The sequence below is a fragment of the Meles meles genome, chromosome 6 (assembly GCF_922984935.1).
Source record: "Meles meles chromosome 6, mMelMel3.1 paternal haplotype, whole genome shotgun sequence".
In the NCBI taxonomy this organism is placed as follows: Eukaryota; Metazoa; Chordata; class Mammalia; order Carnivora; family Mustelidae; genus Meles; species Meles meles.
This window is the reverse complement of record NC_060071.1, coordinates 145,845,877-145,987,342: the sequence shown is the minus strand read 5'-3', so window position 1 is coordinate 145,987,342 and position 141,466 is coordinate 145,845,877. Positions and strand designations below refer to the sequence as shown.

Below are 141,466 nucleotides of genomic sequence, written 5' to 3'. Positions count from 1 at the left end.
TCAGAGGTAGAATTCAGTGATTCATCAGTTGCATACAAAACCCAGTGCTCCTTACTTCAAGTGCCCTCTTTAATGTCCATCACTCTGTTACCCATCCCCCTACCCACCTCTCCTCAACAACCCTCAGTTTTCTCCCTATAGTCAAGGGTCTCTTATGGTTTGCCTCCATTTCTCTTTTACTCTTATTTTATTTTTCCTTCCCTTCCCCTATGTTCATGTTTTGTTTCTTAAATTCTGCACATGAGTGAAATCATATGGTACTTGTCTTTCTTTGACTGACTTAATGCACTTAGTATAATGCCCTCTAGTTCCATCCACAGCATTGTAAATGGCAAGATTTCATTATTTTTGATGGCTGAGTAAGTATTCCAGTCTCTCTCTGTGTGTATTCTCTTCTTTATCTATATATATTTTATACATATATATCTTTATATGTATATTACCTCTTCTTGAACTGTTCATCTGTTGATAGACATCTGGGCTCTTAACCTATTTGGCAATTGAGGACATTGCTTCTATAAACATTGGGATGCATGTGCCCCTTCAGATCACTATGTTTTTACCCTTTGGAAAAATACCTAGTAATGCAATTGCTGGGTCATAGGGTAGATCTATTTTAACTTTTTGAGGAACCTCCATACTGTTTTCCAGAGTGGCTGCAGCAGTTTGCATTCCTACCAACAGTGTAAGAGGATTCCCCTTACTCTGCATCCTCACCAACATCTGTTGTTTTCTGAGTTGTTAATTTTAGCTATTCTGATGGGTGTGAGGTGGTATCTCATTGTGGTTTTGATTTGTATTTCCTTGATGCTGAGTAATGTTGATCATATGGTTCTTGTTTTCTTTTATTAATGTGGTGTATCACATTGATTGATTTGTGGGTGTTGAACGCCCTTGCAGCCCAGGGATAAATCCCACTTGGTTGTGGTGAATAATTCTTTTAATGTACTGTTGGATACTTTATTTAGTATCTAGGTGCAAATTTTTTTCATCCATGTTCATCAGGGATATTGGTCTGTAATTTTCCTTTTTGGTGGGGTTTTTGTCTGGTTTTGGGATCAAGGTAATGCTGGCCTCATACAATGAGTTATCCTTCTTCCATTTCTATTTTTTGAAACAGTTTCATAAGAATAGGTATTAATTCTTTTTTAAATGCTTGATAGAATTTCACTGGGAGGCCATCTGGCCCTGGACTCTTGTTTGTTGGGAGACTTTTGATTACTGATTCAATTTCTTTGCTGGTTATGGGTCTGTTCAGGTTTTCTATTTCTTCCTGTTTCAGTTTTTGTAGTTTGTATGCTTCTAGGAATGCATTCATTTCTTCCAGATTGCCTAATTTATTGACATAAAATTGCTCATAAATCCTAATATAATTGTTTATATTTCTTTAATGTTGGTTGTGATCTCTTCTCTTTCATCCATAATTTTATTTATTTGGGTCCTTTCTCTTTATTTTATGTCTGACTAAATGTTTATCAATCTTATTAAATATTTCAAAGAACAAGCTCCTAGTTTCATTGATCTATTCTATTTAAAAAAAAATTCTATATCATTGATTTCTGCTCTAATCTTTATTATTTCTCTTCTCCTGCTGGATTTAGGCTTTATTTGCTGTTCTTTTTCCAGCTCCTTTAGGTGTAAGGTTAGGTTGTGCATGTGAGACTTGTTCCTTGTTTCTGGAGAAAGATCTGTATTGCTATATACTTCCCTCTTAGGACTGCCTTTGCAGTGCACCATGATTTTTAAAGTAACTTTTCACTATCTACTTTTGAACTGTTTTTTCATTTAATGTACATCCATTGCAAATAGTAGTTAGCTGGTTTTTGAATTTTTATCTAGTCTGACAGACTTGCCTTTTGGTGTAGAGTGTGATCCATTTATATTTAATGTGATTACCCATTTGCAGGGTTTAAGTCTATCATTTTCATATTTGTTTTCTATATGTGTCTCCTCTTTGTTCTTTTGTTTCTCTTCTTCTGTCTTCTCCTGTGTTAATTAAATTATCTGATGTTTTATTTAAATTCATTCGATGGCTTTAGGCTTTATATTAGCATTATTTTTTAATGGTTGTCCTAGAGATTACAATAGGCATCGTTAATTTATCTATTTGAAGTTTATATTGAAATACTTCCGATAAATATAGGACTCTTGAAACAATGGTTTTGTCTAAAACTATCATCACATATATCACATCTGCTTCCATTGTAAACACAACAATAGAGTGTTGGTAGTTTTGCTTAAACAATCATATGCCTTTTAAAGACATTAAGACAAAAAAATATACATCCCAAAATTTATCCACACACTTGCCATTTCTGGTGCACTTTATTCTTTCCTATAGATTTAAATTACCATCTGGTGTCATTTCTCTCCAGTTTCATTTATTATTGCTTGTAAAGTGGAACTAATTACATAATTTTTTGTCTCTATTTTGCTCTTATTTTTGAAGAACAGTTTTTTGGTTGACAGTTTTGTTTTTCTTTGAGTACTCGGAATATGTAATTTGAATACATCTTAGTATCACTGTTTTTGATGAGAAGTCAGTATTTAATTGTATTCTTTCTCTTCTCTAAGTAATGTGCCATTTTTCTTGACTGCTTTCAAAAATTTCTCTATATCTTGGATTTCAGCATTTTTATTATAGGTGCTTAGGTGTTATTTTCTTTGTATTAATCCTGATTAGGATTTGTTTGGCTTCTTGGTCTACATTTTTTACCAAATATGGGAACTTTTAGACCATTGTTTCTTTAAATATTTTTTTTTTCAGACCACTTCTTTCTTTGTTCTCCTAGATATTTTTTTCAATTATACATATGTTGGACTTCTTGGTATTCTTTCATAGTTCTCTAACACTCATTTTCCTTCAATCTTTTCTCTCTGCTTTGGATTAGATAATATCCATTCATTTATTTTCAAATTCACTGATATTTTTCCTTCTGCCATTTCCAATATGCTATTAAGCACCTCTAGTAAATTTTGATTTTTCATTTCAGTTATGTAATTTTCATTCATAGAATATCTGACTTTTTAATAGTTTCATCTTCTTTGTTAAAGTTTCCTATTTGTTCACTCATTAAATTCACATTTTTGCTTAGTCTTTTAAAATACTACCTTTATGGGGCCCCTGGATGGCTCAGTCAGTTAAACACCTGGCTCTTGATCTAAGCTCAGGTCTTGATCTCAGGGTCATGAGTTTAAGCACGTTGGACTCCATGGTGGCCATGGAGCCTGCTTAAAAATAATCAGTATTTTGTCTTTGTTTGCTAACCCCATGTGTGTGCCCATTTGGAGTTTCTATTGGCTTTTTACTCTGCGTATGTATCACATTTTCCTGTTTATTTGCATGTCTAGTAGTTTTTGTTGAAAACTAGACTTTATAGACAATACATTGTAGTGATTCTGGATTCTGTTTTTAAAGGATTGTTAGGTTTTTATTTTCCTTTTGTCCTAGAAGGCAGTTAATTTGGCAGGACTCAGCCTTTGAACACTATACCTTTCATCCTCAATTTCTCAAATTCTAGCTGTATTTTTAGCTTGGTTCTCTGGACACACTCCTACTCCACTATAGTTTTGTGGTTGGCCAAGGATTTGAACAGAGTTCATACCTACATTTTGGTATTCATTCTTTCTCTGACTTTCTTGTTCCTTTGGTTTCTCTCTTAAATTTTTAGCTGTCTGTCAATCCTGAGATATGATTTATTTTCTTTTTTTTAAGATTTTATTTATTTATTTGATAGACAGAGATCTCAAGTAGGCAGAGAGAGAGGGAGGAAGCAGGCTCCCCTCTGAGCAGGGGGCCCGATTTGGGGCTTGATCCCAGGACCCTGAGATCATGACCTGAGCCAAAGGCAGAGGCTTTAATCCACTGAGCCACCCAGGTGCTCCCCTTTATTTCTTTTTCATTCTTTATTGCACCATTAAGGATCTCCAGAACCATACTCATATAGAGTAGTAGTGCTATCCTTGTCTTCTTTTCTATATTAAAGGGAAAAGATGAAGATAATAACTATAGATTTTAAATATACTATTTACAGAGTATGGAAATCTATTTCTATCCTGTTTGCTACTTTTTTTAAAATTAGGAGAGTATGTTGAATTTTATCAAATCATAATAAATCCTTTTCCTGCATTTTCTGAGAATGTAGTGGATCAAATAGATTGATTTTTCAAGTATTAAGCCATCTCTGCCTTTCTGAATTAAATAATATATGGCCATGACATATCTTTGTTTTAAATAAATCATTTGAGTCAACTTGCTTAAATTTTATTTAGGATTTCAGCATCTATCTTCATGAGAAAGACTGGTCTGTAATTTTCCTTTCTTCTTCTTCTTCTTCTTTTTTTTTTTTTTTAAAGATTTTATTTATTTATTTGACACACAGAGAGAGAGAGACAGTGAGAGAGGGAACAGAAGCAGAGGGAGTGGGAGATGGAGAAGAAGGCTTTCTGCTGAGCAGGGAGCCTGATGCAGGGCTCAATCCCAGGACCCTGTGATCATAACCTGAGCGGAAGGTAGATGTTTAACAACTGAGCCACCCAGGTGCCCCTGTAATTTTCCATTCTTATTATGGAAAGATTATGCTGGTCACATAAAATTAGTTAGAAACTATTCCTTCTTTTTTTATTCTCTGGAAAAATTTGTGTAATAGTGATGCTATTTATCACTTAGATATCTGAAAAATTCACCAGGGAATCTGTATGTGCAAGGACTTTTCTTTTTGGGAAGATTTTATTTTACTTATTTTTTAAAAGATTATTTATTTATTTATTTGACAAAGATCACAAGTAGGCAGAGAGGCAGACAGAGAGAGAGGGGGAAGCAGGCTCCCCACTGAGCAGAGAGCCCGATGCGGGGCTCGATCCCAGGACCTTGGGATCATGACGGGAGCTGAAGGCAGAGGCTTTAACCCACTGAGCCACCCAGACACCCCCGTGTATCAGTTTTGAACACTTGCATTTTTCTACAACTTCAGACTCAAGGTTCAAATGCTTTGGGAATTCATCTTAAGTTTCAAATGCTTTAGGAAATACTCATAATGAGTCCATTGAATCCGTAGTGATTTCATTTCTAAATTGGTAATCCATTCCTCGTTTCTTGCCTGATTTTTCTGAATATTTATCAATTTTAATCATATTTTTTGAAGAATAATTTTTGTCTTTATTATTTCCAATTTCTGCCTTTCAGCCTTTCTTCTTTATTATGTGCTTATGAGGCCATGTATTTCTCTCTGACCATGGCTTTAATTCCGTGACACATTTTTATGTGCTGTTTTCTATAATCATCTCATTCAGAATATTTTCTAATTTCTTTTTGATTTATTGTCGACTTAGTGGTTATTAAAAGGTTTTACTTCACTTCTAAACATTTGGAATTTTTGTTAATAATTATTTTTTTCCCCTTTGTTACCGATTTTTGGCTTAATTCCACTACGGTCCCAGAATAAACTCTGAACACTTTCAATCCTTTCAAATTTGTTGGGAATTGCTTTATGGTCCTCACTATGGTTCCAATGTCTCAAAAATGTTTTTTAAACTTTATTTTGATTTTCTACTTGTTCTTAAAAGGCACATTGGTCTCCTGAAAGCTATTTCATTCTAACTGAAAGCAGAATTCCATTACCCCATAATTTAATTAATCACACTTTTATTGCTAAACATTCAGATCATTTCCAGTCTTCTGTGACATTAAAAACCATGCAATGGACATCTTTGTAGCTCCTCTTAGTATACTTCTGTGGCTCTGTCGGAGAATCAGAAATTCATAGCACAGTGGGTGAGGGCATGGGCTCTGAGCCAGATTTCTGCGTTCAAATCCTGGTCTTTTATCTTGTTAAAAATACACATTCCTGGGCTCTCCCTCAGGCTGATTGAATCAGTAGTATCCCAGGAGATTCTCGTGCTTCTACTAGTTGGAGAAATAGTGCCCTAAAATAAGGGGTTAGAATGACGAAGATACACTGACTAGGATTGCCAAAGCACAGCAGCTGATTATAAATGTTCTGGAAGGGAGGAGAGAGAGAGAGAAAGTCAGAGAGAACGAGAGAGAGGAGGGTACAGCTACACAGGTGTTTCCTCTGCAGCCTTAACTCCCTTGGATTCTTTGCCTCTTTCCAAGCTGTTCCCAGACCTGTGTTATAAACCAGGCATTCGGGGATCTTCCTCTGTCCTCCAGCCATGCCTACAAGGAAAAGCAGAGTATCCTCGGGGATAATATTTAGGGAGATTTAACTCACAGTCTTGGGTCTTTGTGGGTTCTGGTGGCTGCCAGAGAATTGATTTCCATTTCACTTTGGGGGCTAAGGAGAGCCATGTCTCAGGTACTTCTCTTGGGGCTGTGCCAATAGCAGCCTCACTCCTGTTGGAGGTGGGATTAGGCCATCAAAACAAGGTTAATTCACCACGCAGGTTCCTGTGACAGCCTTGGGGGATCCTCTATCAGGATCTCCCCATTAATATTTGCTTTCAAATACTAATTTTGAGACCCTCACCTGAGAGATGTCTTGCATTAGAGAGGACCTCATTTCTCAGGCCCAGCTTGACGTTCACTTTTCCCACTCGTGCACTCAACAAATAGATATAAAACACAACTGTGCAAATCATAGATTTAACAAGTATTTATTTAAAAAATCCTGTGGTAGTTACTGTTCTAGTGGCTGGGCACACAGTAGGAAATAGAAGAGATCCAACTCTCTGCCCTCATGGAGATTATTTTCTGTTAGGCAAAGAGAGACAATAAATAAAATGAGTGAAATATGCTATACTGATTTATCAAGAACTACTATGCAAGAAAATAAAGCACGGGAAGGAGATAGGAAGTGATAAGAATGGTTTGCAATTCAGTGCATTCACTGACTAATTAATTAATTGACATTATTTTAGACTTCCAGAAAATTTGCAAGAATAGTACAAATATTTTTCAGGTACTCTTCATCCAGACCACCCACATGCTAATATTCTACTACATTTGCTTCCTCTCCCTCTCTCTTCTTTCTGCCTGTTTCTTTCTCTCTCCTCCCTCTCTCTTATGAACTATTTAAGAATAAAATTTAGATATTATGCTCCTTTGCCTCTAAATATTTCATACTTACTTCCTAAAAACAAAGATTTCTCTTGCTTGACTATAGTCCAATCATGAAAATCAGGGAACCAATATTGGTACAAAACTGTTATCTAAGTTGTCGTCTTTCTTTGGATTTCATCGATTGTCCCAATGATGCCTTTTATGCTTGAAGAACACCCAAGGTCATGCACTCTACCCATTTGTCATTCCTCTTTAGTCTCCTGTCCCATGACGCTGACACATTTGAAGAGTGCAGGCCAGTGATTTTGTAGGGTGGGTTTGTTGATGGTTCTTCAGACTCAGATTCAGGTTAGGATATTGGTGGGAAAATCACAGAAGGAATATGTCCTCATGCATCATATCAGGAAGCATATATTGTCATTTAACTGTATTGGTGGTAATGTGAGCTATAATCATTTGGTTAGGATGGTTTTCACCAGGTTTCTCCAATGTAGTTTAGTTACTCTCACCTTTTGTAATTAAAAAGCATTACATGGGGATGGGGCGTCTGGGTGGCTCAGTGGGTTAAGCATCTGCCTTTGGTTCTGGTCATGATCCCAGGCTCCTGGGATTGAGTCCCATATTGGGCTCTCTGCTCAGTGGGGAGCCTGCTTCCCTCTCTCTCTCTGCCTGCCTCTCTGCCTACTTGTGATCTCTGTCAAATAAATAAATAAAATCCTTTTTTTTTTAAAAAAAAGCATTACATGGGGAGACACTTTGAGACTACATAAATATCTTGTTATTCCTCAAACTTTATCCATTAGTTTTGGCATCCATTGATAACTTCAGGCAGAATTATTTATTAGTGTTCTTATCATCATCATCATCATCATTAGCAGATGGTGATTTCCTAATTATGCCATTCTTTTTTTTTCCATTTTATTTATTTTTTCAGCGTAACAGTATTCATTCTTTTTGCACAACACCCAGTGCTCCATGCAAAACGTGTCCTCCCCATTACCCACCACCTGTTCCCCCAACCTCCCACCCCTGACCCTTCAAAACCCTCAGGTTGTTTTTCAGAGTCCATAGTCTCTTATGGTTCGCCTCCCCTTCCAAAATTTTTTTTTTAAAATAAACATATAATGTATTTTTATCCCCAGGGGTACAGGTCTGTGAATCGCCAGGTTTACACACTTCACAGCACTCACGATAGCACTTACCCTCCCCAATGTCCATAGCCCCCTCCCCCTCTCCCAATCCCACCTCCCCCCAGCAACCCCCAGTTTGTTTTGTGAGATTAAGAGTCATTTATGGTTTGTCTCCCTCCCAATCCCATCTTGTTTCATTTATTCTTCTCCTATCCCCCTACCCTCCCATGTTGCTTCTCCATGTCCTCATATCAGGGAGATCATATGATAGTTTTCTTTCTCCGATTGACTTATTTCACTAAGCATGATACGCTCTAGTTCCATCCATGTCGTCGCAAATGGCATGATTTCATTTCTTTTGATGACTGCATAGTATTCCATTGTGTATATATACCACATCTTCTTTATCCATTCATCTGTGGATGGACATCTAGGTTCTTTCCATAGTCTGGCTATTGTAGACATTGCTGCTATAAACATTCGGGTACACGTGCCCCTTCGGATCACTGTGTTTGTATCTTTAGGGTAAATACCCAGTAGTGCGATTGCTGGGTCATAGGGTAGTTCTATTTTCAACATTTTGAGGAACCTCCATGCTGTTTTCCAGAGTGGTTGCACCAGCTTGCATTCCCACCAACAGTGGAGGAGGGTTCCCCTTTCTCCACATCCTCTCCAGCATCTGTCATTTCCTGACTTGTTAATTTTAGCCATTCTGACTGAGGTGAGTGAGGTGATATCTCATTGTGGTTTTGATCTGTATTTCCCTGATGCCGAGTGACGTGGAGTACTTTTTCATGTGTCTGTTGGCCATCTGGGATGTCTTCTTTGCAGAAATGTCTGTTCATGTCCTCTGCCCATTTCTTGATTGGATTGTGTGTTCTTTGGGTGTTGAGTTTGCTAAGTTCCTTATAGATTTTGGATACTAGCCCTTTATCTGATATGTCGTTTGCAAATATCTTCTCCCATTCTGTCAGTTGTCTTTTGGTTTTGTGAACTGTTTCCTTTGCTGTGCAAAAGCTTTTGATCTTGATGAAATCCCAATAGTTCATTTTTGCCCTTGCTTCCCTTGCCTTTGCCGTTGTTCCTAGGAAGATGTTGCTACGGCTGAGGTCGAAGAGGTTGCTGCCTGCATTCTCCTCAAGGATTTTGATGGATTCCTTTCTCACATTGAGGTCCTTCATCCATTTGGAGTCTATTTTCGTGCGTGGTGTAAGGAAGTGGTCCAATTTCATTTTTCTGCATGTGGCTGTCCAATTTTCCCAGCACCATTTATTGAAGAGGCTGTCTTTTTTCCATTGGACATTCTTTCCTGCTTTGTCGAAGATTAGTTGACCATAGAGTTGAGGGTCGATTTCTGGGCTCTCTATTCTGTTCCACTGATCTATGTGTCTGTTTTTGTGCCAGTACCATGCTGTCTTGATGATGACAGCCTTGTAATAGAGCTTGAAGTCCGGAATTGTGATGCCACCAACTTTGGCTTTCTTTTTCAATATTCCTTTGGCTATTCGAGGTCTTTTCTGGTTCCATATAAATTTGAGGATTATTTGTTCCATTTCTTTGAAAAAAATGGATGGTATTTTGATAGGGATTGCATTAAATGTGTAGCTTGCTTTAGGTAGCATAGACATTTTCACAATATTTATTCTTCCAATCCAGGAGCATGGAACATTTTTCCATTTTTTTGTGTCTTCCTCAATTTCTTTCATGAGTACTTTATAATTTTCTGTGTATAGATTCTTAGTCTCTTTGGTTAGGTTTATTCCTAGGTATCTTATAGTTTTGGGTACAATTGTAAATGGATTTGACTCCTTAATTTCTCTTTCTTCAGTCTTGTTGTTGGTGTACAGAAATGCAACTGATTTCTGTGCATTGATTTTATATCCTGACACTTTACTGAATTCCTGTACAAGTTCTAGCAGTTTTGGAGTGGAGTCTTTTGGGTTTTCCACATATAGTATCATATCATCTGCGAAGAGTGATAGTTTGACTTCTTCTTTACCAATTTGGATGCCTTTAATTTCTTTTTGTTGTCTGATTGCTGAGGCTAGGACTTCTAGTACTATGTTGAATAGCAGTGGTGATAATGGACATCCCTGCCGTGTTCCTGACCTTAACGGAAAAGCTTTCAGTTTTTCTCCATTGAGAATGATATTTGCGGTGGGTTTTTCATAGATGGCTTTGATAATATTGAGGTATGTGCCCTCTATCCCCACACTTTGAAGAGTTTTGATCAGGAAGGGATGCTGTACTTTGTCAAATGCTTTTTCAGCATCTATTGAGAGTATCATATGGTTCTTGTTCTTTCTTTATTAATGTGTTCTATCACATTGATTGATTTGCGGATGTTGAACCAACCCTGCAGCCCTGGAATAAATCCCACTTGATCGTGGTGAATAATCCTTTTAATGTACTGTTGAATCCTATTGGCTAGTATTTTGGCGAGAATTTTTGCATCTGTGTTCATCAAGGATATTGGTCTGTAGTTCTCTTTTTTGGTGGGATCCTTGTCTGGTTTTGGGATCAAGGTGATGCTGGCCTCATAAAATGAGTTTGGAAGTTTTCCTTCCATTTCTATTTTTTGGAACAGTTTCAGGAGTAATTATGCCATTCTTTCTACTTTTCTTCATTGGCTTTCTACTGTAAGGAAGAGTTTTACTTCTCGTGTATTTCTTTTTTATATGTGAATCTGAATGGCCTCATAGGCCCAGCACACTTCCGCTGCGTGACTCTCCTCTGAATGGCCTCATAGATTCTTACTTTGTTCTGCAGGTTATATATTATTTGTTGTCATTATTTATTTTGATGTTCATTGTTTATTTTGATGCTTTATTTCAAACTGGTCTAGTGAAAGCCCCCCTTAATCTGGCTCTGTAATTTTCACATTTTTCCATCAGTTTGGGGTACTTCTTTACTTTTTGCCACAAGAAGATATTCAAGCTCTTCTCGTACTTTCCCTGCTCTGACCCTGGAATCAGCCATTGATTCCTTTTAGTGAAGAATGGGATATTTATAAACAGAGATTTGTCTATACATATACTGATTGTTCCTCAGCTCTGTTAACACACAGAACTGGGGAATTTCATGCACACCCACATACACATACTCATATATGCAGCCATACACATTTATATTTATTTCTGTATCTAGTTATCTATGTACATTAAAACTGAGTTCACATTAATAACTGCAAATCCAAACAATGCCTCATGGTCCATTTTATTTTTCCCTCTCTCAGTATTTGCAATTCCTTTCTGGACAATGAGGACCCTGGTTCCCATTATCAATATATTTAGTTATTTGTTCTATTCTGGAATGTGCAGAGAGTAGTTTCAGAATGGATAACCCATTCCTTTACAAAAAGAAAGACTACTAATTCGAATTCAGTATTTGTTTAAAGTTCTTATTTTCTATTGTCTGAGGGCATATAATGCAAATACTAGGTTCAACAGTCCCTTAGTTCTTTCCTTTCAGTATAGTTGTTATTTGAAGTATCACTCTGTATTCTGTTTGTATTCTCGCTTAAATCTCCTTCCTTGTTCATTTTCTTCTCTTTTTTTGAAAGACACATTAACATGATCAGGATTATACAAAATATTATAGTCAGAAAAGTAAATTCCACTGTCTCCCATCTTTTCTATTTTTCTTTTTTTTTTTTAAAGATTTTATTTATTTATTTGACAGATAGAGATCACAAGCAGGGAGAGAGGCAGGCAGAGAGAGAGAGGAGGAGGAAGCAGGCTCCCCGCCAAGCAGAGAGCCCGATGCGGGGCTCGATCCCAGGACCCTGGGATCATGACCTGAGTGAAAGGCGGAGGCTTTAACCCACTGAGCCACCCAGGCGCCCCATCTTTTCTATTTTTCCTGCCGCATCTGCACCCCAGTCCTGCTCATAACTATTACAGATTGAATGTGTATCTCAGAAGTCTGTATGGTAACTTAACCCCTGGTACCTCCGAATGTGACTTTATTTGGAGATAGGCTCTTTAAAGGGGTAATTAAGATTAAGCGAGGTCTTATGGGTGGGCTGGTTCCTTTGAGAAGAGATTAGGATACAGATGAGCGTGGAGGGAAGATGGCGATCTACAATCCAAGAAGAGAGACCTCAGAAGAAACCAACCCCATCAACACCTTGATCTTGGACTTCCAACCTTCATATTGTGAAGAAATAAATTTCTGCTGTTTCGTTCCCCAGTCTGTGATACTTTGTTATGGCAGTCCCAGGAAACTGACACAGTAACCAACCTCCCGAGTCCTTGGTTTCTTATTTCTCTTTGTTCAAATGAGCAGATGTGTGCCTATTTCCTTATTTCTCTTTTTCTCTTACACTTAATGTAGTATACTACAGTATGCTTCCATTTTTCACTTACTGCTACATCCTAGAAATCACTCCACATCAGTATATCAATTGCTGAATAATAAATTAACCAAACATTCCAGGAATAGGGCTTAGTTGATCAGGACATATCATTCTTTTAATACATTATGGCATTAAATTTTTTAATGATTTGTTTGGAATGTTCACATCTGTATTCATAAGGGATAAAGGTCTGTAATTTTCTTTTCTTGTGGTATCCTTGTCAGGTTTTGGTATTACTGGTATTTGTTCTAATAAAAGGGGTTAGAAAGTGTTCCTTCTTTCTCTACTTTTTGGAAAATAGTTGTATAAAATTGGTGTTCTTTTTTCCTTCAACATTTGGAAGAAATTGCCAGTGAAATCATTTGAGGGGTTTTTTTTTTCCTGTTTGTTTTGTTGGGGAAAGGTGACAAAACAGGAGGGGAGGAAGGTTTAAGTTACAGATGTTTAACAGACACGCTGCTAACATTTTCTGTTTCTTCCGGTCAGTTTTTATTAGTTGTGTTTACTATTAGTTTATTAGTTGTGTTTTTTAATGAATTTGTCCATTTACTCTAAATTGTCAGTGTTTTAAAGTAAAATAGGCTGGTCCAGGGGAGCCCTTCTGAGAAAGCTCTATACTAGCAGCCACCTGAAGGAGAAGCAGCAGCACACACCACAAAGATGAATGGGGAAAAATACACCAGAGGGGTGCCTGGGTGGCTCAGTTGGTTCATCAGATGCTCAGGTCATGATCTCAGGGTCCTGGGACTGAGTTCTGCATTGGGTTCCCTGCTTATCAGTGAGCCTACTTCTCCCTCTCTCTCTTCTCTTTCCGTCTACCTGTGCTCTCTGTCTCTCTAGCTCTCTACCTTAAATAAATAAAACAAAATAAAATTATACCAGAGAGAGAAAAGAAAAGGTCCAAAGCCCCTGAGGCATGCATGTACTTAGTGTGTTGAAGAACAATAAGCAGGCCAGCGGAGAGCAAAAGTGAGAGTGAGAGACGGAGAGAGGGAGATAATGATGGGGTCAGCAAGGTAATGGGGGCCAGACCACTTAAGACCATCTAAGCCATTGTAGGGTCATTGGTTTTTATTCTGAGTGATTGAGGGTTTCAAGCAGAAGAGTCTTGTGATTTGACTTATGTTTCAAAAGTCAGACTGGCTACTGAGAATAGATAGAGAGGGGATATAGAGAGAAGGACCAGATTGGATGCCCTTGGTCCAAGGAGGGGGCTGTGCAGGTAGTGAGAACAGGAACATCTGGAAAACCTTTTAAAGCAGAACAAGTGGGATGCTCTGATAGATTGAATGTTGTGTGTAGGATGAAGGAAAAGAACAGAGAAGACTCTGAGGGTTTTGGCCTGAGCAATGACCATTGACTGAGTTAGGGAATCTTGTGGGAGCAGCAGCTTTGAGGGAGAAAGTTCAGAACTTGGTCTTGGAGAGGTATTATTAGTTTACTATTAGGCACCCAGTGAGGAGTTAGAGCAGGTGGTTGGTGTGTGTAAGAAGAGTTCAGGGGGTAGGGATACAAATTCGGGAGTGATTGGCATGAGGACACTATTTAAAGCCATTTGACAGGTGGATGTCACCAAGGGAGTGACTGTAAATTGAGAAGAGGTCTAAGGGATGATTCTGGAGTTGTCCTATGTCCAGAGGTTGAGAGACGAAGAGGGATCAAGAAAGAAACCGCTGGAAAATAAGATGGGAAGAAACAAAAGGGGCATATGGATTCCTTGAAGCCCACTGAAGAGCACGGAGAGGTCAGCCTTACTATAGCCAGTGGTCTGGTACAGTGAGGACTGAGTGCTGACCTTTGGATTTGGCAATGGAGGTCACTGGTGACCTTGACAAGAGCAGCTGGGCAGAGGTAGAGAGCTAAAGCCAGAGTGGCTTCAAGAGGGAAGGAGAAGATAGTAATTCAACCAAGTAAGTATAGATAACTCTTTTCAAGCATTTGCTCTTCTTGGAGAAATGGGGCGGCACCTGGGGGAGATGGGAAGAAAGTACAGCATATTTTAATTAAAACCACAGAGACAAGGGCCGTTTCTCCATACGTAGAGTGTGTCATCACTACGACACTCTAGGGATGCAGAGGTGAAGAAGACACCATCTCTGTCCCCATAGAGTTCAGGACCAGAGACAGATCTACAGAGACTGACAGCCCAGTGTGAGATGCACTATGATGGGGGACGTCCAAGGGCCAGAGGGACCCTGCAGAGAGGCCTGAACCATCTGCGTAGTCCGGGAAACCTTCCTGGAGGAAGTGGTGCTTGGCTGAGGCTTGATCAGCTGGTAAAAGTGCCTCTACCCGTGGGACGATCATGGAAGGCTTTTCCATGATCTGCTTAGTGAGCTACCTTGGCTCTATTTTTGCACCATGTTCCCCATCCTTGCCTCCTCAGAACCGCTCCACTCTGGTTGGTACTGGTCATTTACCTGGATTCTGTTCACGTGCAGCAGACACCTTCTGCACCGGATGCCAAGCTTGGTGCTGTACTCTGCGTTATCTCCACCAGTCTTCAGAGAAGCACCAACTTGCCCCTCGCCTTCCTGGATGACTGGAGGTTCCCACCACGCCCATCCCCTCCCTGTCCCTTGGTGTTGTCCTGGCCTTTGTCAGGCCTAATGGAGATAAAGTCTCATGGTTTCCCAACACCTTGTTTCTCCTTGGTTGACTGACAGGTTTAGAGAGATTTGGGGAACGGCTGGGGCCGCGGCCACAGACCCAGGGACCAGGAGCATCGCGGCTCCCCTGGAGGGCTCCGCACCCTCCGGGCATGTGCCTCCCCTCCCGGCCTCAGCCTCTCCCCTGAAGTAGGTGGACAGCATCATCTCTCGGTTCCTCCCAGCTTACAAGTTCTCTGTTCTAAATCCATCCATCAAACACTATTTTGAGGGTTTCGAAGTGCAGCCTGGGTGTTTTACATTATCCCACACACCTACCTCACACCTTCTAGAGTTCACAAGTCTCTTTGATCGGCGTGTCAAACGGACACACTTCTGGCCCCGAGGGGCTCCGTCTGCGAGCCTCTTCCCCCCAGCAGCTGACGGTCACGTCCAGATCCTGCAGGTTTCTCTGCTCCCCGCGGCTGGCTCCCCGGCGAGGACCCAGTCCTCCTGAACTAAGACCTCCGTGTGACCCGGAAGGCCCCTGGCTTGTCCGGTGCGAGGCGGGTAAGCGCAGGAAGAGAAGGATGAAGACACAGCGCCATTAGTATACACCAGAGGATTGAGAAAAAAACAAAAACAAAAACAAAAACCCCTGTCGGCTCAGAATAAGTAGCTACAGTACAATTTTGTCACGAGTTGGGCGTGTTACCAACGTCCTGGGGCCATGCTCCAGCTCCCCAAACTGAACCATGAATAACTTCCTACTTAAACCCCCTTCGCCCTGCTTCAGGGCACGCCGTCCTGCTCCTGGGTACGGTGGCCGAGAGAGGTACAGCCGGCCGATATCCCGGATGGGCATTCGCGTCTCCCAGACTCCCTTGCGGCTAGGCGGGGTCATGTGACTGACTGTGGCCAATGGGGTGTGAGTGGAAGTGGGCAGGGGCCGCGAGGAGCCTGTGACGCGCTACGGTGTCCCCCTCCACCACTGTGGCCGCAGAGGACGGGAGAGGTGGCTGAGCGACCGGAGGGTTGTGTCGGGAGAACACTTGTGGGCCTCTTAGTTTGTAGCGCAGCCTGGCTTATCCTGCTACGTGAGGACGTGGAAAAGAGTCGGCCACGCCGCTGGAAAAGCTGCCGTCTGGTCCCGCCTCTGCTGTCGCCGTCGTGGCTGCGCGGCGCTGGCCTGGCGCCGGACCTCCGTGTCCACCCCGTGGTAAACTTGGATGCAGAACCTCACCGACGGGGTGGGCGTGCTGGAGGAGCGCATTTAAACGTCCAGCCAGGGCCTGGCCCCCGGAGGGGCACGGACGATGTCTAACCCCGGGAGCCATGAGTGCCCTCCCTCCGGAGCTTCACAGCCGCACAGGGAGACAGTCCCCTCCGTGGGCTGAGGGACATCCGCCTGCCATCCGCAGGTGCATTTGGTCAGAGGTGCAGATGCCCGCGCCTGGGCGGAAACCCAGCACTTCCCAGAAGTGTGACTTCTCCGCTTGCCTCTCCTATGGCTGCCCACGCGGGAGCAGAGGCGGCGGAGCCGTCCGGAGTCGGTGCTGCGGCAGAGCGGAGCTTTCTTAAGTGAGTAGGTAAACGAGGGAGGTAAAGAGCCTTCTTTCGCGTCTTCCACAGGCAAGAGCAGGGCTGGTTTTATTCGCCTAAATAATTCCAGGTGAGGGCGGGGGAAAGCAGGGCTTCGTCCCTTCATTACATCCCAAATGGTTTCAGTAAAACCCCAAGAGACTGTTCTTTGATCCAGGTCCACTTTCCTTAGCACTGTATGGTCAGTTGCTACTGTCGTTGGTTCCTGTTGTCTCATGTTTTTTATTCTTTGCTTGTTAAACCCCGAAGTGAAAACGAAACCCAGACACCCACCAAGCTAACACCGCCAGTGTCTGAGAGTTTCGGAAGGGTGCTGGCTTGCTTTGAGTGTGCTTCCTCGGGGGGGTGTGATCTGAGGCTGCTGGAAGGACTCGAGCTCCAGGACATTCCCTCCACTGAAGTGTGACTTTTCCCCAGCGTCAGCCCTTATCCCCGGAGTTTGAAGGGGACACCAAGTTGAAGCTAGGACGAGAGATTGGTGTGGGATGTACCAGTGGATTTCAGGATGGAAGGATGAGTCTTCCTTCATCTTGGACTCAGGGTACTTATAGTCCAGTCATTACTACCCTTTTCTGAGGGTGACAAGGAGGGTCAATAATTCTCATTAACATTCTTTGCAAATATAACATTCACGGATTGTAGGGAAGGCCTGTGGCCTCTGAGTTCTCTGAGGGTAGGGTCCTCTTCAGCTCTGCTCCCTTGTGCCTCACTCACAGAGAAGCATTATTAGATTCCTGGGATGGCCATGACCACATATCACAAACTGGGGCACTTAAAATAACAGACATTTAGTGTATCCCAGTTCTGGAGGCCAGAAGTCTGATCTTGAGGCGTTGGCAGTGCTGTGCTCCCTCTGAAGACTCTAGGGGAGGATGCTTCATTGCCTCTCTCAGCTTCTAGTGGCTGCTGGGCATTCCTTGTCTTGGTGGATATATGACCCTCCCCTCTGTGTGTGTCTGTGTGTCCACTCCTTTTAAAAAATTTTTATTTTTTTAAAAGATTTTATTTATTTATTTGACAGAGATCACAAGTAGGCAGAGAGGCAGGCAGAGAGAGAGGAGGAAGCAGACTCCCCGCGGAGCAGAGAGCCCGATGCGGGGCTTGGTCCCAGGACCCTGGGATCATGACCTGAGCCAAAGGCAGAGGCTTTAACTCACTGAGCCACCCAGGTGCCCCCACTCCTTTTTTTTTTTTTTTTTTTTAAATAAGGACAGCAGTCACCGGATTAAGTGTTCACCCTCATCCAGTATAATGTCACCTTAACTAACTACATCTGCAAAAAACCTATTTCCAAATTAGGTCATATTCACTGGTACAGGGTTTAGGATTCAGTATTTTTTTGGGGGGGGAGCACAATTCAACCCACAAGAGAGCACAATCCATATTCAAGTGGAAGATCAGATGCCTGGGAGCAGAGAGGGCATGGGGAAATGAGGCAGAACGGGGCACCGAGAGGAGGCTTTGCATATCAAATGTGCTTCTATATCCATCCACACATCACGGTACCCTGTGACACGCGAGGAAGAAATGCTTTCTACCCAGTTTACCACTCTGCTGAGGCTCAGTTACACCATTGTGTACTTTTGTTGGTCACTCATTCATTCAGTGACTGTATTGAGGCCAGATCCCAGGCTAAGAAGTACAAGATACGCTTCCCTTCCGCAGGAGCTCCCAGCCAAGGAGGGAAGTAGCTGTGACTGTGGTGATTTGAATACCTTAGCTTGGTAGACATAGACACAGAACCCTATAAGGAAGTTGGGAAAGATGTGATAGAGGAAGAATTTTTTTTTTTTTAAACCTGCCCTTTTTTTGAGTTTTATTTTATCCAAATCAGGACCCCTGGTCTGAAAACTATTTGATCTCATGATTGTTGGGGGGAAATCTGGGTGCCCTGACAAGGTCGGGATATTCCCTGCAAATATCAGGGTGGTCGTGCTGATGACAGGGTGTTTCCCCATGACTGCTCAGGGCTGGAAGCAAAGGTATCTCAAACGTAGGTTGTGAAAGTTCCAGGGGTAAATGTCCTCTGCGGGAAGAATAAGAGCCATCCTGTAGACTTCCCTGTTCCAGAAGGCTCCGTGGTGAATACGGAATTAGGCCCTCTGTAATTACCAGTTTGAATCTGCCTAGGACACTAGGGCTCCCACCCCCTAATTTACCTTATAAATTTATTCTGCTAAAAAAGTCGAAAATGTCAGTCTTCTGTGAAAGCTGCATAAATGAATTATCTCCCTGGATGACAGAAGGTGGGAAGGAGGGGGAAGCTTCAAGAGGACATTCTTCATTGTGAGTGTCTAAAAGTACCCCACACTTAGCATGCACCCAGCACAGAGCCCAGCCCGGCTGCTTTCCGAGGCTGAGGCCAATGCTACGGGGCGGAAGCCTGAGCTCCACCTGGACCAGGAGCTTGAGCTCTGCCTCCCTGGAGGGTGGGGTGGATGGTATTTAAAATCAGCCCGTGTGGACATTAGAAAATCTTAGCTCAAAGAGCAGTTTCAGATGCTGGAGGCCCCCAGACAGAAGGGAATGAGGGAAAAACCAAAGTGCTTCTTATAAAGGTTCTCATCCAACCTTGTCCGACAGTCTCCCCACACCCAGGATGGCCCCGTGCTAGGCCAGGGACCTCCTGCGATTGCGTGCATCTCAAGGCCAGATGCCCCCACGGTGCTCTTCACAGCCCACGCCAGCTTCTTTGATTCTTTCACAAACCTTTATAAAGAAACAAAACAAAACATGGCGAGTCCTTAATGACATTTTAGAAGGTTTAGGAAATGAAGTTCTTCTAAAAGCCCTTCCAATCCCATAACCGTAACTGCCATTCCTGGATCTCCTTCCAGTCTTATTTTCGTAGGAGGCCCCCCCAAAGCACTGCTGCTGCAACTTTTTTTTAACTTTTGGGGGGCTGACCCTAAAAGACATCAGTGCTGATTCTGGGGAGTTTCAGGACTACCAGGAGGGAATGACCAGTGGCTCTGTGGTCCCCGTCTCTCAAGTGACACCCACTAACATACTGAGAGTCTCCCCCCAGCCTTTGTTCTGTGGGCTTGGCTTTTTCAGCCCCCATGCCGATTTGCTGGTTATTAGTCTTGTACCGAGGTCTAGCTGGCTCACTCCTTGATGACCTACTCGGAGAAGAGGCATGCCCTGTCTGTCTGCGTGTGGCAACCCACTGGCCAATAAGGAGTCCAGAGGTTCGCTGGGTCTCTGGCACAAAGTAGGAGGTTCATCAGTATTTGTTGGATCTATTCACCAGTGAAACCTGCGGCGAATTACTCTTTTCATGCTGGAGATGAAGAGCTGAAGTGTGTGCCCTAGACCGGGTGGACGAGGTTCTCCTCCAGAGCCCAGTGCAAGGCTTCCAAGTTAATAGTATATATTATTTACTACACGCCTACTGTGTGCCAGGCTCTGTGGACAGCTGATCTGACATACTCTTCACGACAGTCTCAGATGTGGTACAGGAGGACCTGGGATGCCAGGAAGGGAAGGTGCTTGCGTGAGGTCTTCAGCTCCCAGTGGCCCCAGTGGGGACCAGAACGTGCACCTCTCTAGAGGTGCACATCGAGTTGCTTGTGCCCTACCCTGCACGACTCTCAAGGTTGCTGGAAGCGCAGACACAAGCAGGGAGGGGGAAGGTCTTCGTCTCCTGTGACACTCTGCACCTCTGTGAGTTACTTGTCTGTTTCAGAATCTCACTAGGAGTTCCGCTGGCTACTCCATCCCCTCTCAGCGTACAGGCCCCTTTCTTCTGGTCGGTTCTCTTTGGGACTTAATATCTCTAGATCTTTATCTTTCCTTCCTCCCATTTTTCTCTGCTTCTGTTATTTGGTTTCAGAGCCATGGTCATGTTTCTCTGGATTTTGCCATCCCAATGAAAAGAAAAAAAGCTTTTCCTATGGACCCTATTGTAGACCTTGTTTCTGTTTTAATTTTCTCTTTCTCCCTCTGTGTCCTCAGCCTGCACTGACTTGGCCCTTGCCATTCTTCTTCCACATCTGGTGGTGTTTCCAGCTGCCTGCTGTGGTGGCCCTGCAGGAGGGCTGGAAACTGAGTCTGGGTGGAGACTGGTGCTGTTGTGGGTAGAGACAGCCTGTGGTTGGTTCTGGTCCTGCCTCTTAGCAACTTGCCCTGGGTTTCCTGCGGATGAAGGTCCTTGTCTTGCAGGTACGATAAGATAAACCTAGCTGTGTCGTTAGACCGTCTCTCTGACCTAATAGGCCTTGAGGGTCTTGGAGACTCCTGTCATCTGTGTGCCTTATTCCTCTGCTCCCATGTCACTTGAGCCAACAAGTCCTCAAGTGCTGTTGGAGTACTCCTGGTGGGCTGTATTAGATCTCGAATAGTCCTATCATCATGTCATCGACTTCTGCTTTCCCGCTGTATTCCTCAGAGCAGGAGTGGTGACAAACTGGCAAATTCAAGTTCGTCTGAATGAGGAACCCGAGTCCTAACCATCACACAGTGCTGCCTTCTCTGGGGCCCAGCATCCCACATGGTGCTGGGCGCAGAGCAGGCTCCCTGTCAGTGCTGTTGGAAAGATGAAATCAGTGATGCTGGTGAAGTGATGGCTCTGTTCTAGAGCCTGGGCCAGGCCTGCTTGCCTCTGCAGAGACAGCAAGCCCACAGGTGTTCTGAAGCCCTGCCTGACAAGGGAGATCACCTAGTGGGGAAATGAATACCCTCCCCTCTCTCCGCAGACCATGCAGCTCCCACGGGCCTTTTACTCAGCCTGAGATACCAGGTCTGTGCCCCTGGCTGCATGTGGTGCAGGGCTGTGGACGGAGCAGGAGTTGACGCAGCAGGCAGCCCTCTTGGCTGGTGGGGAGATGCCTTTGGACAACTGGCCTGGCTGTCACTCCTGGCAGGCAGGGCTTAGGGGATGGATGCCTCATCCAGCCCCAGTGTCCATTTTTTCACTCAGAGGAAACCCTTGATGGGCACAGTACTGCTGGCTTGGTGCTGGGGGCCAATGCAGCCACCGTGATCCTTGTCACCTTCTGGCAATTCGGCGGGAGCTCTCACCGCATTATGGGGATATTCAAGGGCCGTGTACATGCATGGCGCGTGTCACCATCAGAGGCTGGGCAGGGCACAGATGCAGCTAGGGAACCTGGGCCATGTCTTTTCTTAAAGGAGGATCTATGTGACCACTGTCCAGCCTAGCAGGTCCTTTCTCGTCACCAGCAACGAAAGAGCTTGGTGGGGAGTGGCAGCCAGGCACAGCCCAGCTCATCTCAGGAAGAGGCCATGTTTTCTAGTGCTTCTGGGGGAGAGATGGCCGCCAACTAGCACGGCCGTCCTAGCTTTGGGGGTCCCCCGTGGCCTCAGCCTGGGAGTTCGGGGGCCCGTGTGCCTCTGCCCCTTACTTGGGAACTGTAACCCTTAGAGATCAGAAGGAGCATGGGAATAAGACAATTCAATAAGCTCACAATAAAACATCCAAAGCCTTTCATACTTTTTCACTTTCTTTAACTCAATTTATTTTTCATTTTGTGGACAGAGATTTAGTCTGGGTATTAGTTTATGATTTTTTTGCTGAAGGAATTACTCAACACACACACATATAAAAAGGAAATATTATTTTTATCATTTATTTTGTGCCATGTATACCATAGGAGAAAAAAGTGGAGCAAAATCACTTCAGCACCGCTGTGTTTTTCATTACAAAGTTATTACATATAGAAATTACTCCAAATTATCTGAAATGAATGGAAATTATGAGGTTTAAATTCCCCAGGTTACTGCAGGCACCGCTCTGGAAATTTATTTTGTCATCTTGCTGAACATAATTGCTACAACAGAATTTCTTCCATTTTACAACTGCAGCATAACTTATTTATACCGGTGTAGCTGTAATTTTACATCAATAAGTTGAATGGGAAGGAATACACAGGTGGTAATTGAAAACAATAATTTGTGCTGAGGTCCAGGTGGAACGGTTGGCTGAGGAAAAGACTCCAGTTACCGTGGGCAACAGCTCTGTGTCACTGTGGTCTCTTCCCATCCCGTTCGCCAACACCCGGCACATGGTCCGGATGTCCTCTGCCGGCTTCCCCAAGGCTGACCCGGTGAAAGCCAGGGCTCGTCCTGTGTCAGACCAGCCCCTGCACCCTGGTCTGTGAACAGAGGAGGCCTAGGCCACCACAGGACGGTGGTGAGGAGAGGGGTCAGAGGGAGGGGCCCCATGCTGCCTCCTCCGAGCAGCTCCTGTCCTTTCCTCCGGTCCCTCCTGATTTCCAGCTTGCCTCTGGTTTGGGTGCTTGTAGGTACCCGCAGCTAATTAAGGTGTTTGATAGATTTCAACTGGAGTATGAGTTCTTGCCAGAAACATCGACAATTCGATTCCCCAAACACAACGCAGAGTGTTAAATCCACTAATGCTTTCTGCATTACTGTGTTCCTTCCCAGCCGGAATGTGTGGTCTGGGTACAATACCGAAATGGTCCCCAAGCAGGCGTCCTCACTCCTCAGTTCTCTAATTGTTCCTGTTAAGCAGATACAAATAATGAAACTGCAGATGCCTGTGCTGAATCCCAGAGCCGAGGAGTCTACCCATATGAATACGGAGGTCCAAATTCAGATTAAAAAAACCAAACAAACAAAAAAACCCCACCATGGACCATAAATCTGCCCTCTTTCTATGGCAGCCCAGTGGAGACAGGTAGGCGATGGGTGTCTGTGCTCCTGTCTTGGGTCCCACTGCAGGACACATGTAGAAGGGGAGGAGGGGCTTTGTCTCAAGTTCAGATGGGAAATGGTACTGCCACAGCTGTATTTTAGAAGCCATTGTTGTTGCAGTGATCCCAGCGGCTTAAAATCACAGTGAAATCATCTTTTTTTGAAGGACCCAGATTAAACTAATACCAGAATGCACAGCAACCCAGCGTCTCGGTTTTCCCTGGGTGGCATTAATTATCTTTTGTTGTAGCAAATTGTCTGCCTTGTAAATTGAGCCGAAAGTGTGTCTTCAAGCAGATGCAATGTTTTAATATGCCCACAATGAAACAACTTTTATAACTTCCACATACTCTGGATCTATTATTCCATGCCCAGTTACGTGCGTTCAGTGCGTGCCGTTACGTGCGTTCAGTGCGTGCCGTTCAAACTTGGTGTGGTAGAGGTTTGTTTGTTTGTCATCCTGCACCCTGAACCCTTCTCTATTAAACAGAGGGGAAGCCACTTAAGTGTTTTCTAGGATACAAAGTACCTTTGTTAAATTCACTGGAAAGCATTCCTGGCTGTTCCTGAAACTACAACACAAATTATGAGCCCTCCCAGATCCCCTTTTCTTTTCCAGCTCTGGAAGGCATATCTGAAGCAAGGTGCTGGCTGGTTCTTATTTTCATTTTTTGGTAAGCGCCCGCTTGCAGCATTTTTATTAGCCGTGCCTTCACAGGGATGCTAGCCTGACTCATGCCTCTCTCCCCTCTCTGTTTTTCCCTAAGCGAGTACTTCCCCCTCACTTCCCTTTCCACCACTTCCTTTGTAGAGAGCATCACAGCACAGACAGGAGTTTTCAGAGCCTGGGATTGGGGGTGGGGACAGAGCTCGCCACTGAGTCACACTCACCTACAACTCCAGTTTAGCATCTACTGAAACTTCCTCTTTCTCAAACTGCTTAAGGATACAAACTAATTAATCCTCGCAGCCTCATAAAACCCTTGTTAAGAAGGTGATCATTATTGCCTCCATCCCCAGCTCCTCCCCATTTCCTATCACTAGGCACCTCATTGTAGTGCCAGTCCTGACGACAGCGGCTGACAGCCAGATTCAGAACTGAAAATTCCCTTCTGGATCCCAGTTCTTTCCCCAAATGAACCATTTCAACTCTCTTTCTCTTCCTTGTCTATGCTCCAAATAGGGTAGATTGACGGCCACCGGACCACTGAATTTAAACCAGCATATGTGTGCGCCCGCACCCATGCATGTTTTGGATTTTCAGTTACACAATTTGTAGACTCAGTGACTAGAGGAAAAGCAGCAGAGAGACCCTTTCTGTGCAACACACACATTCTCTCCCCCCCCCCCCACCAGTCACTCTTATCTCTGTGTATGTGGGGGTGGGGGGTGGGATTTGGTGGAGTTTGATCATCTTTGTGAACAATATTTTTTCCCAAGTCGACCAACTGGGTGATGCCAGTCCCTACCAAATTTGAATTGATGACTCAGAATTAAAATTAGCAAGGCAAGAAAATTCCAAATGAGGTGAGAAAGCAGTAGAAATAGTTCCAGATCCCCTAGTACTGAGCCATTCAATATCATTTCTGATGACAGGGACAGAGCTAGGAACATTCAATGTGGGTGTGAGTCTTTTTCATATACGGAGAGTTGGGTAAGTATTTTTAAGGAAAATAATACATGAATCAGGAACAGTGACTTGGATTTAACCCTCTGCAGGCTGCAGCTATGAGACAGCAGGCAGTGATGGCTCTTAGTTTTCCTAGAGCTTACCTGTGCTTCATGTCCTTAAAGCAGTAGTCAGAAATCTACCATGGTACCAAGCCCCAGTGTTACTTGCAGAAACAAGTAAGGTGCAAGAATACCATGTCTCAACAAAAGCAGTGTTGCTAAAGTCATTACACGGAGGGAATCAACCAAATGATTGCTAGAAGGCAAGTTTTGTGGTCCTTCCTCTGCTGTAAATTGACAGTGCAAAAACCCCCTCCAAATCCAGCACAGCCTTAATTGAGTCCTTATGGCATTTAGAAATTTGCCGTAGTTTTCAAAAATGGCTTAGAATAATTCTAGAAGATATGCCAGGAAGTGCAAAAGGCCTCTTTCTGTCTCTTTATGCTTCTGGATTGGAGAGCTCCTAGAGATTCTAGAACTGGAAGGAAGGAGATAAGGGCCATCTTAAGAGCCTTATTAATACGTATATTAGCATGATTTGCTTGGTACCTCTGTTATAGTTTCCTCAAAAGTTAAAACAGTCAGTCCATTGATAAGATTGGTGCATTTTATTTATCCTCATCTTCCTAGTCAATAGTGTTTATAGATCCTGAGGTATAGAAATTAACAGGCAATTGGCTTCTGAGTTTGCCCTACGCCCATGAGTATAAAAAGATTTGCCTTTGCAGATTTTTTCTTTTTAAGCTCCAGAAATGAAGCCCAAAGTAATTTGGTAAGATGTGTTGCTCAGTTTTTATATTGCTACAAAGTTATTTGACTACATTTTAGAGGGGTGGATTCCTGTTTAAAAAAAAAACAACAACAAATGAAATGTGGATCTTCTTTCTACAGAAACATTGGGAGTTCCCATTTCTATTGATGCTACTTATCTTGGTTCTTTCCAGATTTTTGCAAAGACATAATGTAAAATATAACCGTTCAGAAGGCAAAGATAACATTGTAGGATCTCGAATAGAGCCCCACCTCAGCTAAGAGCTAAATATTGAGAATCATTCAAAGAATTTCAAACAAGAAGCCTGGTTTAGGGGGTCACGTGTCTGTTTAATCTGTCCCCACTGCATGGAGTGCAACACGCAGCACACGCAGGGAATCAGAACCCCACACGAGGTTAATGAAAATGCACTCTGATTTGATGAAATGATTTATGATTTCTGAGCTACTCTTCTATAAAGAAATTTAAAGTGACTGAGAATATGGGGGATTATCTGCTGGAATGTACTGTGAAGCTAGAAAAAGAAAAGCAGGGAAATATTTGTGAGTTCAAAAAGCTTTTTGACATGTGCTGTTTTCTCTTTTTCTTTTCTTTCTTTCAGATAGTGCAGAAAATACGGCATTTTTTCCTCCTGGTTCCAGTCTGCACAAAGCCCCAGTCCTGGGCCAGGCACACAGTAGGCCCATAGCAGGTAGTGGAGAAATGAGTCTGAGGTATTGTAATATTCCTTCACGAGCACATTCGTACTGTACTTATATTTTCCTATGTTAAGCACCTGCACACACACACACACACACCCCTCCCCTCTTTGGGGATGGGAGTGACTTTTATTCTGTAAAAAGGTTTGGTAGATCAAGGGGTGGGGTGTGCGTGCGTGTGTGCAGGGTGCTGGACACCCTGTCCGTCTAGGGTCCTGAGTCAAGAGGAGGGCCCAACCTCCGCCACCCGTTGTTCCCGCACCGCCTGCCTGTTGTCTGGGCATCAAGAGAGGGGACCTATTACTGGGGGCCAGCTGCCAAAGCCAGGCGGGGTCGAGGGGAGAGGTTAAGGTCCGGGGAGAGGTGGCTATTGATCCGGCGTGGAACGCGAGACAGAGAGCGCAGCAAGACTAAAGGGGGAGCTGTGAGACCAGACATTAACAGCTTTCAGCGCTAATGATGCCCGTGCCAGACGGGCTGAGGGAAAAAAAGGAGACTGGAGCGGCAGCTGGGATTGCTCGCTGCCTGCACCCCGCCGCCTCTCGGGCGAGGAGGAGGAGGAGGAGGAGGCGGCGGCAAAGGAGGAGAGGGAGGAAGGAGGGGGGGAGGAGAGGGCGAGGGGGCCAGCGCAGGGCTGGGCAGGGGCAGGGCGGCCTCTCCCCGGCCGCCGCGAGGTGGAGCGCGCCGGCGAGTGGCGGCCTGTCAGGTCCTGCGCCGGCCCGCCCGCGCGTCCCTCTTCCCGCCGTCGGGGCAGCGCGGGGCCAATGAGGAAGTGCTCCCCGGGTCTGTCGCGGCCCGCGCCGCCCCCCTGCCCGCTACTTCCTGCCAGGGGTGGGGCAGGGGTGCCCTCTCGGCCGACCCTGCCGCCCGACCTACAGCCGGAGTTCCTGAGCGTCCTGCGCAGTACGCGGATGGGCCCCCCTTTCTTGAAGGCGGTTGTCGCGTTCCCGCAGGCCACAGACCGGGTCCCCAGTCCTTGTAATCAGCATCCAAGGGCCAGGGTCGCAGGTTGGGATTTTGGGCGCCGGACTGCCGGCGGAGCCGGGTAACAGGCAGGCGGCGGCGGTTTGAGTCAGACCTGCCCCCGGCGCTGTGTGACCTTGGGCAAAACGCTAACCCTTTCTGGACTTATCAACGCCAGTTCTCAGGCGGAGAGCCGATAGCCCTCCCAAATTTAAGAGTCTGGGTGGGTTGGGATGACCAGTTTGTGGTTTTCTTAAGTTTATTAAAGGTGCGCGTGAGCATTTTTTCTTACTTAGGCCACTTTCCTGGAAAGATTTTTCACGGTGGGGCTGGATGGGGAGAGAGAGAAGTGCTTCTGGACTTTGGAGCACGAGGAGGTGGGGTGGGGGTGGTGGGCAGCTGTGTGTAGTCGAGGCTGGGGCATGCCTACTCCTACCCACGCCTCCCTGCCCAGTCCCCACCTCCTCGGACGCCCACCCTGCAGCCCGGTCCGCAAAATTGCATGCTAGGGCACATTTTACTGTTATTAAATTTTGGAGGTGGGGGGGTGATTTGGGCAGGGAGTTCTTTCTGTTCTCACTGCGTTCTAAGTTGTTGGTAACTTCGCCCCACCCAAGACCTTGAGGGCGAGCAAAAACTCCGCGTGTCCCCCAAGGAATAGGACCCGAGAGAGGCTGTCCACCGGAGGTGTCACCGCCAAGCCACTCGCTTGAGTGTAGCCGCCAGAGCCCGGCCTGGGGGCGGGGTGGGGTGGGTGCAGCTGGGCTCGCTGGCGAAGCCCAGCCCTGAGCCAAGCCCCGACCCGCCCTGGCCGCCTTTGGGCCCAGACCAGAGGTACCCTGAGATGGGAGAGGGGCCCAGCGCCTAGCGCGCCCAGCCATGGAGGCAGGTCATCAAACAGATGAAGTTGGCCGTGGCTTGGGGAGGGACGGGGCGCGGTATGGGGGAGATGTCCACGCGGCTGCGGCCTGGCCTTGTCCCCAGGCCACGGACAGTCCCCCACAACTGCTCTTGTCCTCGCCGGCTGGAGATCAAACGGCTGACAAGGCAGCTGTGTCCTTCCCAGTATAAGGGGCGATTTCAACTCCTGCCCTGGGCGGAGGCACACAGGACGTGGGCGTGGGGGGGGGCGGCGGGGGCGCCCGTTACTTTCAGGTTTCAGTAATTGTCAGGGGGGGCAAGAGGGGACTGGGGGACCTGATATCTCTTCTTCAGCGATTTTGGCCACGCCCACTTCTGGCTCAGCCGGTGCAAGCCCTTCTCCCACGCGGAGCCCTGTCCCCTTACCCCCACACTTCTACAGACCCAGGCCTGGGAGTGGGACCTGTGTTTGACCCCACGGAGTTAATGGGGGGAACGAAAGGACTCAGATGAATATTCCTTTCGGAGTGGGACTCACACAAGGTCTCATGTTCCCTCTCTCCCGATTGTGCTCTAAATTCTTTCCTTCTCTCAGTGTCTTTTATTTTGTCCACTTGGCTCTCGCAGAGTTTGTAATATCAAGATTTCTATGGAGACACTTTTTGGAAGTTTAACCCCGACCCCCCAATAAAACAAAAGTAAAACCAACCAAGCTACTTCTCTAGCGAGGTGAAACAAGCTGACCATCGCCCTCAGTCCCCGTGTCGACCCCAGTCCTTTTACACAGTCCCTCCCCCTTTCAATCCAGAGGAGATTTTGGATGGGTGGGTGGGGACTAGCGTTGATTCAACTTACTTCCAGGCACTCAGCTCTCTTCCTCCCTTCTCAGGGGGTCCTGCTCCCAGGAGGGGAGGAGGGATGAAGAGGATTTTCTTTTATTTAAAAATATCCTCCTCCTCCTCCCCTTTTGCGTTGCCAGTGCAGGGGGAGAAGAGGAGCGCACAAAAACGCTGTTTGCACGTGTGGCCGGCCTGGACTGCGGGTGTGCGCACGGGCGAGTGTGTGTGTGTGTGTGCGCGCGCGCGCGTGCGCGCGTGTCTCTGTGTGTGCTTTCTTGTTCTCTTACAGGGTACAATGTTAAAAAGCCACCGCTAGTCGCCCCCAGTGCTCCGACTCTCTGGGTCTTTTTGTCTCTAGTGCAGATTAAACGTCACGTCCGCACTTGAACTTGAATTTTATCCCATTGTACAGAGGCAGCCCCAGCCATAGAGAGACCGAGAGCTCCCAGAGAACCCGGACTCCGCCATCTTCACGTTGCAATCTATAGCTCCCAGTCCGCGCCCGCACCGACCCAGGCGCACTGGGCGAGCCGCCCCTCAGCCCCGCTCCCCCCGGGCCCGCGGCGCCAGGGGAGCGCTGGGGAGCGCTCGCGGGGACCCGGCAGCTTCTCCGGCCGGCGCCAGCCTGCCAGGTGAACTGGGAAGGAGCCGCTCCTGGAGTCCCCCCAGAGCCTCGGAAGGGTCAGTCTCCGAGAAAAAAACAGGCAGCCCGCAGAAAGCCCAGAAACAACCGAACCGGGGCAGTTTTACATTGCTTTGGGTTTTTTGAGGGGGCGGGGTGAAGGGGTACGAGACAAGTCCCCAAGTTTTCTTTGCTTTTTTTTCTTTTTCTTCTTTTATTATTATTTTTTTTATTTGTTTGCATTTTTTTCTCCCCCACCCCCCCCTCCTGGTAGAAGTGCGCTTTCCACCTACCAGACCCTGAAAGAAAGTGTCAGGAGCCGGTGCAAAATCCGGTTAAGTTCAAGAAGACATTTGGAAGTCCAGGAGGCCAAGCAGTTTGAAGAAGTGTAAGCGATTTTTTTCCTTCAAAAGAATATATTTTTAAAGAAACCAGCCAGCTCGCGGCAAGCAACAGCAGATTTTTTTTTTTTTTGCCTCTTTCTCCTATTTTAGATCGAGAGATTTTTCTTTCCTTTTTTTTCTTCTCTTTTTCTTTTTGCAAAACAAAGCAAAAAACAGCATAGAAGAAAGAGCAAAATACAGAAGAAGAAGAGGAGGAAGAGAGGGCAAGAGAGGAAGGGGGGGGAAAAAAAAACAAAACACCAACCGGGGCAGAGGAGGAGGCGAGGAGGCGCGGCGGCGGCGGCGGCGGCGGCAGCAGCGGCGGCGGCGGCGGCGGCGGCGGCGGCGGAGGCTCGGACCCCCTCCCCCGGCTACCCCCATCAGTGCAGCTCTCCGGGCGATGCCAGAATAGATGCCGGGGCAATGTCCCGCCGCAAACAGGGCAACCCGCAGCACTTGTCCCAGAGGGAGCTCATCACCCGTAAGTGTCTGTGGCGTGCGCGCCAGGGGCCGGAGGATGGGGCTCCGGGTGCCCGGGGCTGGGTACACAGAGCCGGGCCGAGCGCCGGGGCCGCCCGCGGGCTCGCAGAGGCAGCCGCGGCGGCCCAGAGCATGGTGGGGGGCGGGGGGGCATAGGAAAGTTTCTTTGAAGCCCTTGGAGTCGGAGCGCTGTGCAGTCAGACGCGCTTCGGGCTCGAGGGCCTGCGGAGCGGGCTCCGGGCCGGGGAGGGGGCGCGAAGGCTGGAGGAGGTGTGTGTGCACGCGGAGCCCGGCTGGACGCTCGCCCCTCCGAGCGGCGTGTGTGGCGGCGGCGGCGCTGGTGGCGGGGTTTGGAGAGGAGGGGGAGGGGGCTGGGGGAGCGGAGGGGGAGGGGGGAGCCGGGAAGTGGGGAAAAGTTGGCGAGCGCGTGGGTCCGCGCTGACGGCGCGGGCGGAGGAGAGCGGGGTGCGCTTCGGCCTAGGGGAGACGCAGGGCGAGGGGCGGCTGCGGGCTCCGAGTCCTCGGTCGCTGCACCCGGCGGGGCAGGGCGCCGGCCACGCCGGTCCTAGGATTCCGCCGCCGCCTTTCTCTCCCCTCTTCTTGCTATTTGCAAAAGAATCCAGCTGCGCGGCTGTTTGCTGGGCTCATGCCCCCCCTCCCCTAATTTCCCCACCTCCGTCTGTCTCCTGGGATGATCTTGTCTTCTATCCCCCACTCCAAAAAAAGAAAAGAAAAAGAAAAAAAAAGGTGGGGGATTGGGGGTTGGTGAAAAAGCCCCGCCATGGGGGAAAAAGAAGGATTGTCAGCTAGGATGAGGAAGACAGGGATATGCTTGTAAAATAGGAGGAAAGAATAAAAAGAAGAAAAAAGAAGGTGGGGAAGAAGAGAAGAGACCTATCAATCTCTTACCCATCTTTCTATCTCAGTATCTTTCATCTTCCTTCTCTAAATAAACAAGGCAGGTCGCAGTGGAAATCCACCGGTCGAAATCGTGTGGATTTCAAGCAAGTGGCCCGGCAGGCAAAGTCAGGCAGCGGGTCAGAGACTCAGCAGCTTCCAGCGCCCCAGTTGGGTTTATTTAGAAAAGGGAAAAAGCGAGCGCGAGCGGGCCAGGTACGGTGTTTGCAGGGGAGCTCGCCCCGAGTACCCGCGCAGTTGCAAGCGAAGGTCGGCTCGCAGCGCTCCCTGCCCGGCGCACGCAGCCCGCAGGGCTGCTGCTTCGCGGTGCACGAACATCTCCCCGCGGTCCTTTCTCTCGCGGTGCCCAGGTCGCCGTTGCCTTTTTTTTTTTTTTTTTTTGATTGCAATAGAAATAAAACATTCTCTGAGTGCCATCGAGACCGTGGGCAGGTTATGTTCCTGCAATCCTCGGAGCACCTCGTCGGGCTGGGGCTGGGCCGGGGCCGGGCAGCCCTTGCGGAGCTGGAGAGGGCTGCGCGTCCAGCCGCCGCCGAGGACTGGCTGTGGGGCGGCCGAGAGCCGAATATTTATGTTATATTTTAAAAAATTTAAATAAATAAATAAATATATAAAAGGGGCTCTCCCCTCCCCTGAACACCCAGCACAGGAGCCATCTGCTCGGAGCATTTGCTGCAGCCACATCTCCTTTGTTACAGCACATACATTAGTAAGAATTTGTGTATTTATTACTGTTTTTTGGGGAAGGGAATAGATTTTAAAGTGGGGTTTGCCATGGGAGAGGGATTCGTTTTTGGAGGGAGGGAAGAGAACTTCTCTTTTATTTTTCACCATTGTAACATCAAAGAAGACTCACTGGTTGTATTTTAAACAAAATATTTTACAACCAGATTTGAGCCTGGCTTGATCCAGGTCCTTTTGGCCAGTTGACATTTCCTCCTTTACCTAGCCAAAACCATCGCTTATCCCTCGCACCCCCCCCCCCCTTTAGGTGCTGTACTGGTTGTTACAATGTCTGTATTTGCAGAGGTTAATTTCTCTAGGAGGCAATTTGCCCCTAGTAGCCTCTGTATAATTGCCAGGGTTGTTTTTGAGGAGGGGGAGGTTGGGGGGGGTTGGGAAGGGGGAGTTGTCAGGGTTCCATTGCCAAGCTGGAAGCTTCGAAAGGAGCCAGGAGTGTTTGCAGTTGTGTGTAAGGGGGGAAGAAGCAGGTAGGTCTGCTTTGCTTTTGCTCTCTTCCCCTCTGGCATTCCTGGGACATCAAGAGAAAGCCCTGGCCAGAAGGACTGGTGGCAGCTGGTCGTGGGGGACAAGGCGTGCCTGCTGGTGCAACATCCTTCCATCCTTCATTTGTTTCCCTTCTTTCTCAGCCTTGCAACGTGCTGGGGAAATGCCGCCGCCACTGGGGCTGGGAGGGAGGGAGAAGGGAGAGGCAAAGGAGAAGAGGTGAGGAGGAAGAGGAGGAGGAGGAGACAGGGGCAGAGGATATCTTGCCTGCCTTTCAGGGGCACATGGAGCCCAGGGCATGTGCAGGGGGTCAAGCAGAGAGAGTGGTCCAACCAGTTTTCAGACAAGGCCATTTATTATCAAAAAGCAGCTGGCTTCTCTGTTTGTCCTGTGTCACCCGGGAGGTGGGAGTACAGGCAGGAGAATGGCAAGAATTGGATGCAGTTGAGGCTGCGTGGCCTGTGGAAGTGCCTCTCCACAGTGATGCAGGAGTCCTGGGTTTAGGGTGCTCTGGAGCCCTGGCCAGCAGAACCAGCACTGTCACAGCCCTTACCCCGGAGGGTTCACATTCTAGATTTTAAAATTACCCAAAAATGTGCGGCTTCCGTGGGGTGGCTGCCCCTGGTTCTTTAGAGACAGTGTAACTTGGGATGACTGCTGGCCTGGGAGACACGAAGAGTACACAAACAGCAAATGATCTTGGGGGGGGGGGCATTGCAGAAGAGCTCTGCAGTGAGCCTTGTTAAATGTACAGACAGGGCCCGAGAGAAGAGAAGTGAAGTATAAAACAGGGTGGGAGACAGCTGGGGATGAAAACCTGGGCTTCTGGTTTGCTTCAAAATGTTTGACCCAGATGGATATGGCTTTTAGAACCGGAGGACGACAGACACAGCTATTAATAAAAACAAACACAAAACAACAGTGACAATAGTGAGGAGGGAAGAAGGGGGCAGTGGCTGACCAGGCAGAGGGAAGGGCTGTGAGCCCTGTGCCAGACAGGGAGAGTAGGGGAAATTGAAATGGAGTCAGGTCCACGAAGGTGCTCTGAGGCTTTCCGAAGAGTAAGATGTTCCTAGTAAATGATATAGCCCTAGTGAAGGTGATTTTTGTCAACAACCTACCAACAGGTTTCCTTGGAAGGTCAGTAATTTTCCGTACGAATTCACGATTTTGCAAAAACAACTAGAGACCCAAGGTTTGACACGGAAGTTAGGCTAACTGTTAATTTCACGGTTGCCTCTTAAACTGGGTTTTGCTATAGCTGTGTGTTTTGGAGGCGGCTGGGTTCACAACGACCTTAACTCTCTGGGGTATAGTGTATTTCCAGTTGTCCACAATCTTTTAAGATTGGGCCTCTGATAAATTTCACAAGACCGTGGGTCCTCTTTTTTTTGGGGGGGGGATAGTTGGCAGGGGGAGGGGGAGTGAAGTTTGTCTCCCTTCTGCACAGAAGGGAACCCCATATCATTAGAAGTGTGATATAAGTCAGCTGCTCTGATTCCACGGGAGAATAAAAATGTGTTCATCAAAGGTGTTATGCCAGGCTGATTTTATTCATTTGTAATTCACACCTGAGAGAAAACAGCCGTAAGCGTATTTTAACAACCCTTAATATTTTTAAAGGGTATTCTTTCCCTCCCTGAATATTATGTACATACGCATATTTCTTTTTTTGAGGGTGGGAGCTTGCTATCTGCCTGTGCTTTGGCCTTGGCGATTTTTGTGTGGCCTTCAGAATATTTCGTACAAGAAAACGAGTCACTGCTCAAGTGCTAGAGTGAATGCAGTCACTTTGGTGAAGCTGGCCTTAGGAACATGGAGGGAGGCTGAGGTCAGCTGGCTGGGTGTGGCTGTCTGCTGACCACAGTGCAGGACTCCACGGGTCTCCCTGACCCGAGAGAAAGGCCAGCTTTGGGTGCATCTGACAGTAATTAGCGGTGCGTCTCAGGTGCGATGGAAGCACGCGGAACAGTTCGTTTACAGATAGCAGCTTCCGACTGTAGAGAGCACCAGTTTCTAGCGCCTTATCAGTCTCGAGCTCCTGGCGCTGTCTTTTAGCTTAGAACATGTCTTGCACCAGGCCTTCCCTTCTTCCTTTTCATCTCCTTCCTTGATCGCTTTGCATTCTCTGTTGCTTGTTGTGATAAAATACTTTCCAAAATAAACTTTCAGTTGAATTGGCTCTTCGTTGATGGCAAGCCTGAACCGCTGAGCTGCGCCTGGTGCCACTTGGCAGCTAGGGGGAGCTCGGTGCCCGTGTCATGGCTTGGCGCCTTCGCTACAATGGGCCAGGAAGGGGCTTCCATCAGCAGCTGAGGCAGTTTGCCTTGCTGCAAAATGTCTTAAGTGTGAAGTTGTAATATTGATTTTCCTGCGGAGAATTCGAGCAGGACAAAATGAGAATAAAGTTTGAGAAATCTATTTTCAAGCTATTGGCATTGATTTATAAGCCCTCACTAGGCAGATGGGAGTATTTTTCTTTTTTTCTCTTCTTTTCCTTTTTTTTTTTTTTTAAACAATTAAAAGGGTTAGTTTTGAATGGGTGCATTTTTCCCTATGAGTCTGTGGTCTTGACTTTCTGAAAATCCCATTAGACTGTTCAGGCATTCGCAATGGAATGAAGGGGTCTGGGAAGAGCGTACATCATTTTGTCCATTTCTGTGTTGCATGTCACAGACCCAGGGAACGGTCGAGAATTGCTGCTTTTGGGAGTCATGCTCCTAAAACAGCTTGATGAATGGAAATCCTTTTAGCTCAGGTTTTATAACACTTGGATTCTCAATTCCATTTACTAGGTAATGTTCCCACTGTACTAAGGGAAATAGCACCATTCCCCAAAGATATCAAATGCCAACTCAAATAACGTGTAAAACTTTGTTTGGAAGGAGTATGGGCTTGCTAGACCCAGTGTCGCTAATACCTTTCACCCCAAACAGTGCCCTTAATGGATGGCTTTTAATGAGACTCTTTCTCTCCTAAACATGTAATTTAGTGCTGGGGAATATGTGTGCTTTTGATCACGGGATTTCTGGATCTATAATGTCTTCTCCAAGTTCAAGAAATAGGCAGACAGCACAGTTAACCTCGAGTATTATGGTTGAGTTCAATATATGGGCAGAAGAGGTTGCCCTGAGACAGGAAAGAGTGCTTTATTCTAACCTGAAAGAGAAATAAATTAGGTCAGACAAAAGCCTACTGCTGTCATCAGCTGAGAAGGAGCCTTCACTCTCCCGTACAGAGGGCCGGCAATTTATCTGATGATTTCTCTACTTCATTTAATGTTTGAATTGAGCCAGTTGTAAGCATATCGCGGCAGCGAGCTCATTTGACAACTCAGGAGATGAAGCGGCACGGTCACCTCGCAGCCTTGGGCTGGGCAGTGGCCTTTGGCCTGTAGAAAACCGTTAAAAGAATTCACTTTAGAAATCCCCAGCCCTTTGCCTTGGAACCTGGGAGAGTGTTCACAAGCTGTAACTAAACACGGATCGCAGATATGACGATGCTTGATAAAAACAGTACATGTGGGGAGGGTAGAGATGGGGTTCTTGACCTTTGGAGGCTGCCTCCTGCCTTCCCTGTGGCTTGAGGAAGGCCCCCTGGCTATCCGGTTGGGGTCTTCCTTTAGCCAAAGCTCTCCAAGGACTTGGGACTCCAGGTTTGATGCTGGGGTCCCATATGGGAGGACAAGGGAAAGTAAATGCTCTTTGGGGCCTGCACCCAACACCACAGAGTCAAGTGACTGCTGCCGGCTGAGCATCCTTCTTTGAAGCTGGTGGTAGCTGTAGGCACACTGATGGATTTTTTTAACGGGGAGAGAACCGGGGATGAATGTCTGTCATCCAGCTGCTCCGAATATGGCTTTGTCGTTTCTTTATTTACTCCTACGGTGGGGTCTGGAGTCCTCGGTGTTCTGCCCCCTCCACCCTTCACCCCGCTCCCCACTCCATGTACCTCTCTTCTTTCCCAGGGTGCCAGATGCCCCTGAGACCTGCTCAGGTCCTGGTCCCCCTTTCTCTACCCCTTCCTGAGAAAAGCCGTTTGTTGACTGCCTCTCTGGAGCCGTAGTCTTCCCAAAGGCCTGCATACAGAGAGCCAACAGCAGGCAATTTGGAGACCCACGGAAGCAGAGGGACATGCTCCTTCATACTTCTTGTATCTTCTGCATGAGCCAGTGTGTGTGCGGGGGGGTGGGGGCTGTGCACGGGGAGAGGGGAACAGCATCGTTTTTTACTGGCAAGAGGGACACCAGATCGAGCTTTGATTAATGGTGCTACATTCACTGGGACTTTTCGTCCGGCATTTTGACATATGCAAGTCTTTTGTGTAGTTGCTGAAATTGAGGAAATTCATTCTTTATTTCTTTTTCCAAGAGAGCTGATAATCTGCTTGGGTGTTGAATTAGCCAGCCTGAGTGAGCTATTTTAACTATAATGAAATCCCAGACCACACAAAATAAGGTAACTTCAGTGTAAAAAAAAAATGCCTCTGTTGCATACAACTTTTTTATGACCCCCTTCCACTGAAATAGAAATACATTTGCGGATGTTGTGATGAGTTCTCTGCTAAAACAATGTGCAAAAATGACTCAAGAAAGTTGAATGCCGATGTTATTGTGATGAACGTGTGCTTCAGAAATGGGTATGCTGCTAGGATTTTTTTTTTTTTTTTTTAATGAGGTCATGTTTAAATTTCTACCTTGCACGGGAGATATTGAAATGGCTTGTGTCCTTGCTATTTTGTTGCTGGCCTCAGAGAATGTCCTGCAGCAGAAGGCTTGCAGTCCGGTGTCCTGTGTGGAGGGTCCCTTTTTTTCCTTCTGCTTAGCACCTTTGAAAAAAGCACAGCATTAAATAAAACAAATCTCTTCATTTGGCCTCAAAGAGCGCTTTTATATTCTGTCATTATGAGCCCTGTTGTGGCTCTGAAGATTTAAGGCATTTGCAGCTTTGTGGACTCTTCTGAACGTGCTTGGGAGGGTTTCTATGGTGGTAAATCTTTTTTTTTTTTCTTTTAAAGCAACTATTTTATTTATCAAAACATAGGTCACTCTATTCTTTGGTATTGTGGACTTGGCTTTTTATTAGTAGCCTCTCAGTAACGGACGGGATCAGCGAAGGCACCTGAACGCTGTTTTCCTTATTCATTTGGCCTTTTTTTCCTGCTTTTGAATGGGTGAGAACAGGCCCCGCGAGCTCAGTTTTTGGAGTTCAAGAGAAGTAGATGAAGCGTGGGGAAGGGAAGGTTGGATAGTCCTTGGCTAGAGTAGTGTCTTCCAAGGAGCTGTTTTTAATATGTCAAAGTATCCTGAAACCAGGCTGGGGGGTGTAGGGTGACAAGTATACATGGGATTCTTTCTCCCACGGGGACACTTTCCCATCCAGAGTCTGCCACCCGGCTATGTGACTGAGGTTCTTGTATCCCACACCACCTGCCATGGGTCAGGAATCCCCACCTGCCTGGAATGCCGGCTAGGCTCAGGCCTTCTCCTGCAGGACCTCCTCAGCCAGACCCTTGGTCATTTCCATCGGTTGCCGACAAGGTCGTGCACCCCCAGTCTTCTCCCTGCCTTTCACCTGGATGCCAGAAATCTGGACAATTTCATTTGAGGGTTGTGCTGTGTTTGGCCTGGAACAGACAGGGTCTTGTGGGGGTGGGGGTGGGGGGTGGCTCTGGCATGCACCTTTCCTTCCAGGCGATCTGAGGGTGGTAGGGAGGAGGCCTTTGGAGGGTGTCAGGGGTGTGTGGGGCCTGGGCCAGCAGCTCTGAGACCCCCGGCCCGGCTGCACTGCTCAGCTGTCCTCCGGAGAGGGCAGGTGGTCAGGGGAGGGAGTTCATCTGTACGATGTGGCCTGCTTCCACCCTTCAGTTTGTGTCCTCCCAGGGCCAGTGGCGGCCCTAGGCCTTGCTGGCTGCAGGAATTTGGTGGCCAAATGGGCTTGGGCCCTGGACAGGGATCCATTCTCTTCCATTCTCCCACTCTCAGATGCGTTCTAACCCCTCCTGACCCTGTGAGGACATTCCTCCGGATGCATGCCTGGCTGGGCCGACGGGCTGCTCTTATCTCTGCCGCCTCTGCCGGGCACTTCATTATTCCCAATGTTCGGAGAACTTCATAAAATCTCTTGTCGTGCGTTTAAGCGTCATCTAGTCATAGATTATTTTCTCCACCAAGAATTGATTCCTTCTCTCTCCCATCTACCCGTCTCCCTCCTCCCCTCCCCACGGTTGTTATTTTCTCTTGGATCCAATAAATTAAAAATTGACGGCAGCTCAGAAAGTGTTGTGCTCCGCCGAGTGTGCGTGTTGGTGGTGGTTCAGTGTCGCCTGGAGTCTCAGCCCCTCCCGGAATGTTTGCGGGGAGGAGAATGAAAAGATCCCTTCGCAGATTATCGGTGAGCATGGGCTTGCTGGCAAAGGCTCCGTCTTCGTAGGAAGCAGGTGTAAAGTCTCCAGTCGGATGCAGAGCTCTGGCGGAGGGATGCTGAGCATTTCTTGTAAACATGCGTACACTTCAGGATGGCTGCTATGACGTTGGTGGCGCACGATTTTAAGAGCCTGGCACCCCTCCCCCCACACCCTTCTCCTACCCATGCCCCCCCCCACCATATCACTGAAACAATAATTCTTCCTATGTTTCTTCTGGACTGTAGCCTAGCCGTTAGAGATTGGGATCTGAATCAGTGCAGGGTAAGGGGGCCTTGGGCCTGTGTCCTCTGGGTACAGCCATGCACACGCACTGTGCTTGGCGGGTAGCAGGCGGTTGGCCCCTCAGCTGGAATTCCCCAAAAGGCAGGTGCCGGGGCAGTTGTTGCAGATGGACCAGGGCAGGGGGGGCCCTTTGAGCCCTGCGTGTGGGGGAAATCTCTGGCCAGGTAAGGCCACGCTAAGCCTTTGCAGCTGCTGGGGGCCTGTTGGCTGCTTGGCTGGGTCGGTGTTAATGATGTCTTTCCATTTCTGTCTTCTGCCCCAAATTCCTTCCCAGCGGAGCTCAGGCATGGGGGAGTTTGACTTCGGATCAAGTGCTTCCCCATCTACTTAACAACAAATATCCATTATTATTTGTGAACCCTGATTTCATTGCTTCTAAATGCGTGTATCAGCTGGGAGGAGGTGTAGCCTCGTAAATAAAATGTGGTTTTGTTGTAAACGAAAATTAACTCTCTGTGTGTTTGTGCGTGTGAGAGAGAGAACATGCATTTGTCCATGAGCTTTAGGATTTCACGTTTCAGAGCCCACCCTGACGTGATAGCGTACATTTGAGCAAGTTGCCTGCTGCATCCATTCATTTTTCCTCTTAATGAGTCAAACGTTTTAGCAATCCCTTACTTTATTCAGCTCATAATAGCGAGAGCAGCAATATTTTCCAGAGCTGCCTGACACTTAGGGACTTTTTCACGAAAGCAGAAATCATCTCGGAGGAAAGACCAAGTCTTTGCCTCCTTTATTTAATGCCTCAGTTTGCCGGACAGGACAGCCTGAGGGGCTGGTTTGTTGGGTCTGGGAATTCATAAAACTGTTTTTGTTATGTGTCTTTTCTCTTTCCTGGTGCTTTCTTAGTTCTGGGTGGCGGTTTGGGCCGCTCTGGCTTTCCCAGCAGAGGCCTGGTTCTCCGAGCTGTGTGGGGCCGTGAGGCTCCGGATGCCCATAGGTCAGGGAAAGGAGGGTGCAGGGAGGGCCAGACACAGCCTGCTTTGCCCTTCTCTGAGCTGGGCCAGGGGGCTCTTTCTCCTTTTATTTCTTCCATTATCGATATGGTTCTAAGAAGGGCCGTGCACACGCGCACACACGCACCCCACACACCCAGCTCAGTATCCGCCTGCCAGCGGAAATGAAACCACAGCCCGTCTTTGGGGGTGTCTCCGAAGGCCATGAGCGCGAGCCTTCAGGCGCAGCAAGCTGTCCTGGTCTACATGCTGTGTGTGACCCAAAACTTGACAGTGGAGGGGTTCTCATGCTGCCTCTGCTGCCTGAACTTTGGGGGTGACGTTGTTGCCACCTTCCTGGGAAGTATCTCACTCGGCAGATGAAGCCCAGAGCCCCCCACCCGCCCCAGGAGGGGAGAGAGGAAACCCCATTCTTGGAGTAGGGTGAACACCCCTCCTGCTGTCGTCTTGAGTTTTACTTTCAACACTGACAGTGGGAGGGAAGATTTGGTTGTTTGTTTCTTTTGCCCCTGGATTCCCTTCGAGGCAGTGAGCTGGGTCCTGGGTCCAGGAGGTCAGGTTCAGGGCCTTCTGTGGGACTGCTGCAGGGCCTGGCTGCTCAGGGGGGCTTGGCTGCCAGGAGGCCGAGGCAGGACTCACAGCTGTAGCACAGCGAATGGATACTTTTAGACGCAGTGACTGCTGGAGGAGGAAAGTGAAAAGGCAGAGAGAGCCAAATAAAGGAAAGAATACCAGATGTTAAAAAAAAAAAAAGAAAAGAAAAGAAAAAAGAAAAAGAAAAAGAAAAAAAAAGTGCTGGTACCAAGTCCTCAGCCAAAGGTAGAAAGCAGACAGGCAGGAATGCCTGCGAACAGGCTTCTATGACCTTTGCTAATTTTTAAAGTAGTCGGCCGTGTCTTTTGAATGAGAAGATCGAATTGAAATTATGTAGCTTAAAGCCTCCTAGCAGAGAAGAGGTCTGCCCCGGCTTCCTAGAACTCCTCCCAGGAGAGACGACAGGCAGGGCTGAAAAAGTTAATGAAAAGCAAAACAAAACAAGGACGAGAAAGATTAAATTATTAAGCGGCAGGAAGCACCTCCCCATCCCCAGCAAGGATGGTCACACTGGAAGTGTGATGGCCTCGGGGACGCAGCAGAGCTCCAGGCCTGTGGGCAAGTGGCATTTGGGAACCAGGTACCTTCACCCTTCCCACCGCAGAGCTTGCCCCTGCTCCTTCTGAAGTCTGTTTCATTTTGTCCTTTTTTTGCTTTTCAGCTCATTTCCTTTGTGCCTCTCTCTCTCTCTTTTTTTTTAACAAAACAATATTTTGACATCCTCCTCCCATTTATTAGAGTTCCCTCTCTAGAAATGGCGCACAATACATCCTTATATTTCTAAAGAACTGTTTTCACAGCCCTCTCCTTTGGCTCTGAAATTATGTATATGTAATTGGTAATTAAAGGTGCAAGCTTTTCAATATAAACAGTATTGCTCAATGTTAGATCATTAAAGGGAAAAGAAGCACCGAATAATTACCTTTTCCATTCTGACAAACCGTTCACAGGAATCTGGTACCCCCCTACAACCACCATTCGGCGTGAGGGCTGTGATTACATTTCAGCCATACCAAAGCATCTTTTCATAAAATAAATTGGTAAATTAATTATGTAGCATTGTCTTCCAACTCTGTTTTAAGTAAACTCCCGATTTCTTTTTTTAAAGTGTAATTAATGATTCCCGGGGCTGGCTTGGTGAAAACGGTTTCTCTTACCTTATAGGTTAGTGTGTGTGTGTGTGTGTGTGTGTGTGTGTGTGTGTGTGTGTGTGTGTTTTAGAGGTATGGAGATAACACATTTAAGATTTCCTCATCTTTGGGGTAGTTTCTTGCATTGACTTGGGTCTCCTGCATGTCCAAGGGTAATTCATGGAGCACCCTCTCTGCTCGTCTCTAAACATAGGCAGGTTCTCCAATGTTGACTTTCCTTCCCAGCAACACCTGTGCCTCGACCTGTTCACGTGTGGCTCAGACGTGTTACCTGTCCTACACCGTCCATCCCAGATTCAGTATCACACATGGACTCTCACAGGCCCTAAAGAAGCTGAGTTCAGAGAATACAGAACAGGGATTCATATGTAGGATGGAAGATGCCACAGAATTTTTTCCTTAAATTATCTGTTCTTTGGCTCTGGCCCGTCAGTAACTTCACTGCCCCGGAATGTGTTTTCCCTCCCTTCCATCCCTTCCCTCCGTTCCTCTGTGGTTTTCACTGTATCTTACAAAATACCGTACAACTTAAAATTTACCTGCCTCCTCGGGAGTCAGACCTCTGGCTGCACCTTGGCTTTTCCCACCAGCCTGACACTTGTGCCGTCTCCACGACCAAGTTGTTTGCTCTTGAAAAATACCAACCCACGTTTGCTCAGAGCCCAAGGGGATGTGCAACCTCATCGTCCAGTGCCCTTATTTATGACACTTTTGGCTGCCGAGTCCTCCTGTTCTCCCTCTGGGGGTTGCTGCTGTTTTGAGGCATTTACTGGCTTCAAAATATTTGGGTCCCATGTCCCCTCCAAAATAAAAAAGGGAAGTATATCGGCTGGTAAAGAAATATGAAAATGTACAGCCCATTGAAAGTGTGGTTTGTCGTCTGCCAAGAAATGCTTTTGGAGTCTGAAGAGGGTTTTTTTTTTTTTTTTTTTCTTTTCTTTTTCTGGGAGTGAAAATAAAACCAACAAACAAAAAGGACAGTGGGAGCTGATGAGTGCTGGAAATCTACAAAGTGATGGCAGTCTGACCAGGAGCAGAGCCGGCTCCCTCTTTCAGAGAGCAGATTTGCAGAGTCCCTTCCCCTGCATTGTTTTTTGTTTTTTTTTCGGTTTTTTTCCTTCCACGTTTCTTTTTGAACCAGCGCTCACTTGTTGCTTTCTGAGCATGTGGGCTTCTTTCTCTCCTAAGGACTGGCTGCCTGACGCCCGTCTGGGGCTCTGTTTTCTTGGCTGGTGTGCAGCCAGGTCTGAGGTAGAGGAACGCAAGCAGGGCTCCCATGAATGGGGAGGACATGAATGAACCGTGGAAGGGAGGGGGGCGGCAGATCGAGCCCAGGCAGGGTGAACCGGCTCTGGCGCACGGTTCTCAGCCTTGGCGGCCCACTGGAATCACCTGGGGAGTCTTAAAAACAAAAAGACAATCTGAGGTTTGGATCTTGCTGTAATTGGTCTGGGGTGCCGCCTGGGCACGGGGTTCAGGGCTCCCCAGGTGATTCTCGGATGATGTAAAGTGGAAGAGACACGTCTCTAGCTTGAAGTACGGGGCCCAGGACCCTGAGCCTCTTGTGAAAGTGGGATGGGGGGTATGTGCACGTGGATGTGTTTACCTGGTATGTGGGGTCAGGAGTTGGGAATTAGCAGTAGATAAATGACAAAACAGAAAGTTTAACATCAGTTAAGCAACCACTTCCACGGGCGATGATGTTACTCTCAGAGCCTCAGTTTGTCCATCTGTGGCCTCCAGGAGTCATGTGGGGACTCGGTGACCTCTGGGACCCTGCAGTGGAGGGGCCTCCTCTCGGTGGGGAAGGGTTGGAATGGGTTGATGGGTGCCCGTGATCGCCTAAGCCCATCTCTGTCTTCTCTGCCCCTTTCTCCTCTCTCTCTCCAGCAGAGGCTGACCATGTGGAGGCCGCCATCCTCGAAGAAGACGAGGGTCTGGAGATAGAGGAGCCCAGCAGCCTGGGGTTGATGGTGGGTGGCCCCGACCCTGACCTGCTCACCTGTGGACAGTGTCAGATGAACTTCCCCCTGGGGGACATCCTGGTTTTTATAGAGCACAAGAAGAAGCAGTGCGGTGGCCTGAGTGCTTGCTATGACAAAGGCCTGGACAAAGGCAGCCCGCCGCCCTCCTCACGCTCCGAGCTCAGGAAAGTGTCCGAGCCGGTGGAGATCGGGATCCAGGTCACCCCCGACGAAGATGACCACCTGCTCTCACCCACGAAAGGCATCTGCCCCAAGCAGGAGAACATTGCAGGTATGGAACATTGCCCTGGCCAGGCCGCTGCGCAAGCCACCTCCCAGGACCCATGCCCGCCTGCCCCCTCGCCGTGCCGGGTGTCGGGCCTGGGAGGGGTCGGGGGTTACCGGGATAGGACCACCAGCCAGGGCTCTCCCGTTCCAGGGGCCTGCTATCTGGGTGCCCCTCAGGACAAGGCGGGCTTGGGGCTCTGAGCAGCACAGCTGGCCAATGGTTGCTTTGCTTTTGGCAATGACACTCTGCTGCGGGGTCTAATCCATAGGTGGCCAGGAGTACAGAATGGAAATTTGGAAGGCGAGTTGACCTTCGGTTTGCTGGTGTTCTTGGCTTAGTCTCTGGCTGTGCCGCCAGACAGTCTGGGGTTGGAATCTGTTCTTCTCAACGTGGACAAGTCAGTTTTTCTATCTGTGAAATGGAGCTAATGAGACCGCTCTCCATAGGCTTGTGGTGAGGTCTAATGAGACGTGGCCTGTGCGCAGAGCCTGGTGGGCACTTAGGAATAGGAGAACTCACTTCCTCCTCTTCCTCTCTCTGGCCTCCGTTTCCCATCCATAAAAAGAGGTGCCTTGCTCCCAGAGACTCCTTCTCATGTTGCCTGATCCTTCTGGCAGGTCTAGGGAAGGGCTTGTGGGAACTTGCTGGAGCGCTGCGTCCCTTGCAGCTGACCACCTGGATAGCTGACTTTTCCCACCTGAAGAATGGGTGTTTTGGTTGTGTCCTCTGGCCATAGGGAGTTGACACCGTCTCCCGCTGGGCCGTGGCCATGGCCTGACAGGCCTCCTCCAGGGAGCCCGTGTTCTGTGTAAGCCCCAGTGTTTGCCGCAGGTCCGACTTCTGAGCCTGGGAGGCCTGGCCGAGATAGAGGCCCATGGTGGCTGGTGTTCCTGTAGTAAGCGGCAGCCAGTCCCGCAGCAAGATGGCACCAGCGAGCGTGTACATGAGAGGTCACACCCCGCTGGTAGACTCTGGACAAGCCGCTTCCTGGGTCCAGGCCTCAGTTTCCTGTTTGTCAACAGGGAGTGAGAATGCTGGCAGGCCTGGTGTGAGCACTGACTGAGCGGAGGCTGTGTGCCGGTGGAACTTTCCTCTCAGGGGTCCCCTCTGGGGCTGCAGTGTGCAAGTAGGGGCCGGCTGTGTTTTGGGCATGGAAGCTAGCAGAGGTGCTGGAGGGACTGAGACTCTGGGGGCTCCTCCTTGGAGGGTGAGCCTGGTGTAGCCCAAGGCACCTGCTGCCACTGGCAGGATGGAGCAGAGGGCCGCATCCCCCAGAAGGCAGGCAGGGTAACGCGGCAAGCCACGTGGCAAGTCTGAGACCTCCGGCCTCAATTTGCCCATTTTTCAAATGGGATTAGTGAGATCTCTCTTAGGGATTAGTGAGAGGCTGTGGTGGGATGCAGACTCCTGCTGGCACGTGCTAGGTGCAGGGGAGACCCCACCAAATCATACTGGCCTGTGGGCCTTCCCCTCTGGCTGGTGAGCTCTAGGGACGCCTCTCATGCTCTCAAGTTGCCGAGGGCTTTGAGAAAAATGTCCAGCATGTTCAGGCCATGGTCATGTAAACCTTGGTTTCTCAGAGTGCCCTGCAGATATGAATGATGCTGCCTTCGTTAGAGCTGGAGCCTCCCATCCAGAAAGATGCCGGGTACCGTTTGTTGGTGTTGTTGGGGTCCCCGTGTGTTTCTTTTCTTTGACACCAGAGGAACAGTTTTTCTGCAGTGGAATAAACATCCTGCGTCAGTGACCACAGGCCTTGCCCATGAGACTCTGGTCCCTATTTCTATTTCCATGGCAAGGCATTCTGCTTTCACCAAAACCCATCCAAATCCTCATTTCATAATGAAGGTACTTCCCAGGGAGAGGCTGCCGATCAGTGTGGGTAGGTTTGTTTAAGACAGCCACTAGATGTGATTTCATAAAAGGCAAAGTTAATCTGCAAGGCGGCTTTGTCCTCACCTCCCAGCACCAAGCACCCCTTTTCTCGGGTCATAGTACGGCAGCAGCCTACGGTATTTTTATTCTGTGTGTGACGGAAGATATTCTTGGCCTTCTCTGTTCAGCAACAGGACGAATGGATTTCTTCATTCTTGAAGAAATATGTAAAATAATTCCTTAGAAGTCTAAAGAGATATGTTTGTTCAAAGCCTTTAAAATGTTATTTTAATCAAAGGCACAAAACAGTCTCCATGCTGTGTCAGCTGAAGACGACCATCCCGTTCTAGCGGAACGTCACGCCTTCTCGCCGGCCCTCCTTCCCCTTCTTCCCTCCCTGCCTTGGCACCAACTTTTCTTTCTTTCTTTTTTATTTAATAAAAAGGAAAGATTAAAGAATAAAACTTCAGTGGCTCAAATGTATAAAGTAATTTAATATGGTGGGAGTATTAATTATTTTAGCTTAATTGAATTCTGAGGACTGCACTACTTGCATTTTTGTAGACAAGCCCTGTTTATTATTTCTCTGTGTAGATTAACAGTAAAGGAAACACAGATAACTTTCAGTTATTTATTGTAAAATAAATGTGTCAATTCATGTGTAAAGCAAGCTGCTCAAAGATAATTGAGTCTTTATATTTTAAGAGGGGGACTAGGAATCACAGGCGCTTCTCCGCCCGGGCTTCCGGAAATCCGCACAGCTGCTGCCCAGGCCCCTGGTACCGCTGGCTTCTCCCAGGCCTCTCCTGTTCCTGCTTCCCGGCCATGGTGGGGAGGGATGCTCCAGCCTGTCCAAGCCCCGCCGTTGTCCCCAGGGCCGGTTGCTGGGGAGCGGGTGGCTGTTAACACTTGGGACTTGGCCTTTGGCTTGGCTATCCCAAGGGAGGTGCCCGCCATGACCATGAGGGTCATGCCTTTCAGGGAACCAACAGTCTGAGTGTTGTCCACATGGGTCCTAGCCCTCCTCGCTGCCAGGTGCTTCTAGAGGTGGGGCTGTAGAGATAGATGGGCAGGGTTGGCCCGTGGAATAGGTGGGATCCCTTCCACCTTTAAGGGTGCCTCCCAGGGTGACCCCGGAGTTGGGATTCTATCAGTCATTAGACCAGGGCTGGATCCTGGATCGGCCATTTCCTTTGGGACACTGGAGTCCAGAGATGGGCATAAAAGGAGTGGCTAACCATTTTTTTCTTTCCTTTATATCTTTATTTATTTTAATGATAGAGAAGTAGGAGAGTAGAAGGAGGAACTTTCTGGAGCTTTGTGACTCGGAGGGCATTCATCCATTCGTTCGTTTGCTCATTTAATAAACAAGCACCTACTGTTCTTCCCCTGTCCTGAGCCCCCTGGCCGTGAGGTTACAGAGCCCCCACTCCCCCGCCCAGGGTGGGGGGAGCATGGTGGGAGGATGGCCATCTGGGCTGCTGCTCTGTCCCCCTTGGGGGACATGGCCCAAGTGCAAGCAGTAGCAGCTCTGCACTCGATATGTGCGGTTGTGGCCCCGGGGCCCTGCACCTTGGTCGTGGGCAGGGCTATGCAGCCTGTGTCTGAGGCCCAGAGCCGAGGTGGGGGGCTCTGGCCTGGAGACGTGACTCAGGTCTGCCTGTAAAGGAGTTCTTTACCTTTCCTAAGCCCCCTTCCCACTGCATTCTCCCACTTCTGGCAGAGCTCGGGGGCATGGGAGTAGCTGATCCTGGTGTGGGGGTGAGGGGGCAGGTGAGATGGCTTCCAGGGTTGGCAAAGAGCGGGAGTCTCTGAGCCATTTTGTGGGATGGGTGTCCTGAGGAGGGCTGGGGAGAAGGGGGTGCGAGGGAGGCCGCATGCTGCCACGTGGGAAGGGACCCAGTGCATGTCTGAGCCCTCCTCTGTCGCCTGCCAGCCTTGGGCCATGTCACCTGACCTCCTGAGCTGCAGTGTCCTGAAGGAGTGCTCCTAACAGTAACTGTGGCGTTGAAATGATGCGTGCCTGCCTGGCGCACAGGATGCCCGCTGCCGAGATGGGCGCCTCCCCCCTTACTGCTGCTGGTTCCCCAGCTCCATTTCCTGGTGGCAGCATAGTTAATGGAGGGCTTCCGGGAACTGGGGGAGAAACTTCCATTGGCTTCGGAGAACTCAACCATCAGACACAACGTCTGAACAGCTGTCGTGTCCTCCCCTCCCCCAGCCATCTTTGGTCACGTTGTTACTGTTCTATGGTGGCCTCTCTGATGGTGGGTCCCTCTGGGGACGAGCCGGGCGGATCAAGGGAGCATGGACTAGGGTGTCCGTGGGGAGGGGTGTGATTCCAGTGCCTGCCCCGGCCAGCCACTTCACTTTTCTGGGCCTCAGTTTCCTCGTCTGTCCCCGTTTGTCAGTCCTGTGCTGAAAATGAACAGGGATGAGACCCAGAGACTGCCCACTTAGCCCAGGCTCTGGCTGCAGCCGGATGACTGAGAAGTGGAAGCTTCCTGAAAAGCTTTTAAGAGAGTGTGGACCCCACTTGGCAGCTCGAGGTGTTGGCTTCTCAGTCAGAATCTTGAGAACTTACCTTGGATATCTCTCTCAGCCATTGCCCCCGATTCCTCCTTAGAACCCCCATTTTATCGCCACTGGAGGGAAGGCTCTTGATCACAGGTAATTCATTTTCACGTGTTATCACCCCTTCCATAACCAAATGAAGCTATAACCGGAGGAATGAGCCATCAGCTGTCAGTCAGAGGCTTGCCTTTTGCCTTTTTGTCCTCCTCCCCCCACAACCACAAATGTCAGATTTCTGGAGAAATGCGGGAGACAGGCAGCGGGTGACAGGAGGTGGCAGACCCCCCTGGGCTGGAAGTGGCAGGCGGTTTCCTGCTCCGTTGGCCCCACCCGCTCTGACGTCTTCATCTGGAACCTAGCAAGGGTCTGGGGTGCCCCTGGAGGCGGGGAGGGGTGTTCAGGTAGCAGGCCGAGTGCAGACAGGGGGTTTGGTTTAGGGTCCCAGTGACCCATCAATAGGCCAAATGTGTCGGAGAAAAGGGCTTCTGATCAGCTGGAGGCTATACATGCTGTTCGGCAAATGCGCATTTCAGATTAAAGAAAATAAATAACATAAATGTGAAAAAGAGAATATTAGCTTGGCCAGTGGAAGAAACTAAATAACTTGCTTGTGCTGGAAACTGGAGATAAACCCCACTTGCAGGTTGTCTTTAAAAACTTGCGTCTGCTATATTTAGAGTTGCTATTTTGCGTCCAAATTAAGATGAAATCCGTGTGTGTTGTAGCATGGATTATCTTTTTGCACTACTAAATCGTGACAGCTCACTATTAGTTCTGTCTGCGCCGAGAACAGTGGAGCGGCCGGTTTGAGAGACCTGGTCCTGGACTGGGCCTTGTAGGGCTGACCCCAGAACTGGGGCAGAGCTGGTAGGTCGTGGGGAAGAGGGGTCTTACCTGGTAACCCACATTGTGCTTAGGTGGCTTTGCTTGGTTTATCTCATCTTGAAATAGATACCAGACTTCAAACAGATACCTCTAATCCCACTTTGAAATAGCTCCTTTCTAATCCCATGTTGAGCTAAGGCTCAGAGAGGTGAAGGGACTTGCCCAAGATCACACAGCAAAGTGGAGTCAGACTCAGGTCTGCCTGACTTCCTCAGATGGCACGGGGAATGGAGGCTTTTAGGGACTAGTCTAACTCTGCCTGGCTGGCGCAGCCAGTAGGGGCCGGCACTATCTCCAGACCCTGTCACAGGTGACCTCTGAAGCCATCCTGATCTGACTCTGTGGATACAGCCTAGAGCCCTCAGGCCCCCAGAGACCTTGACCCACAGTCTGTGTGTAGCCTTCCTCATAGGTTGCCTGTCTCATGAAGGTTTTGAAGGGGTGGGTGGTGGGTAAGAAAGCATTAAGACCTGCCTTCAGGTGGATGGATCTGGGCTGGGATTTTGGGTTTGCCAATGACCTTTGGCCATTTGCTCACCTCTCCAACTCCCCATTTCCTATAGAATGGAGATAATCTTTCTTATCTCGTACGCTTGTTACAAGGTTTGATTTAGACAGTGCGCTCCTGTGTTAGGTCCCTGTGGGTTGTTAGCTGTTATTAATAATAGAAAACCACTGGAGGGATCCACGTGGGGATTCTGGCCTCCTGGCCTGAGCTGGAAGTATCCCTTGCGGAGGACTCCTCCCGTTCTTAAGTGAGCATATGTGACTTGTTACTGGCAGGGCTGAGTCCAGACCCCAGTGATCTTGAGTCAAGTGGCCCTTTTGCCACACCAGGCTGCCCGGTTCCGTGACTTGAGGTTAGCTGTTTCCCCGATAGAGTCCCAGTGTCCTGATCTGTCAGCGAGGGTGGACAGTCCCTGCCCTGCTGGCCTCCCCGGGAGAAGAGAGATTAAAGCTAGACTGTGCAAACCGTCACAGAGTGTTAGCAGCTACCCAGTGCAACTGTAGCGCTGAATTGTCATTGAAAGTTTTATTGAATTAAAAAGAAAACCAAAAATTCTAGTCGGCTACAGGGTAATTTTTTTTTTCTCCTTACTAGGTTTCCTTTAGGTCTGGGGCCCTTGTTAGCTGTGATTCATAGAGGTGGTTCCATGCTTCCAGAAGCAATGCAGAAAGGAGGACGGGAAGTTGGGCAAGGGAGGATGGGAAGTTAGGCAAGAGAGCAAGGGAAGGTCACGGGGCTCCCAGGTGGGGGACCTAACCAACCCTGAGCCTCTGTTATCATTATTATTAGGTTTTTATTTTGACAGTAAATAGCAGTTGGCTTAAATTTTTTATTAGGCACTTGACAGCCTGCTTTTTTTGTGTGTGTGCTCATTTTCATGCCTGACTAATGCATAACCAGTAGCTCTAGAATCTGTTAGGAGGGGGCTCTGTGTCAGTAAAACTATATAAATAGGGCAGTCTGCCGGTCATTCTTGTGCCCTTGGGTTTATCTTTTCACTGAGGAAACAAAAAGATTGAATTTTTGTACCTGGGTTTTTAACTGAACACATACTTATTAGGACTAACTCTGTATCAGTCACTGTTGGAAGGGCTTTGCAACAATTCACTGATTTAATCCTCCTTCACACCTCCCTGAGGTAGGTGCTGGTATCAAGCCCACATTACCAATGAGGAAACTGAAGCCCAGAAACGTTAAGTCACTTGCCCAGGGTCACACAGCCTGTGCTTAGGGGCCCGGGCTGTGACTCCAGCAGTCATGTCTTCCCTGTGAAGGGAAGGTGGTAAATCAGTTATTACTTTCATTTTGTAGATGAGGAAACCGAGTCATAGAGAGGTTAAGAGCCTCAGAGTTGTGCCTAGACACCAGGCCCCTGATTTCCAATGGACTTCACGGGGAGCCCAGGCCCAGGGGGTCATGCAGTACTTTAACAGGGTCTGGTACAGGCTGCTTCTGCGCCTGGCTGGCCACCAGTGATGGCTTCTTTGGTGGGTGAAGCACCACGATGGGAGCTGGTCTCGTGTGAGTTGAAGGAAGCAGGATGGTGGACTCCACCTGTCCTACACGTGTCTGTGGATTTCATGTTGACTGCTGTCTGTGCAGACCGGTCTTGTTAGGAGCCAAAGCCAGCCCAGTCAGGTCGGGTGGTGGGAGGCAGCTGGGCCTCGGAATGCAGGCTGAGGAGGGGCAGGCGTGGTGGACTCTGGCCAAAGACCTGGGGTGTTGTCTAGGCCCTGGGGCCCACAGGCTGTGTGACCTTGAGCAGACCCTCCCCCTCTTTGGGCCTGAGCTTCCTGGGCTGAAATAGGAGAAGGAGCTACCAGTGGTTTTGAACAGCTGCAAGAACCCCCGGGGCGGGGGTGGGGGGGGGGTGGGGGGGGTGGGGTGGGCGGTAAGCTCCAGCTTCCTACCTAAATCCTCCTCCCACCCAGCAGCCCAACCAGCTTCCCTCGTTTGTTACATCTTGGGTTTAGGAAATAAATTTTCTTTGAAGAAATTGGTGGCTGAAATGAAAACTGTCATACTAAAGGATAAACTGGGTTTCTTTCTGCTTCAAGCCCTGAAGATTCCCCTGGAAGGATTTGGGGCAGAGTTTCGGTTCAGGGCCCCTCCTGTGCGTCTTCCAGGCACTGTCCCTAATGTTGTAGATGTGGTTTGGTATTTGTTTTTTGTTCACAGGACCTCCCGAATTGTATGACTCTCAAACCCCATGAAATTGGAACACCCTCTGACCCATGCACTGCTAGATGGTGACCAGTGACCTAAGGGGGTAGGGGTGTCGGTCTTGCCCAAATTAAGTCCAGGGAGGAGCTCCAGCTCGCAGGGTGTGATTAGGACTTAGAGGCCTACCAGGAGGCCTTTCTGGAGAAGGCAAGGCTTCTAGGTTTCATTTTTATTTTGTTTTTCAGTGGGTTTCCTTAGAGTCCTCATCCTGCTGGTCTGCTGGTTTTGATCTGGAGGTGGGAGTGTGTGGATGGGGTGGCTCAGGAAGGATGAGTCTGTGTCGAGGGAGGGGGGCGTGAGTGCCCGAGTGGGAGGTCTGGCGGAGAAAGAGGTGTGATCACTTGAGAGATAAGTCTGGGGAAGTGGCTACCTGCTGCTCCCACCAGCATGAAAACTGGGACCCCAGGCTCTTTTGGGTGGAGGAATATTAACAAAATGACCTTTTGTTGGAGGTGAGAAGTCAGAACCCCCATTCCTGGTGTGGAGAAGAGAAGGTAGCTATTCAGATGCACTGTCAAGGGCAGGGTGAAGACCCCAGCCCAGCTAGTTCTTCAAGCCAAGGCCATATTTGATCAGGGCTGTGGACTCCTGGGGGACTGGGGACCCACACAGCTCCCCATGCCTTCAGGCTGCAAGTGTGCACACAGCTTCGATGCAAGCAGGCACATCCGGATTCGGAGGCGCGCAGGTGCGTGGGTCAGTGCCCACCCAAGAGGAACCCCCATGAACAGAGCCTTGCCATCTGACCGTCCCAGTGCCTACACTGTGATGAAGCTCCAGTGAGGACATCGGTCCAACCTGGCGGTGTCCAGAATGCAGAATGTTCTGCTTTCCTGACTTCGGGTACCAAAAGAATCTTTGAACGTACTCGAGAAACCACTGGCTTTGTTTTAAAGACTTTTCCGGGCAGAGCATGGCGTGTGGGGAGTGTAGTCCCCCAGCTGAGTTCTGGGGGTCTTCCTTTGAGGCTGGGGGCCAGGGAGTGCCTGCCCTGGGCTCTGTTTCTCGCAACCATCTAAGGTTCTTTGTTTCCCTTAAGGAGAAACAGGACAAACCTTTGATGACCCCTTCCCACCCCAGCAACGGGCTAAAAAGTTTGAGGTTGGTAGACCCCACAAAACTAAGTTCTCCAAAGGAGCCAGAGTGGATTCTTTCCTCCTCCCACCAAGAGTTCAAAGCCAGCCAATTAAGAAACCTAAACAGTGTGGTCTTCTTCTTGCATCATTGACATCATTGCCTTGTAAAACTTTCCCTGCAAAGGAGGCGCCTTTATTCGCTGGGAAAAAGTAGTATGTAATTTTCCTGACCTGGCCTTTGCTTTGGAGGGGAAGGAAAAGAGAGAGAGAACTCATTGCCAGAAACAAACGGGGCCCAAGACAGCAAACAAGTTCCACACTCCCGGGTCGGGGCCTTGCTGTCCGCAGCAAGGGTTCCTGGATACCGAAAATGACGTTTTGTGGGGATGCGAAACCAGGAGGGCTATGGAGCTCGGAGGGTCTCGGGTCTTGCGCGCATTCTAAGACTATGGGGGAGGAGGAGGGAGACGGATATCAAAATCCTCCCAACTCTGAGGCTGTACATCTTCTCCCGCTCCCATGAAACGAGGCGCCACCTGCCTCACGACTAACGCAACTTCCCGTGTGTCCCGACGGTTGCAACTTGCAAGACTTATCTTGCCCCCGTTCCCGGATCTCCAGCGACCCTCCCCCTTCCCAGCCTCCTCCCCTCCCCCCCTGACGGTGCCACCCCCAGCAAATCATCCCTTCCCACGTGGGAGGGGGCAGGGGCAGAACTCCTGACACACCCGCCGGGGACTTTGGGCTCTTCCCCGGGGGCGCCAAGGTTGGGGTCCATTAGCCTCCCCTCACTCCCAAGCCTAGGCGCACAATGGCCTTTCCCAAGGCGTGTGGTGCCGAGCTCTGGCGGGGGCGCGAGGCGGCCCGCACCTCCCGGACCCCGCACGGAAACCGGGCGACACTTCGGCGGCGACTCGGTGATTGCACCGGCGGCCTCCCCTGCGGTCGGTGTCCATCGCCTACCCGCCGGCTACGGTTCGGGCGCAGGCTCCCAGGCGCTACTCCCCGGCCTTTGGGCGCGCCTGTTCCCTTCCAGGCAGCCGGCCTCGCCGACTCGCCCGCGGCCTCTCCAGCCTGCGCCCCGGGGCGCGCGGCTAGGCGACCGTCCGCCACGTCTCTCCTGCTTTCCCGGCCCAAGCTCGCCGCGCACGTTGATTGTGTCTTCCTGGGGCGGGAGGGCCGAGGGGGCTCCAGGCCCATGCATAATTCGGGGATTTAATGGGCCAGCTGCCCGAGCGGGGCTGCGAGGGGCGGGTGGAGGCGCAGCTGACCCTGCCCGCGTCTGGCTTCGCCGAAGAGGCGCGCTTCTTTCTTCCTCCGGTGACAGCTCTCCTCCCCCTCTCGGCCTGGGTCCGAGGGGGGCGGGGAGCAGACGAGTCGTAGGGTTAGTCCAGGGGAGGGGGTCTTCCTTGGTGCATTCCTGCAACTTTTGCTTTGGGGGGCGGGAGGCGAGCAGTGAAATGGAGTCTCTCCGGGACCCGCTCCCGAAGGAGCTGGGGGAGTTGGAATGCAGGTTTCCTCCGAGCATTCTGCAGCCCTCGAGTTATTTCCCCCCGCCCCCAGACCCTTTCTCCCCGCCCCCGGCGGCCCCCTGTCGGCCCCCAGCCCCGCAGCAGCCCGGCGAGCTCGCCCTTGGCCCCGGGCCAGCCCTCTTCCTTGGCAGCGGGCGGAGATGGATGGAGGCGGAGACCCAAGGTCAAGGGCGGGGAGCCCGCCGGCCTGGGGCCCCTTTGTGCGCTCGGGTCCGCCCCTCCTCCACCCGCCCTCTCCTCCCTGACCCCCAGACGCGCGCCGCTCTAGTGACCTTCCCGGGCGTGAGGAATTGCATTTCAGGATCCCTGAAAACTCCTGCCAGTGGTCCCATCCTCAAAAATCAGCGCGCGAGGGGCGGGGCTCCTCGCTGGGGTGGCGTTCCTTCCTGGGCATTTTCTTGGTCCTGGGGGCACACTGGGATCCCCTCTTCACCCCGCCTCGAACGCTCTGAAAGTGTCGCGCCCGACCGAACTCGGCATCAGCCCACCTTGGCCCGACAGAGCCCGGCAGTTCCCCGGATCCAGGTGAGGCCCATTTAGAGGGAGCCTCAAAGAGTTCCTTTGTGCATTTTGTGACCATCCTGGGCAAACAGTCCCGTCCCAAAGTGGTTTTCTTTGTAGGTTTTTTTTTTTTTTCCCCTCCCCGGGGGGCGGGGGGAGGAGAGGGAGCCTGCTTTTCTAGAGGGAATTCCTGGGGGCTGGGATTTTAAAACACTCAAGAACAAAAGTGTTTCCCCAATTGTGTGGGAATGGAGCCCTCTACTAGAGTGGGACACAAAGCCTCGTGGAATTACAGGGAATTAATGTCAGTCCTTCTTCCAGCCCGACTTCTCTTACAATAACCCCCCCAAAGAGAATTTGTATGCAAATGGTCACCTTGGTAGGAGTCTCTCTTTATTTTTGCTTCTTAAAAATTGGCCTCCAATTGTTTAAAGCACTCCAACAGACCCTTAAAGACTCAGAAAAGCAGTGGTTGGACGCCCAATGTATTTACCACAAAGCTCTTAAGAAAATGTTCAAACATTTTCCCAAAGCTGTTACTCCAGAAATAAAAATGTATGCTGTTTGCCTATAGAAGATTAAAAGTTTACCTTCAGTGTGACAGCTTTTCTAGGCTAGAATTGGAGCCACGTCTCTATTTTCCATTATTCAGAAATAGGTCTGAACCACACAGAATATATTTGCTGTAACAAGAGTCAAGGTAATCTAAAAAAAATATATATACATATTTATTTATGATTTGGGCTGACCCAAATCATAACAGAATATTGCACTTTTTGTGCTGTCAAAGGCTAAAGTACTTCGTAAACAATGCCTTCATGGCATTTAGAGTAAGAGTTGATCTTAAGAAAATCTCAGATTTAGCTAACCCGAACTTTGAGAAGCCAGCTTTTCTTCTGGAGGAATCTGAAAGCATTTGTCAATTTATTTTTTTCTTGAAAGGCCTGCAGAAAAGGTAACAAATTCAACACTTGGGAACTCAAAGCTGCTGGCAGTCCTGGACAGGAAGGTTTTCATATCTGCCTGAACTTGCTCGTTGATTTCTCAGACGTCCATTTATAACAGTTCTAACATGATGGAATCTGCCTTTGAATATCTGTAAATACGGGTAAAGATCACAATCCGGCACTCATAATGGTCCAAGACTAGAAAGGCAGATTCTTGTGTTTGATTAATATTTATGTTACTGGATTCCTTTACAGAAAGAACGATGGATGAAACCCTAATTACGTGTGTGTGTTTGAGGGGCTCCATCCTAGGTCTCTGCGGTTCCTGAAGAGGGATGTCTTAAATTGTAGGATTTTTGGAATCAGGGTGCTTACGGGGGGATGTTCATGTTTGGCTTGAAAGACAGGTAACTGTGTGGTAGGCTGACTTAATGTCTAGGAAACGGAGAAGGAGGAAGCCAGCTTACCTCTGCTTTCTTTATTTTGAGGACTCAACAGTACAAAAAATTATGAGGCAGAGTGGTGGAAGTTTCTTGTCCAGAATCCTCCTCAAGGAGAGGATTCTGCAGCCCCCTGGGTGCTCTCGTGCCTTGGGAGGACACACACACCGTTTTGTGTCCGAGGGGCAGGCTGGGCTGCTTTGCCTTGCAGTGTGGTGTTCTGAGCCACGTGTCTGCAGGGTGCAGATGACTTGCCTTGCTTTGTTCAGGAGCCACGGGTGGGAGATTTGCTTGGGAATGGGGGATTTTGTCAGCTGGATCATGTTGAAATACCAGTGGAATTGTTATCCAGAGGGATCCTGGGGAGGCCTCCTTTGGACATGCAGTTAAGCACTCTCAGTTTTATTACTTTGAGAAATCTAGATTTTCTTGCAGGATTTTTCTAGAAGTGTGGTCTCCCAGAGCCGCACCTGAGCCCTGGTTAGGGCCAGAGCCTCTGGAGCCTTTCTGGGCCGCCTCATTTGTCAAAGCACCACAGTCAAGGTGTTCACACAGTCTCAGATGTGTTTGTTCCTAAACAGCCCTCGGGTGGGTCTCAGTTTCTTCATCTATAAAATGGGGATATCCAGTTGTTGACACTCCTGCCACCGTCCTGATATGAAAACAGACCATTCTGCAGGAGTGAAGTAATTGCTTATTTCAAAGACATTTCGTAAAAGCATCGACTCGCATCGCTCAGTGCACGGGGGCAGAGTGACTAATTTGCAAAGGGGAGAGGAATCAAGTAACTACTAGCGCAGCGTGTCATTTTCAATGCAGGGGGGAAGAATTAGGGGATTTAGTGGGGAGTCCAAGGGGGAGGACTTGAATTTTCAATGTAAAAACCTAATACCAGTAGGAAATACCTCTGCCCCGTCCCCATTCATTTTGGGGGACTGTCACGTGAGTCAGAATCCTAATATGGAGTGGGGTTTGCTGTTACTCTTGCCCCGAATATACCAGAAAAGGTATCTTTACTGACGTTTGGGGTCTGGCCCCCAGACAGGAGCTGGGTAGGGGGGGTGTAGACTTGGGGGGTGGGGAGGAATGCATACAGCAGGCTGCCTTTAAGTGCACAGTCTTATTAGACGCAGATGAGGAAGGAACTCACTGCAGTGCAGGCTGGTGAGGAAATTCTCCCCTTTTTTGGCCGCCACCTCTGAAAGCTAACAAAAATGGGCATTTAGGCCCCCAGAGCGCACAGCTGGCCGCTCTGACCTGGCACCTTCTTGGGGGAAACGGGAGGCCCCAACAGTCCTTTTGGGACTCCATCTTCCTCTTGTGTTGTTTTCCTTTTGATGAGGCTTGGTTCCCTTTTTCCAGCCAATGCTGAGTAAACCTGAGTTAGATTTTTAAAAGGAATAACCCCCGGCAGGGCCCGAGACCTCCGGTTTAGTCTTGCTGGTTAGAAAATACAGATCCTTGCTTCATGGATTTGGTTGGTTCACCCTGGCAGGGCCCAAACCTCAGGCTTGAGTTTGGGGGTGGGGGTAGGGGAGTGTGGCACTCTGCCTTCTCCACAGGGGACTTGATAGAGCCCTTGTTCCCAGGCAGTAGAGCCTGGGTGGGGTGGGGGGCATAGCAGATACCCAGAGCCTGCGTTGGTGTAGGCAAGGAGCCAGAAGCTGTCTGGTGCTCCTTAATTGAATACAGATCTCAGTCAGTTCCACGTGGCCATGTGAGGCTGGGCAGGGAGGGCAGTGGTACTCCCCCCTCCCCTTGTCTGGACTCGGAAGCTCTGAACACCCCTACCTGAGGGGCCTCGGGCCCGTCCCAGCCGCCAGCCCCCAGGGTTTGCAAAAAGGCCAGGGAAGTGGGCAAGGAGATAGCACTGTTTGCCTGAACTGGGTCTTCTATCTTTGTTAGTGGCGGCTCGTTAATTAACCGGCCGATTTGTGTTGTCTTCTTTTGACACATGCGTGTGTTTTGGGGCAGAAGATTCTTCTAAAACTGAACAGAATCATTCAGGAAGTCCTTGTACAGAGCCGTCAGCCTCTTCCCTCTGTCCCCCTTGTCCCCCTGCTCCCTCTTCCTGTCCCCTCCTCCCCACCCTCCCTTCAACCCAAGTGGGCTCCTTGTTGCGTGGAGGACAGACACGTTAAACACAGCTAAATAAATCGTGTTTACGCTTGGCGTTCTTGGTAGTGAAAAATCTGTTGCCTGTTTTTACTTCCTTATTTCTCAGCATTTGCTTCCTACCTGTTTTTGAGCACATGCCCAGAAATAGTAGTTTTGTCAAATGAGGGGATAATGCCAGCCAGCCTCTCTCGCTGCCAAGGAAGCTGCTGGATTTTGCAAAACAGAGTGACGTTTTTTTAGTGACACTGATTTTTTTTCTTCCCCCCAAAGAAATTAGGATGTAGAAGAAGAGTATCAAAAAAATGCACTTAGAGAAGAGAAAAAAAGAAAAACAAAGCCCACGCAGTCATCGCCATGGCGCAGGGACACGCGTAGAGCAGGTTCAGAGATGGGTCTCACTTTTGTTTGCACTTGGCGGCTCCAAGGGCAAGAGGCAGCCTTCAGACGAGGGGGGAGGCTGCCTAGGGCCGGGAGAGCTAGCTGAGTCAGGCTCCCTTCCCTTCAGCCCCAGACTTAATTTTCTCTACCATTTTGGATGATGTGGTGTAAAGATTTTGTTTCTCTCTTTTTTTTTCTGGTGGGTTCTGTGTGCTTCATTTCCAAGGCCTCCTGAGGGGCGTTTGCTCTGCACTCTTCCTCGGAGATTACAGCTAGATTCTAGTCCCGATTCGGGTCTGGAGCTCATTGGGATCCTGGCCACACTATCATTGTTTATATAAAAGAGACACCTCCCTCCCTCCGTGTCTTTATCCACAGCCTCGTTTGGGGGGTGAGGGGAGGCTGGTATCTGAAAAGTCATTGTCACGATGTGCTGGTGTTTGCTGGGCAGAGAATTACAGCTGAATATAGACAGCAGATTAAAAAGTATCTATATATTTTTTAACAGCTTCAAAAACAAAAACAAAAACAAACAAAAGACAAACGCAGAGTGCTCCTGCCAGGAGCCTGGACTCCTCTTACTGGGCGATCTTTGCGGGGTTTCTGCACCGGGTTCTGTCTGAGGCCCAGCACATCGGCTCTGTTTCAAAGACAGCTAACGGGGAAAAAAAATTACAACAAAATCAAAGTCCGCGTGCTCTGACTTCCCCCAATTTCTAATGGGAATACCCTGCAATAGAAATGATATTTCCGTGGAGGACTGTGCCACTGGTTTCTTTAATTACATTAAATAGCGGTATAAACCTCAGTGATGTAAGCCCTGTTTCAGTAGCAGCGGCCCCGGGAGCGCGGCTAGATTGAATCCGAGCAGCGCTCCCCGTGTTCATGTGCTAACAATCTTTATTCAATTAATCCTGCAAAGTGTTAATTTTTACAGATTTTGTTGTGCACACACTGTACCTCACCGTCGGTGTGTTAGGAGATGAAAATGGATTTCACGTCAAAAACTCAGGAAGAAGGTGGCTGTCAGAACTGCTCCCTTAGAAGAAAATTTGTGATTGTAGCCGTCAAGTGCTCCCCATGCTGAAAGGAAGGCTCACAATATGTATATTACATGCCATCTACATGCGGAAAACTCCGTTAAAGGAGCTACTTTGTTGAAAGTAATTACAGGTCTGCTCAGTGTTTTAGTCAGTGACATTTCAGACTTGGCTTGGAAACATAAAGAGGCCACGGAAAGACTCTGTTCTTGCGTGATGCGGGGCAACGCACCTCAGTGTTCTGTACGTCCATTAGTAGAAGGTAAAAAGAATGAAAAAGGAGAAAAAAAAGACTCAGTCAACAACAGAAGCCAGGAGAGAGCTGGATGTTTTTATTACGACAGTAGCACTCCGTTGCATGTGACAGTAGCAGCTGAAACCCCAAATGCATTTGAGCTAGAGCAGTGACGCCTTTTCTTCCTTCCTTCTCTTCTTTGCTTTTCTTTTCTTTCCTTTCCTCCTTCCTTCCTTCTTCCACCTACTGACCAAGTTAAACTTCTTTCCATCTAAAAACCAAGAAGCCCACCCTCCTGGCCTTTGGTTGCATATTCCCCTACTGGGCAGGTAGGGATTTTATGGTCCCATATTGATAGAGGTTGATGCTGCTCACATCCCACATAGCCGCAACCCCATCAGCACCTGGGACTGCTGTCCTTTTTCCTGCTGCCTCTGGCTTGAGTGCTGGCAATAACCTCCTTTCTGGGCACTCTGTTTTCTCGATGTTCTTTTTACTGGCTGTGCTGCGTGGTTTTCATTTTCATTTCTCTGGGATTCTCGGAGTTCAGACCTCCCCCTTGTATTCACTGTGTTGTGCTCTCTGCATGGGGGCTGAGCCAAAGCCAGTGTTGGAGTTTGCGGGGCTTGCAAACCACAACGTTCTGAATTCACCAGTTTTTAAACATGTTCTATAGAGGACCAGATTTTTAACAAGTGTCAGGATTCAGGGTTTCCAGGTCATCCCTCAGATGTCAGACACAGTGGATGCTGACGGGGGCCAGGGAGGGGGGCGTGTCCTTCGTTTAAAACTCAGGCTTTTAGGCAGCAGATCTAAAGACTGGTGTATTTCCTTTACGTGACGTGTGGCTTCTGTCCTCATGGTGGTCCATGCCTGTGCCCTTCCTACCAGCTCTAAACTAATGCACTCCATGGGGAGTGTCTCCAGGGACACATGTCTAAGGGATACCTGGCCAAGGTGGTCATGGGAGTCTGGCCATGACGTGCCTTCTGGGAGAGGGTACAGGGTCTTGACCCCAAGTGCCCATGAACTTCATGTTTGGAATCCATATGTCTTAGCCAGCGTCCGACTTCAGTTTACAGACTGCACTATCTGTCTGGAGTTCTTGCTGAAGTTATGTGTCCTCTATTGTTAGTGGCTCCTGATGCAACATGACAGAAAATGACGGAAGGATCTTGGATAAATTGTGTTCTAGGACAGAAACTGCAGAAGACCGCAGCAGCCAAACCCGGCTTCTGATCAGAAAGCCTGAATCAGGGGAAAAGGGGGAAATTGCTCTGCTAGGTATTGGCCAGCTCTTTTTACTGGTGAGATTCAGAGAATCTGTGAACTCCCATTTGTCCTTGGCCTCTGTGGAATCTGGGGCAGGCGTGCGGACATTTGAACGCGTCCACATTGCTGATGTTTGCATGTATGTGTGTGTACGCATATATGTATAATTTTTATATAATAGATGTGCACACGCACATTTTCCTAACTGGTGAAACACCTAGTTTCACCTTCCGTTTTCCCCAGGCCTGTCCATTCCAGGAGCATGGGCCCCAATTTGGTGGACCCTGATTGCTGAGGTCACCCCAGAGGACTCCTCTCTCTGCTCCTGTGTGTCCCTCGACCTCGGTGTCTCGGCCAGAGGACGAGCGATTGCGGCTTATTTGCATTCCAGAGGCTGAGAGGGCTCCAGGGAATTCCCCAAATGATGAGCAAAAGAGTTGAAGCTGCATGTTTTCCCCTGCAGATGCCCACTCGGGGGGGTGGACTGGTCAGCCCCAAGCACTCAGTCAGCCTGCCCTGGAGAGTTGGCGGAATATGATTCAGACACATCCTTCCTCCCCAGTAGCACCTGACATTTCCTGGGCTTCCTCCCTGGTTCTTTTGGAAGGGCCCTAGAAGGTTTTGGAGTTTGTGATGTAACCTCACCGCTCCTTGGCTCAGGGTGCTGCCCCAGAGTACTTCAGCGGCTTGAATCTTGAGGAAATTGTGGTTGGCAGTCATTGAAACAGGTGCTTTTGGACCTGGCGATGGGATGGGCCTGCTTCTATCTGCAAGGTGCCATGGCCGGGTGGATATTCCCTTTCTAAGCCTTTGCGGAAGGAGGGAAACCAGTTTGGGTAGCGTTGGTGATAGGGGGGACACAATTGTTCCTTTGCCTTGCCTCTCCCCTTTCGGGGATGCATTAAATGTGGAGCATGCTGGGGAGCAAAAATAGTTGAAGTGGTGATTCACTGTGACAGATCTCAGGAGTGCACGAAGGGGGAGGTGCGAGGCAGACGGTGGCCTTCCAGGGTGCTGGAAGGGACGCAGCTCTGTCCTCCTCTATGTGGCCAAGACTTCTTGGTGCCCCAGTGGTCCCAAAGGGCTGTGATGGTGGGTGAGGGTCTGTGGATGGTTACGGGGGAAGTGGTTGTTGGACCAGACTCAAGGCCAGGGATGTTCTTGGAGGCCCCTGGCAAGCCCACCCCTCTTCCTGCTGCCTGGCACCCTAGAGTAGACCTCTCTAGGTCCAGCCACGTCCGGGCAGTGACAAGGGAAGCCAGGCAGGCCTTCTTACCTGCACTGGAAGAAATCCCACCCTCCTGGCCCTCGAAAGGGCTGCTGTTTTCAGCAGGAAGCCCGAGGAAAGGCCTGGCTCTGGCTGGGTTTTGTTTTGATGCCCCTCTCTGATGGCCCTGAAGGATGTCTTGAAACACAGCTGTGCAAACCTTTGTGCACACGCACACACCTTCTTGGTGCTCTATTAAAGGCCACCAACGTGTGCACCCCCAGACTCAAACCTGTTGCAGCAAGGACCTGAGACCTGTGAGGGGGGGTTCAGATTGCCTGACTTAGAAGGAGAATCCAGGGGCGCCTGGGTGGCTCAGTGGGTTAAGCCTCTGCCTTCGGCTCAGGTCATGATCTCAGGGTCCTGGGATCAAGTCCCACATCGGGCTCTCTGCTCGGCAGGGAGCCTGCTTCCTCCTCTCTCTCTCTCTCTGCTTGCTTCTCTGCCTACTTGTGATCTCTCTCTGTCAAATAAATAAAATCTTTAAAAAAAAAAAAAAAAGAAGGAGAATCCAGAAGTGGGAGGTGGGACTTGCCAGTCTCGGTTCCCTGCAGAGAATTTCTGGATGCCCCCAATGGTCTGGTGCCCCGAGCTAAGCCATGCTGCACACCCACCAACCCTCTTGGCCCGTCTTGGGGACCTGTCCTGACCTTGCAGTTTTTACGGTCACTTACGGTGCTCACGTCTCGGCTTGGATTCCCCTTCTGTTTTGTTTATGGTGACGATGATGATGATGATGATGATGTATTTTATAATGAAATGAAAAACAATTTCTAACATTTGCTGGTTACCAGCCCTTGGTGATTAAAAATGAAGAAGATGAAATAGCATCTGTGGAGTGAGGGAATTTATTTTCTGAGGGCTGCCTTCCCCAGACCCGTGCAGTTCTGAAACTGAGTAACAAAGATGACTGCTTAGAATCTGTCCCTATTCCTGCTTTCTCAGCCACCCCCTTCACCCCAAAAGGAGAGAGAGAGAGACAAATGGTGGGAAGCCTAGGTCTTGTTGGGTGAGTACCCACTGCCTGTCTCATCTAAGGTGGCACTCCACTTCTTTCAAATAGGAAATTGCCAAAATGGATGTCATCGGCTGCTAATTAGATGCATTTTAACTGCAGGATCGTTTTACCAGCTAATACTGTTATTATGTGCTTCAATGTGAACCCATGGTGGAGCTGTTAGAGTATGAACGCGCGGCCCTAGCTCTCAGCTAATGAAGCCTGTAGGATCGCTGGGACCCCTCCTCGGTGGCCCTGAAGATGCCCCGGCCAGGCCCCATGTGGAAGTCCGAGACCTTTCAACTTCTCGAGATGTGTGTGCCCCCTTTATTCCTTGTGACCCCCTGTCTTTCAGCGTTTTGACCGGGGCTTGAGTCCAGAGGAGGTCCCGAGCTCTCGAGGTTGGAGGGCTCAAGTCACCACCTCCTGCCCCGCAAAGACAGCCTAGTGTCCTGTCTTTGGGCCGTAGGTCAGCCTAGAAGCAGCATGACCTGAACCTCCAGCCCTGAGTTTTCAAGTCTGAGCTGGCTTCCTTCCCTCCTCTCTCTCTAACAAACCGGAAAAAGAGTCCTGATTTCCCGTCGGGCTTGGGGGAGGGGGGCTAGAATTGGGATAGATTCTTAAGCATGAGCCGTGTCTGACTTCATGCGGTTCCTCTCTCTCTGTCTCTCCCCCCTCCCCCCTTAATACATAGCATTTTTATCATCCTTAAGACAAAGTAGCTGGCAAAATATTTAAGCGATCCGAAAGAAATGTTTTTATTTGCCCGTGTGCGAATTGGGTTATCTGCCGATCTTGTTTATGAAATTTGGGGCTGCCTTTCCAGCAGTCTGTTCGCCTCTCAAATCTTTCCCGGCTCCCATTTCCATATTTCTGCGTGCATGTTCTTTGTTAATCACTTGGCAAGCGCTTATTTGAATATTAAAAATTTCTTTAATCATCAAAGGCAGGAGCACAGTCTCATGAATATTCATATTTTCCCCCCTCCTCAGACTGGATTCTAGTTCATTACCCTGCAGTAAAAGCCAAACAGCCATCAATCGCCCTCATTACAGGCTCTGGCGTTTTGATTGGCTGCCTGCTGCCCAGAGCTTTTTTTATTTTTTAATTTTTTTTATTTTTTCCTCTTCTCCTATGAGCTGTCTTGTACCTGCCAACAACCAAAAAAAAAAAAAAAAAATCAACAATGCAAGAATAAATTTCTCTGGTTGAAAAACAACTTTGCAAACTTGTCAAACAGTCCTCATGGCTTGCTGCTGCTGAAGCGGTCACCAGCACTAACCCACCCCCCCACCCTCTTAAAAAAAAAGGGGGGGACTGGGGAAAAAGGGTGGGGGAGAGAAGAATTAAATAAATAAATAAAAAGGGAGAAACTTGAGCCTCAGAGATGAATATTTGTCAAGAGAGTTGACGTAAGTTTCATTTGCATAATGACTTTGTACTTCTGCATTAATAAAATTTGCATATGAAGCCATGTTAATTACTCCTGATCATGCTTTTTGCATTCATGCATAGTAATTTTCTCCGACTTGTGAGAATTAATGTCTTGGCATGGGGGGAGGGGGCGCGGGGATTGTCAGGTTTCCTTGCCAGTGGCCCTCACTCACAAGCGCTCGCTCCCTGTCTGTCTCCCTCCTTGATCTATGACTCATTTTTGCACTATCAGTAGGAGTTCTTGGCGTAAAAAAATGTATCAATTGAAAAGCACCAGTAGGGAGAAAAATCTACATCTTCAGTACAGTGTACTCCAGAGCTCCTCTCGCCAGCTCCGAACCCATAACCCTCCCCTGCGGGAGGGGCGCCCAAGGACCCGGCTCTGGGAAGGGTGCTTGTTCCCCTCACCGCCAGGCTGGGGTTTTTCCAGGCGCAGTTTTTTGTGTCTACACTCCGGTGGGTGTGGGCGTGCCCGCAGGGTAGTGCGCATGTGTGAGGATGAAGCAGGAACATCTGCGGGGCCCCTCTGGAAGGGAGACGGGTTCCAGACACCCTCAGCATGGAGGCAGTAAAAACTGCGTTGCACCCTGATTTGGGGCTTAAGAAACATTTTAGGGATCCTATTTTTGGACTCTTTTGTGCCTCTTTGTACAGGTGGCCTAAAGTGATGTTCTAACCCCTGCGAGCCTCAGTTTCGTCACTGGTGGCGGGGGAGGGTCATAGCACCTACTCCTGGAAAGGCTCCTGGCCTTAAATGATAGGATCTACGTGCTCATTGTTTCTTTCCCCCTCATGAAAGCCAGCTTCCACGGTAAGGAGTCGGGCCAGCCAGGGTTTTATGTTTAAGCCGCCTGGATCCTGCATAAAGCTGAGATGGCGTCTTGGTGTCCCTCTGCTGCATACCTTGGGTGCTGTTCCAGTTCCAGAGGGGACCCAACTAGACCGCAGAAGAAACCCTTTTAAAAAGAGTGTCTTGCGGGGCTTTGTCGGGTGCCTTCTGCAGCCCACAGCACCCGACAGACATTCCCTGCCAGGCTTGGGGGGGGGGGGGGCACGAATGGTTCCAGAGTGGAAAATAAATGGACGGTAGTGGCCATTCGGTGAGTGTTCACTGGAAGCCAGGCTCTGGCCAGGCTTGTCCTGACCTTCCCTTAAGGGCGGGGCGCTGAGCGAGTGACTCACTCTGGGTCACGTGGCCAAGAAATGGCCGAGGGGATTGGGCCCAGGCCTCCGCTCCAGGCATGCGTCTGAGCTCTGACTTCCTGTGTGTGTCAGTCTGCTGTCACCAGGCCTCGAGGGCTCTGTCGAGTGTGTTCTGGATTTCCTGCCTATGCTTGAGTGCAGGCCTCCTTCCTGGAGGGTGGGCAATGGCTTGGGAGGTGGCCTGGGATGGGTGCTGAGGCCAGACAGTCCTCACCTTGGACTTTGCCCTTTTAATCACTTTAAGGTGGACTGTTAGTGGTTTGGGGTGTTTGTTTTTTTCAAGATTTTATTTGTTTAAGAGAGAGAGAGAGCCCGCACAAGCTGGAGGGAGCAGCAGAGGGAGAGGGAGAAGCAGGCTTCTTGCTGTGCAGGGAGTCCGATCTGGGGACTCGATCCCAGGACACTGGGATCATGATCTGAGCCAAAGGCAGATGCGTAGCGACTGAGCCACCCAGGCGCCCCGTGTTTTGGGCGTCTTCACAATGTTGTGCAACCATCACCACCACTGTCTAATTCCAGAACATTCTCATGGCCCCAGGAAGAAACTGTGTCCCCATTAGCCTTCACTCCCCTACCCCCGGCCTCTGAAACCACTTGTCTACCTTCTCCTGTCTCTGCGGACTTGCCAACTCTGGACATTCCCTGTGGTCAGACAGTGGGTGGCTTCTAGCTTTGCCTTCCGCGTTTGCTCTAGCTTCAGGAGAGGCTTTTCTGGAGTTCACCCTTGAGTTAAGCTGCTAGGGCTGGGGAGAGGGATTCCCCCAGGTCAGGGGTCTTCTGAGAGCAACTGGAGTGTTCTCTGTGGGCAATTTGATTAGAAGCCACTCACTCTTCTTGTCCCCTCCTCTGTCTCCATTGAACTAGCCCTTGGAACAGGTGGTCTTCGGTGAGGTTGGAATTCTTAATGGGGCATATGGAAGCCCGTCCAGGGGGCAGCTTGACCCTGCATCCCTACGTACGTGGGGACATGACTTTGCCTTTAAAGACTCTGGTCTAAGCCTGACCTTTCTAGAAGGAGAGAGGTATGGCTGGACCTGCCCTTAGGTCCTTTCTCCCAACCTTGGTGACCTAGGTTCTGCTCCCTTTCTACTTGGGCAGTCCTGGGCACTCCTGTCTCTCTTACTCAGCCATGGTAAATGGTGGTGTCTGTGTCATGGTTTCACCCAGAACCTGGGGGCCTGGATTCACTCTTTTCAGTCTCCCATGGCCCGAGTGAGCCCAAGGACCCTCTGGCTTCCCTCCACCCCACATGGCCCTTTTCCTCAGCATCCCAGGGCACCCTCGTCACTCCACCCTAGCTGCAGGCCGAGGGAGAGGCACAGCATATCCAGGCTTTGGAGACTCAGCTGGATTCAAGTCCCAGATCTCTGTGAGCCTCAGTAGCCTCTGTGGGATGGGGGCTGGTTTTCTTAGCTGAGTGAGGCATTGGCCTGTTGGGGTGCTGTGCTAGGTGCTTGGCACAAAGCCATGTTGGGAGCCTTCTGCGGTGCGAAGGCAGGGGGAGGCTGACAGGATGGCCCGTGCAGTGTCCGGTGCTGGGGCAGGCTTCCGGGAGGAGGTGGGGGAACCTGGCCTCGGGTGCCGACTTTACATGGAGGCCAGCACTGAGTCTGTGGCTGGAGCGGCATGAGGTCATTGGCCATGCCCTCCCTTCTGGGGCTGTCATGGGCTTGGCCGTGCCCCGGGCCCTAAGCCTTGCCTCGTACAAGGTCTTCAGGAGTCCACGTGGCTTTGGCTTCTCGGCAGGACATTTGCAGTCTCCTCAAAGGCCCTGGATAGCACACGGTTTGTAGAGACAGGTGCCGGAGCAGATGAGCCCTGGTTCTGGAACCAGGTGGCCCATGTTTGGTGGGGCAGCGGGCCCGTCATCAGTTTGCTGGTCTGTGCAGTGGGTCTCCCAGGCCCTGTGCCCTGGGTATGTTGGAAGGCTCACTCAGGAGGGGGTCTGACAGGATCCTGGCTGGAAGTGGGCTCGTGGTGCCCTGTGGCTCTCCTGGGTGGGGGAATCCCATGTGGGGCCCCGAGGTGGGCAGACCCCCTCCCTGCAGGCCCGTGTGGGATGGTGAGCGGCGTCGGGTGGCCTCCTTGGCAGAGCCGGCCGGGGGCCCAGCTGCCCTCATCTTGTTGGTGTTTTCTTTTTGTCTCTCTGATGCTTCCCCGCTCAATTATTTACCCAGGGAATTTGGGCTTCTTCACTTGTGGTTTTGGCAAGGGCTTCACACAGATTTTTGCCCTGGTGGTCTCTTAGCCATTTAAGATAAACGGCCAAATCAAACGCAGGCCTTGCCGGGGAGTCGGGGCGAGCCATGGGGCTGGGCAGAGGCAAGAGTGCTCCAGGCCCTGCCTCCTGGCTGTCAGATGGGGGAGGCGCCCCCGGCAGGCCCGAGGCGTGAGGACGGGTGCTGGGCAGTGCCAGGATTTTCTTTGGGGCGGGGGGGAGCGTTCAAAGCCTTCCGAATGGCCTTGGGGCTTGTGTGCTGTGTGCTTGAAGCTCAGGCTGCTGGGGATGACAGTGGGCTGGAGAGAGCCACCAGCTGGCCATCCTCCAGGCCCACAGGTTAACCAGTGCCCAGGTGCTCAGAGGTAGACTGAGGTGTCCACAGCTGTACCAGCAGCCTGTCCAGACAGTGGTGGCTTGGAGCTTCCCAGCTCCTCCAGAGGGGGGTGGCCCAGGTTTTTGGGAATGTATCCCCAAAGGGAGCCAGCTCCAGAACCCTCCAGATGCCTCCACGTGGTGGGTGGGGGGGCTTCCCAGGTATAAGGGCTCTGACAACCTCTTTTGGGCTCCCCAGGGATGGGAGTCTGGTCTCAAGACAGCCCATCCTGGCAGCTGTGGAAGGAGGAGCCCACGAGGCGCCCCACCTGCTTCCCTGGCCTCTTGCCCCCTGCCTGTGCCTGGTCGCCTTCCTGCAGGGCCAGGCACCCCGGGGCCTCCCTTTCTGGAAGGGTGGCCTGCAGCCCTCTGCCCCGGGCCCCTGTCCCACACCCCGGGTCCCTTGTATGGTCCAGGGCCCGACTGACCAGTCTTTTTTATTGTTTTTTCTCCAGGGCCGTGCAGGCCTGCCCAGCTGCCAGCGACGGCCCCCATAGCTGCCTCCTCCCACCCTCACTCATCCGTGATCACTCCACCTCTGCGCACCCTGGGCGCTCTGCCGCCCTGCTTCCCCCTGCCGTGCTGCAGCGCGCGCCCGGTCTCGGGTGACGGGACTCAGGGTGAGGGTCAGACGGAGGCTCCCTTTGGATGCCAGTGTCAGTTGTCAGGTAACAGACGGCCGCGGTGGGGAGGGCGGGCTCCCAGGGATGGCGGGGTGTGCCCTGGGCCCGGCTGGCAGCCGCCTCTCCCAGGGGGGCCGGGCAAGGTGGGGCCCCAGGGAGGACGTGCAGTCCCACCCCTAAAGGCGTTTTGGGGGGCGCAGGGGAAGTGGGGAAGCACGTCATTGTGCCCCTGTCCCCATTGGTCAGGAGGCCCCCCAACACCTCTGCCTGTTCTGAGTGTCTCACTCCCAGAATGCATTCCTGCAGCTTCCAAAGTTCATGTCTTTGGGCTGTTTGGCTAAAGCTTGATTGGATAACACTTAACATCTGAGGTTTTCTCCTGCCCTCACCACTGCCGTCTCCTCCCCGCCCCAGTCACTGCCCCCCACCCTGCAGACAGCACGGGGAGGGTGGGGGGAGACTCCCTGGCCGCCTATGCACATCGCTGGAGCCATCCAAAATGCCAAGTTTCTCTTTGCCAGAATGTGTTGCCTATTAACTTTGAAACAAAAAGAGTCGCTCTGAAGGAGACTTTCAGCTGTGGCCATGGGAGGGGGTGAAGCCTTGCGGGTTGCCTGTGGGCTGGGGCCATGCACGTCCCCACTGTGTGCCCCGTGGCAGGTCTGCGTGGCTGCCCTTGGTACAGGTGACGCACGGGCAGTCACCACACAACGTCCCCCACTTCTCTCCCCAAAAACAACCCAACTCCTGCTGGGGCCTGGGGTCCCTGGAGTTTGTGCGTACAGGCCTCCCATCCCAGCCTCTCCCCCTGAGGGCCTGGTGCCGGGATGCTGACGCAGACACAGGTGGGGATGAGCGCCCCAGGTCTGGTTTCCGGATGCGGTCAGGAAAAGAGGTGGGGGGCTGTGCAGGGCTGGGGCCCATTCAGTTTGTCCCAGCTTTGTCACCAGGCCCGTTGCAGGCTTTCTTTTGATTTGGGTAGTAAAGGGAAAACTATTTTTCGGGACAGGTTTTGCTTTAATTGAAGCTGTCCCAGGGGACGGTCCCTGGTAGAGACCGTCCGCTCTGCGGGGGGCCAGAGCCTCGCAGGCCTTCCTGCTGGTCAGGTGGCCTGCGGCCTTCAGCAGCTCCCGCCGTGGTGCATGGTGGCATCATAGTCCTGGGCTCATGCCTTGAATGCACAAAGCAAAGACTAAAACTGTCCAGGAAGGAGTCGGCCCCCACCAGCAAAGCGGCCGGCTCCCTGCCCCGGGCCACCCGAGCGCCTTGAGTGACCGGAGCGCCCATCCCAGCTCTGTAGGGCTGCGCTGTGGTGTCTGCTTGCGCAATGAGGAGCGCCTACTTTGTCGGGGTGCTTTGCCCTGCTCTCAGAGCTTCCTGTAATGAGTTCTGCAGCCCCCTGCTGCAGCCTGGGGGGTCATGCTCTCAGCGACCAGCCTGAGTGTTTCTGACTAGACTCAGGCAAGTTCTGTGGTACAGAAACATGATTCCCCCTGGTGGAGGTGCGCCCGGGGCTTCACTTAACCCTCTGTTGGCTCTGGTAGCCACATGTCCTCCCTCGCTTGCCCTGAGCCACAGCGCCACCCCCTTCCTTCAAGGCACCACATGTGGAGGGCCTGTCCCGTGTGCAGGATTACACGGGGCTTTCGGTGTGCGTTCCTGAATTTAATTCCCATAGTGACCTCAGGAGGCAGGTTCTCTTCTGCCCACTTTGCAGATGAGAAAGTGAAGCTTGGAGATGGGGAGTTCTCATAGCCCACATTCAGTCATTCTTTTACGACTTTGGCGCTGCGCAAACCAAGGTGGAGTCAGGCACAGTGGGTCTGGCCCTCCCGCAGCTGGCAGGGGTGGAGACGGGGAGAGCGGGAATGGGGACCTGCGGAGACAATTCTTGGAAGGGGATGGAAGGGCAGAGATGGGTTTGACCCTGGCTGGTCATCCGAAACCTGCTTCGCCTCTTGCATTGGCTCATCTGGTGTAGAGGCCCTCTAAGGTTTTAGAAGTTGATGCCATGAGGGCATAGAGTCTGTGAGCAGCCCCCAAATGCACGTTAGTGCCCAGGGAGGGCATCAAGGCAGGGTAGAGTCTGTTTTGGGGGTCTCTGAGACCACCCTTCCCAACCTTCCTTGGAGACCGGCTCTTGCCAACCTTCCTTGGAGACTTGGGCCTGTGACGTGATTTCTGGCGCTGTCCTCTTTCACTGTTGGATCCCCGTTAATTTGCCTGCCCCGTACTTTCCGATCAGTTTCCGTACCTGAAGATACCCTGTTCTGGAGGTTTTTGTCCCTTTGTGGCTTCTGTCCCTGGCACTGGGCTGTTTGCTGAAGTGTTTTTAGTGCCTGTTTAATTAGTAGTTGGACTGGAGTCATTGAATTCGCAGTAAGCCGTTAGGAAGAGGCAGTCCTCTGTAAAGACGGACAGGGGCCGCCATCCTTACTTTGTTTTGTCTCTTTTCAGATCAGGATGCACCGAACCTATCTCTTCAAATTAATACGGAAAACCCCGGAGTAACCGTGTTTCACACAGGTTAATTGCATGCCCGTGAAGGCATTCACAGTTATTTATAGAAGGATGTGATTTTATGGGGGAACAAGCCACACGGGTTTGTGTGTGTGTTTGTGTCCCGCTCTGGCTGGCGGCGTCCCCAACAGCCCTGCCTCCCTGGCCTTCCACCGCCAACCTCCTGATGGTCATGGTAGGGAGGAGGGACTGGGGCTCTTCTTTGCTTTTTGACCCTGCTGAGATATTGGGAGGGCTTTGAGTCTGGGCGTTCCTGGAAACTGAAGTTTCTTCCCTGAGAAATTTCATGTAGGGACCTCTGCAGGGCACCGGTTGAGTGGAGAAGCTTGGGCTGTGGTCCTGGCCCTCACTCCACCTGGCTGGTGACCTTGAAGGAGCTGTTCTCCCTCAGACGTGTGTATCATGTGATACATACGTGATGTTTAAAAATGAGGCTTCCCATTTGACTTCTAGAACAGATGACGTTGATGTGTTTCAGTTACTGGCTGCTGTGGATGACTGGGCACGTGACTTGGCCCAGGTCCCCAGAGTAGGCGTGGGGTGTTCGGAGGCTGGTTCGGAAACATCTGGGTCTTGGAAAGCTCCTCTGAACCGTTTCCCCTTCCAGGGTTTCCATGACTGCCAACATCCCCTGCCCGAGGGAAGGATGATGTTCTGAATGGTTTTGTGACCTTGGGCAAGCCATTTTCCTCACTGTTCCTCAATTTTCCCACCTATAAAATGGGAGCGGTGATAGTTCATGCCTTGAAAGCTTGTTTTGAGGATCGAATGAGGTTATACATCGCCAGGTTCTGTGACCCGAGCCTCGTGCTGAGTGAGCCCTGTAGAAGTTCTGACTCCCGCTTGTGCAGAGGACACGGTTACGTGTCTGAAAGTTTACATCAGGCTGAATCTCCAGGTTCCATTCTTAAAGGCATTTAGCCTCTTGGCTGGCTCAGATCATGTATCGGCATTGTGAGGTGGAAAAGGAACCTAGAAACTTCATTGCATATTTAAAAGCCACAAATGGTCATCAGCTCCTGTGATTAATACATGTGCTCGGTGAAGTTCAAGGTCTCATGCAAGAATGCACAGGATCCCAGCTCGGGGAAGTGGAAGTGTTTGGATTTAATAGAAGGAGTCAGTTGCAGTCATTAGTAGAGGCTGAAATCACAGGGCAATCTTGTAAAGTTAAATTCAATTTACTTTTCTACTGAAATTGCTTGCTGTGTTATTTAACTAGTCTGGGGTTTCTTGGCATGGGTTAAAGGGACAATAAAGATAAAAGAATACCTGTAAGTAAATAGTAGGGTGTAACAGTCGAATCTATCGTGTTCTCCTCCTTCAATTATATCCCAGTGTTCGTTTGTGTTGGTTTTTATAACCGGAGCCATCCAATGGGACACTGTGGATTAGACCACCCCAGCTGTAGAAGCTTGATGCAATTAATACAGTCTGTCTGGAAAGTGGCCTTATTTCTGGAAGTTTTATGTTAATGATATGGTCTGTGCTTTGCACATTTCATACCAGAACAAGAAGCACGCTGTAGTTTCATTCTGAACTGGGTTTGATTAACACCGGAGGATCAGCGGGAAGCCAAAGTGTGATGCTGCCCGAGATGCAGAGGCTCCCCGGTAGGGCATGAGAGCCTCCGTGGAGACTCTGGAGGGAGGGGTGAGTATGGGCAGGGGGAAGAAGTGAACCGAGTGTGGATGAACGTGTGTGGACAGAAGCCCTTGGTCTGGGGAAGGCTCGAGACGTGCTCCCGTGATTCTCTCGGCAAAGTCATGTTTGCTGTGAGTCTTCCGGGGCTGAGCAGGTTCCAGCGTCAGTGGGGGTTGGCTCACCGGAGGAAAAGCGCTCTCAGGAGAGTCATTACAGATTTAAAGAGTCATCTGTATACCTCGCGATGTCTACATTGCCAAGGGGGCTGGTGGTCCGGCATTTACCACCCGTGGGTGATTCTCGCATGCCTGTTCAGTGGATTCCACTCAGTGTCTGCCTGCTTTGGGGGATCACACCGCTGCAGAGGCCGCACTCGACCACCTGTCTTTAGAACCCAGGTGCCTCCTTTCGTGAATGAGGGAGGTACCGGTCGAATCCACCGAGCACGGCCAGGGCCCTGGGACAGAGGAAGCGACTCTCCAGGCTGCTGGAGGTGGCAGAGGGCAGCAGGGCTTGGGGAGGACTCCAGGAAAGCCGACGGTCCAGGAGCCCCATCTGCTCCAGCACCGACGGGGCTGGGCGCCGCGTTTCCAGGGGGCCAGAAGGAGGGCAGTGCTGCCTGCTGGGGGGCGGGGAGGACGCAGGGACACCTACGAGTGTGACTGTCCTTGGATAAAAGGGGTCCCAGCCATGTCCCGGAGAGGAGACCACTGCAACCATGCCAGATTCTGTTTCACTCCGAGCCGGCCCTGCAGACGTTCTGAAGGCTAAATCAAAGAATTCTGTTCAAATCCGCACAGGATGTTGCTGCTCTTCTGCTCTGACAGGAGAGGCATTTGGAAGTGCAGTTTCTTTCTTTCTTTTCTTCCTTCCTTCCTTTTTTTTTTTTTTTATAGCTGTCTTAAAAAGGAGTTTGACTGTTTAGCACAGCTGGTGCTCATTACATTATGCACTAGCAATAAAATAGCATGTGTAATTAATTTTTAATGCAGCGCTGGATGCAGGGCCTTAAAGCAGTTAGTGGATGTGAAGAACCAGCACTGGCCACCGACCTCAGAGATCCCGGGGCAGGCGGCCGCGTTCTGCCGCTTTGAAGGGGATCTGAGTGTGGCGGAGGAGGCTGGATGCCCTCCACGTGGAGTGGGGCGGAGCAGTCCCGAAATGGGTTCCCTCCAGGTGACCTGTGGCTTCAGCTCGTCTCTAATGACCTAGGGCCGGGGCTTCAGGAGATCATCCCATGCAACCCCTTGGTGATCTAGATGGGGTTGCTGAGACGGACACTGCGACATGGGCCTGTGCCCTTTAGGCTCTGCCCGCCAGGCCGGATCACCCCTGCCTGAGTTCAGGCTGGGGGCTCGGCCTCTAGCTACAGCCACGTGAAGCACGCAATCTGATTTGGCAGCAGAGTCTTTGCTCGGAGGAGCCCTGCACGTTTAGCTTCTTGGACCCTCAGTTTTGCCATCTGCGGTTGGAACACGCCTCCGTGTGTCCTCGGTTTGAGACGTTCCGTGGCTGTGCTTGGATCATTGGCTGCCCCATCCCTTCCCGGGGCTCTGTGGATGGGTTCGTGTTTGAAACGAAATGTCACTGTGGACACATGCTGCTGGGAGAGGCCTGGAGGCACTGTGGGAAACTGCAGAGTTGGGACTGTGCTTGGTCCCTGTCCTCAAGGTGCCTGGGTATGAATATGTGACTTCTGGCTAGCCACCTCCTCTCCCCAAGCCTCAGTTTCCTTCCGTGTGAGCTGGGGACACTGGAAGTACCCGCCCATCGTCCCTGCACTGCAGGTTCCGCTGAATGGCCACTGCGTCGGGCTGGCCACCGCTGAGCACCAGCGTGCGGGGAAGCAGAGGCGGTGGGAGGTGTGAGAGGCACGGAGGAGGAAGCTGGGCTCTTGAGAAGACGCGGGTCCCCCCGCCCGATGCCCGAAGATGACGACTTGACTGCCATCCCTTTGCAAGTTTGCTGCCTGGAAAATCACCACTGTCGCTGTTCTTGTGACTTGCCAGGGTTTTCTGCAGGCCTACTATGTGCCAGCACTGTCCTGCGCACTTGGCACACTTTGCTCATTCCACTCCATCCTCTTAACTCTCCTAAAAAGAGGTGGCCCGCCTTTTGCTCATGAGGGTCTTGGGGCTCAGAACTTGGAGCTCTCCCCTCCCGCTTCCCAGTGGTCTCAGAATGGCTCACACGGGGCATTGGAAATGCAGCTCACTTGAGGAAGCCAGACCACATTCAGACATGGTCCTGGGAGGGTCCCTATGGTCTTTGTTTGCCAGCCATGCTGCTGCCTCATCTGGGGCAGGACACGGGGGTCCAGGAATGAGCTCAGCAGGGTTCTTGCCATGGTGGCCGGGCTGGATAGGAATGCTTTCTCTGCAGAAGAAAATTGAAAGGACTGAGCCTCCCGGAGCAGGAAGGGTTCTACGGATCCTCTGAGGTTTTCCTGATGGAGAAGGTGAGGCCAGAGGTCGGACAGCTTCTTGCAATGTGTGACCAGTGACAGACGTGGATATGGGTGTCAGCGAGAAGTCTGCTGTCCTGGCGAGCCTCCTCCAGCTCAGGGCGCTCCTGTGGGGTCCAACTTGTGAGTGACTTATGAGGACAGAGAATCAACCTTTAGTCCACCAAAGGGAACTCTGGCACAAAAGAAGAGACTTGGGGCACCAGGAAAGATGTTCTCATCTCATCGCCCTCAGACTGGGTTTCTGGAGTCTGGCTGGGAGGCAGGGACCTGGTAGGTGTCCTTATCGCAGCCTTATCGCAGGTCCCTGTAAACCCATGTCTCCAGGGTTGCAGTGACCGGCTTGGGAAATGCTGGTGGACGGTGAAGACCCAGGAGAGGTCGAGTTCATGTCTGCAAGAGAAAGAGGAGACACAGAATGCTCTTAGTCACTCCTCACTTTGTGTGTGTGTATGTGTGTGGAAGATTTCATGTTTAAGCAATGTCTACACCCAGCATAGGGCTTGAACTCACAACGCCCAGATCAAGAGTCGTATGGTCCTCCCACTGAGCCCGGCCAGTGCTCCACCTCCTCATTTTTTGCACAGAGTCCCGTAGAAGCAATTTTTCTTCACTGGAGGGAAACAGATTTTGGTTCTCCTTAAAGTCTGAGGTGTTCCTGGTGTTGTCCTTTTTTTTTTTTTTTCTTTTCTCGATGGTGGGAACAAAATGTACTTGACTTTTTAAACCCGAAGGCCGGGCAAGGGGGAGGGGCTGTGTGCTGTACATATTTCACAATCAAACCCGAATAGTCTAAACCATGAAATATAGTTTATCCAAACATAATCAAGGCTGGCCAATTTAATCCAGAAATCAGTGGGGAGAAACCGTTGGTGGGCAGGGGTCCCTCTGGGTGGGATTTCACACATAGCCCGCCCTCACACCTTGGGGGGGGCTGTTGCCTGCTCATCGCTTCAGGCCCCTCCTTAGGGGCTGGCGTGTGACATGGTGTGTGTGGTCAGCGGGCGTGGAAGCATCAGCCGTGGCTGTCATTCTCGCACCAGCATCTTTCTTACACTTGGCAATGGGGCCACCGGGTTATAGTCCTGTTACCATTTCTGTGCCCCCGTGGTGTTGTCAGGCCCTCTGCAGGGGCCTTCCTAAATACTGAGGCCTCCCATCACCTTTCTTAGGAGGTCACCTCGCTCACAGGCGAGGAGACACACCAGAGAGCTGGTGGAATGTGCCTGAAATTGTGCAGCTGGTGGACAGCAGAGGTGGGATTTGAACCTGGGTGTCTTTGGGTCTGGGGGATACAGCCTGCTCCTAACCTTGCTCTCTGGCTCATGGACAGCCTTCCTGCTGGCCTTCTACCTGGCAGGTGTGAGTGGGAGCCCCGGAGGGAGAGGCATGAGTGGCTGAATCCTAGGGTGCCGCACCCCTGGAAAATAGAAGGCCAGGACCCGATTTCAGCGGAAGGAGTCAGGGGGCTTCGAACTTCTTGAAAGAGGTTAATGCGAAAACGGAGCCACTCCCTGTAGAGACAGGGGCATTTGGAATCTTTTCAGAAAGCCAGACATTTTTAATTACTGCTTTGTTAATGGGAGGTGAGGAGTGGCCGATGGGACAGGCCCATGGGGTGCACAAGTTGACCTTTAGCTCTGTACTTGGCTGCCCCCCCCATGCACACTCTGCTCGAGTTTCCTTGTGCTTTATTAACAAGTGCCTCCATGTCTTGATTTGATAGTAAAGGAGCCGTTGCCTGAGGGCCTACTGTGCACCCCGGGCTCTGCGTGCGCCCTCTCCACGGACGCTTTCTCACCGTGGTGCGAGGATAGGGCTCTTGGATTTTTTTTTTTTTTTTTGTCCTGATGAAGTATACAAAAGTCACCCTTCCAACCATTTCTGGGTGTACAGTTCAGTGACATTGAGTACGTTCCCGCTGTGCTGTGCTCTGCTCTCGCCACCACCGTCCATCTCCAGAACTTTCCGGTTACCCCAAACTGAAACTCTATTCCTGCAAAGAGCTAACTCCCCGTTTCCCCCTTCCCGCATCCTACTTCCTGTCCCTGCGAGTTTGACTCCTCTGGGTGTCACCCAGAAGTGGCATCAGACGGTATTTCTCCCCCTGCGACTGGCTCGTTCCACTGGGCACAGCGAGTTCAAGGTTCATGCATGCTGTGGCCCGTGCCAGGATGCCCTTGCTTGGGAAGGCCAAAGGATATCCCATCTGGTGGGTACAGCGCTGTCCTGTTTGTCCGTTCGTCCTGGGATGCACACTTGTTTGTTCCCTCCCTGTGGCCGCTGGGAGCCGTGCTTCTGTGAGCAGGGGTGCGCAGCTTCTGCTTTGAGACCCTGCCTTCAGTGCTCGCGGTGTACGCCGGAGGTGGGATGGCTGGACCACGCGGTAATTCTGGTTCTGACTTATTGAGGAACCACCCACCTGTTTCCCGAAGCGGCGGCCACAGTTTATGTTCCCACCGCAGTGCTCCAGAATCCTGGTTTCATCGCATCCTCCCCTGACCCCCCGAGACTCAGGGATGTGGATCACCACTGGCCCCAGTCACGTGAGGGTCCAGAAGGGAACCGGCTCCTGCTGAGCTCGGACGTGGCGCCCGGGACCGGTCTCCAGCGGCCACCTCACTCAGGACGTTTCCTTTGCGGGTCTCACCCTGAGGTAAGGGTCTCTTGCGTCTCTCCTAAGTGCTTCCCAGCAACGGCCTGTCTCCCAGGCTGCTGGTTTTTAGCAGTCAGTTGAACATTTTGCTAGCTTGAGAGTTTGGGGAAGAAAATTCTGCAAGTGGACAATTTTCACTTTCCTTTCTGCTGTGTCCTTTGGGTGACAGTTTGGGCTTGGTTTAGCAGAAAGAGCTGTGTCCTCGACAGCCAGAACACCTGCGAACAAGGGCTAGCCGGTGGGTATCCTGGGTCCCACCCCTCTCAGAGCCTCTCTGGGTCCTGTCCCCTGGAGCTGATCATGCCATCTTTGGCCTCCCAGCTGGGCGGGGAGGAGTTGGAGACTGGGCATCCTGAGCTGGACTGCAGGGTCTGCCTCTGTGGTTACATGACCTCGGGTCCTTTGTGCCGGAGGGAAAATAATCAGGGGACCGCAGTAAGGATTGTTCTGTGAGGCTGTGGTTTCTGTTGTCCTGTATTAGTTCCTCGGGCCGCCACAGCTGATGGCCACTGTCCCCTCACAGTTCCGTGAGGCCACAAGTCCAAACTCAAGGGGTCGGCAGGGCTGTGCTCCCTCTGGAGGCTCCAGGGGGAGAATCTGTTCCCGGCCTCCTCCAGCTTCTGGTGGTCTCCTGGCACACCTTGGCTATGACCGCATCTTCCAGCTCTGCATCTGCAGTCATGGCCTCATCCTTGGGACCTGTCCTCTTCTCTCCCGGACAAGGCACACTAAAAGAACAGCGGTCATTCCATTGAGAGCTCACCCGGATAATCTAGACTGATCTTATCTCAAACCCTGAACTTAATTATCTCTGCCACTGTCCTTTTTCCAAATACGGTCACAGTCATAGATTCCAAAGATTTGGTTATGGATCTGGGGCTCGGGGGGCAGGGGGGTGGCTCTCTTCAACCCACAACATACCCCTTGCTGGATTGTAGGCACCTTCAAGGCAGGAACCCCAGTTTGATGTCCTCTGTGAACAACCCAGGTTGGGGTTAAGGTATATACAGAGCATCACCCAAAAGAGTACTGGGTTGAGCTTGAGCTGCTCTCCAACAAGACGGCCAGACGTTCCTTGTCCCAGTGATTTTCAGATGCTGTCACCTTGGGGCAAAGCTCAGACCTCCATGTTTAGGGAAGGTTGTGTGCCCCTCCCCCCACCAAGCCCTACCCCTGTGCCAAGTCAGAACACAATTATTAACGGGGTGGGGGGTGGCTTTAAAAAAAAGTCCGCGGCGATTATTATGAGAAAAAATTAGCAGAGTTGAATAGGAACTAAAAATAGCCGGACACATACTTGCCTATAATCTATTTTCTTAAAGAAAATATAATTATTTTTGTAAACTGGCTCTGAGAAGCCAGGAGTATTTTTAGTCTGCATCTTCTAAGACGTGCATCTTTTCAGGAAGAGCAGCTCGGAGCCCGCTGGAGTGTGACGTCACCAAGCCAGTCGGCGGAGGCTTGCAGAGCAGGGGAGGGGGTGGAGTCAGAGGGTCAGGACCCGGTCCTGGGCCCTGTTTTTGCTAAGCGTGTATTTCACTGAGGAGCGGCCGCAAGCAGATGGACTGTGGCCCCTGTGGGTTGCCTGGGGTGTCCCCGCCACGCCCGATCCGGTGGCTGGTAGCCCGGGGAGGACTGCAGCTGGTTCACCTTGGGGACAGGGACGGTCGGGGGTTCCTTCTGGGCAAGGCTGAGCTGCCTTGCCATCTGCGCAGGATCCGGGTCTGAGTGGACCTGCGAGAAATAGCCAGGACTTGAGGGAAAACATTCCATGGCTTTTTTATTTGGAGCCAAACATTGCCTCATGTAATTTTCTCCCTGGTTTTTCCCATTGCCTCTGCCAGGGTCCTTGGGCCTGGCACAGACCCCGTAATAAAAGGCCCTGTGTGTTTGTGTGTTTACATGTGAGTATTTGTGTGTGTGTCTGTGTGTACCTGTGAGCGTGCATACATATATGTGGGGGGCGTGTGACTATATGTAAGCGCACGTATTTGTACATGTGTCTGGTAGGGGTCCATGCATACGCGTGTGTTCATGTGTGTGTGCTATGTGTTTGTACACGTCAGTGTTAACTCGAGCGTGTCTGCTGTGTGTCTGCGTTTGTGTGTGCACGTGTGGTGGCCTAGGGGAATTATCGGCCCAGCAAGGGTCACCACCCCCTGCCCAGTGCAGGGTGTTTACGGCAGAGGCCCTTTGATTATTTTCCTCGCTGAACTTTGTAATTCTCCCTGGATTGCGGTGTGCAGCCGAGTTTCAGTACCGAGGCCTGCTGAGAGGTTTTGAGGGTGAATCTCTGTCTGGGGAAGGATTTGTCTTCTCACTACCTTCTCAGGGAGGCCACATCCCCTTGTCTACCCCAGTTCACAGTCCTGGAAAACGTGCCCCGTGCGGGTGTGCCCACCCGGGAGTGCGTGTGCGAGGACTGCTGGCTTTGGAACTAGGCGGCTGGTCTGAAATCCCGGCTCTGAAACTTACCAGCTCTTTGACCTTGGTGAGTGACCTAGCCTTGGGAACCTCAGTTTCCTGGTCCATACAATGAGGGGCTGCAACTTAGTGGGATAGGTAGCACTTGGCTAAACCTTTCGTGTGGGCTTCGTCCTCAGTATCCCTCACCCCAACTCTGCAAGGAAGGCACTGCCGTTCCCATTTTATAGATTGGGAAACTGAGGCAGTCTCACTTCAGGGCCCTTAAGTGTCTCATCATGCTTGAAACCCTTTCCTGGTTCCATTACGCCACCTTCAGCAGCAGCTGATGTACCAAGGTGGTGAGTATTGGCAGGTATTACTATAACATTTTTATTGTCATTATAGCTATAATTATTACTATCACAGTCATTATCGTTGCTGTTTCCCTGGGTGGAGGTTTTCCAGCCTCCACGTGGCTTTTCCCCTTGTGGCCGAGTCCTGCCTGCTGACAACTCTGGTTCTCGGCGTCCTTTTCATCCTTCCAACAGGGATGGGGCAGTCTTACCTGGCACCCCGTGGCCCCTCTCTCTCTCCACCCATGTTCCCTCCTCCCCTTCGAGTGTGTGGGTATTTGAGGTTTCAGAAAGTCTCTCCTCTAATTGAGGTAATGAGCACCGTATTTCCAGAACCCCTGCACTGAAAGTCAAGTGCAAAGTGATGGTTTTCATTTGTTGTTCTCTCTCTTAATATGCATCTCTTTAAGGAGGGATTGGCTGAAAGCAAACAGCTAATAACCTATGGATTTATGGAGCCAGCGCAAGCCGGCTTAATAAGCTTTTATACCTGGAACCAGCGCTCTGTCCCTTTAAGCTGAGACTCCGGCTCGCTTGGTATTTTACAGTGCCTGGTTTCATTTATGCTGGAGCCAGACTTACTATGTGAGAGCCGTCCGCATGCTGGAATTAGTCTTAAGCTTGCTTCTGTGGCGTTGCCAAATTCCATGTTTGTGTTTTATTTAGAATTCTTTTCACGGCCAGCCGATCCTGTTCCGGCACACACAGGCGCTGTTGCGCCCCATGGAGAAAATAAGCAAGCTTGCGTTTTCTTTGGCAGAGGCCGCGGCCACAATAGACTGCGGTCTCCGAAACATTTTTTAAAAGCTATTTTAACCCATAACAGATGCATAAAGTCGGCACAGGCATGCCAGTTTTCTTAGTTTTAATTAAAAAATAATTACAGCCTAATGGGATGTTAGTGACACATTTGGATGAATGGTGGGTGACATTATCTGCAACTTATAAATGAGTGCCTCTCCCTTGGCCGGAGCAGAGGTGGGGAGGAGTTGGGGAGGGGATCTGGATAGCTGTTCTTCATGGCAGGATGGGGGTGGGGGTCGTGGGTGGCCTCCTGGGGGCTGTGGGGTCCGGTGGTAGCCGTGGTGAGTGGTGTGCAGCGGTCAGGAGGGACATCCTGCCGCAGCTGGCCGGGTGACCGAGCTGCCAGGATGCAGCGATGAGCATCCCGGGGACAGCGGTCTTTGGCACCTCCTGGCATGCTCAATTAGGAAACTCTCACCTGTCGGGGCTCTTCACAGCGAAGGCGGTGCCTCGAATCAGCTTCTTGGCCCCCGTGATCCCACTTCCCCCCTCAGGACCCAGGGGTCAGCTGGAAACACGTGTATGCGGGGGGACCTGATGGGCTCCGTCAGGAGGGCTCTGTTGGAGTAAGAAGATGCTTCTGGGAAGGTAAAGAGGCAGAAACACGGTCTTGCCTAGTACTGTCGCTTCAAGAAGTCTGCACCCCAGATGCTCAGCCCAGGTTCAGTTTTTATGTAAAACTTGACACTCATTAGAATCTGGAGTGGAGGGTGCTGGGCTGGCACGGCCCTGGGAGACAGGGTCTCTGTGGAGACTCAGAGCAGCGAGAGGGAGGTGGGCATGCTGACTCTGCCAGTAGGGACGGATCTGGGATGGAACGGGCATGGCTGGGGCTCCTGTGATGTCTCATTCCTCCACTAACGGGGCAGCTGGGGATGGCGACCCGTCGTTCTGACCTCTGAGCCTTGGTTTTGTCGACCCGTGCCAAGTGTGAGGACCCAGCCTTGAGCAGAGGGAGGAGTCTGTCCTAGGACTCAGGAGCCAGCTCTGCTGGGAGGAGGATGCCGTTGGGTTGAGATGATGGGGTGAACCTCTTCAGGAGGCACTGGGGGCTGCGTTATCTGGAGCCTTCCAGATGAGGAAGAAGGTGCCCGGCCCAGCTGTGCCCTGGCATCCTTCATGCTGGTGGACAGGCCCCTCCGCAGAATTGCCAGCTGCCCTTTGAATGGGCATGGCTCAAGCCATGTCCTAGAGACAGGCAGGTCCTGGCCACAGGCCACCACACTGAGTTAGGACCTGCCTGGCTGACCTCAGACCCCACACTTTCCCGTGAGACCTCATGTTCCGGGCAGGCCCACGGAGGACCCTCTTGTGGCTCACAGTGAGCTCTGGGAGACAAGGGACAGACTAGGGACCTTTATTTTTACTTTCAGGGTGTCGCGGCTTGCTGTCGCTGGAGTAAAATGAACGCTTCTTAGACAATGTTTCCCTGAGTCCAAATTCCTCAGAAGTGAAAATTAAGTTCCTCTATTAAAAACATGAGTCATACCAGCCCAGATGAGAGTCGTTGTGGCGTTCCTCGAATTTTTGGAAGGGAAACATCACATTCATGTTAATCCTTTCAATTATACCTCATTGCTGACAATCCGCTGGGCGTTTTGCACCGCTAGCCTCTCCAGTCTGATTGCTGTGGGGCCTCGCAGGCGGCACCCGAGAGAGCAGACTCAGGGCCTCTGTTTCCCTTTATGCGGGTGCACCTAAGTCGGGGAGCCTTGCTGTCTAGCGCCTTAGGGCCTCCTCCATTCCCTCTGCCAGGTCTCCGGTGTCCGGGTGCTGCGAATGAGTAATGTCCAGCTGAAAAGGTCCCACGTCCGTCTGCTCATGTGCACTGGAAGCAGATGGGAGCGAACTGGGTTCCCTGCTCCAAGTCTGACCCGGGCGCACAGCCCCAGGGTCCCCTCTCCACGGTGGGTGTCCTGCTCAGGTGAGGGTGCAGACAGGCTAGGTTTTATTCCCTCAAAGAAACTGGTCTATAGATTTGGTGATACTGTATCCTTCCCAGAAACCTCCAGTAACCAAGTTGGGGACCAAGGCAGGGAGGTATCACTGGTGGGGAGGGGGACAGAGCTGGAGATTTCTTGCTCTCGGGGAAAGCAGCCAGGCACTCCTGGGAAGTGGGAGAGCACTGTGAGGCTGGGGTCAGTGACTTCCTGGCTGTCCCCTCTCCTGGAGACCAACCTGGCCTGGGCCACAGGTGGGCTGACCTTTGGCCCCGGGTGCAGCTTACAGGGGGCAGGGAGGGAGGGGATGTCCTTTGTGTATTTATGAAATCTGAGACTTGCAGCTCTGCAAGACATGGCTGTCAGACCAACCTGGAGTTCTGTCTCTCCCACTTTGGGTGTGCACTTGAGTTTTGGAAATGTAGCCTTTTTGGGGGTTCTGTTTTGCTTTTTCTTCCTATATTCAGCGAAATGCTCTGTCCTGCCTGCCGCTCAGGTGACTCCTCCGGCAGGAGGAGCAGTGCTGAGGGGTGTATCTGAGAAGGACAGAAGGTGAGTGGGCCACATCAGAATGGGCGAAGCCACTGACCGGAAGGGGACAGGCTCTTGGATTTGGAATTGAATACGAAGTGTGGTTTCTGAGTGTGGAACCATCACATTTTTGGGGGGGAGGGTGCAGGGGGATGGGTTGGGGTGGGCAGGGCTTCAAGTTCATTTACTTCTATTAAGTTGAAGTTTCCTCTTTTTTTTTTTTTTTTATATTTATTTGACACACAGAGAGAGATCACAAGTAGGCAGAGAGGCAGGCAGAGAGAGAGGAGGAAGCAGGCTCCCCGCGGAGCAGAGAGCCCGATGCGGGGCTCGATTCCAGGACCCTGGGATCATGACCTGAGCCGAAGGCAGAGGCTTTAACCCACTGAGCCACCCAGGCGCCCCATTTCCTCTTTTGCTAAGAAGTAAAAGCCCATAGGGGGCACCTGGGTGGCTCAGTGGGTTAAAGCCTCTGCCTTCGGCTCAGGTCATGATCCCAGGGTCCTGGAATCGAGCCCCGCATCGGGCTCTCTGCTCCGCGGGGAGCCTGCTTCCTCCTCTCTCTCTGCCTGCCTCTCTGCCTAGTTGTGATTTTTCTCTGTCAAATAAATAAAATATTTAAAAAAAAAAAGAAGTAAAAGCCCATGTAGCTGATGAGAAGCAGAGGCTGGAAAGCAGAATTCGTTCACTCATTTCCTCTGCTGGAAAATAAGCACGGGTCTAGAATGGTGGGAGCAGCATTAGGAGAATGAAGAGCATTAGGGGAGAGCATTAGGGGAGAGCATCAGGAGGCCCTGAGTGGGAGGTGGGCTAGCGTGCCAGAGCCCTAAGAGCCCCAGGTCGGCACGTTCATTTCTGTTACGGAGATCAGGGAAGTAAGAGTGGTGGACCCACATGTCTGGGAGGAATGTGTGTGTGTGTGTGTGTGTGTGTGTGTGTGTGTGTGTGTGTGTGTGTGTGTGTGTGTGTGTATGTGTGTTGACGCGTGCGTCCAGGTACATGTATGGGTGTGCATGTGTGCCTGCGTATATGAATGTCTGGGACCAGGCTCTGTGGCCAGCTGCTCTGGGTGCTTTGGAAAGGGTCAGGGAGCAGAGAAAGGTGCAGAGGACCAGGAGGAAGTGAGCTGCCTGAATGACCCCTGAGTATGAACCTGGGCTCTTCTGAGCATCCTGGGATCCTTACTCCTTTGGGTGCACACAGGCTGTCCTGTCCTGAGGGTGCTTTTCGGAAGCAGAACCTGGTGGGCACAGAGCCCTGCTATGGAGCTGCCAGGCCTGGGGTGGTCCTGGCTCTGCCCCTTTCTCACTGGGTGACCAAGGCCCTTGCCCTCTGTCTCGGAGCCTGCGTCCCTCCGTGAGGGGAGATGATGGTGTTCCTCAGGTTGCAGGGTGTGTCTGGTGCTTAACCTGGGGCCTGGGCCACGGAAGGCCCAACAAGGGGAGCTATTGCTGATCTCATGACGGCAGTTGTCACGGTAGGTAGAGGAGAAGGCGTGTTCTCTGCAGTGACCCGGGGTCTGCAGCTAAGTGGGTGGTGGCGAGGGCTGGGCTCCCTCCCACCTCGGGGTCCTCCTGCATCCTAGATGTGGAGACCCCAGGTTCGGGAGTATCTAAGTCACCCCTTCTGGGCCAGTGTGAGCTGATCTTTGGGGCTGCAGTATGTGCCTGGCTTTGATTTTGGAGGCATTCTGGTCCCCGTTGGGAAACTCTGCCCTTAGTGTCTCTGCTGAGGCCCCCTGGAGTCTCCTGCCAGGTACCAGCTTTCCGCTTGCTGGCCTGTGTCCCTCTCTTTTCTCGAGTGGCCCCTCATACCTTGCCGTGGGCCCCAACCTTGAGATACCAGCGTCTCGGTCTTCGGGTGTGAGCTGCTTGGGTTCCTTGGGGGCGCGTTGTTTGGGTCTGGAGCAAAGGGGCTGAAGCCAGGGAGCCGGCTAGCTGAGTAGAGAGATCTATTCTCAGTAACTTTTCCCCAGAGAGAGCCTTCTCAGTAAACACCTCTGCAGGCAAGGTGGACTGGAAAACTCTGCCTTTGCGTTTACTATGGCTCATAAAGCCCAGAGATTTGTGGAGGTTTTAGACAACCCTTCTTCCTCCCTCCCTGGTTTCAGCTGCTCTTTTGGACCAGCTCTTCCAGCTTTCCTATCTTCTACAGTCCTTACGTCTGTTCTTGTTTGTTTCTTCCAGAAGGAAGGGGATGCTGGGGTTCAGAGATGCCGTGGGGGTGAAGGGTGGATACAGCACACCCACCTCCGGGGCTACCTTCTGTACCCATGGCAGACATCACTAGTCGATCGGTGCACCTCTGTCCTCTGGGCAAGGCCCGGGCACCTCAAGTGGGTAGGTAAGGCAGCCCTGACTGGTCATCACACCTGAGGAAATGATGGGAGGAAGACACCACCCCATGCCGTTTCCTCAGCCCCTGGAGATAGTGTCTTCGGACCACTGTGGGGAAGGCGTTGTGGGGGAGGTCTGGCAGCTCTAGAGGTGATGGCTGACGGGCTGAGCGCTGGCGTTGCCAGGGTCGGCCTGCCCTCTCCATAGCAGACTGCTGTTGTGTGGTTTTGCTGTCGATGTGTGGAAAAGGCAGGGTTCTGGTCTGGGCTCTCAACTTGAAAGGCAGAGGGGATGGTCGACCTGCGTTACCAGCTCCCCTGCGGGCTGCGGTCTCCAGGGTCCCGCCACCAACCTCCTCCTTCCCCCTTCCTGCACCCTGCCCCCGAGACACCCCCAGGCCTTCCTCTGGTTCAGCTGCCTGGAGCAGTGGATGCCGGCCAACTTCAGGCCTAAGTCGCCCCCCAGGCCAGGACAGGCTCCCCAGAGGGGCGTGTTCCGGCCCCTTGCCAAGATCACTGTGTGCTTCTCTTTCCTGCTCGTCTCCGTGCCACGGCAGCTCCGTGGTCGCTTGCTGCTCCGAGCCAGGAGCCCTAGCACTGACCTCGTCCTGGCCTGGGACTTGGCTGTTCTGTCACATGGCCTCTGTGGTCTCCGTGGATTTCCACCCCAGGGCCGTGGCCTGGTCTCCGGTCGCTTGAGAATTCCCCGCTGATGTCAGTGAGGCTGTGTGTTTTGATCAACAAGAAGCAGAGTTTTGGGGTCCAGTAGGACGTGAGCTGAGAGAGCTGAGGTGGGAGCTTGCCCCCCATGGGCCCCATTGCTCTCCCTTGCCTCCTGAATGCTTCTCATGGCTCCCTGACGTGGGGTGGCAGCTCCGTCTTACAGATGAGGAAGCCAGGGCTCAGGGCCAAGGCTCTCCTTAGAACCACACGGTTGGGAAGTGGCAGTGGAGGCCCATGTGTGGGTGGTGAGGGTCCAGCTCTCCCTTCCTTGTCTCGAGGCCTGGTGTGAGTCGAGCCTGTCCCAGTGTGGCTCTCAGAGCCTCATCGGCTGTAACCATGCTCTGTCTCGGACACATCCTGGCTCCCTGCGTGGGCCGTGCCTTCCCTCCCCCCGTACTTGGGTGTCCCTGTTCCTGTCCCTGCTGGACTTGCCCAGCCCAGCTGCCGTGTTTTGCCCATGCGTGATGCCTCCTCTGGACTGGCCTTGGCTGAGGCAGGGACCGTGTCTCGTGCCCTCTGTGTCTCTGACGCCAAGCATCGTGCCTGGCCCACTCAGGGGTCCTGATAATGTTTGGTAGGTGGGTGGATGGGGGAAGCATGCCTTCATGCTGCCCCATCATGCCTTGGGCCAGGAATGGCTCCAAAGGGGGCCCAGCTGAATTCTGGAAAGGGGCTCTGCCCCCAGCCTCCAGAGGATGGAGGCTGCTGGGTAGGTCGCCTCCCAGGTGAGCATTATAACCAGAATCATGAAGTCTGGAGCCAAAGAGAACCTGAAAAGCCTCTCTCCTCTTGTTAAATGCAACCCCGCACTCGGTCTTGCTTTGGTTAGTTCCTTGTCTGTGGTGTGTAGCAATGGCTGTTTTATTAGTTCAGCACTTTCGGAGACTTCGAGAAGGCTAGGTGTAAATATGAGAGCCTGCCAATAGCCAGTGGCAGCAACTTCCTAATAAACTCCAAGCAAATAATGGGGTGATTATCGGGATGGCAGCCCTAGAGACTCTGGCCTCCGTGGGAGCAGGTCCCTGTCCATACTTGGAGTCCAGGGCCCAGGGCCCCGGGGCCTGTGGCTGACACCCCAGCTGTAGCCTGCCTTTCCTGAGGAGGGAAGGGATGGCTCGCCTGGGTGAGTTCAAGTTCAAACTGTGTGGCTCAGAAAGGACAAGGAACGAGGTCCTTTAGCTCTGGCTTTGAAACATCTGGGCTCAGCGACCCACCCATGGGAGAGCAGACTCCCCATGGCTGGGTTCATGGCCTCCAGGGCCTTCTGGAGTCCTTTCCCAGTGCTGCCTGCTGGGCTCAGCCGCGCTGGCCGGGCCGCTGTTACAGCTTCCGGCTGTTTATAAGACACCCACTCTCCCGGGCCTGGCGCACCTGTTGTCTCCTGAGACTGCTGCCGTGATGTTGGTATAAGGAGAAGGGGACGCAGAGCCTCTGTAACTCACTTGTGGTCCCCCATCGATACGTGGCCCGTTTCCAGGTACAGCTGTGGGACAATGCTCAGCCCGAACCCCAGGGCTCAGGGCGGGTTATTGTCATGTATCTGAGCTTGGCCTCATGGGCTTCTTGCTGGACCCCGGACACCTCTGTCCTCTAGCCCGGCCAGACTCTGCCCAGAGAGTCCCTGGGTCTCCAGGCCACTGGAAGCCTACTCTGGGAAAAGCTCCCCCAGGCAGCACTCAGCACACACCGCTGGGCCAAGCTGATGAGGTTGTATCCTTGAGTGGAACTCAGGGCTCCCAGGGCACGGACTGTGCTCTGTGCGTCTGTCTCTAGGCCTCAGCTCTCAGTGCAGGCCTTGGCACACAGGAGGGGCTGCATGAATGAGGGGTGTGTTTGGAACCTTCTCGCCTACCAAAAGCGGGTAGCATACTAGAAGTGACCAGAGGGAGTGCCTGAAGCTTGCCTAGCGGCATGCAAGAATTCCAGTTTAGAGAGCTCAGCTGGTGGGAGCTTAGACTGGAAGGGAAGGAATGGGGGGCCTTACCTGGGGCAATTCTGAGAGCGGCATCTGCTAAGGCTTATCACGGTGCAGAGGGACCCCCCCCCCCCCGCCCCCGAGCTGGAGTGCCATCCTGTTCTCATGCTCTTTTTCTCTTCTTCATCATTTATACCATAGTTGCTTCCATAATAAAGGGATATCAAGTCTCTTACTCTAAATGAACCAGGAGCAGAAGCTTTAAAACAAGAGAAAACGGGACCTGTGTGAGCAAGGGATGGGAGAGGTCGTTCCAGGAATCTGTACCACAGCAGAGCACAGACTTTGGCTCTGAGCCTCCTGGCAACCTGGTGGAAAGGGAAACGTGGGGAATTCGGGTTTGCTTATGAAAGAAAGATGGTTTGGGACAGAGGGATTTTTTGCATCAACCTCAAGCCTGGGAGACTTCCTCCCATGGTGTTTTAGATAAAGCAGGGCCTTTATCAAGGATGAAAAGTCCAGATAGTAAATATTCTGGGTTCTGTGGGCCAATGACCTCTGTTGCAACTAATTAGCTCTGCTGCTGCGGGGCAAGAGCCTTCATGGGCAGTGTGGCCCAAATGGGTATGACTGTAGTTTCAGTAAAACTTTATGTACAAAAAGCACGTGGCCAGTAGTCTGTGTCTCTCCGCGATAAAGAATGATCAACACCGCGCTGAGAGAGCATCGTAACATTAGCGCACACAAAAAAGCCCGCAGCTTCTCATCCTGACCTGGCGGAAGTTGAGACAAAACATGAAATTCAGGGTCTGGTACTCTTCTTCTCCATTCCCCCAGACCTTGTTCTGCCCCTCTGTCCCTGGAGATGGAGAGAGACAGAGGTAAATAGTTGGTTGGGGGGGGGCCACTGGGCTGGCTTCAGCCAGATGAACCTTGCCAGCTCGGCTGTTCCCTTCCTGAAGCCTTGGGCTCCAGGTAGAAAGGCAGAACTGGCGTGGTTGGCTCCCCTCCTGTGAGACCACACCATCCCTTTGGGGTTGATCTGTCTTCAACAACTTGCTTCTGCAAAGGAGAGATATTTGCAGGCAGACCTTTGAACTGGCTTCACGACAGCTTCACAGTTGTTGAGAACCAAGCTGCTCTGGGAAGGAGGTAGTTATGCTGGCTTTTTCTTTCATTAATTTTATTATTATTATTATTTATTTGAGATAGAGAGAGAGTGCACAAGCAGGGAGGAGGTTCAGAGAGAGAGGGAGAAGCAGGGAGTCTTCCCTGCTGAGCAAGGCGGGGAGACTTGATCCCAGGATCAATGTTCTTCTTTCCTTAGGTACTAGAGTGGCCGATGCCTCATAGTATGGTTGCATTTCACTAACGATTGTCAGAAGTGGGTGGTGCGGTCTTTGGGATAATCCTTGAATTTTCTCCAGCTCTATAAAACATGGATAAGGGCACCAGGGTGGACAGGAGTTCTTTGGGGGCTCAGCTGGCCCTGGTGTCCTAGTGAGGGAGGACCTCTGGCCACCCCGCCGTGACAAAATGGCCCAGAATTCTCTCTCAGCTGCCCAGCTGGTCTTACTTTCAAGGACCTGCATTATTTTAACTCTCCCTTCCCTCTGCTTGGAAAGATCGTGTTTCCATTAAGTAGTAATCATTTCATCCTCCCTTTAGAAGTAATTTAACTGGAGGTGCGTCTTCTGAACACCTGCCCACAGGTGATCGGAGACCTGGCCCACCTGGCCCGTCCCAGGTGCCCGTGGGCAAGGCAGTGGCGGTCATGGTGCTGTCACACCGAGTGGCTTCATGTAGGTTCCAAGCCAAGCCACTGTGTTTTACATTGCCCTAGTGCATTCGTAAGTTTCTTTAGCACTTGGGACATTTTTTAACACTGTCCTTCATGATGACCTTCAGGGACCCAAGGATGGAACGAAGAACCCGGTGCTCGTATTTTCTGAAACCTGTCTTCTGCCCCCTGGGCTCGGGCTCGGGCTCTGCCTGGAGGCAGGGAAAGAGGGACGTTCCAGGGAAGTAGCAGGTTTTAGAACTCCTGTCAGTACGTGTCCGGCTCCCAGCTGCCCAGCACTGGCCTGGGCGTGGAGGGTGTGCTCAGTGGCTCTGCTTGGGAGGGTGGGCAGCTGAGGGATCGCTGAGTTGGCTACCCGCCTTCCTGTGCACTGTAGGGGTGACATTCTGTGGGGGGAGAGCGACGTTCTGAATCCCCCACCTGCCTTCCTACACCTGCTGCTCCCCCTACCCCCCCCGCCGCGGCAATACTTCTGGTAACGGGCCTGCGGTCACTGCAAGCAGGAAATGCACGAGGACGCTCAGGTACAGGCCAGCAGGGTTCAGAGGTGCCCCAGGCTCTATGCCGATGACACCAGGGATGGAGATGCCTTCACTCCAGACCCCCGGGCAGTGGCTGTCCCCTTTCAGCGACACACCCCAGGCCATCACACCCAGGGTGATCTTCTCTGTTCCAAGGCTAGGATTGGACTGAGCAGGGTCCCTGAGGGCCATGGTCTGTGGGCTGGGGCACAGGCAGTGGGAGAGGTTGGGGCTGCCCTCGAGGGGCAGGGAGGGGTCGCTTCCTGCTCTGCTGGGCTGTGGCGATGCCTTTAGGTATGGAGGATGAGGATCCCTTCATAACTGCGTCACAGAGCCCAGCACGGAAGGTGCAGGTCATCAACCCATTAGTGAAATGAAAGGGCAAAGAATGGGCGAGTGAACGAATGCGTGAATGAATGAGCTCTTTGAAGGGGGGATCTTGCCGGGATCCCCGCCGTGCCCAGTGAGTGGTAGATGCTCAGGAAATGCTTGTGCAACAAACAAACACGGAGAACCCGTGCTGAACCCATTTTTAAGAAATTAAGGCCACGGATACAGCACTCTGTGTGTTCTGTCCGTCCCACATCCTGAGGATGTGTGCTGTTTCTGCTGAGACGTAGACAGGATTTACAGGTGCTGACCCGAGCCCGTGCGGACCCTCCGCGTGGTGCTTGCCGTGGAGGCCTGCTCTGCCTGCCGAGGAGGCTGCGGGGACTGAGAAGGGGGCCGGTGGGCAGTGGCATGGTGCCGCCATCCTGTTCTTCGGCTGGGGAAGCTGCTTCCCGTGTTGGAGTTTCAGGCCCTTTCTCTGGGCAGCGGCATAATGTCTGAAAGGGCCCAGCCTGGTGCCTGGGCTTGCTGGGGTTTGGGAAAGGCAGCTGCTAGCTATTCTGTCGGAGTGGGGTGTGGGTCGTGAACAGCCGAGGATGGGGAGGAGGGGCCCCCACGGGATTCTCTCTGGACATACATTTCCAGTGGCTGCCCCTCCCCCAGAGCACTGGGGCCGTGATGTCCTGGATTCTTGGTGCAGTGTTGGGAGTTGTCTGGCCCGACTCCCTGCCCCACTAGGGACTCGGGCCCAGAGAGGGTCTTGTTGGGGTCATTTAGCTGGGGTGGATCTGCTTTAGGGTCCAGGCTTATTCCCTCCACTGAGGTGACTCATTGTCCCCATCGTGCCCTGGCCTGGCTGAGACTGGGGCCAGGAGGTCGTACTGTTCTGCATACATGAGGGCTGTTGGACACAGCCTCTGGTGGCCAAAAGATGGATTGTTGTGTCTGCCCAGAGCTCTGGAAGGATGGGGCCCTGCCCCGGGAACCTGTGCCAGGTGGGGCACGCTGTTTCCACTCAGCCCTGTGGGTCCCCACTTCCATTCCTTGAGTTGTCACATGGTGTTATGGTCTGAGTGTTTGTGTTGTCCCCAATTCATACACTTGAACCTAAGCCCCAGAATGATGGTATTAGGAGGCCGAGGCTTTAGGGGGTGATCGGGCCATGAGGACTAGTGTCCCCTTGTAAAAAGAGACCTCAGAGCATCCCCGTCGCTGCTGCCACGAGCTGCCACGGCAGGAAGACAGTTGTCTGTGAACCAGGAAGGGGCCCTCACCAGATGTCATATCTGCTCGTACCTTGATCGTGGACTCCCGGCCTCTGGGGCCATGAGAAGTAAGTGTTTGCTGTTTCCGAGCCGCCCACTCTGTGGTGGTGTGTGAGCAGTCCCAGTGGACTGAGACGGCTTCGGGAGGGGCCTGGGCTTTCCTCTTCACTTCAAGGCACATTTTTGGCTGAGCTACAGAGTGCTCCCCGGTGCCTCCTCTGGCCAGCAGCAGCTGCCTTGGGTAGCCCCTCCTGGGCACTAGCACAGAGGCCGGTGTGTCCGACTGGTGCCATGGGTGCCTCCCGCCAGGGTGGGGCTTGATACCCGCTGGGGGCACCAGGCTACCGGGACAGGGGTGCCGTCCCTGAAGGCCCCAAGGAAAGGGCCAGGGAGCAGTGTGGAGCGTCCAGGGACCAGCAGGGCAGGTGAGGAGCTCTGGAAGGAGGTCTGAGCCCGACGTGAAGGAGGCGGACATGCCCCAGCGGCACAGAGGGTGAGAGGCCATGCAAGGAAGAGGGAACACCTGGGCTGTGAGGGAGGAGACCCTTCTGGGACTTCGGGGTAGCTGCAGGGGGCCCATGTGGCGGTGCCTATGGGTGAGGCCAGAGAAGGTGCAGAAGGCCACTGGCAGCAGATCAAGATGAGTTCGGGGCCAGGGGTGGGGGGTCTGCTCTTTCCCCAGGTGACAGCGCTTGATGGGCACCTGGAGGCCCCTGGCTGTGTGACCTTGGATAAGTCACTTCACCTCTCTGAGCCTTAGGTTCCTCATCTATAAACTGGAGGCATCCCCCGCAGTGGGATGATGATGGTGATGATGACGAAGAGGAATATGGTACCTATTTCCTCAGGTGGCTGCAAGGTTTAAGGAAGGGTCTAGGTGTGAATGTGCCTAGTACTTGGGAGACTTGCCCCATTCACCGCGTGTGCGGCCCACCCCCAAAGGCCCCGAGGATTTGAAGTGTTAATTTTGTGCTAGCTTTTCAACTACTGATTGGTTTTAAACAGTTGATGGTCAATTTGTTTCTCAGACATTCTTTAAAGTGAGTCTTGGTTTGGTTTCCAGAGCTAGAAATCTCTGGCTCGAGTTGCTTTTTCCTTTGTAGAAATATTTGCGTGGGCCACTGGCCGCTTCTCTTGGGAAACCGGGTGCTCTGTGGTATGGATCCTGCCCTTAGGAAAACACTGGGTGCCTGGAGATTTGGGGTGATGTGTGTCCACCCTGACCTGTCTGGGTGCCCGGGCTCCTCCCTACCACAATGGGCCCGGCCGTGCCAACTTCCTTATGTCAGCAGAGTTTGGTCTGGGAGGAAAAAGGCTCCAAGGGTGGCCTGAGGCAGCTGGCCGAGAATGGGGAGGCTTTGCGTTTGGTTTGGGTCAGCAGATACTGACCCAGGGTCGCTCTGGGCCAGGCCCGAGGGAGACCCTGTCCCCGAGCAGCTCCTGTTCCTGTTCTCCCTGCTTCCATTCTGGGTTGGTCTGGAAGTGCCTGTGTCAGTCACCTGCCCAATAGAGGGGCACGTGGCCTTGGCGGGCTGTGGCCCAGGCCCCAGAACAAGCATTTGTGGTGGAACCCTGGGCCGTGGCTGTGACCCTGGCTGGAGGAGAGGGCCATGTGGTGCGAACACACATGCCTCCCACGCCAGTGTCCCGTGCAAAGTGGCTTCCCTGGGCTGGGGCAGAGAAACCTCCACCTTTCTGGGAAACAGACAAAGCACCCCAGACCCCCGGAAAGAGGCCTGTCATGGTTAGAAGGCTTCTGGATGTCAGTTCCTAAGCAGAGCTCACTGAGTAGACCCTTGCCTGATGACCACCGTGCCCGGATCGCAGTCACTGCCCACATCCCCAAGCTCTGGCTCTGGGCACCGGCCTTTCCATGCTTGGCTGTGGCTCAGCCGTGGGCTTTCTGAGCAGGGATGACAGAGTTCCAAACGGCCTCCTGTGTGGATGACGGCGTTCAGCCAGCCCCTCCCCTGCCCACCGGGGTGGGGTCGGCTCTCCCCTCAAGTCTGACCAGGCCTGGGCTTGAGGGCCAGGGAAGTGGGTGGGCTTTCTCCCCCATGACGTGGCTCTCCGCCGCATCCCAGCTTTCTAGACACTCATGGGTGGGCCCCGTGGGCTTTCACTGCTCCCCCGTGCTGTGTGTTAATACGATTGTTTAAAAAAAAGAAAAAAGACGAGCCCTGCCAGCGGTGGGGTTTGGTGCCTTTAGAAGCAGAGGGACAGAGAAGTAAGGGGGAGCTCTTCCACAAGAAATAGACTCTCACATCTTGGGATTTGGGGAAACAGAATAGGCGAGGTTTTTTTTTCCCCCCCTTCCCAGGCCCTCCGTGTTATTAAGACACTCTGTCTTATAAGGGATGTTGGATAATTAATCCTGTGGCGAGGCAATAGCAACAAGCGTTAGAATATATTTAAATAACGAGGAAGCTCTTTAATGTGGACCCGTAAAATAATTGTGGGCCAGTGGCATGAAGGAGCGAGGATCTGGATTTATTGAAATGTACTTTCCCCTTCAGAAGATGGGGGTGTTTTTTTGTGTGTACACACACACACACATACACACACGCACATCCCGTTTAGCCAGAACCCTGCTAAGTCTTTTCCCTTTTCAGTCGAAAGGAATCAATTATGCCTTGTGGTCGCTTTCCAAAAACCACTTTTGATTGTGTGATTTTGTTTTAGTCGAGAGCTCCAATCAGCCCCTCAGAAACAAGCGGGGGGAAGGAAACCCTCTCACCAAATATCTGGGCGCCCGTGCGGATTCTCAGCAATTGAGAATATTGACAGCAATCAGAATTCCACGGCTGTTGAAACTTCGCCTCTAATTGAACTGGGAAAGGTAAACCCAGATTCAGGGCTCTGCACGCTGTAATTGCAATAATTTAATTTAGCTATTTAACCTGTAATTCAGTGGTATTTATTAAGGAGCATGGGAGAAAATGAGGCCATTAGGAGCCAGAGATGAATACATTGAAATGAAAATGAACACTTCTAACTGCCAGTTGACCTTCGGTTTGTAGCAGTTTTTATTAGGCTGGTCACGGTAATTACCAGGACGTGAATCAGGGAGGAAAGTGAATAATTCAGTAATGAACATTTTTATTCATTATCTCGCATTTTCAGGAAGCGGACAAGTATTGCGCAAAAGTATCGGCGACTCGCTTTTTCTGTTTGTTTTTTGAAAAATGATTGTTTGTGGACAGTGGCCCCATGCAAAGCATCATTCTGAGGTGGGAGCTGGCAGCCAGGGAGTCGGAGGAAGGCTCGCCGGTGTGTCCTCGGCGCCGGGCCTGCCTCTGGGTGTGCCGGGGATACAGCCATCCCCGCGAGGTAGGCATCATCAGTCTGGTGTGGACCAGGACAGCCACAGGCCCACCGGCCCAGCTGGGGAGGGTTCTTCATAATCAGTGACCAAATGGGAAGTCTGGATGTGTGCTGACCGAGGGTGAGGCCGGCCAGCTGTTCTGCCCTTTTAGGGCGAACTGTAAAGCAGCACAGGGATGAGGGTGTTGGAAGGGTCACTGGGAACATGTACTGAGGCGCTTCACCCCCTGTACCCGGGAGTGCCCCTTGTGGGACGCCATCCTGAAGGCTCGCCACGGATATGCGGGAAAATGTGCACACCTGCAGGCTCCTTGTAATGGTGGAAAGTTCTGGAAGCAAGTAGATCCCAGGAGGGAGGAAAATGGTGAGAATGTGCAGTCTCCCAGCCGGATGGTGGAACTTCACATAGCAACCAAAAATAATGACTTCGCGGCATTTCTGGCGATGTGGGGAAGTGCTCCCAGTGTGACACCCAGGAGAGGGAGGCCCAAACCAGAACTGTACATGGGAAGGGCTCACTCGGCGTGTGTGTGTGTGTGTGTGTGTGTGTAGCAAAGGGAATGCCAACATTTTCATGGAGGTGATTTTGGTAGTGTGTTTCCTCCCACATCCTGGTCTGTATCTGTAAAGTTTTCTATGAGAAGAAAGTATTCCTTTTAAAAATCAGGAGACTCAGTAATGTTGATTTCACAAGTGATGGTTACTTCTGCTGATTGGAAAGAGAAGTTTCTAGCCAGGCACCCTATGTGGGTTTCTGCCAAGCCTGTGGCTTCATTAGCTCCTCTTTCCACTTCCCAGAAAACCCTTCAGCCCTTAGATGTATCAGGGTTACAGGAGCTGAAGGCTTGCGTCAGCCGGGCCATGACAGGTGACTTCCACAGTGCGGCCAGGCAGGAGGCACCTTCTTTCCATTGACCTTATCTCCATTCCCTGCTCGTGGCTCCAAATTGGGAGTCAGGGCCCCTGGTGGGGCCCAGACCCTCATCTTCCGGGGCTGGGTGCCTGCTTCCGAAGTGGGACATTTGGTAAGGACGTTGGCTTAGCGGAAGGCCGGTCTCCGCACCTCCAGCTGTCCGCCCAGTCTCCGGCTGCGGTCAGTTCCCTGCGGCTAGAGATGTTAGACCGGCGCTGTCTTCCCGCAGCGGGAAGAGTCAGTGGGCTGTGTGTGCACACGTGCCTCTTGGTGTCGTCAGAAGACCGCCGTCAGGCACAGGCACGGGGAAGCTCGCCACCCCCCACCTGCCCCAGCAGGGTCTTCGGTGCTCTCTGGAGAGAGGCTTGCTCTCTCGGTGAGAAAAAATTCTCTTTCCAGTTTTTAATTCTCCAGCTTCACTCATTTTCTTTAGTGAGTGCACTGTGGTTATTGGGGAAAGAAACGCAGTGAGAGGTCTGCCCTGAATTCGGAGTATCTGGACCCTACTTTGTCTGCTGACCTTGGCTGGCCGGCAGGAAGGGGCGAGGGGCTTCTTCAGGGCCCGGGTCAGTGCCTGGCCCAGGCTGGGCCCTCGGCAGGTGTGCCCGTCTGCCCGTGTTCCCCTTCTCACTCATCTGCCCACTATGTCCAACCCGATGCCACCCTCTGTAATCCTGTACCTGCCCTCAAATGAGATGACGGTTAGCAAAGGCTGTTCGCTATACCTAAGGAGAGCCAGGCCAGGGGGACAGGAAGACTTGCAGTTGGCTTCTGGCTCTGCATCCCGGGCCTGGGTACACTCTCAGGCATGAGGACAAAGCTCACGACATTATGTCTCCAACTCCTTCAGGCCCCGTTCCTAGCACTGGGGAGGCTCCTGGGGGAGACTCCGTGTTCCCCCTCCAGCCCCGAGCAGCCCCGAGCCTGCCATGACCACACTCAGCTTGCTAACCACGGCACCCTGCTAACCGCAGAGGACACAGCGCCCCCTCGGATGTGAAAACTCCCGGCTGACGCCGAATGCCCATTGAAAGCGCCAGGCTTCTGAGGTGTCTAATACGGCTTCGGAAGTGTTTGGATTTTTCAGAGTGGATGGGTGGGTGCACACCCTCGCCACACACAGAACTTCTGTGTCTTGTCAGGGGCTCCAAGATCCCCCTTCCGTGTCTCCCTCTCCCGTGGACATAAGGTGTTCTCCTTGACTGTGGGCACATAATTCCCCAAAGTGCGGCTTACCCCCCGAACCTCCGAGGCTTCGGGCTTCTGGAATCTTGGGAGCATTTGCCAAAACAGCTGCAGAGGGTGTGCGGTCCGAGGGGGTGGGGTGCTGCACAGTGTGAGCCTGGAAGGGCTGTGTCCTGGGACCCGTGGCTGCAGACACGTGACGGCCATCCTGTTGGTGGGGACACGGGGCTGTCTCCCTGCAGAGTGGGTGGGCCCACAGAACTTGCTGGGGAAGAGGGAACACCAGGACATTCCAGTCTTCATGTTGGGTGAATAGCCAGCACACCCCCACCCCTCACTTTTTAAAGGTCCGGAAGAGAGCGTCACAGCGCCGTGTCCCGGTAGCCACCACGGCAGAATGCGGCGCCCTGGTTCCTGTGGAGGAACTTTGGAACCTTTCTTCCTGGTTGCCTGGTTACGAGATCATCTATCCAGAGTTCCCCAGAAGGGGCTTGGCTGGGGAGCCACGGGAAGGGGAGTCGGGAGAGTGGCTGCTGTTGGGAATGCGATGAGTACATTCGATCATATCTAATTCCCATTTATATTACGTCGGACAGCCCCACTGCCCAGCTGCCCTCTTGAAGCCTCGGACCGCTGGGGTTTTCTGATGCATGAATGAAGACTGGGAAGTGGGCCAGGACTTGGCTCATGGGCTTCTTCATCATTTATTAGCTTCTAGTTTTAATTGTTTCCCGACTTCTTTCCAGATATTTATCTAGCAAGAATTGTCAGTTCTTGCTGCGCTGTGCAGACGCGAGGGGCAGGCGCCAAGTGCAGAATTTTCACGGCCCTTCTGGGCGGCAGGCCGGCATGTCAGTGGGGTCCAGCAGGTGTTAGGAAAGCGAGCACCTACTGTGTGTCAGCCTTGCCGCGTGGTGAAGGGATATGGGGATGGACGGGGCAAGGCTCCTGTTGTAGGGGGAGGCCCGTTGTCACTGGGGATGCGGGGGAGGCAGGTGCTATCAAATAGAGACTTACATTTTGGCTCGGCTGCCACCTGCAGTGCAGGCCCCAGTGTGTGTGACCTCAGGCAGAGACCTCCCTAAACCTTGGACTCTCCCTGGAATTCGAAGTGGCAAGGCTAACAAGGGTTAGTGATGACAGGCTGAGGAACCGGCAAGCACTTGATGGGGGCAGGCCATTATTTTTGGGGTGCTGTGTCCCAGGGAAATGTGGTGGGGCAGAGCAAGGACCCGACTCTGGGCTGAGGGTGTAGGCCATGGATGTGCCATCTGCCTTTTTGTTCTGGTCTCATCTGTGAAACCAGGGCACAGGGGGAGCCCTGCAGAGGACACGTGGAAAATGACAGGGGAGCCATTGGTGGCTTCTCTTCCTTTCTTTCTAGAAGGACTCCCAGGTCAAGTAGACCTGCCGTGTTGGTGCCTGTGATGGTTTGGTGAGGTTCCTGATCCAGGGCTTGGCTGGTGTGTGACCTTGGGAAGTCCTTTCTCCATGTTGGGCGACTTTGGTTTCCCCGTCTGATGCTGGTTGGGGCCGGTGGTGGGGGAGTGCGGCAGGGCGAGCTTGCCTGTCACCTGTCCTTGGTTTTATGACTCAGGCAAGTCCTCAGGCAACCCTTAGCCTCGGTTTCTCATTTTGGAAGCAGTGAAAGTACGCATCTCCGGAAGGACAGAGCAAGGCCCCGCTGACTTGGTGCCCGTGGCGCAAGTCTGTCAGCACTCCCGGGGTCCCTGTTGTCGAGGGCAGTCAGTCTGTGGTTAAGATGATGGGCTCTTGAGCCAGACCGTCCAGGCCTGGGTCTCAGCACTTCCCGTGGGACCTCCTCGGAGTCTCACTCTGCACTCTTCTCCCCAAAAGACAGATAGAAATGAGCTTACTCTTGGGGTCATTTTACAGACGAGGGAGGTCACACCAAATGACAGATGCGGAGAAGTAGGGTGCCTTGCCCAGGGTTGTCCAGCTGGTAACTGCTGAGTCTAGACCAGAAACCTGTTGCATTGTGCCCATTGCTTGGGGCAAAGGGGGCCGCACAACTGGTAGGCCAACCATACCCCAGGCCCCTGGCTCTGCCCCTACTCTGGAGCACTGGTCCAGAAGCCCCAGCTCCTTAGCAGGCCCGGCCCACCAGACCCGGGTGCGTTTTCTGAGTCGGTGCAGGCCATTCACCATCTGCTGCCTCCACCACTGGGGACAGTCTGGGACTGGAAATGCTTGTTTTCTGCTCAGGCCTGGAGGACGGAATACAGCTCCCCAGTGAAGCAGCCCTGCCACCAGCCCCAACTTTCCCAATCTTTTTTCTTCCCCATCATGTTTAGGAGAATTATGGTGAAGACCGGGTGCTTCGTGTACAGGGCCATACGTGTTTCTTACCGAGTTCCCATTTCCTTGGGATCTTGTAGAACTTGCCATTTGCTGTGGAGCCGAATGGATCGGCAGAAACCATCGGATCCTGCAGGCCCTCATTCCTGTCGACATGCTCGTGGGCCAGTCACCCACGGGCCAGTCACCCAGGGGCTGGACCCGCGCTAGCATATAGAATTGATTTGAGGGTCAAGAAGAGCTGAGAAATAACGAAATCTCTCAGTTCGTCAGCTTGCTTCTTGAATGTGAGGTCAAAACCCCATTTTAGACTTGGGCTTTTTAAAGACAGGTTCCTTCGAAATTTGGCCGAAATGATTTGAAACAAAACGATCATAGACTTGATCAGAAAGTGGTGATATCAGGCTCTCTTTGTGGTCTGGACTACATCTGTGAGTGGTGGAGTTTGTAAGTGTGTGTGTGTGTGTGTGTGTGTGTGTGTGTGTGCATGTGTGTGACTATTGTTTCTGCACTCACTTGTGCTCATTCTTACGATCCTGGATTTGGGTTTACTTATTTCTTTTATTTTTTAGAAGGAAAGTATTTTTATAGGGGAGAGTGGTAAGAGGATTGGGGGAGGTCACCCCTCTGCAGGCAGAATCTGAGCTTTCCGGCGTGTCGTGCCAACTCGATGGCTATTATTCCTCCAGAAAATAATGTCCCTTTTTTTTTTTTTTAAACTTGCTTTTAACATTCTGCCCTTGGCATCTGTTCCAGGCATTGTGGACGAACGTAGACTGTGTTCTGACAATGGGTTAAAGCAAGCACTTATTGAAAAGCATTCTCTACTTAATTACATTTCCTTCTTCTGGAAGCTATTTTAATTTTTTTTTTATAATCACATGTTAATTGTGTATTAGCGGGGCCTTTCTGATTAGTTGAAAACATAATGAAACCTTTGTAAACAACACAGAGAGAGAGAGAAAGAGGAACGTGTGAAGCAGAGACAGTGGTAAGGAGCCAGTTCTAAGAGGCCCAAATAACTACATTTCTGGCTGCCAGGAGGGGTGGAAATTGTACCTGGAAGTCCCTTTTCTGAGGGACGGCTCCCCTGGTGTGGAGGGTGGGGCTTTGGCCGCTGCCCCAGGAAGGAGTGGGGTGGGCTCACTCCTGCGTGGTGGCCCTGCTCTGCCTCCTGCTGTCATTCATTCATTCACCCACTCATTCATTCGTGTGCTCATTCACGTTCTGGGCAGTAGCTTCCTATGCTGAGCACTGACCTGATGCAAGGTTCCTCATGCGTTCTCAAGACACCCCCCACCCCCAGGTAACCATGAGGACAAGGAAACTCAGCTCACAGTCGCGTTCACTCGTTCCCTTTCACGTTCAGCCGAGGCTAGAAGCTGGAGAGCCAGATCTGTCGGGCTTGAGGACCCCCAGCCCCAGTATGGTTCTGGAGCCCGCATGCCCCTTCCTGGGCAAATACTCCAGCAGGTCCCGAGACAAGCTGGTGCCTGTCCAGAGGGCAGATGGGTTGGAGGAGCCAGCCAAGGCTGCCTCTGGGGTAGGGGGAAGCAAGGGGCGAGGGGGAAGGTAGCTTGCACCATCCCCAGAATGTGGCCCTGCTGTTTTTTTTCCCCTGCCTTTTAACATCTTTATTGAAAAGCCCCAGCCCCAGTTTACAACCCCTATTGTGGTGAGAAGGGCCCCGAAGGGCGAGCTCTGTTCCCCATTGAAAGGGCTGGGCTTACAGGGGTTTTGCAGTTCCCAGGCTGTTATTAGGGAAGCGTGGCTGGGCCGTTTGAAATGCAAGTGCTACTGTGTGCGAGCGCCAGGTTCCCCGTGCGCGCTCCAAGGAAACGCTGCCAAGACAGTGCTGCGAGCGGCCGCCAAGCAAAACACGCGCTGCCGGCCAGTGGGGCCAGCTCGCTTCTGCGAATAGAGGAAAAATTGACTTTCTGATTTGGAGTGTTTCTACAACTAAGAAGAATCACTCCAGTGATTGTTCTAAAAATATTCCGGAGGCAGCACGTTCTTGAAGGCCTCGGGATTCTGAGCGGTCCTTAATTGTACTTTTTATGTAATCTCTCTGGATCGTGTGTTTTTTTAAAAAAGAATTTACTTAAGCCTGCGTGGTCATCTCCTCTCCCCGCACCCCCCGTCCATAACCCCCACCCCCCCGTAAGTATTGCAACCGCGCCAAAGAGTGCCGTACACAGCAGAAATTGTATTTTTATCTCTTTGACTTCAGGAAGTATATTTGGGTTTTCATCTCCTGCAGCCGCTGTTGCAAGGCTCACATGTGAGCAGCCGAATCTAGGGCAGCCCCTGACGTCCCTGCATGGGTGGCAGAGCCCTGTTCTGGAGGGGGGCGTCCTGCAAGAGGCAGGGTTTTTGGAGGAGAGCTGGGGAGGGGATGCGGGGACCATTTGTGCACCCCTGCTCCCCCTGCTTGTTCAGGCTGGCATTCCCGCTTGCAAGGCGCAGAGCTCCCTGGGAGCCTCAGACCCACCGTCCCCGGCGACTCTGGGATTCAGATGATTTCTGTAATGATGAAGCTGACTGGGATGCCCCAAGCTCCCTTCTTGCCAAAAGTAAATGACGTCAGCCCCTCCTCTCCCCTCTGACTCTGAGTTTCTCTCCACCCTCTTTCCCCACCCCTCCTCGCTCTCTCCCTGTTTCTCTCTCTCTCTCTCTCTCTCTCTCTCTCTCTCTCGCAGTCAGTTTTGCAGGTTAAGCCGCAGAGCCTACAAGGAGGTCAGTACTGAGTGAGGAGTCTTTCCCCGGGATGTGTATCCGCAGCTCTGCTGACATTTGGGGCTGGTTGGAGTCTTGTCGTAGGACGCCTGCTCCCACCCAGTAGAGGCCAGCCACAGCCTCACCTCTGCCAATAGTGGCAATCCAGAATGTTTCAAGACATTGCCAAAACTCCCTACATGGGCAGAACAGCCCTCTGTTGAGTACCACCGGTCTGGCCTTTTCCCCCAAACTTACAGCCAGAGAAGGCCTGGAGACTATTAGGACCCGTTTTTCGGGTTACAAATCAGCAATAATAGCAGGGTGGACTCAAAGGCCTCGGAAATCGAGAATGAGTCCCCCGCTTGATTTTTATCCCCAAAGTGAATTTTTAAAAGAAGTTGCGGGATGATCTGGGTTTGAAGGGTGGCCCTGGTGTGGTCAGTGAGGGGCGGTGAGCTGTCCATCCCAGTGGTACTGCAGGCGTTGGAACCGCCATGTTGGCCAAGGTCTGCACCTTCAAATGAGCAAGCAGTTTTCTGTCAAAGTTTCCTACGTGGAGCTTCTGCGACAACTCTAGCATTGGGTAACTGGTCATCTTACCAGCTAACTGATGGTTTTGAGGTGTTTGCCAGTGTTTTTGGCATCGCATGCTGGGACATTCTCTCTTTATTGCCCTTCCTCCTCTGCATGATCTCACCCTCCCTCCCTCCCTCCTCTCTCCTCACTCCCCTCCTTCCCGAGAGGTTGGTACCCCGTGGTGGGCACCAGACCTCGCTTGCTCACGGCAGGTGCTTCATTTTGATGATATGCTGTACCCATTTACAAGAATCGTGTTCTGTGGCTTTAACGTTGACTCATTCCTGGGGCAGCCAGGAGGGTCAGGTGCTCAGGTGTCATTTCATCCATCAGAAGCCTCCTCTTCGAGAAATCAAGACCTCGGTAGTCGGCGGGTTTTGTGCTGGGCTTCCTTGGAACACGGCGTGGCCAAGTATGCGTGTGACCACGAGAGAGTGATTTCCTGGGCTCAGCCAAAACCCAGGCTTCCGCTGGCTTCTCTCCGCCAGCTGGCCAGCAGAGCCAGCCTGGAGGTGCAGGAGCCATTTGGAATTCACAGGACGCCATCTCCCCTGGGGCCTGGGCTTCTCGGCTTCAGGTTCTGCAGGACAGCACCGTCCTGGGGGCCTCCTGGCTCCAGACTGTACAGGCAGTTTGGGCTGCCACTCCCCTGCCCCCACCCCAGCCCCCCACTTGCTCTGCCCACGTCCTTTGTCACCACTGGCACAAATCCCCTGCCCCTTGGCATTGCTGCTGCTTTCATGTGCCCATGGTGGGGGGATGCGGGGGGGGGGGCAGTGCAGTGAGGACTCACTGGCAAGTGCTCTGCGGGCCATGGCTGGAGCCACATCTCCACCAGCCCCGAGCCACGGTTGGATGTAGCCATTGGGCCGCCCAGCCACCATGCTGTGGCTGCTGGTGTTGGAGACGGGTGGTGTGGAAGGCATGCATGTAATTGTCTCCCCATCACGTGTGTGCGTGTGTGTGAGAGAGAGAGAGAGAGAGCCTGTGCGTGGGGGAGGTGGAAAAGTGCTCGGTCTGGTTGTCTGTAACCTCTGTGGCGTTTGGTACATCTCTGAATCCTCTGATTTTCGGATCCCGCCGGGCAGCTTGGCTGCGCACGGAGCACCCGGAAACTTCGGCACGGAGCTGCGCCTGGCGAGGATGACCATGTCCCCGGCTGCCGGCGGCTGGACGAAGCTGGCACCGCGGCAGAGGCAGAGCGCTGCAGAAGTGCCGCGGGTTTTTCATATGGAAATGTGGAATAATGGGGTGATTAAATAGAGCTGTATATTAAAGTACATCTGACATTAGAATTACCATAATGTGCTGTAGCCTTAGGCTGAGTACTTTATTTGCCATCTGCGTCGGCCCAAAATCCCCCAGGGAAGCGCTAAAATATTCTGAATAAACTCAGCTCGAGTTCTTATTGAGAGTAAAATACCATTTGTGGCACGTCGTATTGATTCGTCTTAATTGTGGTGCAGAAAAGAACATTCACTCGCTGATGACTTTTGTGCTCGGTGACAAGCTGGCTGGAGTTACTCAAACACTGGCGTTGGTTAACCTGGACGGGGCCGGCCGGGCACCTCGGGCGCCAGCCAGGGTACCACGGAGCCACCATGGGCACGCCACCGCGGGGGGCTCCCAGCAGCCCCACCCCGCTCTCCCAGGTGGGTGGGGGACCTGCGAACTCTGCCGCCAGGCCCCTCCCCGTGCCCGGCCTCAACTCCCGCCTCGAGGAAACGCTGACGGGCTGCGGAAGGACGGCGTGTGGCGGGTTCCCCGCCAGGGGCCGTGGCCTCCGTCTCCTCCGCCTGTGGTTGGAGAGATGTGCCGTGCATGTTGGAGAAAACAAAACTAAAAGAAGAAAAGGAGAAGGGGAGGAACCCACCCACCGGAGCAAACCCCAGCTTTGTTGGTTGCCGGTTGGTGGCCCTGGGACCTGGTAATGTCTCCGCAGCCCTCCGGGAGGGGGAGGGGTGGCACGGGAAAGACAGATGAGTCGGTGGTGGGAAAACACTTAGTGATCCAGACGGTGCTCCCCCATTCACACGGTCCAGTTTTCATCCTATAATTGCCTATCATTATACACAATTTAAATATTCAAACATCCTCCACAAACCTTGGGCTAGCATGTTTTTATTACAAATTCAGAACAAGGGAATAACCTTTAACTTCAGAGACAAATGAGACAAATTTACAAGTGCATGTCTGCTGTTTTCTTGTGTTTTATCAATCCCCGCAGACCGGAACACTTTTGCTCTAACGCCACTCTGAACAATATACATATATTACTACTTGTTTGTAGTGTGTGGGTAACGAGTCCCCTCTGCATTAGCTAACCTATAGGACTCGGCGGCGAGGCTCTCCATAACGTCAATTATCTCCTCCGAGCTAAACGTACACTCCATTAAAGCGAGATTTACTGCCCCTGCAATACTTCTTGGGGTGGAATGTGGAGATTTTTGTGGATTTAAGGAAAGGAAGGAAGCCTGATTCCTGCCTCACGAAGGAAGTCATGAATAATGGAGAAGAGAGACTTCCTGTGTGAGCCGGAACGTGTGCGTGAACATACCCACGAGGTGTGCACGCGCCCCGCACACACCAGTTCTCACACACACCGGCAGCTCACGCCTGGAGTTGTGGGTTTTTTTTTAACCTGTTTATTTCTTAATTCACTCTTTATTTTTCCATTAAATGATAAGGAGGATTTGCTTTCTGCTTCCGCTTCACATTCTCGGCTACATTCCTGTCCCTAGAGTGCTACAGCGTTTTTAGAAAACCTTATACATTTGGAGGGCATGGGGAGGGGGGCAGAACAAAACCACCCAAATAAGTTTATCTCTCAGCCCACCAGAATGCACTGGTGTAGGTCATTTTCAGAGACGTCTACAGAAAGATTTCAAGGGAATCTGATGATGCATTCATCTATTTTGGGGAAGACATACTATTTCCAGCTGATTTGCGTCCCTTATGTAAAAGGGGGAAGCTCTATAAAGATAATCTTGAGGAATGTGCCGTAGTTTTTTGAGAATGCTGTGAGTGAGTTGCCCCAAATAAAATCGCTCCGTGTGTCCTGCCTCCAGCTCTTCTGTCTTACTAGCAAACACCGCTGTTCTTGCCCTTCCCGGAGATGCCCCCGCGGTCAGCAATACTGCTTTGTTTCTGGGCTGGGTGGCCGTTTCCTGAGCCTGAACTGCACACCTGGTCCGACCACAGAATTGAGCAGTTGAAATCGAGACTGACTGGGGAAATCTGGGGTGCACGGTGCCTGCAGCTGCAGTTCAGTTCTGATACTTCTCTGTTCCACTGAGAACCTGGACCACCCTGTTCCTGAAGCTGGATCATGGGCCTAGGAGTTTCATATGAGAATCTTGCTGGAATAATAGAACTCCTGCTGGAGACAGTGATTTAAAAGCTACCTTGTAGGCTAGTGAGCCTCATAATTGGATTTTAAATTTCTTCTTTGCATTTTCCAGGCCCTCTTGTTTCATTTCTTTATATCTTAATGGTTTCACAATTTAGAAAGGGTGGATCTGGTCTCCAAAAGAGCCCTTCAAGGGCTTCCCCTTCATTGTTTGGTCGTACTGACATTTTGTTGCATGGAACAGGTTTTGACTCAAGTAGGCCTTGAGTGTGGATTTGAAAATCTTCATATTTGAAAAAAATATATTAGAGCTTGCACCGTGATGGAATCGATAGTGACGGAATTCAGCCTGTACCTGGCTCCATTCCTCTGTGTTTTCAGAGCCTCCTCAGATTGGTCCGAAACCCCCTTTTCAGTCCCACCTCCTTTTCCTCACCTCCGTCAACCTGGGGTCCCACTTCTATGCCTGTGTGTGTGAGTTGCCTCTGCAAGGCACACCTTTGCTTTCCTTTCTCTGCACAGCAGACTCCTTCCTCCTCCTTCTGACTTCAGTTCCAGGAGCTCCTCCCCAGAGAGGTCTTCCCTGATCCTCACCTGCTGTCCGTCTGTCCCTCCTCGGGATCCTGTGCCTCCTATCACAGCCTCTCCCAGTGACCTTGTGGCCTGAAGCCTCACCAGAGACGCGTGCACTCATTAGCTCCTGCGCTTGGCTGCAGGCTCCTGCAGGCAGACGTACATTGCCGTGTCCCTCCACTCAGCCCAGGGCCTGGCCCCCAGCAGGTGCTTTCTGTGTTGTAGAGCCAAGGAAGGGGGGACGGAGCAATGATTACATGATGTCAGACAGATCCTTTCATCTTTTGCTATCGCAGTGCAGTTTCTGGGGTACCAGATGTAGTGTGACCTTGGGTACTGTCCTGAGGCATCTCTTGGCTTCCTTACAAGAAGGATAAGGACACCCGAGAGCCGTGCCTCTTCTGCACGTTTAATATTCAGCCCTGGGTTTGGGCAGTGAGTGTGGGCGAGCGAGGACAGCCCTGCACCACGAGCAGGTGTCTGCGCTCTCTGGTAGGTGCATCCCTCCCCTCCCCTCCCTGTCCCTTCTGTGCAGCCCTGAGGGCATGTGTGCGGTGCCCTCCTCCTGCACGCCTTCCCTCCGTGGTCTGGGCAGGGGCCCTCTCCCCGCGTCCGGTTTTCACCCCTGTCCGTGCGGTGTTCCTACTTGCCTGCCTTCTCCCCAGGTGCTCTGAGCTTCCTCCGAGGTTCTGTTCTGCCTTAGCATCCTTTGTGTCCGCTCACCCCCGCTTCTCAGCCCTTACCTGTGGCCTCCTGGAGGCGAGGGGTCGTGGCCAATCCCTCTAATCGTGTCTGCTGTGGATGACCTGATAGATGAAAGAATGAATGAGCGAGTGAATGAATGAATGAATGAATGAATGAATGAATGAATGAGAAAGGCATGTCCTTAGAGCATTTGGGACACAGTTAAATTTCCTTGGGTTCACTCACTTCCCAGGGATGGCTCTTTTGCTTGAAGCAAGATTCGGTGGTGTTTTTGTGCGCACCTGGCTGCCGAGGGGAATGTTGGTGGCTTGAGCGGGAGGCTGTGGGGGAGGCTGGAGGCTGGGTCTGCCAGCCCTAGTTAACTCCAGGCATGGGAAGCACACAGTGTGCCTCTGTCGCAGGGGTGCTGGCAGGGTCAGCGGTCTGTCCCCAAGCACCGTGAGGCTGAGCGGACTTTTCCCATCTGTATAAGGTCTTTCGTCTCAGCCTAGAAACCGACGGCATTTCCTCAGGAAGCCCGCAGCTTGCTGGCGTTCGTGGGTGCGGGTGGAGCGGTTTGTGTGCCTGCTCCGGTCGCTCCCCAGGGCCCATGACAGTGGAGGCTGCAGTCTCGTGGAGGGGGCAGCCAGCTGTGTGTCTGGACACGGCACAGGCGGGCTCAGCCCCCCGTCCGTCTGGGTTCTGTGATCCATGAACCATGGGACCTTCGGTCCCGCACTTAGCTGTGATGAGACTTCATTTCTTTTTTATATGAAGTCTGGATTAAAACCCACTTTCTAGAGTTTCTGTGAGCATCTGCCTGAGAGGACAAGTCTGGCATTGGTACTCGCAGATCGCATGCGCCTTGAACACACCAAGGTCAAGGACAGATTTTGATACTACGTGCGATCAGTATCAGGTGGTTTCCCGAAATGCTGGGGATACAGTAGCGGTAGTGCTGGGTCTGGAAAGACATTTTTCAGGCAGAGAAGGAAAGGCAGGTAATCTGGGCGCAAGGACTGGCAGGTACCAGCCCGGTTGCAAACATGCGGCCCCAAGGAGAGGGTCGGGGGTGTGAGGGAAGGCTGAGGGCCTCTCGCTTCCCCTGGGCAGCAGGAGATGTGGGAGGATGGCTGGGTGGCCTGCGTGCCTGTCCTGCTGATGCTGGCTTAGAGGGTCGGGCGGTGGCCGTGGCTTGGTGTCTTGGTTCTGTTTAGAGTCCCCTGGGATCCTGGCCTGCCGGGTAGTGGGTGCTGCGGCTGAAAGGCGTGGGCGTGTTGGGTGGGCCCTGTGCCCAGCGTGCCCAGGAAGTGGTGCACTGGCTGAATGCTGAGCTGAGCCCTTTGGGGCCAGGCGGGTTCCCCCAGACTCCCTCGTCGGGGAGACGATGTGATCAGCAGTGCTGGCTGTGAGGACACAGCGTTTTCGCGGGTCACCCACGGTTCTGAAGCACCTGTCCCATTAGTCGCTGTGTGGGTGGCCATGGTCACAGCAGCAGGCTGGGCCAGCTCGATCCCTATCCTCAGGGAGCTTGGAATCTAGCTCAGATGATGAATTTTAAATCAGTAACTCAGGGCCAATACTGTGGCCTTGACCAGCTCACTGATGTTCCCCCAAACTTTATAGCGCCTGTCAGTTGTCGCGATGTGTAGTTATCATGAGGACTGAAGGGGGCCGTGCAGACAGCAGCCCCACGACGCAGGCTCTGGGCCCAGTTCAGCTGAGCCCGTGCACTCTTCCCTCTCCCAGCACCCCGGCTGCCCATCTGCTTGTCCTTCTCATCATCTCCCCTGCAGTGTGCACTCTGTCCACCCAGGGGGCGGACGGGCACCCAGGCTGCCCGGCTTCTGTCTGCGCACTGAACAAAGGAAGGGTTGGTGGGGTCTTTGGTCTCCGCAGGACACACTCTGCCACCTAGTTAGTTCAGCCCCGTCCCACCTGGGCCCCCATTTACTGGGCTTCTGTGTGCTGGGATCCATGGAGGGCAAAGAGTCGGAGGCGCGCTCTATGTGGTCATGAGGATCTAGAGGATTCCGAGGCCTGGAGGAAGAGCACAGGCGTGGACTGGCCATGTCTGCCGGGGGAGGGGTGGGGGCATGGGGTCTGTGAGCAGAGGCTGGCGGAGCACCCCGGAGACCACACGGGAGCTGGGTGTCACCCCCCCACACCCCCAGAACCAACAAAGTGCATCCCTGACTTCTCGGTGAGACGTAGGCACGATTTCACCGACTTACCGTGGTTCTAGCCCAGAGCCGCACACCTCCACTTTCTGGTGAGCACGCGGCTGGGACAAAAGGAAAGGAGCCTGGGTGCCCTGGCAGGGGGGCGGGGGGGAGGGTCTGTACACGTTTCTCTCTTCACGGGGCTCAAGAGCACAGCCGGCTGTGTGGCCTCTTCCAGGCCTCAGTGTCCTCCTCCGTGAAATGGGGCCAGTGACCATTCTTTCTTCGGGGCTTGTGTAGAGTCTCGGGCGAGGTCAGCCCTGCTTTGCTGTGGACAGGCCCATGTAAGGGTTTCATGACGTCTGTGCTTACTACTGCGGTGACTGTTTCCACAGCTCCACCTTGGAGAGAGGCTGAGGGTTGACAGGGTATGTTCAGAGCAAGCAGGGGGGGTTCTAGATTTCATAGACGGCCGTGCTCAGAAATGATAGAGACATAAAACCTACAAAAACCACTGAGGTGGCTGGCTGACATTTTCTTTCTGGGATCATGAAAGGGGAGACGGTTTTACAACTAATGAGGGGTCTACACATTTTAGGGATAATGGTGATCGTAGTTACTATCATTTTGGAACAGTGGAGACAACCTTGTTAGCAGCTGTAGATTCGCGAGGAGGACTGGGGGGTTGGCCGGTGAACCAAGTCCTCTCCTGGGGTATAGGGGACCTGGGATCCAGCATCCTGCCCCTGCATCTGGGTCCTGGGTCCTGTTGAACTTCACACCCCATCGAGTGGGCTCACTTGCTTTGTGAAACATCTCCCTCCGGGGGCCAGGCCTGTGGTGGCCTCGATTGGGTTCCATGAAAGGATAATCGGTGCCCTGCACTGAAGGGACACAGCGTGGAAGGAGAACCTCCTTCTTGACCATTTTCATCATAAAACAGTGTAGCAAGAGAGATCAGCCCCTGAGGTGGTACTGAGCGCTGGAAAGTGGGCGGGGAGCGAGCCTGGGTTCGGGAAGCCTGGGGTCCGGAAGCTTGAGGAGGGTCATGGCCCCCTCCCTGCTGGCTGTGGGACTCTCCTCTGCTTGCTTCCTGAGCTTCCATTCCCTCTTTCCGGCAGGGGTGCAGCCCTGCCTTGCCTGGCATCCCTCGGGGGCGGGGTGAGTCATGACGACGCGCATGCCCACAGAGATGCCAAAGCAGCTGCGGAGCACTCTGCAAACTGTGGAGGGCCGTGAACCCAAGACCCCGTTCTTAGGTCAGCGGCCCACGGCCCGGATTCTAATTTTTGCCTCAAGCTTTGGAGACTGGCCCAGGTGGGGTCTCGCCTGTGGCCCCGCATGAGCTGGGGGGTTGGGGGGTGTCCTGGTTGTCCCCTCTGAGCAGCAGTGGGCCGCTGCATCTCCCACGGGCGCGGGCGTCAGTTGGCCTGTTAACCTAGCGCGCTCAGCTGTGTCCTTTTCATTGAATAATGACTCCATTAAAGGTGTATTTTTTATTGGACATGATACCTTCATTAGTATTATTAGAGTAACCGGCATAATAAGGAGGAACAATTATTTAAATGCTCATTTAAAAAAAAAAAAAAAAGGAACAACAACCCCTCACCGCGGAGGGAGACTCCCATCCATTGCAGGAGGGTCCGGTTGCTGTCGGTCCCCAGGCGTCACTGTAAGAAATGAGGTTCCCTCACCGCGAGCGAGTTTGCACTTCTCTGGAACCTCTCATGCATGAAGCCAGCTGCATGAAAAGTCCAGGCGGGTTTTATTCCTGCCAGACTTGAACGTGCACCACCAGGTTCAAGGATGGACAGCATACACTGAAACCTAGAAAGCCCCACTCAGCCTCTGCATCGTGGTGCTCGATTTCCCCACATGGCAGCTCATTGGGTGCCCCCGCCATCTTTAGGGGCAGGTATCTTAGTCCCATTCTACTGATGTGGAAATCGAGGCCCAAAGAGGTTGTGATTTGAGCGACTTCACTGTGCTGGGAATGTCAAGGCTAGCAATGTCTCCCAAGCCCCCGTAACCTAGAGACGGCAAGGGGCGTTTCTGCGTGGAGAAAAATCCGAAGGACTGCCTTTAGAGCCAGTAGAGCAAAGAAGATCCCGTCTGGGTTTTTGCCAACTGAGAGTAATGCTGTCTGAGGAAGGAAGCGAGCAAGGACAGACACGGGCCCTGGGCTCGGAGTCGCCAAGCCTGACTGCGTGATCGAAGCGCAGCTGACGTTTCTAGGTCTGTAGGCCAGGTTTGATGTCGCCGGGGACGTCACTTCAAAACGATCCAGGTATCCACCTCTCACATGGAGCCTCAGCAGCCCCCCAGGCAGCGTGGTGGGAGTGGGTCCTCTCTGGGCCACTGGCTAAGGGGTTGCCTCATCGAGCCTCCAGGTCGCCTCTGGGCAGGTGGCCCTGAGCCCAAGGAGGGGGTGACCTCTGGTCCTGGGATGGGGAGGGGGGCCAACCCTCTCGCCAAGGGTCTCCCATTGCATTTAAAAATGAGCCGCCTGTGACTGGTATGCGGCGAGTGTAAAATATTTAGTGAGTTTTTGAATAGAAAAATGTTCCGAGTGGCTCTTCAAAGACTTCTGACATTGTTCACTTGTTAAAAGTGAGCAGCCCTAGTGCTCAAGGCTACTTCTAGGCAAGAGAGAACCATGAAGTGGTAATATGGAAATGAACATTTTATTAAGGAAAAAAAAAAAGCTGGGGGTAGTGGAGAGAGTTGTCTAGGGAGGGCCTTTGAGGGCTGCGAGATTTAAAAAAAAGTCAGAAGCTGTCAGATCCTGGGAAGGCCGTCGCCTGCAGGGAATCTTGCCATCGTGCAAGGGAAGTCAGGGAACCAAAGCAGTTCAGGGGTGCGGGAAAAGAAAGAGCTCACCCCGGCACGAACGGTGGCCCTGAGATCCGATTTGATGGACACGTAGCTCTTTCCCACCTGCTGGTGAATTACGGACAGGTAACTTCCTTCCTGGGCTGCTCCAGAGTTTTAAAAGCGTCTTTTTAAAAATTTTCTTCTTCTTCTTTTTTTTTTTTTAAACAAGAAGTGGAAACATCTGAGCTCTTTAGAACATGCAGCTACATGCTTCCCAGCAGCTGCCATTTTGAGTTAAAAAAAGGTTTTAATCGGCCATTTCGGCTGAAGAGCAGTCTTTATTCCTGGCCTGCTGGGGAATTCTGCATTTTCTTCTGTTATCCACATTCTTCACCAGCATAGAACTTTCTAGAAAATACGTGGCCATCAGAACAAGAAACAGGAAATACTCTGGAGTGGAAGCCCAAGGAGATGAAGATGATGAACAAAGAGATTGGGGGGAAGGGGGTCCCACTTAAACAATGAAGAGCCAGAGCAGCTGCGTACCATAAATCGATTAATTAGAGTTTCCGAAAGCCCAGGTGAAGGGTACAGAAACGCTCTTTAATTTGAAGATCTATGACCTTGTGGGATGTGGCACTTCATTTGTGTTATTAGCTCGTGGGTCAGAAAGGCACATTTTATTTATCTTCTTGTTATTTATTACATATTTATCTTGTCTTGCTCTAGAAGAGGATTTGAGGAGGACTCTAAGCATCGTGGCTTTTGGCCAGCTCTCTCGTGAGGCAGTCTGAGGCGGAGGGCTCTGTTCTCCCAAGTACATTAACTAATAAGTGGGGACAGGAGGTGGCGTTCTCTCTGCCAGCTGAGGGCCGTGCCAGCAGGAAGGCCCAGGGTTGGCGCCGCCGTACAGCGGGCCCCCCATGAGAAACATGGCGCCCCAGGGCCTTGGGAGGCCTCCCTGCCATTTTCCAGCCGGGGAAAAGTCCCCTCGGGGACTCCAGCATGGGGCACTGAATGGCCCAGACGGAATGGGTACGCTGGAGAGAGAAAATTTCTTCAGAAGTTCTCCTGGAGCTGTTAGCAAAAGCAGAGTGAGGCCGACCTCAGGGTCCTTTTTCCTCTCTGGCCTTCCCCCGCCCACTGTCTCATCACCACCAAACATGGAGACAGAACCTGGAGCCCAGAGCGGTCGGATCACCACGAGGCACCCCGCTCCTAAGGCCCGTCTTGGTTTCCAGGGGTGGATGTTCTGGCCCAGTTGGTTTGGGGATCTGGGAGGATCTGCACCCTGCCCGCTAGACCCGTCGGCCCCTTTCTGTGATGCTCACACCCGGCACGGAGCAGGGAGGTCTCTGCCCTCTGCCGCCATCCCCCCGAACAGGGCACAGTGTCCTTCACTCACTTGGGTTTTACAGCTAAGCCTGAAGCCCCCTGGAAGCATAACTCGTGTGTGGAAAACAACAAATAAATCTCTGCCTGGGATCTTGGAAGGTCTTTTGGGAAGAGGCTGGGATAGGGGACCAGGGAGTCTGATGCGACCATACTTGGTCAGCGTTAAAACCTTCCAGGTTCAGGACAGTTTGAAAAAACAAAAGGGATTTTTCAAAATCCTGGCTGTGATGTCTTATTCCCTGTTCCTTCCCCGGCTAGCGAACGAACCTCCTGGTGGAAAGCAGGGCCTGCCTGCACCTGCCCCTTTATAGAAAGCATCAGGAGTGATTCAGACTGGAAAAGCAGCGCGCTGCCCCCGGAGTTTGAGGAGGGCGGCTCAAGACAGCTTCTGGATGAAACCGTTCAGCCTCCATTTTGTGGCTGCCTCAGTGATGGACAAAGACAGTAACATTTCTGGCTCAGTGCCACAAGTGTCCACTAAGATTTGCTCCCGATGTCGCCAGAGCCAGTATGTAACAGATCCACACTTGCCACCATTCATCGTTGACTACCCTGTCAGATTTGACATTGTCCCGCAGTTAGCATTCCAGCAAAGGACCTCGTGTACGCCAGCGGCCCCCTCTCCCTCCCCGGCCCCGGGGCCTGTGGAGGCCAGATTCCACGCGGTGGTTAGGGGTGTGTGTGTGAGGCCAGAGGGGGGCTGGGGGGGGCAGTGAGCTTTCGAACATGCTGAATTCCTCCTGTGTAATTTGTGTGTAAATTGGACGGTATGTTGGTATATAGAACCCTGGCATTTCCTTTAGCTGGAATCCCAAATGGTGCGGAGGTATCAGCCATCTCTCTTTAAAAAGACGTTTGCTGGGCAATTGAGTTCGACTTGGGTTTTTTAGAAACCCCTTGGATCAAATATTGCCTAATCACTGGTTCTCAAGGTGAGGGGGAGCTGTGAGCTGTGGCTTCATGTCCCGTCCCCCAGGGGACATTTGGTCAGGCCTGAAGAGGTTTGTGATCCTCCAGCGGGGGGAGGCAGTTTGACTGGCTTGTAGTGGGCGAGGCCAGGGACAGTGCTGAACATTCTAGAAAGCACAGCCCCCCCCCCCCCCCCCCACCGCAGAGTCGTCCTGGTGCAGTTGTCAGTAGTGCCTTCGTTGACAAAACCTGGGTCTGTCATGGTTGCAGGTGTCCGGGCTGTGTTATCGTTGACATCAGGCAGTCTCACAACACGGCCTCATTTGGCTTCTGAGATGATGGCGATAAGAGCTGCTTTTCTTTGGGGGAGCAGGCCAGGGCCTAGGAACTTCGTGCTAGCTGAAGCCGTGGGGCCAATCGGGGCTTTGCCGGGTCTCCCTATCCACGGAGCTGGCTTCTTCAGCCCTGCAGCTGGGCGGTGTCTCGGCCCCGATGTCCCACAGGTCGCCCACCCCGATGGGGCCCCGCGGCCACCTTCCCAAGCCCTGCGGATCCAGGACTCGCTTTCCACCCTGGCGCCCTCAGGTCTCTGGCCCCACGGGACGCGCCCAGTCTGCTTCTCACGCTGTCTGCCTCTCTGTCCGTGTGTCTCCCCAGGTAAAGATGAGCCTTCCAGCTACATTTGCACAACATGCAAGCAGCCCTTCAACAGCGCGTGGTTCCTGCTGCAGCACGCGCAGAACACGCACGGCTTCCGCATCTACCTGGAGCCCGGGCCGGCCAGCAGCTCGCTCACGCCGCGGCTCACCATCCCGCCGCCGCTCGGACCCGAGGCCGTGGCCCAGTCCCCGCTCATGAATTTCCTGGGCGACAGCAACCCCTTCAACCTGCTGCGCATGACGGGCCCCATCCTGCGGGACCACCCGGGCTTCGGCGAGGGCCGCCTGCCCGGCACGCCGCCGCTCTTCAGCCCGCCGCCGCGCCACCACCTGGACCCGCACCGCCTCAGTGCCGAGGAGATGGGGCTCGTCGCCCAGCACCCCAGTGCCTTTGACCGAGTCATGCGCCTCAACCCCATGGCCATCGACTCTCCCGCCATGGACTTCTCGCGGCGGCTCCGCGAGCTGGCGGGCAACAGCTCCACGCCGCCGCCCGTGTCGCCGGGCCGCGGCAACCCTATGCACCGGCTCCTGAACCCCTTCCAGCCCAGCCCCAAGTCCCCGTTCCTGAGCACGCCGCCGCTGCCGCCCATGCCCCCCGGCGGCACGCCGCCGCCGCAGCCGCCCGCCAAGAGCAAGTCGTGCGAGTTCTGCGGCAAGACGTTCAAGTTCCAGAGCAATCTCATCGTGCACCGGCGCAGCCACACGGGCGAGAAGCCCTACAAGTGCCAGCTGTGCGACCACGCGTGCTCGCAGGCGAGCAAGCTGAAGCGCCACATGAAGACGCACATGCACAAGGCCGGCTCGCTGGCCGGCCGCTCCGACGACGGGCTCTCGGCCGCCAGCTCCCCGGAGCCCGGCACCAGCGAGCTGGCCGGCGAGGGCCTCAAGGCGGCCGACGGCGACTTCCGCCACCACGAGAGCGACCCGTCGCTGGGCCACGAGCCCGAGGAGGAGGACGAGGAGGAGGAGGAGGAAGAGGAGGAGCTGCTGCTGGAGAACGAGAGCCGGCCCGAGTCGAGCTTCAGCATGGACTCGGAGCTGAGCCGCAACCGCGAGAACGGCGGGGGCGGCGTGGCCGGGGTGGCGGGCGCGGGCGGCGTGGGCGGCGCGGCCAAGGCGCTGGCCGACGAGAAGGCGCTGGTGCTGGGCAAGGTCATGGAGAACGTGGGGCTGGGCGCGCTGCCGCAGTACGGCGAGCTGCTGGCCGACAAGCCCAAGCGCGGCGCCTTCCTGAAGCGCGCGCCGGGCGGCGGCGACGCGGGCGACGACGACGACGCAGGCGGCTGTGGCGACGCGGGCCCGGGCGGCGCGGTCAACGGGCGCGGCGGTGGCTTCGCGCCCGGCGCCGAGCCCTTCCCGGGCCTCTTCCCGCGCAAGCCGGCGCCGCTGCCCAGCCCCGGGCTCAACAGCGCGGCCAAGCGCATCAAGGTGGAGAAGGACCTGGAGCTGCCGCCCGCCGCGCTCATCCCGTCCGAGAACGTGTACTCGCAGTGGCTCGTGGGCTACGCGGCGTCGCGGCACTTCATGAAGGACCCCTTCCTGGGCTTCACGGACGCGCGCCAGTCGCCCTTCGCCACGTCGTCCGAGCACTCGTCCGAGAACGGCAGCCTGCGCTTCTCCACGCCGCCTGGGGACCTGCTGGACGGCGGCCTGTCGGGCCGCAGCGGCACGGCCAGCGGGGGCAGCACGCCGCACCTGGGCGGCCCGGGCCCCGGGCGGCCGAGCTCCAAGGAGGGCCGGCGCAGCGACACGTGCGAGTACTGCGGAAAGGTGTTCAAGAACTGCAGCAACCTGACGGTGCACCGGCGGAGCCACACCGGCGAGCGGCCTTACAAGTGCGAGCTGTGCAACTACGCGTGCGCGCAGAGCAGCAAGCTCACGCGCCACATGAAGACGCACGGGCAGATCGGCAAGGAGGTGTACCGCTGCGACATCTGCCAGATGCCCTTCAGCGTCTACAGCACCCTGGAGAAACACATGAAAAAGTGGCACGGCGAGCACTTGCTGACTAACGACGTCAAAATCGAGCAGGCCGAGAGGAGCTAAGCGCGCGGCCCCGCGCCCCGCCCCTGTACAGTGGAACCGCCGCCACCCGAGAGAATGCTGACCCGACGCGCATGCGCGCCCCGCGCCGCGTGCCCCCCGCCCCGCCCCGCCCCCCCCCCCCCCCCCCCGGGGCGCAGGGCCCGCGGCGCTCCAACCTAACCTGTGTCTACGCAGTCCTATGGAAACCCGAGGGTTGATAGAGGCAGTAAAAATTGTGGAGCCTTTTAACTGTGCAATAATTTCTGTATTTATTGGGTTTTGTAATTTTTTTGGCATGTGCAGATACTTTTTTATTATTATTCTTTCTGTTTAAATTCCTTTAAGAGATTTTGTTGGGTATCCATCCTTTTTTCTGTTTTGTTTTTTTTTTTTTTCTGTTTGTTTTTGTTTTTGGTTTTTTTTTTTTGTTTGTTTCTGTTTTTTTTTTTAAACCCAGTAGTAGCCTGAACAATGACTCCCAAGCGATGTAGAAGGGAAGCTTATCTTTTAAATTATAATTTGGGGGGGAGGGCGCTGCTTTTTTGAGATTTAAGCTAAGCATGTGTAATTTCTTGTGAAGAAGCCAACACTTAAATGACTTTTAAAGTTGTTTACTTTTTTTTAAATTCCTTCTTTTTTTTTTTCCTTTGGTCCTGAAATAAAAAGTGGCATGCTGTTTTTTTTGGGGGGGGGAGGGGTGGATGTACAGCGGATAACAATCTTTAACGTTGTAGCACTTTGTTTCAGAATTGGAATTGAGATGTAGCACTGATGATCTCCTGAGTAACAGAGGCCTTTCCTGTGTTGATTTCAACCTTTACAGCATCTAAGGGAGCTTCTAGTGGTGGGGGAGAGTCAGAGGTCCCCCCTGCCCCCTCCTCCGTCCCCCCACCCCCCAGAAAACTCACCACTGACAGAGAGAAAGAGGAGGTTTTGAGAACTGCACGGGAGGTGGCCCAAAAGCATCTTAGAGTTGTGCGTGAGCAGCAGATACAGTCCTTTTCTTGGAGTGTTCTCGTGCCCTGGGATCCCATCTTTGCTCTTTGCTGTAGATGAGGCTAGATAAAATGGGCTGAGGGTACATTTTTGGGTAGATGGTGCTGACCTGCAGTGACACAGAAGGGGAAGAACCAGCCATGTTCTTTCAGGCTTCTTCTGGCTTGACGGCTTCTCTCTCTCTCTCTTTTCATCACCCCCAACCACAGAAATCCCGAGTTGCACGTTGCTTCCAGTGATAACTGACCGTGTCTCAAGCAGACAAGTGCCCCGATGAGGTGAACTGAGAGAAGGTAGTATTCTCTCATTTTATGCACACTGATGACATTGGATGGACAGGTGGGAGGATCTTGCGAATTTCTCTTCCCTTTTACTGGAAAAGCGGGGAAAGAGTTCCTTCCCAAGGTGCCCAGCGCTACTTCCCAATTTTTTTCTTTTCTATCCCATTAGGTTGGAAGGTACGAAACATTGGACTGTTAAGATTAGACATTTGAATTCTGTTGACCCGCACTTTAAAGCTTTTGTTTGCATTTAAATTAAATGGCTTCTAAACAAGAAATTGCAGCATATTCCTCTCTTTGGCCCAGAGGTGGGTTAACCTGTAAGGGACGGCCGAGATCCAGTGTCAGTGTTGCTAAGCTTGGCATTCACAATACTGGCACTATAAAGAACAAAATAAAATAATTTATTGGACGGTTTTTCTACTGCCATTCAATTTGATGTGAGTGCCTTGGAAACTGATCTTCCTATCTGAGTCTCTTGAGACAAATGCAAAACTTTTTTTTTTTTTGAAATGAAAAGACTTTTTAAAAGAGTAAAACAAGAAAAGTACATTCTTTAGACACAAACAAAGCCACATTTACTTTTAACTAAGTTTTAAAAAAATCCTGGTTGAAGATAGAGGACATGAAAATGCCATAAGACCCAATCAAATGAAGAGATAAGCCCAGCACAACCGTGGACGTCCTTAGCTGAATTATCCTCATCCCCCTTTGTCTGTGGGACAACGCTGCTTAGATTTGGCGTGGAGGTGATTTACTGCTGAATTAAAACTGTGACACAAGTTACACGTTGATATCGTTGAATGAAAAAACAAAAACAATTCAGGAACAACGGCTAATTTTTTTCTAAAGTTAAATTTAGTGCACTCTGTCTTAAAAATACGTTTACAGTATTGGATACATACAAGGGTAAGAAAAAATTGTGTGTATGTGTGTTGGAGCGATCATTTTTTTTCCAAGTTTGCTTACTAGGTTATAAAAAAATGCCACAGTGGCTGCGTGTATATTGTTTTCTTTTTGGTGACGGGGTTTTAGTATATATTATATATATTAAAATTTCTTGATTACTGTACAAGTGGACCAGTATTTGTAATAATCGAGAATGCCTGGGCATTTTACAAAACAAGAAAAAAAAAAAAACCTTTTCTTTTCCTTGAAAATGTTGCAGTAAAATTTAAATGGTGGGTCTATAAATTTGTTCTTGTCACAGTAACTGTAAAGTCGGAGTTTTAGTAAATTCTTTTCTGCCTTGGGTGTTGAATTTTTATTTCAAAAAAATGTATAGAAACTTGTATTTGGGGATTAAAAGGGGGTTGCTACACCATGTAGAAAAAGTATGTAGAAAAAAAGTGCTTAATATTGTTATTGCTTTGCAGAAAAAAAAAATCACATTTCTGACCTTTACTTATTTTTCTCTCCCCACCCCCTCTGGAATGGATATATTGGTTGGTTCATATGATGTAGGCACTTGCTGTATTTTTACTGGAGCTTGTAATTTTTTAACTGTAAGCTTGTCCTTTTAAAGGGATTTAATGTACCTTTTTGTTAGTGAATTTGGAAATAAAAAGAAAAAAAAAACAAAAACAAACAGGCTGCCATAATATATTTTTTTAATTTGGCAGGATAAAATATTGCAAAAAAAAATTTGTATGTTTAGTCCTATTGTACAGGAGAAGAAGGGTTGTTTGACAACCTTTGAGGAAAAGAAACAAAAGGAAATCGTTAAATGCTTTGGTTCACAAACCATTTTAGTTGTATATATTTTTGTCGGAATTGGCCTATACAAAGGACTGTTCGAGCAGGGCTTCTCTCCGAATGCCCCGAACCTTGCATCAAGGCTCCCTGGTGTGGCCACAGCAGACCGGATGGGAAATTCTTTATTCGCGTTGAGTGGAGAAATCAGTTTTTGTAAAGATGTCAGTAACATTTCACAGAGTCCTCTCATTCTCCAAGAGGCCATCTGTAAGATGTCAGGTGTTAGAGGAGAGAGCGAGAGGGCATCTTCCTTCTCTACTGTCACCACTGTGGCGGTCACCACGTCTCCCGCCCTTAAGAGCAGAAAGGAATGCAAACCGAGCTTTCTTTAGTCCTTGAGAAAACCTGAAACAGACAAAAGGAGCTGGTGAATCAGCGAGGCACAGGTGACACGAGCTGCTGTTGAGACCAGTGCAAGTTGGATTTCAGGAGAGAGTCGGCGTCACACCCAGGGCCTTTCTTTCCATGGAGAGTGTTGGCCTGTTGTCTTTCTTACCTGCTCCGCTGCTTTTCTCGCTGAAACCTACATTCCGTCAGTTTCCGAGTGCTGAGGGCCTGGGATGAATTCGGTGCCTTTCCATATCTCTTCTCTCCTTCCCCTGTGTTTCCTCTCCATCCTCCAGCCTCTTATCAGTCCTTTATTTTGTCCTCTTCATTTTTACTTAATTTCTTTTCTTTATCCCTCTCTGTACTCCCGTTTTTTTTTGTTTGTTTTTGTTTGTTTGTTTTTTTTTTGTTTTTTTTTTTTTGTAAAGCCAAGTAGCTTTAAGATAATAAAGTGGTGGTTTTTTGGATGAGGGAATAATACATTAAAAAAAAATACCTATATCAGGAAGCCATTTTTTATTTCAGGAACTGTAAAACCATTTTTCAGGTTATGAAAGTATAACCAAGCATCTTTTGGGGCAATTCTTGACCAAATGCAGAAATCTTTCTTCTGGGAGCTTTTCTGTTTCATACACCCTTCCCTCCTTGCCACTGACCTTTGCAAAGGGAACAGAAGGGGGGGGGGCGGAGAAAGCTGAGATGTCAGTTTCCTACCTGCCTGACCTGAAGACCCAGGGGCTGCCCTTTCCTTCCAATGCCCTCTTAAGGTTCTGGAGCCTCCAGGGTGGTCCTCCTGTAGTTCTGAAAGCTAGCCAGCCCTCACCAGCTTCCACAAAGTCACCAGAATGCCAGGACTAAGCCATCCTAAAGCACAAAGATTGTGTCTCTGTCGAGTGCAGAGAAAGAGCATTATGCTTCTCTTTCATGTTTAAAAAGCCCACACTGGAGCAGATGACCCAGTGAGGGGGGCCGCTGAGCCTGGGTGACCCAGCCGATCTCAGGCCGGTTTCCATACTGCCACAACTTTGTTCAAAGTTGCCCCAAATTGGAACCTGCCACTTGCCATTAGAAGGTCTTTCATGGGGAGAGGAGGAGGCTGAACTACTATAAGCAAAATGTGAAAAGTAAGGAAGTCAGCCTTTCATCCCGGTCCGTAGCGAAGGTTTTGTTGCGCACAGGCAAACCCGTGATTTGGTGCTCTTTGTATCTCAACCCTGCAAAGCAAAGTTACATTGATTTAAGTTGTTTGCATTTGTACGGGCAAGGCGAAATATTTTTATTACCTTTTCTATTACGTATTGTATGAGCTTTTGTTGTTTACTTGGAGGTTCTGTCTTTTACTACAAGTTTGGAACTATTTATTATTGCTTGGTATTTGTGCTCTGCTTAAGAAACGGGCACTTTTTTTTTTATTATGGATAAAATGTTGAGATGACAGGAGGTCATTTCAATATGGCTTAGTAAAATATTTATTGTTCCTTTTATTCTCTGTACAAGATTTTGGGCCTCTTTTTTCCCTTAATGTCACAATGTTGAGTTCAGCATGTGTCTGCCATTTCATTTGTACGCTTGTTCAAAACCAAGTTTGTTCTGGTTTCAAGTTATAAAAATAAATTGGACATTTAACTTGATCTCCAAACCTTGTCCTTTAATGTGTCGTTCAAGGGTGGGGAATGGACAGTTCATTGCCAAGAGCAAATTGAAGGTCTTCTCCATTTTCCTCTTGACCCACACCCTTGGCTCCCGTACTTGGGAAGACTGGGAAGAGTGGCCCGAGAGACCACCAGTTCTTTCTTTACTCTGGTAAAGCAGAATGATTTAGATCCGTGGTTCTCAGTCCTGGTTGTGACCTGGAATCACCTGGGAGAGTTCCAGAGTCCCAGTGCCCAGGCCCCACCCCAATCAAGGGCTCTCAGAATCTCTAGAGGTGAGATCCAGACGTCAGTGTTTTTTGAAAGTGGCCCAGGTGATTCTTGTAGACGGCCCCATTGGAGAACTCGTGGTTCCGAAGAGAAGGTACTTGTCTGGGAATGACAAGACTCGGGTCTAGTTTAATTCGGCTCGCATTTTCTGATTAGCCAGTGAAGGCCACTGGGTGAGGCACCCAGGAATCGGAGTGAGACAGAACCCCTCCAGTCAGCACTCGGATGGGTCTGTGGCCTTGGTCAGGTCCTCTAGGTCTCCCATCCGTGAAGTGAGGTTGTTGGACTGGAGAGCATCTCTGACTGTCTGTGACTCTTAACAAAACCGAGTAGGAGGAATACCCTTCCCAGGAAGGAAATGTTCTTTAGGGATAATGGCCCAGATCCAGAAGAGGAAATGAGGTCTTTCAGAAGGAGCTAGCCTTTAACTTGGCTGTTCCCGGGGCTGGACCCGGGGCAGCCAGCATGGCGATGAGATGGAAGAGGGCATTCTGCTGGTTTTCAGCCAGTAAGGCCCAAGGTTACCTTTGGTTTCGTCCCTGTGAGTGAGAGTCAGAGCCCACCCTTGAGTGAAAAGCGATCAAAGGCCCACTGGGTCCTTCTTGACCACTTTTCTTATGTGTCAGGCTCTTAGAGACACACACACACAAATCCACTCAAGTCAATTTGGGCAACGTCCTTGGGTACCAACCAGGGATTAAGTCCCAACCTAGGCAGCCCAAGAATCTTGGCAAGGACACAGCAAAAAATGAAGACGGGACAACCCATGCTTGTTAAGATGCTTTGTGGATTCTGTCTGCAGAGATGATAGGAGAAACAAGGCACAGTGTTCCTCTGTGTCCTGTTTTTATCCCAAACAGGTCACCATTCCCGCAAGGCCAGGCTTAAGAACTGGAGGAAAAGAAGTGAGATTTGAACCCCAGCACCAAGCATGGAGTTGGTAGGCATTCAGGAGACCTGCCCTGCTTTCTAGGGGCTGAAGGAACAGGAATTTCCAGAGAGGAACGCTCTTCTTTTCCACAGGCCTGGACTCTAAGTCTTCCCCAGCTGGCCTTAAAGTGCGGGTGCCTGAGCTACTGTGTATTTTCCCACCCAGAAGACGGCAACTGGCAGAACTGAAGGGCTCAGCTGCTTTCTTGTGGTCCATCCTCTCCCTCAATCCTTCTAAGAAGGCAAATCTGTGGGTTACCAATGCTGCAAAGGAAAGGCTCACCTCTACTCTCACCATTGTCCCATCAGTAGCTTTGTGACCTTGGGTCAGTCCCTTCTCTTTTCTGGCTCTCAGTTTCCCCACCTACAAAACGGAGAGTTAAGGTCATCTGGAAAGACCCATTTTTGCTTTTCAATGGTTGGACCCTGACCTGTGCTCACAGGTCCTGTGCTCACAGAGTAACAGAATTCAGTGGGCACATTAACATCAGAAATGTTCTCTATCCGGATTACAAAAATCAGGGTGAGAATGGATTTTCAAGCACAGAAAACCCCGTGTTTTTGCTGGTCCAAGGAGGAGTCCTCAGCTACCTTGCAAATCTCAGGGTCTGCACATTTTCCAAGCAGTCCCAGTCCCAGTCGGGGCATCAGAACAGGCTGCTGAAGACCTCATTCTTGAGCTGAAGTTCAGCAATTAAAGTTAGAAATTCCCTTCCGCCTTGGAGAGAAAACTAGATGAATAGAACTTTAAAACATGTTAATGTCGTAAAATAATATAATGAAGATTATGTAACTTTCAAGCCAGGGAGACAAAGACTCTGACCTCGTGTGCAGGTGAAGTCTGAGTTACCAGCCGCCTGCATTGCATAACCTTCAAAACGATTTTTATAGGATTCGGGTTACAGACCTTCTAGAATGCTCTACAGAAATTAAACTGGTTGAGCTCAGAAGTCTATTTAGCCCCCCACCCCCACCCCGAGCAAAGATGGAGCTGGATGTCAGGCCTAGGCACAGAGGAAGGTTTTGGGCCCTGGTCTTTGCCCTTAAGGAACTCCTTGTTCAATGAGGGAAATGGATTATGAAAACAGACTGCAGGGTGGGGGTAATGTGGGCAGTGAGAGGAGCCTGGGAGAAGGAGCAGCTGATCTACTGGGGAGAGGGGCGATTAGGGAAACAGTGCTGCTCCTCGAAAGATGGGTAAGGATTCACCAGGAAGATGAGGACATGGGGGGAAAAGGCATGTCTTGTGGAGGGTATAATGAGAAAGTACAGTGAAGCCCATGGACAAACAGAATCCTGTAGTGGGGACCCTTCCAAGTCAGCTGGTATATTCCCATCTCACAAAGGAATCCTCTGTGAACCCCTAAAGTATAGCACACTGCCCATCCATCCATTCATCCCTCCCTCTCTCCATCCGTCCATCCACTCATCCATCCATCCATCCATTTGTACAATCATCTATCCATTTGTCTATCCATACATCCATTCATCCATCCATCCACTCATCCATCCATCCGTCCATCCACTCATCCATCATCCATCCATCCATCCATCCACTCATCCATCCAATCACAAGTTGCTTATGAAATAAACACTCATCAAAGACCCATGCTGTGCACGGACTCTGCGGGGGAGCTACGAATCAATAAGACACACCCCTGCCTTCCAGGGTATTACCTTTCAGTGGGCAGGGTAAGACATCCACCCATCTCTTTAGTTATTTGTTCCCTCAACTATCCAGGGTTCCTACAGAGTGTCCTCCCACTCCTAGGTGGTGGGGACACTGTCCATGTCGCGGCTGACTCCTGGTTAGCTGGGGAGGCAGACAGTGAACAGACGATGAACATTCTGGCTTTTGGATGAGTGCATAGGCTCTGGCAGGAAGCTAGAGGGGACATGAATGTTCTTTATCACCATCCCACCCCTGTCTAAATGGTCTTTCTTTACTGTGGTTTATTCCTCACAGGCCGTACTGAAAATAGATTAGTGTCTCTGTGATCGTTTATAATTAAAAAAATTTTAAAGTAAGACGTATCCAATTTAGGACACATCCCAGGATGAGAACCCCGGAGTCCTATCTAGGGGATGTGGTGGTTACTCTCCCATCCAAATCCCAAGATGATGATGCTGGCATGTCGTTCATGGGACAGGCCATATGCAACTTTTTTTTGGCTCAGGATGCATTGCAGTCTAAAGTTTCCAGAGGGCAGGCTCGTCTTTCACCAAACCAAGGAGCTACTGGGTCACCGATGGTGCCACCTTCCCAGTGCTTCTCCCTCACCTGTCTCCTCCTTTCCACCAGCAAGGTTGTACTAAGCGTCTACTCCATGTCCTGTGCACAGGGTGGAAGCAGGTGTGCAGAACCAAAGAGCTGGAAAGGGAAAGAAATTAAGAGGAGAGCTGCAGGTGGTACCCCAGGCCCCTTCCCCTTCAGGTCTCCGCACGATGAGCCTTTCCGCCTTTGTTTGGAGGCACAATGGAGAGTTCAGTCTGTTACCTATATCATGTTGCAAACACATTCCCCTGTTTTCTCTCGAAAGCTCTGGAGTGGTGTGTATTAAAGGTCTGATGGTGTTCTAATTGATCTGCTGATGTCATTCTCAGAAACTATACTAAGTATATTAGTCAGCGATTTCTGGAGAGAGGAAGAGCTATAGACCCAGACACAATTGCCTTTGCCTCAACTTCCATTAAATTCTTTATTAACAATTTCCATCCTTCCTCATCCCACAAGGCTGCGAGAAGGCCAGTAGGAAGCACAATAAGATATTTTTTTAAAACCCGGTAAAACATCAGGATCAGAGAGATGAAAACACAAGAGTAAATGGTGTCCACCTGTGTAAGAATATAACCAAGAGAAAAGGTGACATGTGGCTACCCTGAAACTGTACAGTTGAGTCTAAGCTTCTTGGGAACCAAAGAGAAAAAAGAAACATAAGCATGGTGCTTATGAGTCGGGAGGAGAAAACACCAGCGAAGGACACACACCATAGCAACATTTTCTAAACAGCCTCTCTGTTCAGCAGTAAAGGAGTGAGTAAACAAGAGGGTCCCTAATGAGAGTTAATATCCCCCTAGAATGAGGAGGTTGAAGACTTTGGTAATAGTAGGAAAACTGTGTATGAGATCATGTTAACTTTCAAAAGAATGGAAGCTGTGCACGTGCTCGGACTCCGCATCATGGCCCTCAAGGGGGCACGGGTGGGGATGTCTGTCCAGACGTGGGTGCTGGAAGGAAAGCCTTGTCAGAAAGGTCTTCCTCATACCTCGCTCCAAATTTCAGGAGGTTGGTCCTATTGCTTTTGCAACTGAAGTGAATATTGCAAGTTAGGCCCTGGCAAGTGCCTCACCAGCGTCCGCTGTCTCTTGGACCCTTTGGCTCTGGCTAGTCATTTCCCAAGACACACACAGAGGCTCTGTACAGAATCGCCACAGGACAATGTGGAAATGCCCGTCCATCCCATAACCTGGCCCTAATCACCGCAGAAGCAAACTTGTCTTTTTTGATCAAGTAATCGAGAAGGTCTATGTTAAGATTTATATATTTATTTGAGAGAGAGAGAGAGAGAGCAGACATGCATGCGGCGGTGGGGGAGGGGCAGAGGGAGAGAATGTCCCAGCAGACTCCCACTGGATGGGGAGCCTGATTTGGGGCTCTGTCTCATGAGCCATGAGGTCAGGACCTGAGCCAAATCCAAGAGACGGATGCTTAACTGACCGAGCCACTCAGGTGCCCCTAAATAATCAAAAAGTTTTTGATCAAATAATGTCTCTTCTAGAAAATTATCCTAAGCAAGCTGTAATTCAGCCACAGATTCAAACACAAAGATGTTCACTGTAGCTGTATTTACTGTAGCAAAGACTAGAAATAAAGCGGCTATTCTGCAGATTTCAAAACTGACGCTACTGGACCAGTTTCAAGGGCACTGGGAAGAGGTTCCTGATGGGACATGAGATTTTAAGCACCTCACAGGGATTTTTTTATGAAGACACGTATGAGTCACAACTGTTGCTGGAGGGAAATGCGCGGGGACGGTCACAGTGGCTGATTCTAGATGACATTTTAGGGAGCCCCTTCTGGCCGCATGTGGCAGGCAGATTGCATGGGCAGGAGGAAAAGCAGGGGCTGGGGAAGGAGAGAGGAGAATCCTTTGGATTTGTGTCCCATGAGGTGGAGGTGGTAAGCAGACGTCAGATTCAGGAGTCCTTCTTGAAACCGAAGAGTGGCGTGCTGAAGGATTGACGGGTGTGGGTGCAGAGGAATGACAGGTGTTGAGGTTGACGGTGTGTTCCCAGCCTGAGACACAGGTTCATGGCCACTCACGGACCTAGGAGAAGTGAGCGGGCATCCCGGGGCAGGTGGGAAGGGGATTGAGGTTCTCTCTGGCATGGGAAGCTAGAGGTGCCGGCCAGTTAAATACCTATCTCACCAGGTTGTCAAGGGAATTCAGGAATAAACTGCTGGAGACCAACAGCCGAGCACAGATACTAACAGAACAGATACTAGGGGTGCAGAGTGCCTGTGTTCACAGCCTCGCTCTGACACCCACGAGCTGGTGATCTTGGCCCAATCACTTAACCTGGTTGTGCCTCAGTACCTGACCTGTAAAATGGGGATACTAATAGCCCATACCTGTTATAGACTGAACCTTTGTCTCCCCCACACATTCCTCACACCCAATGGGATGGTATTTAGAGGCAGGGCCTTTTGAAGGTAACTGGGGTTAAATGAGGTCATGAGGGTGGGGCCCTGATAGGAGAGACACCAGAGAGCTTGCTCTCTTCCTCTCCCTGTGCACACAAAGACAAGGTCATGCGAGCACTCAGCATGATGCTGGCTGCCACAAGCAGGGGCCATGGGTGAAGACTACACGTTGACACCTTGACCTTGGACTCCCAGCCTCTGAAACTGTGACAAATGAATGTGGGCCGTGCAAGCCCCCCGCCGCAGGATTTCGTTATGGCAGCTGAGCTGACCAAGGCAACCTCAGGGAGTTAGGAAGAGGTTGCCCTTAATTATTATTTGTGTGTGTGCCTTGGTATCTGGTGAACCAACCAGGTGGAAAGCTCTGCGCCCCTAGAACTGCCCCCTTTCTCAGAGGACGGGTCTCATGCTCTCACCAGGGTCTACTCATGTTTGTCAGTAAACAGCCCATGGGACCGTCTGTTCTCTCGGAATTGGAAGCCCCGTTCTCTTTTCCAGGTACAGCACCACCCGCCTGCATGAGCCCCACTTTACCCACATCAATCCATGCAACGAAGATCACGGTGTTACACTGTCATCTGTCCCCGAGGGTCACTTCTAGGGCTGGCTACAAAAAAGAGCCAGCCGCTGACACCTGGCACCTCTCTTCACTGTGGCTAAAGGAAACAAACAGAAAAGTGGCTTACGATGCTTTCCACCATGTCACTGACCTCCTGGGAACTCGGCCGTTTTATGGTTCTGCTCAGTGTGTTCCATTAGTCCCCGGGTCTCTTGTGTCCAGGACTCTCATGGATCAGATTCCTTGGTGGTTTGTGATTTCAGATTGTGAACTCATCTTTGCGGGTTTTCCCTCCAGGTGCGTCTGAGGAGGTCAGGTTATAAAACCGTCCTTCAGAGCAACTTCTGCTCTGAAGAGCAACTTCTGCTCCTGTGGGAGCTCCAGGTCTTCAGCTGGTCTAGAAAGGGGGTGCGGCTCTGGATTCGTTGCTTTTCTCAGCGCTTCTTTCCACCCGAGGCCCGGGAGGGTCACATGCTTCATTGCGTCCCGGTGGGTGTAGCATGTCTTAGTCCTGCTGCTGCTGATGGCAGCTGCTCTTCAAGATCCAGACTTGCAAGGGGGTTCCCTTCCAGGCACCCAGCCTCACCCGCACGGATACGCGGGCTCCCGTTTTTGGCTTCATCTTCCACTTCTGGGTCGGAAACCCATAAGCTGTGGCATCAGCTCTCACCACTCTGGTCTCAAGTTCTCTTGCTTTCAGGGATTCCCTTTTGAATTTAGACACACACACACCGTGTGGATAACTATATACTATAATTATATATTATATATTTATGTATTTTACATATTACAAAACTAGACAACGCTAGTCATCTATTAACACTCTATATGTACATATATATATATATACACACACAAATAATATATAACATATACTAGGTCTGTAATCATACAGTCGTATAGCTTATAACTGTATTGCTACGTATACGATTATACTGTTAGGCATGCATACGCTACATATAGAGTTACACAAATGTGTGTGTCTAAGCATGTCATAAGATCAGCGTTTGTGACGTTCTGTTCATCTGGAGGCCTTTTCTGTGATTTCTAGGACTTGGCATTGGCAAGTAAATACCTCTCTTGCTAAGTCAAGATGTTTCAGCTTGTACCAGAGTCCCTGTCATTGGCCGTTTTGCTGTCTGTGGTTTCGGTTATCTTCAGGGACCTGTAGCCCCGAAGCCGATGAGCCTCCTTCTGACATCGGGTCGAGAGGTCGCTGGTCACTCACCGCCACGTCACGGCGCCCATGTCACTCACCTCACCTCCTCACGTGGGCATTTTATCGTTGCACATCGTCACAAGAAGGGGGAGTACAGCACAGTAAGATATTTGGAGAGAGAGATACCACATTCGCAGGACTTTTATTACAGTAAATTTTATAATTGTTCTATTATTATTGTGGGTAATTTTTACTGTGCCTAATCTATAAACAGATTAAATTTTATCATAGTTATGTGCATGTATAGAACACACAGTATGTGTAGGTTTCAGTACTAAGTATGGTTTCAAGCATCCACTAGGGATTTAATTAACTAATTACTTAAAATTTTATTTTTTCAGTGTTCCAGAATTCATTGTTTATGCACCACACCCAGTATTCCATGCAGTACGTGCCCTCCATAATACCCACCACCAGGCTCACCCAACCCCCAACCCCCTCCTCTTCAAAACCCTCAGTTTGTTTCTCCGAGTCCACAGTCTCTCATGGTTCATCTCCCCTTCCAATTTCCCCTAATTCACTTCTCCTCTCCATCTCCCCATGTCCTCCATGTTATTTGTTATGCTCCACAAATAAGTGAGACCATATGATACTTGACTCTCTCTGCTTGACTTATTTCACTCAGCATAATCTCTTCCAGTCCCGTCCATGTTGCTACAAAAGTTGAGTATTCATCCTTTCTGATGGAGGCATAATACTCCATCGTGTATATGGACCCCATCTTCCTTATCCATTCATCCGTTGAAGGGCATCTTGGTTCTTTCCACAGTTTGGCGACTGTGGCCATTGCTGCAATAAACATTGGGGTACAGATGGCCCTTCTTTTCACTGCATCTGTATCTTTGGGGTAAATACTCAGTAGTGTAATTGCAGGTTCATAGGGAAGCTCTATTTCTAATTTCTTAAGGAATCTCCACACTGTATTCCAAAGTGGCTGCACCAACTTGCATTCCCACCAACAGTGTAAGAGCATTCTCCACTGGGGATTTTAGAACGTATCTGCTGCAGATCGGGGGACTTCTGTGTTGGAATCATGTAACTTGTGGTGTTTTCCTTTTTGCCACAACTGCCAGGAAGCTCAGTGTTAAGTCTAATGTTCAATCACAACATTCCTACACACACACACGCATATGTATTAAATTCCTCCTTCTATATGTTTTTGATTTTCTTTTCTTTTTTTAAAGATTTTATTTATTTATTTATTTTTTATTATTTATTTATTTATTTATTAATTAATTATTTATTATTTATTTTATTTATTTATCTGACAGAGAGAGACACAGTGAGAGAAGGAACACAAGCAGAAGGAGTGGAAGAGGGAGAAGCAGGCTCCCTGCTCGGCGGAGCTCGATCCCAGGACCCTGGGATCACAACCCGAGCCGAAGGCAGACGCTTAACAACTGAGCTACCCAGCACCCCTGTTTTTGATTTTCTATTTTGGCAGTGTATGTGATCTTACTGTAACCTCCACAATATGGTAAGGCAGGAACTTAAACAGATAACTCCCTTCACCCCGAAGCCGTCCCAGGACACTCCGTCCGCTCCGCTCTCCTTTGGTCCCGCTCCCTGTGGTACCCACGGCTCCTGGTCTGTGGTGCATCATGACTGCCTTGTGGCAGGTCTGGTATCACTAAATTGCACAGTTTAAAAATCTTGTGTATGGTTTTCTGTCTTCTGATCAACTTGGAAACTTCCGTGTCGTGGAAAGAAATCCATACCCTTTAGAATTAGGCGCACTTGAGGCTGAGTAGGAAACTCAGGTCTGCCTCTTACCAGCTAAGTGCCTGGGGTCTGTGATCCTTGGCCTCGTCCCTCACCTGTAACATGAGGGCACCGGTCTCCACGTGGCACAGCTGTTTTGAGGCTCAGACAGGCAAATGTAGATCGGGGATCTGATACACGGGGCCAGGAAAACTTCCTTCGCTCTCCCTTTTGTTTTCCAGTTGTGGTCCCAAGTTCTGAACCAGCCTCTGACCCTCCCCGGCCCCTGCTCCAGCCTCTCCGTGGGCTGCCTCCACCCCCCCATCCTCGCTCCCCCACACTCCGCAGAGGCCCTTCTCGCCTGCCGCCTGCTGCTCTGGTTGTCGCACTCGTGAAGGCTCGCTAGATCCCGCCCCCCCACCATGTGTGCGCCTCCGGGGAGCCTTGCCTGGCACAGTCACACAGACACCCACTTGGCAGAGCCCTGAGCGCCTGGCAGCTGGGCAGGGGGTGGCTGGCACGTGGGAGGGGGCCAGCTCCGGAGGTGGGGTGCCGATCCGGCCTGGACTGCCCAGCAGATGGGAGCGACTCGTGTCTCCGGATCCCGCTCAGGTACTCTCTTCCCCATCTCTCTCTCCACTGTCTTGATCTGTCTGTCTCAGAGCCTCCCTTGCCTCCGTCTCTGGCTCGTCTTTCTAGTCCCTTCCCCATCTCTCCTTATGTTTCCGACATCGGCTTCTCCCTCCCTGCACGGGAGACCGGGTGCATGTGCCCCTGTGAGCGCCTCTCTGGACCATGACGCTGCCTCCTCCTGGCCAGCGCACGCCCTGGGCCATTCTGAGGGCCCCTGGGGAATGGTGGCCTTACCCAGAGGCTGGCCGCCCCTGGGGAATGCCCCACAGTCTCCATGAAGATGTGGAGACCCAAAAGCTTGTCAGTCAGGTGGTTCTCACACTGTCACTGGCAGAACTGCCCGCAAAGCTTGTTGAAATACAGGTCCTCGGTCCACTCTGCCCAGAGACGCTGGGTCTGTGCGTCTGGGGAGGGGCCTGGGATAAGCATTTTAAACACGAATCCTGAGAGACGGAGAGGCAGGGTTTTCCAGGCCGTGCGGGTCATGTGGATGCTGGCCTGCGGAGCCCGCCGCTCCCCGGCCCGAGCCCCGTCTGCCGGCGCCTCCCGGCCCCCCAACTCCGTCCACTCTCTCCGAGGCCTCGCTTTGGACACTCCCCATCACTTCTTGGTCTGTTTCCTCCTCAGCAAGCTGGGCTGGACGAGTCCTCCCCACGGCGTGGTTGGGAAGATGGATGAGGTGACGCACGAGGAAAACCTCCAAAGACCCACGTCCCTAGACACACATCGGACAGTGATGGATGGATGAAATAAACAGCCCGAGACCTGGTGGCATTCCCCTCCTCTGCCTCTGCGTTTGCCAAGCCTCCCTCCGACGAAGCCCCTGCTCCCCAGGCGCCCTGCCTTTCCACATGCTGTCTGCTCCTTTGGGGGAACACCTGGCCTGCCCCACGCAGGCCTTCCCATGCCAGCCCGATGCTTCAAGGGCCCATCTCCCAGGCTTCTTGTGCTCCAAGGGCATGGGTGCCTGGACCAGTCCCATCTGGTCTTTAGCATGATGGGTCCCGGAGGGCTGTGGGCTGGGGAAGGAGGAGCTGTCCCACTGTGCTGGCTGGAGGGAAGCCCCGCTGCGGGGCTACAGAACCCTGAGGGTCCGCGACTCCCCCCTCACCAGCATTAGCTGAGCGGCGATCCAGGAAGAAGTTAGTGTCAAGGGCAGAGCCCCAGGGATTTGCAGCCTCTTTCATTTTTCGCCATGGGGCCTACCTCCTCTGAGCCCTCTCAGATGATAAAACTCTTTGGGGTTCACCTCCGATCTAGCCACTGCCTTCATTCGGGTGCCTACAAGAACATCCCTTGCTTTTAGCCTCAGACAGGCACTTGTGCGGGAGTGACTGGGGCCGGGATCCCAATCAGGAGTTTTGTATACGTGCGAGCGCTCCGTGCCTCTGTTTCCTCCTCTGCAGAATGTGGACGATAGCGGCAGCACTTTCCTCCTTCCCTGCTGAGATGACTAAGTAAGAGGCGTCTGCGACATGCTGAGCCCGGCGCCCAGAGAAGGACCGTAACCGCCGCGCCAGGGGCCAGGCGATGCCCGCTTAGCTGCTCCAATCTCAGCCCCGCAGTGACTTGGTGTCATAAAGGTTTATCCCTCTCTGACGTCCCAGGCCCACAAAGTGGATGGTGGGCGGCTTTGTCTGGGGTGCCTCAGGCCTCTTCCGTTGCATGTTTCCGCCGTCTTCTAGAGCCATGGGGGCCAATAGGGTAGCTGCAGACTAGTTAAGTTTAAAATTAAATTTAAATTAAAAGAATCAATGAAACTGGGGCACCTGGGTGGCTCAGTGGGTTAAAGCCTCTGCCTTCTGCTCAGGTCATGATCTCAGGGTCCTGGGATCGAGCCCTGCATCAGGCTCTCTGCTCAGCAGGGAGCCTGCTTTCTTCTCTCTCTCTGCCTGCCTCTCTGCCTACTTGTGATCTCTCTCTCTCTGTCAAATAAATAAAATCTTAAAAAAAAAAGAATCAATGAAACTAAAAATTAAAAGTTCAGTTCCTCTTCACACCAGCCACCTTTCAAGAGCTCGAGAGCCACACGTGACTGATGGCTCTTGTGCTGTGTGGCGCAGACACGGGACGTTTCCAGCACTCCAGAAAGTTCTGTGTGGCCGAGCTGTCAAGAGCCTCCTTTTGGCGGGTGTGTGTGTGTGTGTGGTGTGTGTGTGTGTGTGTCTCTGCAGGATCCTCGGCACATCCATCTGCAGGGGAGGCCCCGGAGGCCCGCACGCAGGGGTCCTCCTGGGCCAGGCGTGGGAGCGGTGAGTACCTCTCTGTCCCCACCCCCGTGGCCAGGAAGTGGTAACATGACCCAACCTCACTGCAGCAGAGGCTGAGGAGGCTTGACTGGGGTTCAACCTTAGCTGAGAGCCAATTCGGTCTTTCCGTCCCGTCCCATCTCCTTCTCTCCCATCCATCTCCCACCCCCCCCCACCCCCTGACACCACCACCACTCATGGTCCTGAAGGAGAGAGGACACTGGTTTCCAGCAGCTCTCTCTCTCTCTCTCTCGGGAGAGGAAGAAAGCCCCTTTCCTAGAGCTCCCTAGCCAACTTTCCTCACAGCCCATCACCTTGAAATGGACCACATGGCTGTTCCTGAACCAATTCTTTGGCCAGAAGAAAGCCAAGAGCCAGTTGGCTTCATCCTGGTTTTCTAAACCAGTCAGGGTGGCAGGGGGCTTAGAAGTGGGGCTGAGCCCTGGCTCCCCAGGGGTTGGCTGCTGTCCAGTGCAGGAGGGATGATGGGAGGCGTGCTGGGGGAGAAACCGCCAATGCCCAGCTCGGCGCCTGGCTCCCTGCTGGGCCCCAGAGACGCAGATCGGACCTGAGCCTGGTCTCTGCTGCCAGGCAGCTCAGAGCCGGGTGGAGTGATGTCACCGGTGGAGTGATGTCACCCGGCCCGCGTGCGGGTGGGGGCGGGGCCTCGGGAAGCTTAGCTGAGTTGCGTCGGATCCCCGAGCCTGTTCAGGAACCTTGCTGGTTCATGGTGAGATGCTCTGGCTTCTGTGCTTTATAACTTACCGGTCATCTCAAGTTTTCCCAAGGAGCGTTAACGAGTCAGCTTGGCTGATGCTTATTTATTTCTGTCTCTCTCTCTTCTGATTCCGAGCCCCCAGCTCTTCCCTCGTGGGCTTCACCTTCCCTATCCTGCCTCAGTTAGGCTCTGGCGTCCCAGGTGCCTTTTCATATATTTTCCCCTAATGGATGCGCGATGCGTTATTTATTTATTTATTTAGTCGGAGGCGCCCAGGCATTCAGCAGTTACCAATGATCAACACTACATTTTGCAAACAAGTAATAAATTTTAACAGCAATTTGTCTACGAACGGTGACCTTTTGATGATGTATTTGGTTTTTCCTGAGAAGTTGAACTTCTTTGTCATCCAAGTTTGATTCATATTTTAATTTTTTTAAAAGCAAATGGTCTGTATAACACATTGCAACATTGAGCTGATTGCAAATGCTATTTTGGTTGCAGTCAATATTTTTAATTTATGCCATCCGAGATACGCAGGGAGCCCCCGGCCCACTTTGCTAACAGCTGCAAATCCACACGTCTCGGCCGCTGACATTTTACACTCCGCAGTTTTCTTAATGTTATATGGATTTTTTTAAAAGGAAGAATAATTTATGCCAGTGCCTTTTAATGATGCACCTTTAACCAAAGATAAAACACGTCCTTTTTTCTCCCGATTCCGCCCTCTTGGCCTGGGTGTTGCAGATCATTTTCCTATGGAAAAGGTTGTTGGCTCTTTGAATCCCCCAACTGGTGCATTACTTTGTGTTAATTACCTCCGGACGAGAGAGTGGCTCAGAAGCAATCATCTTTGTTTGTTAACACACCCTAGCTGTGCCACTACTCCCCATAAATAAAACATAACTGAGATTACAATGTCATGTTCGCCGGGACTCCAGACCCTGGTAACTGCTCTAGTAGAATGCACAAGACATCTCCCGGCAGCCGGGTTCTACCGGGATGTGGTACCATCAGGATTGCTTCTCATTTCCTCACTCACCTTGTCCCCACCAGGCCCTGGCTGGGGCTGCAGTCCCCAGGTGTTCTTATGTCAGGAAGTCTGGCGGGAAGCTGACTTTGTTTCTCTTCCAATTTAAGAGTCAGCCTTGTAAGTATACAACGGTATTTTTAGCCCCTTGAATGCATCCTGAACGGACTCATGGGATGCAAAGCTCTGAGCAGGAATTTAGCATGCATGGACGGTGGGACTATCTGGAGCCCCTCTCGGTTGTGCATTAATTTATGCACACCGGCACCTGTTCTACATACACACAGATAAGACAAAAAGAGATGGCTGATAAGAAATATGTTAATAAATTGAAACAGTAGGAATCATATAATTGAAGCAAATGCCAGCTTAAATAGAAGACGTGACAATGAAAATACTCAAGGCACGGGGCTCCAGAGTAGGATTTTTGAGTTTGGCTCTGAGCTTCCTGGCTGTCAAAGAGAAAAGGGATACAATGGGTATCATGTGAGTATGGAAAGAACCATAGTACTTGAGGGGAAACAGGGTGCTTCCAGGCACTTTAATCTGAAAACAGTTTCTCTAATGGATTCTCGTATGGAGTTGTGTTTCTCAGTGTGTCATCCATGACCCACTTGTGGGAGGAAAAGGAGGCCCCAGTAGTCACAAGCTGATTAAAAATGCACATTCTGAATCCAGTTCTTAGTGGTGAATGATGCACAATCCCATTTATTTTTGTTATGTGTGATTGATGTTCCCTTAGCACTAACTCATTCAATTATTAAAAGTTACCAAATATAGTCCTTATAAATTAAAAGTGATGCATTAGTGGAGTTTACTAAGGATTTTACTGTACCATTCATTCTATCAGGAAGTCTGACTTCCTGCCAATACAAAATCCTGTAGATCAAATATGTAGACAAGGAGTTTAAATTTCCTTCATTTGAGGGAAGAAAATTTTGTTTTTAGTGAATTATCAGTGTGGTCTTGAATTCATGTGGTTTTCAGGGTTTTCTAGTCATATCGATAGAATAGTTTTTAGGTTTTAATTTGATCAATCTTTTTTTTTTTTTCCTTCTTGGTCATTGCTTTGGAAAACCGGAATGGGTAGAGTAATGAACTGCGGAATCATTACCCCACATAAGTGAGCTTCAGACAAGAGCTGAGAATCACTTATAAAAAAGGCCAAGAAAAGTCTCAACTACATACCCACACTCATGTATACTCAGGCTATAATAATCCTAAACGCTTATGTTACTTACAATAGAACTCTTAACTCTACGCAACAAAAATCTGATAAAATTAAAAACAATTACAGTTGGAGATTCTAATATTCCTCTCTTGACACTTGGTAGGACAAATCGACAGCAAGTGAAAAAGCATGTTGGGAGATACCATATCAATGAACACTATCAACTCACAATGACCTAACTGGCCTTTATGGAACACAGCAGTCAACAGAAGCAGCATACACATTCTTTTACAGAACATAGGGAACATTCATCAGGGCAGACTGTTATCTGGGCTATAAAAACAAGTCTTCATAAATTTAAGTGGTTTGAAATCATACAAATACATTCTCTGACCACAATGAGATTAAACTAGAAGTTAAAAGAGACCTGGAGAATTCCCAGCATATTCGGAAAGTAAGTATCACATGTCTTAATGATTCCTGTGTCAAAGAAGAAACACAAGGAAATTTAAAAAATTGGAACTAAATGAAAAATGTGAACTAAACAGAAGGATTGGGGGTACAACCTTCCAATTATAAAACAAATAAGTAATGGAGATGTAACATATAGCCTAGAGAATATAGTTAACAATATTGTATTAATTTTGTGTGGTGGCAGATATAACTAGACTTATTGTGATGATCATTTCACAATGTACAAAAATACCAAATCACTATGATGTACACCTGAAACAAATAGGATATGATATGTTAATCAGACATCAGTAAAAAAGAATTTGCTATTTAAAACGACAAACAAATAAAATCCCAAAACCATTTAAAGAAAACATCAAAATTTGTAGGACACAGTAAAGCAGTGCTTAAAGAAAAATTAAATGTTCATGTTAGAAAAGAAGTTTTCAAATCGGTGATCTAATCTTCCACTTAAACTAGAAAAAAAAATAGAGCAAACTAAACCCAAAATAATAAAAAAAGGGGGAATATTAAAGATAAGAGCAGAAAGCCCTGAAATTAAAAAAAAAACAGAAAAGCTATAGGGAAATTTAAAGATCGACTTTGAAAGATCAATAAAATTGATAAGTCTGTAGCTGAACTGATTAGGAAAAGAGAGAAAGCACAAGTTACCAATATTAAGAATGAAAGAGGAGACATGACTACATGTCCTACTGATATTAAAATAATAATAAGAGAATGCTATGAACACATTTATGTCAATAAATCCCAAAACTTACATGAAATGGAGGTTCTTTGAAATACACTT

The 141,466-nt window shown here is 51.1% G+C and overlaps 1 protein-coding gene across 4 annotated transcripts; it reads left to right on the top strand.

Moving 5' to 3' along the window:
• Positions 1 to 30,432: 30,432 nt before the first annotated feature.
• On the top strand, positions 30,433 to 120,147 carry BCL11B (BAF chromatin remodeling complex subunit BCL11B). 4 transcript variants are annotated; one of them, XM_046009219.1, is made up of 4 exons: positions 30,433 to 30,666; positions 44,113 to 44,475; positions 70,026 to 70,238; positions 117,980 to 120,147. In XM_046009219.1, the coding sequence occupies exons 1-4, from the start codon at positions 30,609 to 30,611 to the stop codon at positions 120,028 to 120,030; spliced, it is 2,685 nt and encodes an 894-aa protein (XP_045865175.1). In that variant the 5' UTR covers positions 30,433 to 30,608; the 3' UTR covers positions 120,031 to 120,147. The 4 variants fall into 4 exon arrangements, with proteins under 4 accessions (XP_045865175.1, XP_045865174.1, XP_045865177.1 ...); XM_046009218.1 differs by having other exon boundaries at positions 44,110 to 44,475; XM_046009221.1 differs by lacking the exon at positions 70,026 to 70,238.
• Positions 120,148 to 141,466: the final 21,319 nt, after the last annotated feature.

Coding starts and splice junctions, on each gene's coding strand:
- BCL11B (XM_046009218.1), top strand. CDS start 30,609: ATGTCCCGCCGCAAACAGGGCAACCCGCAGCACTTGTCCCAGAGGGAG. Junction 30,667..44,109: donor CCAGAGGGAGCTCATCACCC/GTAAGTGTCTGT, acceptor CTCTCTCTCCAG/CAGAGGCTGACCATGTGGAG. Junction 70,239..117,979: donor ATGCCAGTGTCAGTTGTCAG/GTAACAGACGGC, acceptor GTGTCTCCCCAG/GTAAAGATGAGCCTTCCAGC.